The sequence below is a fragment of the Rutidosis leptorrhynchoides genome, chromosome 8 (assembly GCF_046630445.1).
Source record: "Rutidosis leptorrhynchoides isolate AG116_Rl617_1_P2 chromosome 8, CSIRO_AGI_Rlap_v1, whole genome shotgun sequence".
Classification (NCBI taxonomy): Eukaryota; Viridiplantae; Streptophyta; class Magnoliopsida; order Asterales; family Asteraceae; genus Rutidosis; species Rutidosis leptorrhynchoides.
The window spans coordinates 81450173-81594351 of NC_092340.1; the positions used below are offsets into that span (position 1 = coordinate 81450173).

Consider the following 144179-nt stretch of genomic DNA (forward strand, 5'->3'; position numbering starts at 1 on the left):
CTTGCAAACCGCAAATCACAAACCACGTATCCGTTCTCACTAATAATTCCGCACGATCATTATGGAGCATTCCAAAGTTGACAATCTGGTTTTTGACCGAATATTGTCAGGAAATAACACTCATAAAAGTATCAATAATTTATAGAAAAAATTACTATCGACATTTGAAGCTTTTGTTGTTGCAACAGTAGGGGTATTAACATAATCATTTGTTGAGGTTGTAACTTGTAATGTCATGTTCTTCATTAACTTCACTTATGCTTGTAAGTTCTTTGAGTAATCAATGACTTCATCCAACATCGAAGCTTTATTATTATTATTATTATTATTTGAATTCAACTCCAACCCGGTCATCTTTCTGATTTCACTAAATCAGTAACACAATTATCTATTATCCAAGGGTATTCAATTACACGTATTCTTTTCTCTCCACATTTTCCATCACCAAAATCTTGAAAGAAAATATTTCTTAAACAAATTTTTATTGTTGATGACAGATCCGGTCACATCTCCACATTTGTTTTGCTTCTGGCGTGGTGCTCATGTTTCGCCGGTGACATCCGGTGGCTGATGGTGGTGATGCCAGGTGGTTGCTTGTGGTGGAGTGGTAGTGATGGTGGAAGGAGTAGGAGGTTCATGTTGTTAAGGGTGTAGTGTTGGTGGCAAAAAGTATAGTTAGTAAATAATGATAGTAAAAAAACGTATGTGCCTCTGTGTGGTAAAAAGACAAAATTACCCTCGTGAACACTAACTTTCATCATTCATAAATAGTATTATTGGATAATGGATAATTAAATTTTAACTTTAAATAGTGTACATAATAAACCAAATAATTATTTACTCCGTAGTAGGTATACATGTATTAATAACTCATAATTCAAATAGAAACAGCCAAAAAAATTGAATGTTGCCATGATTAAATTTGTTGGTGATCACACAATATTATGTTTTGCATTAGATGGAAAAATAGTTAAGATGATTATCAGTTTATTAATTACATTCAACTAAATGTAACAATTATCGACATGAATTTATATGTTATAATTGAATAATACTTTAAAACTAGTGAAGAAAAAGAAAGATGTTGTTGATGAAGATGATGAATTTTCAAATCACATATTTATATAACACTAGTGTTAGTGGATGTTTTTTGTGTTTGGAAAGAGTTGATGGTCAATCATAACGTGTCATATTTAAGGTGGCTTTTTGGTATGCCACTGGTTGAAAGAAAGCTGATGGGGTCTTTTTCGATGCCATTCTTTGGTTCGCCACATGATTACTCGTTCCATAATCGGTTTGGTAAATTTGTGAGCTTCGCGACGGTCGAAGGCAAGTTGTTTAGGCCGAAAGCGAGGGGAAATAAAGTTTCAAACGATGCGGATAAGCTCGGGCTACTTTGATCTTCTGCTTGGATTTTTATTTGTAGCTTGGTATCCTTTGTCGGCTTGTTTCGGTTTGTTTTTTGTTTTTGTGTGTTCATGCTGGTTGCGGTAGTTTAGGTTTGCTCTAGCGCTTCGTTCTGTTTGTTTGAGTGCTTATTTGTCTTAACTTGTTCGGACGGCTGACTTGTTTCTACATAGCTACTAGGCTATTTTGTTATTTTAACTTTTTTCGGCGGGTATGAGGCTGGTTGAGCGTTTTGTTAATGTTTGTATCTCTTCACATTTTTTTACAAAGGGTCATTGACTTAGCGCAGTCATGAAATCTCTCTTTCTAAGAGATTGTGGGTTCAAGTCATTGGCGAAACTACTTGGGGTCAGAGGGGGCGCCCACCCCAGTGGATTTTTTTTCCAGTGTAATAATTTTGGGTTTTTCAACATTGCCCCCAGTGGTTTTTTTTTTTTTTTTTTTGCCCCAAAACCTTCAAATTTGCCCAAAATTCTCCAACTTTTGCTCCAAAACTTTCAAATTTTGCTCAAAAACCTTCATAATTTGTTTAAAAATCTCATTTTTTGCCCCAAAACCTCCATATTTTGTTCAAAAAAATTGCTACGGTTTAATTTTTTTTTTACCCCCGGTGAAAAAGATCCTAATTCCGCCACTAGTTCAAGTTCAAGTTTAAGGATGAACACTTTGTAAATACCAGTAATAATCTTTTTTTAGATTCTTTAATCCTTGATGGAATGTCTTTGGTTTTATGTAAGTATTCATTGTTTTCGTTTAAGGAAATTTTTTTTTTTTTTTATTACAAGTGATATCTACAAATCTTATAAATTAAAAATAATACTCGAATATTCTTGACCGAAAAGGGAAAACAGTTCACTCGCTTCCAAATGTGCACCCATATCCTTTTTACAAAGCCCACGTAATGAAGAAGCTGCCATACCTTTCTCCGTGGCTACCAAAGTGCAAGACCTCATCCCAATTCTAAAGTAACATCCTTATCTCACATTCACTCATCTGACTGTCCGTTTTATTAAAACATATCTGGACTGTCCAATAACCTATTCGAATATTGCTAGATTCCACATTCATCGGGTGACTGATACACACTTCGTTTATCCCCTCCCCTTCATATATACTTAAAGAGGTTTTATATAAATGACCCGACAATCCTTAAGTAACTGTTTTATTCTATATAGCTGACTACATTGCCGTATGCAGTGTGCTGGAAATAGAAGAACTGCAATGCAATGAGCAAAACCAGAAGTGTAAAAGGAGTTGGGTGGGATTGTGCTGCCTTAGGAAATGGTCTGTCTTTAGTCCCACAATTTTTTAAGTTGTTAATTCATATCTTGCAATTGTTACTTGTAATTCCATATATCTTGGCAATAACATATGGATGGTTTGCCATTTGTTGTGATGACATCAACAATTTGGGGTGGAGAAAAACTTACAGATGTACTTGAACTAGTTGGTATACAAAAATTAACAAATACTGTACCACACCATTGGGTGGAAAACATGTTGAATTTTTGAGCGTTGACAGGTGTAAGGTTTGTATTCGTTTGTCCAATCTAATTTTGTCATTTTTTGATCACGTACTTACTTTATTCACTGTTTATTGCTTGACTGTAGGAGAAGAATGGTGTTCCCTACAAGCAGTGGCGGAATTAGAGATATTTATCACTGGGGTAAAAAATTTGCAACAATTATTATGATAAACTAATTTCATCGTTAAATTCTGAACAAATGATAGTTCATATACAACGTCAAAAGATAATAATAATAATAATAATAATAATAATAATAATAATAATAATAATAATAATAATAATAATAATAATAATAATAATAATAATAATAATAATAATAAAAATAAAATGTATGGGGCAAAATAAAAAATAAAAAATGTATGGCCCAGGGGTTTTGGGTTGAGGCCACCATCTGCTATTTTTATTTGAAGTAAACAACAATCACCAGTTATGGGGCAAAATAAAAAATAAACACCTATCTTCTATTTTGGGTTGGGGTCAAAAAGAAAAAAAGTCAAAATTTTACCATATGTTATAAGTCATAATCAGACACATTTATTTGTTAAAGTAAAATTTGGTGGATCAAATTCACGGATATATTACTTTCCACCTAACTGCACAGTGAATTATTGTACTATAAATATGCGATCGATTGTAATCAGTAGGTGTACCAATATTTACATATATATAAAGATATATTCCCTCTTCTCTCTTTAAATCATTAATAGTTTATAGCTAAGAGTCATGCCACTAAAGGTAGTTATAAACTCCTAAATTATAACACGTTATCAGCACGAAGTGCTCCGTATAATCAAGGTTTATCTAGGCAAGCAAGTCACTAATCAAGGTAAGAAATTCTTTAACAATATCTTCTATTATTTATTAGTAAGATAAATATTATTATCATTGATAATGCTAAAAACGAACATATATTTCATAGCATTATTCCTCAAGAAAGACAAGCTTTTAGTTGCAATTGTTCTATTTAAAAGTGATATTCGTTTAAATAATAAAAGGTGAAGACAAAAGAAAGATTCGACGAATTGAAGACGCAAAGGTCCAAAAAGCTCAAAAGTACAAAATACAATCAAAGTGGTTCCAATTATTGATAAGAAACGTCTCGAAATTACAAGAGTACAAGATTCAAAACGTAAATTACAAAATATTAAATTGTACGCAAGGACGTTCGAAAATCCAGAACCGGGACCAGAGTCAACTCTCAACACTCGACGCAACGGACTAAAAATTACAAGTTAACGATGTATATAAATATAATATAATATATAATTAATTCTTAAAATTAATATATATATTATAATATATTTATAATTCATCGGCAAACAAAGAGCCAAAGCTGGGTGAGCTGTAATTTCAAACTCCGCGACTCGCGGAGTTTGAAGAGCAAAAAGGGCGCGAGTCGCGGAGATTACCTGGACTCAAATCCCTATAAAAGGCAACGCAGTTTGATCATTTTTCATCATCTTTTTCTATCTCTCAATATATCTATACGTAATATTTATTTATATTTTAATTTTAATTTTAATTTTAATTTTAATTTTAATTCTAATAATAAGGGTATGTTAGCGAATGTTGTAAGGGTGTAAGTCGAAATTATGTCCGTGTAACGCTACGCTATTTTTAATCATTGTAAGTTATGTTCAACCTTTTTACATTAATGTCTCGTAGCTAAGTTATTATTATGCTTATTTAAAACGAAGTAATCATGATGTTGGGCTAATTACTAAAATTAGGTAATTGGGCTTTGTACCATAATTGGGGTTTGGACAAAAGAACGACACTTGTGGAAATTAGACTATGGGCTTTATATTTGTTTAACTAAATGATAGTTTGTTAATTTTAATATAAAGATTTACAATTGGACGTCCCTATAAATAACCATATACACTCAATCGGACACGATGGGCAGGGTATTTATATGTACGAATAATCGTTCATTTAACCGGACACGGGAATGGATTAATAGCCACTAGAATTATTAAAACAGGGGTGAAATTATGTACAAGGACACTTGGCATAATTGATAACAGAGTATTAAAACCTTGGGTTACACTCAGTCGACATCCTGGTGTAATTATTAAACAAAGTATTAAAATCTTGTTACAGTTTAAGTCCCCAATTAGTTAGAATATTTGACTTCGGGTATAAGGATAATTTGACGAGGACACTCGCACTTTATATTTATGACTGATGGACTGTTATGGATAAAAACCAGACGGACATATTAAATAATCCAGGACAAAGGACAATTAACCCATGGACATAAAACTAAAATCAACACATCAAACATCATGATTACAGAAGTTTAAATAAGCATAATTCTTTTATTTCATATTTAATTTCCTTTATTTTATATTTAATTGCACTTCTAATTATCGCACTTTTATTTATTGTTATTGTATTTAATTGCACTTTTAATTATCGTACTTTTTAATTATCGCACTTTTATTTATCGCAATTTCATTATCGTTATTTACTTTACGCTTTAAATTAAGTCTTTTATTTATTTTTAATATTTTACATTTGGTTTTAACTGCGACTAAAGTTTTTAAAATTGACAAACCGGTCATTAAACGGTAAAAACTCCTTTATAATAATAATATTACTTATATATATATATATATATATATATATATATATATATTTGTATTTTTATAAATTTAAACTAATATAGCGTTAAGCTTTGTGAAAAAGATTCCCTGTGGAACGAACCGGACTTACTAAAAACTACACTACTGTACGATTAGGTACACTGCCTATAAGTTGAAATGTCCCGTTCTTATTGATTAAAAACGTTCCATATTAATTGATTTCGTTGCGAGGTTTTGACCTCTATATGAGACGTTTTTCAAAGACTTCATTCATTTTTAAAACAAACCATAACCTTTATTTCATAAATAAAGGTTTAAAAAGCTTTACGTAGATTATCAAATAATGATAATCTAAAATATCCTGTTTACACACGACCATTACATAATGGTTTACAATACAAATATGTTACATCGAAATCAGTTTCTTGAATGCAGTTTTTACACAATATTATACAAACATGGACTCCAAATCTTGTCCTTATTTTAGTATGCAACAGCGGAAGCTCTTAGTATTCACCTGAGAATAAACATGCTTTAAACGTCAACAAAAATGTTGGTGAGTTATAGGTTTAACCTATATATATCAAATCGTAACAATAGACCACAAGATTTCATATTTCAATACACATCCCACACATAGAGATAAAAATCATTCATATGGTGAACACCTGGTAACCGACATTAACAAGATGCATATATAAGAATATCCCCATCATTCCGGGACACCCTTCGGATATGATATAAATTTCGAAGTACTAAAGCATCCGGTACTTTGGATGGGGTTTGTTAGGCCTAATAGATCTATCTTTAGGATTCGCGTCAATTAGGGTGTCTGTTCCCTAATTCTTAGATTACCAGACTTAACAAAAAGGGGCATATTCGATTTCGATAATTCAACCATAGAATGTAGTTTCACGTACTTGTGTCTATTTTGTAAATCATTTATAAAACCTGCATGTATTCTCATCCCAAAAATATTAGATTTTAAAAGTGGGACTATAACTCACTTTCACAGATTTTTACTTCGTCGGGAAGTAAGACTTTGTGACAACCCGGAAATTTTCAACCAAATTTAAACTTTATCTTTATATTATTCCGACACGATAAGCAAAGTTTGTTAAGTTAAATCTCAAAAATTTTAAATTGTGTTCATACATTCATTATAACCTCGACCAAATTCCGACGATTCACGAACCGTTATATATAAATAAATATGTATATATATGTATTATATAACTTGAGAATATTAATAAAGTATTAAACGTATAATACTTTACATGAACGTATTTGTTTCAATATATTTATCGATGGAATTAGAAGATAATATCAAATGATTGATTTATCAGATACATTGTGATATGATTACGGGTCTATGTTATGAGGTCCACTGTGATTTAAGAAATCTATTCTTTTTGACAACATTCGGAAAATGGTAAAGTGATTTATAAGTACGAACGTGGAGTGTAAATAACTTAGACGTTGGATATCGACAAGTTAAGTAACTCGACATTTTTTATTAAAATAATTTCATACGTTTAATTAACCTTTGAACTTTATCGCATGCTTCACCAACAGACTGTAATTTAAAAACTTGAAATCTATTATGAATATATATGATTCTACTTTTCTAAAACGTTTTATGATATAACGATTTCCATTATTTTAACCTTTAAACAAAATGATTCTTAAATATATTTAGTTTTGGAAAACAAAATTATCATATTTATTTGATTTAGTTTCAAACATACAAAAATATTTTCAGTTTAAAAAGAACATTATTATTAAAACATATATAAATTTTATAAATATCTAGAACCACTTTTGACAACTCATTACTTAACCAGTATGATAAAGATAATGATATTTATATTAAATATATATAACGATTTAAATTAATATTATATATATTTATACGCGTATTATACGTACATAGTTTTATACTTTTACTATACTTAAACTTTACCTTTACTTTATTTTTACTTTACTTTAACTTTAATAATTCACTTTAATAATTCATACTTTAATAATTCACTTTAATAATTCATACTTTAATAATTCACTTTAATAATTCATACTTTAATAATTCACTTTAATAATTCAAAAATCTATTATAAATAGAATTCAATAGGTTTCATTATTTCATAGAAACTTGAAAATATTTTTCTCTAAACTCTCTCAATCGATTTACATATATATATTTACTCCGTATTGTTTCAAGATATTATTAGTATACATAAAATATTGCGACGAAGTGATGTCCGAGTGATTTCGAAATTGTTTTTCGAGCGGGATAGAGCTAAGGAAATTATGGGTTATAGCTATGAAGGTTATGGGTATGGTTCGGGAGTATTGCTCGTGATTCAAACTAGTGTTTATCATCTCCGTTGTGTCTACGTACCTTTCCTGCAATATTGAATCTCAATATTGATACGTGAGTACTCATAATTTAACTTTTACATACTAATAGTGTATCCCTGACTAGTGCTCGAGTATATAGGATTATGCATGTTTTTACTTTTAATATTGCCTTTAGTTAGGTTATGTTAAATCCTGAATTAGTTATATATGTGACTGAGATAAGGTATAAGATATGCATGTGGTTGGAAAGCTAGCGAAAAATTAAGAACTTTTCATTTACATATCGAATGATTTCGATGAACGGATTTGAAGTTATAGTCCATCGACTTTTTGTATTATTATTAAAAATGATTATTATTATCGTCATTATTATCATCGTTCTAGTTTTATCTTATTATTATTATTATTATTATTATTATTATTATTATTATTATTATTATTATTATTATCTTTATCAATAAAAGGATTTATCATTAAAAAAAATTATTTTTATTATTATTACTATCGTTATTATCATTAAAGTTATAATTATTATTATTATTATTATTATCTAATTATTATTATTATTATTATTATTATCATTATTATTATTATCATTATTAATATATATATCATTATTTAAAAATAGTTATTGTTATTATTATTATTATATTATCATTATCGTTAATAATGTCATAGTAATTATCATTATTAGTATTATTGTAATTAAAACTAATATTAGTAACACCTAATTATTTTGATTACTATTATTATCATTATTATGAACACGATATAAAATACGATTAAAAGCTATTAAACGAAATGATTAGGAAATAATGAGTAAGAGTATCATGATGAAATTAAAATATTATAAGATATTGATTTAGATAAAATTATCGTTCTTATTATTTTTATCATTACTATTATTATTAAAAGTATCATTAGTATTAAAACTATCATTTTAACAAAAATTGTTATTTTAATAGAAATGTCATTGTTACTATAAAATATCATTATTATTATTATTTTAAATAGAATTATTATTTTAAAGATAATATTAAAAATTATCATAAATATTAAAGTTATCATAATTAGAATTATCGTTTTATCATAATGTCATCTTAGTAATTATAAATATTGATATTTTTATAATAATAATTATTATTACAAAATAATATAACTTTTACTTACTATCATTATAGATATTATTTAATCAAATAAATATGTAATACAAACATATTTTACTACGTGTAATAACTTACTTTAATAATACCTATCATATTATCTTTATGATATTAAATGAACCCTATAAATTTTATTACTTAATATATATAAAAGTATATTTTATTATATAAATTTAATATAAAAATTTTATTTATTAATAAATAAATTATATTAGTTACTCTAATAAATCTTTTAAAAATATAAAATGACGATATTTAAACTATATATTAATCATGTATAGATTTTTAGAAATTATTTTGAGTCAAATTTACTTTTGTTGACTTTTGCATACTAGTCTCGAGCATTAGGATTGTGGTACACTATGACTTGACCTAATTTGTTAGACAAATATTGACCAACACATAAATATATATAATTAATTTAGGTTCGTGAATCCGAGGCCAACATTGCACTTGCTCATTGACGTTATATGTATTTTTACTACGAAATACAGTATGGTGAGTTTCATTTGCTCCCCTTTTGCTCTTTACATTTTTGGGGCTGAAAATACATGCAAATGTTTTATTAACTGTTTTACAATAATTATATGCGTAAGTTTCATTTGCTCCCTTTTTACTCATTACATTTTTGGGCTGAGAATACATGCAAATGTTTTATTAACTGTTTTACAATATTTATATGTGTGAGTTTCATTTGCCTTTTTACCCTTTATATTTTTGGGCTGAGAATACATGCGTAACTTTTATAAATGTTTTACGAAATAGACACAAGTAATTAAAACTACATTCTATGGTTGAATTATCGAAATCGAATATGCCCCTTTTTATTAAAGTCTGGTAATCTAAGAATTAGGGAACAGACACCCTAATTGACGCGAATCCTAAAGATAGATCTATTGGGCCTAACAAACCCCATCCAAAGTACCAGATGCTTTAGTACTTCGAAATTTATATCATGTCCGAAGGAGGATCCCGGAATGATAGGGGATATTCTTATATGTATCTAGTTAATGTCGGTTACCAGGTGTTTACCATATGAATGATTATTTTTGTCTCTATGCATGGGACGTATATTTATGAGAACTGAAATGAAATTCTTGTGGTCTATTAAAATAATGGAAATAAATGATTATGATAAACTAATGAACTCACCAACCTTTTGGTTGACACTTTAAAGCATGTTTATTCTCAGGTGTTAAAGAAATCTTCCGCTGTATATTTGCTCATTTTAAAGATATTACTTGGAGTCTTTCATAGCATATTTCGAAGAACGTTGCATTCGAGTCATTGAGTTCATCAAAGATTATTATTAAATCAATTTATAGTTGGATAGTGGATATTATGAAATGGTATGCATGCCTGTCAATTTTCGATGTAAAGAAAGATTGTCTTTTAAAAACGAATGCAATGTTTGTAAAATGTATCATATAGAGGTCAAATACCTCGCAATGTAATCAACTATTGTGAATCGTTTATAATGTATATGAACGGGTCCTTTCAGTTGGTATCAGAGCGGTGGTCTTAGCGAACCAGGTCTGCATTAGTGTGTCTAACTGATAAGTCGATAGGATGCATTAGTGAGTCTGGACTTCGATCGTGTCTGCATGTCAAAAGTTTTGCTTATCATTTTGTGTCGAAAATTAACTACTTATCATCCTCGGGAAATTACCTGCTTATCATTTTTAGTCTAAGACACATCTTGCTGCATTGATTGCATGAATAGTGTATAGACAAAAAATCATATCTTAGCATATCTGCTAAATCATATCTTATCGTATCTGTAACTTTAAACTTTGTCTGACATATCCCGCAAAGTCCTCCGTAATCTACGAAATCTTTTGATCATATATATATATATATATATATATATATATATATATATATATATATATATATATATATATATATATATATATATATATATTCTATGTAATTAGAATACCATCCGTTAGCCAAAATCATTTCATATCGAAAAAAAAATCCTTTATCTAATCGTACGAAATGGAATTCGTCATCAGTTCAAGTCACTCAGATTCCGAAATGGAATCCCATTCAAGCTCCGAAAGCAGTGTGACCGGAATAGATCAACCAATCAGTCATCACCTATTCTGGATGAATTGGGGATACCTCCTTAATCATTGGAGACAAGAAGAAGGTGATCCCTTCCATCCACCACATTGCCCTCTTGACGAAGAACCTGAAGCACTTACTGGCGAACCTGTCCGAAACACCATTTTCTCGCTCATTTCCAGAGTTTCTCGTCACGATTATATATTACATCAAATTCTAGATTTTATTTATCCGCTCGTCCGAACCGACAACCACCCCGGTGTAATAGAAGAAGTCAACGAGCTTCGCGCTCGGGTAGTGGCTTTGGAGAATATGGTGCAGAGATTACAAACACCAGCATCAGCACCAGCAGCATAACCAGTACCACCATCATCAACGCCAACAGTACCATTACCACCTCCAACCACAACCACGTCGTAAACCTCAACTTCACAATCTGTCCCACGAGCATCAACGGCATACGCACCATGGATACCAAGGAGTACCAACAACAATAACTGGCGAAGTATTAATTCATAACTTCATTGGAGAAACATTCCGCGGCGATTATGTAATCTCTAAAGTTTTAGAGATTATCTAATCTAGCCCTAACCATAAATCAGTTAAGCAAACCAAAATGATAGAAGGAAGAGTAGAAACCCTGACAAAAATGGTGTGTGATTAATAAGCTAAACTTGTTTTACCAACAGCATCAACAGTATCGTCAGCGTCATTAGCATCGTCAGTACAGTCAACATAAGAATCAACAACACCTATAACATCACAAACTCCGTCAGTTCAAGAATCACTGTGGACATCACTACGAATCAATAACGCGTATATTGCATCAACGAGTTATGAAGAGTTAACTCATTCCCTCTGAAGAAATTATATGTATATTTTATATATATATATATATATATATATATATATATATATATATATATATATATATATATATATATATATATATATATATATATATATATATTTTGAAATAAAAATAAATCTTTCCATGCTAAGCTATTGTGTGTGAATCTTAACTACTCGGTTAATTCATATTACAAATATGTAATAATGTACGTGTCACGACCCGGAAAATTTCGACTAATTTTAAACGAAACTCTCGATACGATTTAATATTCTTGACACGATAAGAGAAATCTGTTAGGTTGAGTCTCAAAAATTTTGAAGTGTTTCATATATTGATTTGACCTTCGACCATTCCTGACGATTCACGAACCACTATTTGTAAATTGATACATATATGTTTAAATATATATATATATATATATATATATATATATATATATATATATATATATATATATATATATATTAATTCGAAATATAATTTGAAATATTATATTCTTTAGTTATTAGAATTAACTTTGTAAATGGATGATATAATAAAATTTATTATTAAAGTAAATCTTCTATGTAAATATATAAATATGTATATGTATATATATGTAAAGTATATCGAATATACATATATTGTTTCGAATTTATTTAGTAAACGATAATAACACACATCCATTATTTCGATTGATATTATAAAAGTTGCGAGCTTGTGAGAGTAATAAAATAAATAATAGATGAGCCTACTCGATCATGTTTCGCATATTTTATGACTAAAATAAATACATGAAATTAATTTAAAATTGAGATTTTTTTTTTTAGTATACTTTTATCCGCAACTATTTATCAACGGGGCAAGATAGCACACTGCGAATAAATTGTCGACATACAAATAGATTAATTAGAACACGTTGAAATTAAAAAATGTAATTATAATATATAAAGGGATACTGTGTTTGTCTTACACATTTACACTTATATGATGATACATGTACATGGATTACAGCTCATCCCAACGATTAATTGAATGTTTGCTTTTACATATCCTATTCTTAATTTATAACTATAATTATTATTAGTGTATATATATTAGGATGATATGTATCCTCCTTTCATAAAACATCACAACCGAATCCTAAGTAACCAATTTTTCTGCTATCCTACAACCGGTCACCTATGCCGCCAACTACCACCCTAAATCACCACTCCAACACCTCTATGAGAAACGACCACCACCGTAACTACCATCATAATCTCTAATTGAATCACTTCATTTCTACTTAGATATTATCGTTTCTACATAATGAAAACCCTCATTTCCACAAACCACGTTCGAACACCACCAAAACATGCGAACTGCTACTTCTCTCCATCTCTCTCTTCGTGAACTACCCACACCATATCAACACCCGCTGCTATCGTTGTTTAACCAACACCACAGCCACCATGTTTAACCACCAAAAACCATCCCAACGTGAATACACCATGACAATTTCACTCTTTTTTTTCCTGATCAAATAGTCGCTATAAACCACCATCATGATCTTGAAACCGCTACCTCTTCACTTTCTTTTTCTTATTCGTGACCGACCCAAAATACCACCCTCTAAACCATCACAAACTACACCATCTAAAACCCACCTTCACCGCCACCTTTCCTCAATATCTTCTCTCTTTCTCTCGTTTTACTTTACAATCAGACTCATGAATCCCACCACCACCTCTCCATCGAAACCCACTGTTTTTGTTTTCTTTATGATTCCTTGTTAATAACACAAGAGACCACCGGGAACACCACAACACTTTGAGAGTTCGAGTAAAAGTATAAACGATGTATTTCATTTAAAGGAGGTCCCGATATGGAGCACAAATATGATTATGATCATATAGATGATGATGGGTTAAAAAGGAGAATGAAAAGTGGTTAGGATTGAGGCGAAAATTTTTCTTGGATTCTAATAAAAAAAAAAGAAAATTCCACTTGCAAGTAACCAACTTTATTTTATACATTGAACATGTCATAAAGTGAACTGAACTTTGCTTTATAATAAGCCAATCACGTTTAAAAGCAATTACAATATCAATTATATATTGTTGGATATCGATATTGGTAGACAAAAGCTGGTCCCTTTTCACGTGCCAATCTATGGCTTTATTATGCAAACAATTTAAAACTAGACTTAATTCTTTGAATTCAGGCCGCAGGCCCTTAATTTCTGTGACGGGCCAGTTTCATGTGGATTAGTGGACATATTATTGTTGTGGGCCGAGACCTCAACACAGATTGGGCTGCAATTTATTTTTTTATTTCGGGCCGAGAGATATGGGTACCAGGAGGGAGTGAAAACGGGATACCTAAAAATTGTTAACAAAATGAATTCCATTTATTGATGATGGTAAGTTAGTTTGATGATATATGATCATACACGATAGTGATAGATGTTATAAATATACATGAAGATGATACGGGTATGTGATCCTAATGACGATTAGGATAGTGAGGAATGATGGAAGTTGATGATGAGATTAGATTGTTAAGATTTAGATGATGATGATTTAAGATGGAAAGTAATAATGATTATGATGATGGTTTAATTATGACATTAAGGAAGATGGGGTAATATTGATGATACATAATGATGTTAGAATAGGTTAAGAAAATGTTTAGTTTTAGATGATGATTATGTTCATGATTAGAGGACAATTATGATTAAGGTTAATGAAATTATGAAGTGATGATGAAGGTTGTAATGTTGTTGTTGACGAAGGAGAAGACGAAACGATTTATTATGGGTTACATAAATTCTAATTCGGTATAAGATAGAAATGGAAGTACAAAGGAATGGGTTGGATGTTATCGGGTTAGCGGGACGTCGCGGGTTCAAATCCGAACTTGAGCATTCTTTTAAGAATTACTTCGTTAAGGTAGTTACTTATTTATTATTATTGTTAACTTATAATTATTATCATTTTAAAATTTTCGATTATTATTAAAATTATTATTTTTACTAAAATTATCTTTATATTATCATAAAAACTATTATTATTATTATTAGAATTATCATTATTATTATTATTATTTTCATTATCATTATTATTACTAGTTTAACATTAATATTATTATATTATTTAATAAAAACTATATTAATATTTTTATAATAAATATTAATTGGTTATTTAAATGCATATAAAATAAATACCTTAATTAAATTATTAGCAAAACATATAATCTATTAAGATAACGAGTATATCACTAATGATATATAAATTCGTTCGATTACAACTATATGTGTTTTAATATATATAAATGATATAGGTTCGTGAATCCGAGGCCAACCCTGCATTATTCAGTTGTTCAATATAGTCATATGTATTTTTACTACAAAATACATTAGGTGAGTTTCATTTGATCCCTTTTACTCTTTACCTTTTTGGGCTGAGAATACATGCGATATTTTATAAATGTTTTACGAAATAGGCACAAGTACTAAAACTAATTCTATATGGGTTTGAATCAAAAATCCCCTAGCTTGGTAACTTTAACTATTGGTTTATGAACTGGTAGGCGCGAATCCTAAAGATAGATCTATCGGGTTTTACACCCCCACCCAGATGTTGTTCTAGTCACTACTAAACTAGAAGAACGGGTGTTTAGTACTTCGAGGTTAACGGAACACACTTGATTCGGTGCACATATTATTATAACTCAGGGGTACACACTCTTGTTAAGGCTAGTTACCGGGTGCCCACTACTTAGAATGCTTTACATACACTTGCGAGTGTATTATGTTTATGATTATGAAATCTTGTGGTCTATTAACATATTGAAATGATTGTTATGATAAACCTATGAACTCACCAACCTTTTGGTTGACACTTTTAAGCATGTTTATTCTCAGGTACAAATTAAGTCTTCCACTGTGCATTTGCTCATTTTAAGGACATTACTTGGAGTCGATCAACATAATGGGACCAGATGTTGATGATTTCATCCAGGAGGATAAGGACGGGTTGTGACATGTGGTATCAGAGCGTTGGTCTTAGCGAACCAGGTCTTGCATTAGTGTGTCTAACTGATAGTTGTTAGGATGCATTAGCGAGTCTGGACTTCGACCTTAGCTGCATATTATAAGTATTGTTTGTCGTTCTTAGTGGAAAATTACTTGCTTATCATTCCTAAGTCTAGACACGACTTCCTGCACTTATTTGATAGATAGTGTACAGATAAATTCATATCTTAGCGTATCTGTTACTGTAGACTTTATCTGACACGTTTCCTTAATTCTCTCCGTCATCTACTAGATCTTCTGTACTATGCATAGATATTCTATGTAATTAGAATATCATTCGATATCCGAAATTCATTTCATACCAAAAACTCTTTATCCAACCGAGCAAAATGGAACTCACAATTAGTTCAAGCCTCTCGGATTCCGATATGGAGTCCCACTCCAGAAGCAGCATCACCAGAATAAATCAACCAATCAGCCGTCCCCAATTCATCTGATGGGTTCGTAGTCGACTTAATCAATGGAGACACAAAGAAGGCGATCCTTTCCACCAACCGTATTCACCTCTGGGTGAAGAACCTGAAGCACTTACCGGCGAACCTGTCCGAAACACCATTTAGCCTCATCTCCAGGATAACTCGTCACGATTATCTTCTATCTAAAATTCTAAACCTTATTCATCCACTCGTTTCGACCGACAATCATCCCGGAATAATAGAAGAAGTCAACGAACTTCGCGCTCGAGTCGTAGCTTTGGAGAATATGGTGCAAAGTTTACAAGCACCAGCAGCATCACCGACACCAATAGTACCACCAGCATCGGCACCAGTATCATCAATAACACAAGCCTCAACATCACACACCTCAATATCACCATCTAAACTTCAAGTATGATCTCCGTTCTACATATCGTTCTACATCGATTATCTTCGATCTACGTATCGTTCTACCTCATTAATCTTCGTTCGACATGATGATTATGTAATCTCTAATGTTTTAGAGATCATGTAATCTATTACTAACGATAAATCAAATGAGTTTAATATCTTATTGACTCATTAAATCCATGATTACGTCTGAAGAAAATATATATGTAAGTATATTTTCATAAAGATTGTAACTAAAAATTCTTTTGTACAAACTGTTAATCGTGAAAATATTTTAACGGGTAGGTAATACCCGAGAAATATTTAGATTTCACATTAATAAGTTACACTGTACATTCTTCAAATCTGATTCAACAGTCATTTACTATCCTACTTACATCTACAAATATACGAATCCGTTCACTTCAGAATAATCATTTTCATTCAATTTCATATTTGGATTTTGACCTATCAGAATCCAACAAGTGGCATAATGAAGAAAACATTGGACAAAATAAAAAGTGTTAGAAACAAACAAATTAACTATGAGAAATTTCGTTAAGTATCCACGCTAACTGTTCCTAGCTAATTGTTCCCAGCTAACTGTTAATTCCGTATTACATCGCAATTTACATTCTCGCAATTTACATTCTCGTAATTTTATTTATCGTCATTTAATTGCTGTTATCTACTTTTACGCACTTTATATCGGGACACATGTACACAATACGTCGGATTAATTCTGAGACAATATGTTGTACACGGGTCACGATACGTATTAATTAATTCGAATATTATATATTAAATTATATATGAATGCATTGGACTATTGGACTATTGGACTATTGGACTGCTAACTTTGGACAATTAAAATGAATTAAAATATTGATTATAACATATGAAACTAAACAATTCTTCAAGTTTGCCACTTGATTTCATCTTAAACCTCATTCGAATCTTGACGATTCCAATCCATGTTCAAATTTTTCATGATTCTTGAAAAATCCTCGATCGAGAGGATGAACCAGCCGCACTTCATCTACGGAAGAAAATATTGATGCATATAGTTACGCACCTGAAAAACTCTCGAAAACTAAGTAAACGTTTGACACGTAGCTGTGCTAATTCCTTTAGCGTTATTATTACCCAAAATAACTTTACAATCCCTTCTCAAGGTAGCTAATTTTGTCACAGCTCCAGCCAGTTAACTTCGACTCTTCGTTTGAAACAACATTATTGTTACCGGGGAACCTTTTATATTCTACCATATTACCATCAACGTTTAATCAGTTAAAAACATAATTCTCCTGAAACCACCTCGGTTTGATAACCAATGATCCAGATCCGCTAACTTTGAAAGTGTTGACGAAGCAGCATGTTGTAGATGGTCTTAATGGCCAAAAGTTGATGATAAAGAATGAAGTGTTGGAAACGCTCAACAGAAAATTGATACTTGAAAACAAATGGAGCAAACCATGAAGGAGACTGTGGACAAATCACAAGGAGTAAACATGTACTTAACGAATACCAGACGATTCAATACCTGACGAAATCTCCAGCGACTATCTTGCTTCCTACCTATTTCAATTCTTTGCAGAAAAAGTTTCTGCATCACCATTAAATTTCAAGTACTTTAGAAATTCTAAGATATCATCGTATCTTCCGTTATAAATATCTTCGATATTTCCGAGGATATTTTCATAAATATTTTTGTCCGAAATTATCCACCACTTCGTGTTTTCAGTATTCCATTATATTGGAAACTTCTGTAAAATCCGAGTATAAATTATGAATGAATTAGGAAGAAGTGTAGGGAATTGAAGCATGAGTTAGTATAATATAATGACGCCGGGCCAACGTGGTTATATTACAGTAAGTCATGCTAAAATTTCTAATGGAACGTGATGATGGTTCACAGATCATACCCTCATCAGGTGCCATGTTACACGACTCTTTCATTCTACTTAATATCACGGAAATATTCCCTTGATATTTATGTTCTTCCGTAACACCGACAATCTGCTAATAAATCGTGCGATTACATTTTCTATCTGATTAGAAGATTTCTTTAAATTCCTTGAATTCCGGAAATCCACCATGACTACGTCAAAAGTTAAGACGAAACTTTTCACTCTTTTGTGATAGCTTCACTCGTACGCCTCACATAATCAAATCGTTTTATCTATATTAATCAATAATGATAAAATTCTAGTTATCAACTCTTATCCGTCATGAAAACGTTTTTAGTGATAGCCATGACGACCTCGATCAAATTTCGGGGACAAAATTTATTTAACGGGTAGGTACTGTCACGACCCGGAAAATTCCGACTAATTTTAAACGAAACTCTCGATACGATTTAATATTCTTGACACGATAAGAGAAATCTGTTAGGTTGAGTCTCAAAAATTTTGAAGTGTTTCATATATTGATTTGACCTTCGACCATTCCTGACGATTCACGAACCACTATTTGTAAATTGATACATATATGTTTAAAAAAAAAAATATATATATATATATATATATATATATATATATATATATATATATATATATATATATATATATATATATATATATATATTAATTCGAAATATAATTTGAAATATTATATTCTTTAGTTATTAGAATTAACTTTGTAAATGGATGATATAATAAAATTTATTATTAAAGTAAATCTTCTATGTAAATATATAAATATGTATATGTATATATATGTAAAGTATATCGAATATACATATATTGTTTCGAATTTATTTAGTAAACGATAATAACACACATCCATTATTTCGATTGATATTATAAAAGTTACGAGCTTGTGAGAGTAATAAAATAAATAATAGATGAGCCTACTCGATCATGTTTCGCATATTTTATGACTAAAATAAATACATGAAATTAATTTAAAATTGAGATTTTTTTTTTCAGTATACTTTTATCCGCAACTATTTATCAACGGGGCAAGATAGCACACTGCGAATAAATTGTCGACATACAAATAGATTAATTAGAACACGTTGAAATTAAAAAATGTAATTATAATATATAAAGGGATACTGTGTTTGTCTTACACATTTACACTTATATGATGATACATGTACATGGATTACAGCTCATCCCAACGATTAATTGAATGTTTGCTTTTACATATCCTATTCTTAATTTATAACTATAATTATTATTAGTGTATATATATTAGGATGATATGTATCCTCCTTTCATAAAACATCACAACCGAATCCTAAGTAACCAATTTTTCTGCTATCCTACAACCGGTCACCTATGCCGCCAACTACCACCCTAAATCACCACTCCAACACCTCTATGAGAAACGACCACCACCGTAACTACCATCATAATCTCTAATTGAATCACTTCATTTCTACTTAGATATTACCGTTTTTACATAATGAAAACCCTCATTTCCACAAACCACGTTCGAACACCACCAAAACATGCGAACTGCTACTTCTCTCCATCTCTCTCTTCGTGAACTACCCACACCATATCAACACCCGCTGCTATCGTTGTTTAACCAACACCACAGCCACCATGTTTAACCACCAAAAACCATCCCAACGTGAATACACCATGACAATTTCACTCTTTTTTTTCCTGATCAAATAGTCGCTATAAACCACCATCATGATCTTGAAACCGCTACCTCTTCACTTTCTTTTTCTTATTCGTGACCGACCCAAAATACCACCCTCTAAACCATCACAAACTACACCATCTAAAACCCACCTTCACCGCCACCTTTCCTCAATATCTTCTCTCTTTCTCTCGTTTTACTTTACAATCAGACTCATGAATCCCACCACCACCTCTCCATCGAAACCCACTATTTTTGTTTTCTTTATGATTCCTTGTTAATAACACAAGAGACCACCGGGAACACCACAACACTTTGAGAGTTCGAGTAAAAGTATAAACGATGTATTTCATTTAAAGGAGGTCCCGATATGGAGCACAAATATGATTATGATCATATAGATGATGATGGGTTAAAAAGGAGAATGAAAAGTGGTTAGGATTGAGGCGAAAATTTTTCTTGGATTCTAATAAAAAAAAAAAGAAAATTCCACTTGCAAGTAACCAACTTTATTTTATACATTGAACATGTCATAAAGTGAACTGAACTTTGCTTTATAATAAGCCAATCACGTTTAAAAGCAATTACAATATCAATTATATATTGTTGGATATCGATATTGGTAGACAAAAGATGGTCCCTTTTCACGTGCCAATCTATGGCTTTATTATGCAAACAATTTAAAACTAGACTTAATTCTTTGAATTCAGGCTGCAGGCCCTTAATTTCTGTGACGGGCCAGTTTCATGTGGATTAGTGGACATATTATTGTTGTGGGCCGAGACCTCAACACAGATTGGGCTGCAATTTATTTTTTTATTTCGGGCCGAGAGATATGGGTACCAGGAGGGAGTGAAAACGGGATACCTAAAAATTGTTAATAAAATGAATTCCATTTATTGATGATGGTAAGTTAGTTTGATGATATATGATCATACACGATAGTGATAGATGTTATAAATATACATGAAGATGATACGGGTATGTGATCCTAATGACGATTAGGATAGTGAGGAATGATGGAAGTTGATGATGAGATTAGATTGTTAAGATTTAGATGATGATGATTTAAGATGGAAAGTAATAATGATTATGATGATGGTTTAATTATGACATTAAGGAAGATGGGGTAATATTGATGATACATAATGATGTTAGAATAGGTTAAGAAAATGTTTAGTTTTAGATGATGATTATGTTCATGATTAGAGGACAATTATGATTAAGGTTAATGAAATTATGAAGTGATGATGAAGGTTGTAATGTTGTTGTTGACGAAGGAGAAGACGAAACGATTTATTATGGGTTACATAAATTCTAATTCGGTATAAGATAGAAATGGAAGTACAAAGGAATGGGTTGGATGTTATCGGGTTAGCGGGACGTCGCGGGTTCAAATCCGAACTTGAGCATTCTTTTAAGAATTACTTCGTTAAGGTAGTTACTTATTTATTATTATTGTTAACTTATAATTATTATCATTTTAAAATTTTCGATTATTATTAAAATTATTATTTTTACTAAAATTATCTTTATATTATCATAAAAACTATTATTATTATTATTAGAATTATCATTATTATTATTATTATTTTCATTATCATTATTATTACTAGTTTAACATTAATATTATTATATTATTTAATAAAAACTATATTAATATTTTTATAATAAATATTAATTGGTTATTTAAATGCATATAAAATAAATACCTTAATTAAATTATTAGCAAAACATATAATCTATTAAGATAACGAGTATATCACTAATGATATATAAATTCGTTCGATTACGACTATATGTGTTTTAATATATATAAATGATATAGGTTCGTGAATCCGAGGCCAACCCTGCATTATTCAGTTGTTCAATATAGTCATATGTATTTTTACTACAAAATACATTAGGTGAGTTTCATTTGATCCCTTTTACTCTTTACCTTTTTGGGCTGAGAATACATGCGATATTTTATAAATGTTTTACGAAATAGGCACAAGTACTAAAACTAATTCTATATGGGTTTGAATCAAAAATCCCCTAGCTTGGTAACTTTAACTATTGGTTTATGAACTGGTAGGCGCGAATCCTAAAGATAGATCTATCGGGTTTTACACCCCCACCCAGATGTTGTTCTAGTCACTACTAAACTAGAAGAACGGGTGTTTAGTACTTCGAGGTTAACGGAACACACTTGATTCGGTGCACATATTATTATAACTCAGGGGTACACACTCTTGTTAAGGCTAGTTACCGGGTGCCCACTACTTAGAATGCTTTACATACACTTGCGAGTGTATTATGTTTATGATTATGAAATCTTGTGGTCTATTAACATATTGAAATGATTGTTATGATAAACCTATGAACTCACCAACCTTTTGGTTGACACTTTTAAGCATGTTTATTCTCAGGTACAAATTAAGTCTTCCACTGTGCATTTGCTCATTTTAAGGACATTACTTGGAGTCGATCAACGTAATGGGACCAGATGTTGATGATTTCGTCCAGGAGGATAAGGACGGGTTGTGACAGTACGTCCTTCGCCCGCAACTTAACCATCGTTAACTACAATCTCTGTTTTAATTCAATAAATTCCATCTCATAATAAATCAAGTATATTATTCAAATATATGTTTGATTTTACACTTTCATCATCGATGTACTCGAAACTTTTCAAATAACATCATTCGTACTTTGCGAAATTCACAAGAATTCCACGAACCGAACATCATACATCAACAAATAACGAAGTATTGATTAATAATTTCAATATCATTAAAGAAATACTCCGTAAAAGTTATGTAATTTTTTTAAAGCCTTTAGGGATTATTCAATTGTAGTTTCAACCGTAAATCAAATGAGTTTAATTTAACATTAACTCATTAAATCTATGTTACATCTAAAGAAAATATACATATATATATTTTCATAAAGACTGTAATAAAATTCTTTTGTACAAAATATTAATTGTGAAAATTTTTTTAACGGGTAGGTAATACCCGAGAGATATATAAATTCACAATTAATATGTTACATTCTTCGAATCTGATTCAGCAAATCATCCATTATACTCCCTACTTTCACAACAATATACATTCTTTTATAGAAATCAAAACAACCATACTCATTCAAAATTTAATTACATATTTTGATTTTGAAATCTCAGAATTCAACTCGAGATATGACCAAAATCATCACTCTTAGATCCTTACATCTTTCACAAGCTATACTTTGACTTCAAAACTGTGTTAGAACATCATATGTATATTAACGATTACAATCTGTGTTCAAAACCCTTCGAAATTCCTGAAGACACTTCAAATAATGAAAAATTGAGATGATGATCCAATCACATATTAACCACAGTCTTGCATCTGAAAAGCTCTCGAAACAGAGTCATAATTTAACACGTATTCATGTCAGACCCTTTGGCATTTATTAGCAAAAAATAACTTTGCGATTCCTTTTCAAATTAGTCAGTTTTGTCACAGCTCCAACAAGTCAACTTCGACTTTTTAGTTGAAACAGTCTTATTATAATCTTGATATAGACGTTGCCCTTTCGTCATCGTGACCAGAGAACCTTTTATGTCTCACCACATTAGAAATGAACTTACCAACAACTTCACTGATCTTTGACTTTTCGAGTCATTATATTTATCGAAACCCCATCATTTACTCATCCGCATCTTGTAACAAGAATTGTCATGCCAATTACTGGGAATCAACAATCAGTATTTTGAAATCTTGCAGCATGTCTCCGCCAACGGTTATAGGTGTATATATAACGTCTATCTCCTAGACTTATATACTTTGAATGTGAAGTTTCTGAAAAACACCCTAAACTGCGAACTAGTTCTCCGAAGTTTGGAAAATGCTGATGAAGCAGCAAAAACTGTAAACGACCTTAACAGTCAAAAGTTTGATAATAAAGGATAGTGTGTTGGAAAAGCTCAGAAAAAGAGAAGGTTTGGAACTGGAAAACGGATTAAGCAAACCATGAAGGAGGCTATGGACAAATCACAAAGACTAAACCTGCCTTCAAAGAATCCAAATGATTCAGTGTCTGCTGAAATTATTATCAAATACCTTACTCCTGACTCTAAACTCTTGTGAATAATATTCTTCATAATTCTCTGATCTTAGATATTCTAAGATATCATCATATCTTTCATTATAAATATCTTCAATGTTTCTGAAGATATCTTCATAACTATTGTTATTCGAAATCATTTATCTCTTTGCGCTATCTGTGTTACATCATAAAAGAAACTATTTTAGTTTCTAAATTCTGAAAAATTCGCATTTAAAATATGTATACTATTGAAGTAGTGTTGGGAACTGAAGCATGAGTTAGTATAATATAATGACACTTGATCAACGTGATTATATTACAGTAACTCATGCTGAGTTTTTAAATGGAACGTGATGATTCACAGATCATAACATCATCATGTGCCATGTTACACGACTCTTGTATTCTATTTAACCTCTAAAATATTAAGAAAATATTTCTTGATGATTCGGTCTTTTCCAGGGTATTCTGGTAATTTAACAAATCAAGACCGTGCCATTACCATTTCCTTCTTAGAACATTAACAATGTTCACTCTGAAATTTATATCTACGAATTATGAACCATTACAAGCGATGCTTAATCGCAAAAAAAAAGAAACGAAAGGACAAAGCTCCAAAATAGAAATTGGAGTATAAATCGCAGCAAATAGGAGGGAGTATTAACTGTAGATGACAATGATTATAGAAGACAGAAGCAGGGACTTTGAAGTATAAGGGAAGATATAAAACCCAACAACAACCCAGAAATTACAAACCATATATATCGATGCATATAGCAATATAAAGACACGGGAGAACTAAAAACACAATAAAACCAAGAGTATAGTAGAAGTAAATAGATTCTTCTGGTGGTAGATGAAAAAGAAGAATGACAGATATGAAAGTTAGGAGTATATCAAGAATCAGAACTGGATGGAGCATATTAGCGAATGCTATAAAGTATGAATTGAGGGAGAAAGAATAAAGGGTGTGAGTTGTGGAAATAAGGAAACGAAGGGGGTGGATATATAGTAAAATATCCTACAGAGAAATCAATACAGATTATCGCATTTAATCAAAGCGGATCCTAACTTCCTTAATTACCGAAGAACCAAATCTTATTACGAAGATTTTCTCTAAATTCCTTGAATTCCGGAAATCAACCGTGACTATGTCATTGGTTAAAAAGAACGTGCATTTACTCATTTCATTCTTTTGTGATAACTTCACTCGTACTCTTCACAAAAATTAAATTGCTTTATCTATATTACTTGATGATAATAAAACTCTAAATTCCAACTCGTATACGTCATGAAAACATACTTATTGTCAGCCATGACCATCCCATTCAAATTTCGGGACGAAATTTCTTTAACGGGTAGGTACTGTGACAACCCGGAAATTTTTAACCAAATTTAAACTTTATCTTTATATTATTCCGACACGATAAGCAAAGTTTGTTAAGTTAAATCTCAAGAATTTTAAATTGTGTTCATACATTCATTATAACCTCGACCAAATTCCGACGATTCACGAACCGTTATATATAAATAAATATGTATATATATATGTATTATATAACTTGAGAATATTAATAAAGTATTAAACGTATAATACTTTACATGAACGTATTTGTTTCAATATGTTTATCGATGGAATTAGAAGATAATATCAAATGATTGATTTATCAGATACATTGTGATATGATTACGGGTCTATGTTATGAGGTCCACTGTGATTTAAGAAATCTATTCTTTTTGACAACATTCGGAAAATGGTAAAGTGATTTATAAGTAAGAACGTGGAGTGTAAATAACTTAGACGTTGGATATCGACAAGTTAAGTAACTCGACATTTTTTATTAAAATAATTTCATACGTTTAATTAACCTTTGAACTTTATCGCATGCTTCACCAACAGACTGTAATTTAAAAACTTGAAATCTATTATGAATATATATGATTCTACTTTTCTAAAACGTTTTATGATATAACGATTTCCATTATTTTAACCTTTAAACAAAATGATTCTTAAATATATTTAGTTTTGGAAAACAAAATTATCATATTTATTTGATTTAGTTTCAAACGTACAAAAATATTTTCAGTTTAAAAAGAACATTATTATTAAAACATATATAAATTTTATAAATATCTAGAACCACTTTTGACAACTCATTACTTAACCAGTATGATAAAGATAACGATATTTATATTAAATATATATAACGATTTAAATTAATATTATATATATTTATACGCGTATTATACGTACATAGTTTTATACTTTTACTATACTTAAACTTTACCTTTACTTTATTTTTACTTTACTTTAACTTTAATAATTCACTTTAATAATTCATACTTTAATAATTCACTTTAATAATTCATACTTTAATAATTCACTTTAATAATTCATACTTTAATAATTCACTTTAATAATTCATACTTTAATAATTCACTTTAATAATTCATACTTTAATAATTCACTTTAATAATTCAAAAATCTATTATAAATAGAATTCAATAGGTTTTATTATTTCATAAAAACTTGAAAATATTTTTCTCTAAACTCTCTCAATCGATTTACATATATATATTTACTCCGTATTGTTTCAAGATATTATTAGTATACATAAAATATTGCGACGGAGTGATGTCCGAGTGATTTCGAAATTGTTTTTTGAGCGGGATAGAGCTAAGGAAATTATGGGTTATAGCTATGAAGGTTATGGGTATGGTTCGGGAGTATTGCTCGTGAGTCAAACTAGTGTTTATCATCTCCGTTGCATCTACGTACCTTTCCTGCAATATTGAATCTCAATATTGATACGTGAGTACTCATAATTTAACTTTTACATACTAATAGTGTATCCCTGACTAGTGCTCGAGTATATAGGATTATGCATGTTTGTACTTTTAATATTGCCTTTAGTTAGGTTATGTTAAATCCTGAATTAGTTATATATGCGACTGAGATAAGGTATAAGATATGCATGTGGTTGGAAAGCTAGCGAAAAATTAAGAACTTTTCATTTACATATCGAATGATTTCGATGAACGGATTTGAAGTTATAGTCCATCGAATTTTTGTATTATTATTAAAAATGATTATTATTATCGTCGTTATTATCGTCGTTCTAGTTTTATCTTATTATTATTATTATTATTATTATTATTATTATTATTATTATTATTATTATTATTATTATTATTATTATTATTATTATCTTTATCAATAAAAGGATTTATCATTAAAAAAAATTATTTTTATTATTATTACTATCGTTATTATCATTAAAGTTATAATTATTATTATTATTATTATTATTATTATCTAATTATTATTATTATTATTATTATTATTATCATTATTATTATTATTATTATTATCATTATTAATATATATATCATTATTTAAAAATAGTTATTGTTATTATTATTATTATTATATTATCATTATCGTTAATAATGTCATAGTAATTATCATTATTAGTATTATTGTAATTAAAACTAATATTAGTAACACCTAATTATTTTGATTACTATTATTATCATTATTATGAACACGATATAAAAGACGATTAAAAGCTATTAAACGAAATGATTAGGAAATAATGAGTAAGAGTATCATGATGAAATTAAAATATTATAAGATATTGATTTAGATAAAATTATCGTTCTTATTATTTTTATCATTACTATTATTATTAAAAGTATCGTTAGTATTAAAACTATCATTTTAACAAAAATTGTTATTTTAATAGAAATGTCATTGTTACTATAAAATATCATTATTATTATTATTTTAAATAGAATTATTATTTTAAAGATAATATTAAAAATTATCATAAATATTAAAGTTATCATAATTAGAATTATCGTTTTATCATAATGTCATCTTAGTAATTATAAATATTGATATTTTTATAATAATAATTATTATTACAAAATAATACAACTTTTACTTACTATCATTATAGATATTATTTAATCAAATAAATATGTAATACAAACATATTTTACTACGTGTAATAACTTACTTTAATAATACCTATCATATTATCTTTATGATATTAAATGAACCCTATAAATTTTATTACTTAATATATATAAAAGTATATTTTATTATATAAATTTAATATAAAATTTTATTTATTAATAAATAAATTATATTAGTTACTCTAATAAATCTTTTAAAAATATAAAATGACGATATTTAAACTATATATTAATCATGTATAGATTTTTAGAAATTATTTTGAGTCAAATTTACTTTTGTTGACTTTTGCATACTAGTCTCGAGCATTAGGATTGTGGTACACTATGACTTGACCTAATTTGTTAGACAAATATTGACTAACACATAAATATATATAATTAATTTAGGTTCGTGAATCCGAGGCCAACCTTGCACTTGCTCATTGACGTTATATGTATTTTTACTACGAAATACAGTATGGTGAGTTTCATTTGCTCCCCTTTTGCTCTTTACATTTTTGGGGCTGAGAATACATGCAAATGTTTTATTAACTGTTTTACAATAATTATATGCGTAAGTTTCATTTGCTCCCTTTTTACTCATTACATTTTTGGGCTGAGAATACATGCAAATGTTTTATTAACTGTTTTACAATATTTATATGTGTGAGTTTCATTTGCCTTTTTACCCTTTATATTTTTGGGCTGAGAATACATGCGTAACTTTTATAAATGTTTTACGAAATAGACACAAGTAATTAAAACTACATTCTATGGTTGAATTATCGAAATCGAATATGCCCCTTTTTATTAAAGTCTGGTAATCTAAGAATTAGGGAACAGACACCCTAATTGACGCGAATCCTAAAGATAGATCTATTGGGCCTAACAAACCCCATCCAAAGTACCAGATGCTTTAGTACTTCAAAATTTATATCATGTCCGAAGGAGGATCCCGGAATGATAGGGGATATTCTTATATGTATCTAGTTAATGTCGGTTACCAGGTGTTTACCATATGAATGATTATTTTTGTCTCTATGCATGGGACGTATATTTATGAGAACTGAAATGAAATTCTTGTGGTCTATTAAAATGATGGAAATAAATGATTATGATAAACTAATGAACTCACCAACCTTTTGGTTGACACTTTAAAGCATGTTTATTCTCAGGTGTTAAAGAAATCTTCCGCTGTGCATTTGCTCATTTTAAAGATATTACTTGGAGTCTTTCATAGCATATTTCGAAGAACGTTGCATTCGAGTCATTGAGTTCATCAAAGATTATTATTAAATCAATTTATAGTTGGATAGTGGATATTATGAAATGGTATGCATGCCTGTCAATTTTCGATGTAAAGAAAGATTGTCTTTTAAAAACGAATGCAATGTTTATAAAATGTATCATATAGAGGTCAAATACCTCGCAATGTAATCAACTATTGTGAATCGTTTATAATGTAAATGAACGGGTCCTTTCAGACTTGGCCACTGGTTGATTCACGAACCTATAACAATATATACATATATATCAAAGTATGTTCAAAATATATTTACAACACTTTTAATATATTTTGATGTTTTAAGTTTATTAAGTTAGCTGTCCTCGTTAGTAACCTACAACTAGTTGTCCACAGTTAGATGTACAGAAATAAATCGATAAATATTATCTTGAATCAATCCATGACCCAGTGTATACGTATCTCAGTATTGATCACAACTCAAACTATATATATTTTGGAATCAACCTCAACCCTGTATAGCTAACTCCAACATTCACATATAGAGTGTCTATGGTTGTTCCGAAATATATATAGATGTGTCGACATGATAGGTCGAAACATTGTATACGTGTCTATGGTATCTCAATATTACATAATATACAATACAAGTTGATTAAGTTATGGTTGGAATAGATTTGTTACCAATTTTCACGTAGCTAAAATGAGAAAAATTATCCAATCTTGTTTTACCCATAACTTCTTCATTTTAAATCCGTTTTGAGTGAATCAAATTGCTATGGTTTCATATTGAACTCTATTTTATGAATCTAAACAGAAAAAGTATAGGTTTATAGTCGAAAAAATAAGTTACAAGTCGTTTTTGTAAAGGTAGTCATTTCAGTCGAAAGAACGACGTCTAGATGACCATTTTAGAAAACATACTTTCACTTTGAGTTTAATCATAATTTTTGGATATAGTTTCATGTTCATAATAAAAATCATTTTTCCAGAATAACAACTTTTAAATCAAAGTTTATCATAGTTTTTAATTAACTAACCCAAAACAGCCCGCGGTGTTATTACGACGACGTAAATCCGGTTTTACGGTGTTTTTCGTGTTTCCAGGTTTTAAATCATTAAGTTATCATATCATATAGATATAGAACATGTGTTTAGTTGATTTTAAAAGTCAAGTTAGAAGGATTAACTTTTATTTGCGAACAAGTTTAGAATTAACTAAACTATGTTCTAGTGATTACAAGTTTAAACCTTCGAATAAGATAGCTTTATATGTATGAATAGAATGATGTTATGAACATCATTACTACCTCAAGTTCCTTGGATAAATCTACTGGAAATGAGAAAAATAAATCTAGCTTCAAAGGATCCTTGGATGGCTTGAAAGTTCTTGAAGCAGAATCATGACACGAAAACAATTTCAAGTAAGATTTCCACTCGAAATAAGATTGTTATAGTTATAGAAATTGAATTAAAGTTTGAATATGATTATTACCTTGTATTAGAAATATAACCTACTGTAAGTAACAAAGGTTTCTTGATCTTGGATGATTACTTGGAATGGATTTAGAAAACTTGGAAGTAAACTTGCAATCTTGGAAGTATTCTTGATTTTATGAAACTAGAACTTTTGGAATTTATGAAGAACACTTAGAACTTGAAGATAGAACTTGAGAGAGATCAATTAGATGAAGAAAATTGAAGAATTAAAGTGTTTGTAGGTGTTTTTGGTCGTTGGTGTATGGATTAGATATAAAGGATATGTAATTTTGTTTTCATGTAAATAAGTCATGAATGATTACTCATATTTTTGTAATTTTATGAGATATTTCATGCTAGTTGCCAAATGATGGTTCCCACATGTGTTAGGTGACTCACATGGGCTGCTAAGAGCTGATCATTGGAGTGTATATACCAATAGTACATACATCTAAAAGCTGTGTATTGTACGAGTACGAATACGGGTGCATACGAGTAGAATTGTTGATGAAACTGAACGAGGATGTAATTGTAAGCATTTTTGTTAAGTAGAAGTATTTTGATAAGTGTCTTGAAGTCTTTCAAAAGTGTATGAATACATATTAAAACACTACATGTATATACATTTTAACTGAGTCGTTAAGTCATCGTTAGTCGTTACATGTAAATGTTATTTTGAAACCTTTAGGTTAACGATCTTGTTGAATGTTGTTAACCCATTGTTTATTATAACAAATGAGATGTTAAATTGTTATATTATCATGATATTATGATATATAATATATCTTAGTATGATATATATACAGTTAAATGTCGTTACAACGATAATCGTTACATATATGTCTCGTTTCGAAATCATTAAGTTAGTAGTCTTATTTTTACATATGTATTTCATTGTTAATACACTTAATAATATATTTACTTATCATTTAACATAATTAACCAAGTGTATCAATATCTTAATATGATTCATATGTACCTAGTAAGACGTTGTTATAACGCTAACCGTTATATATATCGTTTTCGAGTTTCTTAAATTAATAGTCTCATTTTTATGTATATAACTCATTGTTAAAATACCTAATGAGATACATACTTATAATAAAATCATGTTAACTATATATATAACCATATATATGTCATCGTATAGTTTTTACAAGTTTTAACGTTCGTGAATCACCGGTCAACATGGGTGGTCAATTGTCTATATGAAACCTATTTCAATTAATCAAGTCTTAACAAGTTTGATTGCTTAACATGTTGGAAACACTTAATCTTGTAAATAAGTATTTCATTTAATATATATATAAAAACATGGAAAAGTTCGGGTCACTACAGTACCTACCCGTTAAATAAATTTCGTCCCGAAATTTTAAGCAGTTGGAGGTGTTGACGTATCTTCTGGAAATAAATGCGGGTATTTCTTCTTCATCTGATCTTCACGCTCCCAGGTGAACTCGGGTCCTCTACGAGCATTCCATCGAACCTTAACAATCAGTATCTTGTTTTGTTTAAGTCTCTTAACCTCACGATCCATTATTTCGACGGGTTCTTCAATGAATTGAAGTTTTTCATTGATTTGGATTTCGTCCAACGGAATAGTGAGATCTTCTTTAGCAAAACATTTCTTCAAATTTGAGACATGAAAAGTGTTATGTACAGCCGCGAGTTGTTGAGGTAGCTCCAGTTGGTAAGCTACTGGTCCGACACGATCTATAATCTTGAATGGTCCAATGTACCTTGGATTTAGTTTCCCCCGTTTACCAAATCGAACAACGCCTTTCCAAGGTGAAACCTTAAGCATGACCATTTCTCCAATTTCAAACTCTATATCTTTTCTTTTACTGTCCGCGTAGCTCTTTTGTCGACTCTGGGCGGTTTTCAATCTTTGTTGAATTTGGATGATTTTCTCGGTAGTTTCTTGTATTATCTCCGGACCCGTAATCTGTCTATCCCCCACTTCACTCCAACAAATCGGAGACCTGCACTTTCTACCATAAAGTGCTTCAAACGGCGCCATCTTAATGCTTGAATGGTAGCTGTTGTTGTAGGAAAATTCTGCTAACGGTAGATGTCGATCCCAACTGTTTTCGAAATCAATAACACATGCTCGTAGCATGTCTTCAAGCGTTTGTATCGTTCTTTCGCTCTGCCCATCAGTTTGTGGATGATAGGCAGTACTCATGTCTAGACGAATTCCTAATGCTTGCTGTAATGTCTGCCAGAATCTTGAAATAAATCTGCCATCCCTATCAGATATAATAGAGATTGGTATTCCATGTCTGGAGACGACTTCCTTCAAATACAGTCGTGCTAACTTCTCCATCTTGTCATCTTTTCTTATTGGCAAGAAGTGTGCTGATTTGGTGAGACGATCAACTATTACCCAAATAGTATCAAAACCACTTGCAGTCCTTGGCAATTTAGTGATGAAATCCATGGTAATGTTTTCCCATTTCCATTCTGGGATTTCGGGTTGTTGAAGTAGACCTGATGGTTTCTGATGCTCAGCTTTGACCTTAGAACACGTCAAACATTCTCCTACATATTTAGTAACATCGGCTTTCATACTCGGCCACCAAAAATGTTTCTTAAGATCCTTGTACATCTTTCCCGTTCCAGGATGTATTGAGTATCTGGTTTTATGAGCTTCTCTAAGTACCATTTCTCTCATATCACCAAATTTTGGTACCCAAATTCTTTCAGCCCTATACCGGGTTCTGTCTTCCCGAATATTAAGATGCTTCTCTGATCCTTTGGGTATTTCATCCCTTAAGTTTCCCTCTTTTAAAACTCCTCGTTGCGCCTCCTTTATTTGAGTAGTAAGGTTAGTGTGAATCATTATATTCATAGATTTTACTCGAATGGGTTCTCTGTCCTTTCTGCTCAAGGCGTCGGCTACCACATTTGCCTTCCCCGGGTGGTAACGAATCTCAAAGTCGTAATCATTCAACAATTCAATCCACCTACGCTGCCTCATATTCAGTTGTTTCTGATTAAATATGTGTTGAAGACTTTTGTGGTCGGTATATATAATACTTTTGACCCCATATAAGTAGTGCCTCCAAGTCTTTAATGCAAAAACAACCGCGCCTAATTCCAAATCATGCGTCGTATAATTTTGCTCGTGAATCTTCAATTGTCTAGACGCATAAGCAATCACCTTCGTCCGTTGCATTAATACACAACCGACACCTTGCTTTAATGCGTCACAATAAATCACAAAATCATCATTTCCTTCAGGCAATGACAATATAGGTGCCGTAGTTAGTTTTTTCTTCAATAATTGAAACGCCTTCTCTTGTTCATCCTTCCATTCAAATTTCTTCCCTTTATGCGTTAATGCAGTCAAGGGTTTTGCTATTTTGGAGAAATCTTGGATGAATCTTCTGTAGTAACCAGCCAATCCTAAAAATTGACGTATATGCTTCGGAGTTTTTGGGGTTTCCCACTTTTCAACGGTTTCGATCTTTGCCGGGTCCACCTGGATACCTTCTTTGTTCACTATGTGACCGAGGAATTGAACTTCTTCCAACCAAAATGCACACTTTGAAAACTTAGCATACAGTTTTTCTTTCCTCAATACTTCTAGCACTTTTCTCAAATGTTCTTCGTGCTCTTGATCATTCTTTGAGTAAATAAGTATGTCATCGATGAAAACAATAACAAACTTGTCAAGATATGGCCCACATGTGATGACCCGGGAATTTTCGACCAAATTTAAACTTTATCTTTAAAATCTTTAAATGATTTTGATACGATAAGTAAAGTCTGTTAGGATTGAGTCTCAAAATTTTTGAACTGTGTTCATACATTCATTTAACTTTGACCAAACTTCGACGATTCACGAACCTTTAATTGTAAACAGAAATATACGTGTGTGTGTGTATATATATATATATATATATATATATATATATATATATATATAATCTTATATGTAAATAATTATATATAATAAACTAAATATATTAATGCACTAGTATGTGATTTAGTTATTATGAACGATAACTTAAAATAACTAAAAACTTATTATTTGAATATAGAAAGTAGATTGAATATACACAATGTATCAATACTAAATGTTATACACTGATATTATTTGTTTCACTATATATAATTAATATAATTATCTACTTAATACTTAAAACAAAATTTTATATATAGTAGTATATATATATAAATGAATTCTATTCATACTTGGTAATTGAATGTATATAATAATATATTAAAATGTATAAATAGTAAATACCCTAAATATGTTATTTCAAGTTAGTATAGTTGTTTTAGTAATATTATTAATACATTAAATAATAATATCAATATTAGTATTAGTAATAAATATATATCATATAAATATGAAATTAGTATGTAAATTGTTATGTTGTTATTATTACTATTATTATTATTATTATTATATTCATTATTAATATTAATTAAATATAAAATAAATAAAATAAAAGGACAAAAAAAAAAATTACGCGATATATATATAATCAGATTTACCTTTTCTGTTTTCCCTATTATACTCGTGAATACCAGTTGAAGATCACCAACCCTACAATTTGACTTTGGTCATTTTTTTTGGAATCAATCATTCAAAGCTTACCATATAATTCCACTTCTAATAACTGATAAAAAAAAAAGAGAACGGGTTCTTCTTTCTTTATTTTTTTTTTCTTTCCTTTCGGTCATAAATATAAAACCCATTTAACTCTTGATCTGATTCGGATCAAATTGAGGAAAAGTAATAATGCAGATCTCTTCTCATTCATGTCATGAAGGAGTATGTACAATCTCAAATTCTAATTCGATAAAACGAGATCGAATTTTGGAGTCAAACTTTCAAGAATTAAAAGTCAAACCTGTGTTTTCAATCAAATTGAAGTTTATTAGATCGTTTCTGTTGAAATCAATGATTGAGAAAGTTTCCATGAATCATTTGAAAAACAATTCATGTTATATGTATCAGCTAAAACGTACCAGAAAGCAAAATCAATTTTTTTTTTTCATACCAACGACGAGCAGGTATCTGTTGGATTTTTTTTTTTTTTTTGATTAACAATAACATATATTTTTACTTTTATATTTGTTTACAAGTCTTAAACACATCAATGAATTCGTTAGACTAGTTACTGTGTTGATCATGATCGATGTAATTTGAGAAGAAGAAGAACTTGAGGCAGAAAAATAAAAACGGGGTAAATATAGTTAAAAGATAGATAAAATCAGAAAAGTAAGCAGCGGATGGATGGTTTGGGTGTGCTGTTTGTGAACGAGAGGTCTCGGGTTCGAGTCTTGGAGGTGGTGTTCTTTTTCTTTGAGCTTTTCTCCAAAGGTTGTAAAACTTTATTATTTTTCTTTATTATTATTATTAATATGTTACTATTATCAATTACTAGTATTGTTATGTTACTAATTATTATCAATTATTAATATTATTAGTATTAACACTATCATTATTATTTGTATTATTATTAATGAATCATTATTGTTATTATTAATTATTATGCCTAAAATTATTGTTATTATGTATATTCAATAATATTATTATTATTATCATTGCTATCTATATCAAAAATTGATAAATGTAGTTTTATTTAAAATCTTTTAATTATATAATTATTAGTACTATCAGTATAGGTATTGCCATTATCAATATGACTATGATGATTATTATTATTATTATTATTATTATTATTATTATTATTATTATTATTATTATTATTATTATTATTATTATTATTGTGATAATGATACAAATTATTATGATTTTAATTAATATTAGTACATCTATCATTTCATAATTATTTGTAATGTTAATATTGATACAAGTATTATTATTAATATTATCATTTTATTAATGTAGGTATCATTAACAATATTGTTATTATTAGAAATTTATATAACTATTACTAAAAATATAATTATTTTTAATCTATCATTATATTCATAATATATATTACTAATACTATCATTATTATTATTAGTAGTATCAAAAGTATTATTTTGATCAATATACCTATCTTAGTATTATTATAACTATATTTTTGTAAACAAAAGACTGGTTATATAAAAAGATATATATATTACAAAACTTAACAATATTAATATTACTATTTATTTAAATATATAAAATAACATATATAAATTATTGATATAAAAATTTCCTCATTAATAAACAATATATATAAACTGATTCGATGACGATTATGTGTATTAACATATACACAAATGATATAGGTTCGTGAATCCAAGGCCAACCCTGCATTGTTCAATATCGTCATATGTATTTTTACTACAAAATATATTAGGTGAGTTTCATTTGCTCCCTTTTTACTCATTACATTTTTGGGCTGAGAATACATGCAAATGCTTTATTAACTGTTTTACAATATTTACATGCGTGAGTTTCATTTACCTTTTTACCCTTTATATTTTTGGGCTGAGAATACATGCACAACTTTTATAACTGTTTTACGAAATAGACACAAGTAAATAAAACTACATTCTATGGTTGGATTATCAAACCGAATAAGCCCCTTTTTTAGTCTGGTAATCTAAGAATTAGGGAACAGACACCCTAATTGACGCGAACTCTAAAGATAGATCTATCGGGCCCAACTAGCCCCATCCAAAGTACCAGATGCTTTAGTACTTCGAAATTTATATCATGTCCGAAGGAGGATCCCGGAATGATGGGGATATTCTTATATACAAATTGTGAATGTCGGTTACCAGGTGTTCAATCCATATGAATGATATTTTTGTCTCTATGCATGGGACGTATGTTTATGAGAAATGGAAATATGAAATCTTGTGGTCTATTAAAATGTTGGAAATGATTATTTATGGTAAACTAATGAACTCACCAACCTTTTGGTTGACACTTTTAAGCATGTTTATTCTCAGGTGTGAAAGAAATCTTCCGCTGTACATTTGCTCATATTATATGGAGTCGTTCATGGCATATAGAGGGCAGAACCTCGCAATGGGACCAGCTGTTGAAGACTTCGTCCAGATGGATTAGGACGGGTCCTTTCAGTTGGTATCAGAGCGGTGGTCTTAGCGAACCATGTCTGCATTAGTGTGTCTAACTGATAAGTCGTTAGGATGCATTATTGAGTCTGGACTTCGACCGTGTCTGCATATCAAAAGTTTTGCTTATCATTTTGTGTCAAAAATTACCTGCTTATCATTCTTAGAGAAGCACTTGCTTATCATTCTTAGTCTAGACACGTTTTACTGCATTGACTGCATGAATAGTGTAAAGACAAAATTCATATCTTAGCGTATCTGCTACTTCATATCTTAGCGTATCTGTTACTTTAACTTTGTCTGACATATTCCGTAAATTCCTCCGTAACTTATGGGATTTTAGTATTATATATGCATATGTAAATTATGTATTGCAGGTTACTAATCTACATCCTATAATATATTCCTTATCGAAAATCCTTCATCTGATTGTACAAGATGAATCCCTCAACCATTTCGAGTCCCTCAAATTTCGATAGCTATTCCGATAGTTATTCCGACAGCTATTCCGACATGGATATTCACCTAAGCTCCGAAAGCGATGTCACCAGAATGATTTAATCAATCAGCCATCTCCAATTCATCTGATGCATTCGTAGTCGACTTAATTAATGGAGACGAGAAGAAGGCAATCCCTTCCACCAACCGAATCCACCTCTTGACAATGAACCTGAAGCGTTTACCGGTGAACCTGTTCGAGACACCATTTTCAGTCTCATTTCCAGGGTAACTCGACAAGATGATATTCTATCCACAATTCTGAAACTATTCATCTGCTCGTTCTGACCGACAATCATCTTGGAATAATAGGAGAAGTCAATGAACTTCGCGCTCGAGTAATCAATTCGGAGAATATGGTGCAAAATGTACCAGCTTCAGCAACATCACCGGCACCAATAATACAATCAATAACAGCACCAGTACCATCAACAATCCATGTTTCAATATCATCATCTGTACTTTGAGTATGATCTTCGTTCTACGTATCGTTCTACCTCATTTATCTTCGTTCGGCATGGCAAATATGTAATCACTAAAGTTTTAGAGATTATTTATTCTAGTTCCAACCGAAAAGCAAATGGGTTTAATATCATATTAATTCATTAAATCCATGAATACATCTGAAGAAAATATATATGTATATATGTTTTCATAAAGTTTGTAATTAAAAATTCTCTTGTACAAACTGTTAATGGTGAAAATATTTTAACGGGTAGGTAATACCCGAAGAATATTTAGATTTCGCATTAATAAGTTACACTGTACATTCTTCGAATCTAATTCAACAGTCATTTACTATCCTACTTGCAACCACAGCTATATGAATCCGTTCATCACAGAATAACCATTTTCATTCAATTTCATATTCGGATTTTGATTTATCAGAATCCAACAAGTGGCATAATGAAGAAAACATTTGACAAAAATAAAATTTGTTAGAAACAAACAAATTAACTATGAGAAATTTTGTTAAGAATCCACGCTAACTGTTCCTAACTAATTGTTCCCAGCTAACTGATTACACTTTATTTATCGCAATTTAATTATCGCAATTTACATTCTCGCAATTTTATTTATCGTCATTTAATTTCTGTTATTTATTTTTACGCACTTTAAATATCGGGACACGTATACAAGGTTTTGACATATCATATCGACCCATCTATATATATTATTTGGAATAACCATAGACACTCTATATGCAGTAATGCGGGAGTTAGCTATACAGGGTTGAGGTTGATTCTATAATAATATATATACTTTGAGTTGTGATCGAGTCTGAGACGTATACGGGTCCGACATGTATTAATTAATTCGAATGTTATATATTAAACTATATATGAATGATTGCACTGTCAACTGTGGACTATCGACTGTGGACTAATAACATCGGATAATTAAAATGAATTAAAATATTATTTATAACATATGAAACTAAACAATTCTTCAAGTTGCCACTTGATTTCATCTTAAACCTCATTTGTATTTTGATGATTACAATCTGCGTTTAAACCTTTCATGATTCTTGAAAACACCTCAATCGAGAGGATGAACCAACCGAACTTCATCTACAGAAGAAAAAAATTTATGCATATAGTTATGCACCTGAGAAACTCTCGACAATTGAGTAAAAGTTTAAGACGTAGCCGCATCAGATCCTTTGGCATTTATTAGCAAAAATAACTTTGCGAGCCCTTTTCAAAGTAGCCAATTTTGTCACAGCTCCAGCAAGTCAACTTCGACTTGTCATTCGAAGTAGCCTTACTATAATCCTGATATATACGATTACCCTTTTGATACCGGAGAATTCTTTTATATTCCACCATATTACCAGCAGACGTACCAGCAACCTCGTTGCTTCTTGGCATAAATCTCTCTGACAAATCATTATATTTATTCATTGAAACCCTATCATATAATCATCCGCATCTTGTAACAAAAACTGCCATACCAATTACCGGGAATCAGCAATCAGTACTTTGAAAACTCACAACATATCTACATCAACAGTTATATGTATGACATTTATCTCTAAGAATTATGATCTCTCATTCTGAAATTCTGAAAAGCACTCAGTCACAAATCAATACTCTGAATGTTGAAAAAGCTGATTGAAGCAGCAGAAACCATAGACAACCGTAAACAACCTTAATCATCGGAAGTTTGATGATAAAGAATAGTATGTTGAAAAAGCTCAGAAAAATTGGAACTGGAAAACGGATTGAACTAACCACGAAGGAGACCAAGGACAAATACAAGTACCATACCATATATTCAAAGAACCCAGGTAATTCTGAATCCGATGAAACCTTCAACGAATATCTTGCTCCGTACTCATGTTAAAATTTTGCGGAAAATTTTTCTTCATCAACCATCGAACTTAGAAATTCCAAAATATCATCATCAATATCTTCGATATTTCTGAGGATATTTTCATAAATATTCTCGTCCAAAATTATATACCTCTTCGTGCTTCCTGTGTATCATTATATTGGAAACATTCAAGAGAAAATTTTGTACCGAAAAGCAGATTATACGAAACTATGAAGAAAGCCGTGGACAAATCACAAAGAATAAGTTTGACTTCAAAGAATCCAAATGATTCAATGTCTGCTAAAGTCTTTAGTGAATATCTTGCTCCTACTCTAAACCCTTGCAGACAATAGTCTCCATCATTCTCTGATCTTAGATATTCAAAGATATTATCGTATCTTTCATTATAAATATCCTCCATATTTCTGAAGATATTTTCATAACTATTCTTATCTGAAATCAGTAATCTCTTCGTGCTATCAGTGTTACATAATATAGAAACTGTTAGTTTCTATATTCTGTAAACTTTCGAGCTTAAAATATGAATGTTATTGAAGTAATGTTGGGGAACTGATGCATGAGTTAGCATAATATAATGACACTTGATCAACGTGATTATATTATAGTAAGTCATGCTGAGTTTCTAATGGAATGTGATGATTCACAGTACCATCATTATGTGCCATATTACACGACTCCTACGTTCTGTCTAATCTATAAACATATCAAGAACATATTTTTCTTGATAGTCCTATCTTTCCTTGAATTCTGGTAATTTGACAAATCAAATCGTGCCATTTTGATTTCCTTCTTAGAACATTAACAATGTTCATTCTGAAGTTTATATCTGCGAATTCTGAACCATTACAAGCGGTGTTTAATCGCAAGAAGAAGAAACGAAGGAACAAAGCTCCAAAATATAAGAGAAAATATAAAGCCCAACAACAACACGGAGGTTACAAACCGTGGATATTAATACGAATAACAATATAAAGACATGGAATAATTAAGAATAGTATTACCCCAAGGTAATAGTAGGAGTAAGCAGAATTCTTCTGATGGAAGATTGGAAAGAAGAATGACAGAAATGATGATTAAGAAAACATCAATGATTAGAACGGGATTAAGCATTTTACAATCTTTTGGATGTATCGACTAAGAAAGAAAGTATAGGAATGGTGAGAATAATGAAATGGAAGAGTTTGATTTATAATGGAAAAATCAGACAGAGTAATTGAGGCAAATCACGGTATTTAATTATAGAGATCTTGATTTCCTTATTCGCCGCAGAATCAAATCTTTTAGATTTTGAAGATTTTTTTTTAAATCCCTTGAATTCCAGAATTCAACATTGACTATGTCAAAAGTTAAGATGTACCTTAATTTCTAAATTCAACCCTGACTCTGTCAAAAGTTAAGATGAATCTTTACTTTCCTATTTCACTCTTTGATATAACTTCACTCGTACTCTTCAAATAATCGAATTATTTTTACCTATATTATTCAATAATGATAAAACTCAATTTAGCAACTGATATTCATCATGAAAATATTTTTATTGTTAGCCATGACCACCTCACTCAAAATTCGGGACGAAATTTCTTTAACGGGTAGGTACTGTGATGACCCGGGAATTTTCGACCAAATTTAAACTTTATCTTTAAAATCTTTAAATGATTTTGATACGATAAGTAAAGTCTGTTAGGATTGAGTCTCAAAATTTTTGAACTGTGTTCATACATTCATTTATCTTTGACCAAACTTCGACGATTCACGAACCTTTAATTGTAAACAGAAATATACGTGTGTGTATATATATATATATATATAATCTTATATGTAAATAATTATATATAATAAACTAAATATATTAATGCACTAGTATGTGATTTAGTTATTATGAACGATAACTTAAAATAACTAAAAACTTATTATTTGAATATAGAAAGTAGATTGAATATACACAATGTATCAATACTAAATGTTATACACTGATATTATTTGTTTCACTATATATAATTAATATAATTATCTACTTAATACTTAAAACAAAATTTTATATATAGTAGTATATATATATAAATGAATTCTATTCATACTTGGTAATTGAATGTATATAATAATATATTAAAATGTATAAATAGTAAATACCCTAAATATGTTATTTCAAGTTAGTATAGTTGTATTAGTAATATTATTAATACATTAAATAATAATATCAATATTAGTATTAGTAATAAATATATATCATATAAATATGAAATTAGTATGTAAATTGTTATGTTGTTATTATTACTATTATTATTATTATTATTATATTCATTATTAATATTAATTAAATATAAAATAAATAAAATAAAAGGACAAAAAAAAATTACGCGATATATATATAATCAGATTTACCTTTTCTGTTTTCCCTATTATACTCGTGAATACCAGTTGAAGATCACCAACCCTACAATTTGACTTTGGTCATTTTTTTTGGAATCAATCATTCAAAGCTTACCATATAATTCCACTTCTAATAACTGATAAAAAAAAAGAGAACGGGTTCTTCTTTCTTTTTTTTTTTTTCTTTCCTTTCGGTCATAAATATAAAACCCATTTAACTCTTGATCTGATTCGGATCAAATTGAGGAAAAGTAATAATGCAGATCTCTTCTCATTCATGTCATGAAGGAGTATGTACAATCTCAAATTCTAATTCGATAAAACGAGATCGAATTTTGGAGTCAAACTTTCAAGAATTAAAAGTCAAACCTGTGTTTTCAATCAAATTGAAGTTTATTAGATCGTTTCTGTTGAAATCAATGATTGAGAAAGCTTCCATGAATCATTTGAAAAACAATTCATGTTATATGTATCAGCTAAAACGTACCAGAAAGCAAAATCAAATTTTTTTTTCATACCAACGACGAGCAGGTATCTGTTGGATTTTTTTTTTTGATTAACAATAACATATATTTTTACTTTTATAGTTGTTTACAAGTCTTAAACACATCAATGAATTCGTTAGACTAGTTACTGTGTTGATCATGATCGATGTAATTTGAGAAGAAGAAGAACTTGAGGCAGAAAAATAAAAACGGGGTAAATATAGTTAAAAGATAGATAAAACCAGAAAAGTAAGCAGCGGATGGATGGTTTGGGTGTGCTGTTTGTGAACGAGAGGTCTCGGGTTCGAGTCTTGGAGGTGGTGTTCTTTTTCTTTGAGCTTTTCTCCAAAGGTTGTAAAACTTTATTATTTTTCTTTATTATTATTATTATTATTATTATTAATATGTTACTATTATCAATTACTAGTATTGTTATGTTACTAATTATTATCAATTATTAATATTATTAGTATTAACACTATCATTATTATTTGTATTATTATTAATGAATCATTATTGTTATTATTAATTATTATGCCTAAAATTATTGTTATTATGTATATTCAATAATATTATTATTATTATCATTGCTATCTATATCAAAAATTGATAAATGTAGTTTTATTTAAAATCTTTTAATTATATAATTATTAGTACTATCAGTATAGGTATTGCCATTATCAATATGACTATGATTATTATTATTATTATTATTATTATTATTATTATTATTATTATTATTATTGTGATAATGATACAAATTATTATGATTTTAATTAATATTAGTACATCTATCATTTCATAATTATTGGTAATGTTAATATTGATACAAGTATTATTATTAATATTATCATTTTATTAATGTGGGTATCATTAACAATATTGTTATTATTAGAAATTTATATAACTATTACTAAAAATATCATTATTTTTAATCTATCATTATATTCATAATATATATTACTAATACTATCATTATTATTATTAGTAGTATCAAAAGTATTATTTTGATCAATATACCTATCTTAGTATTATTATAACTATATTTTTGTAAACAAAAGACTGGTTATATAAAAAGATATATATTACAAAACTTAACAATATTAATATTGCTATTTATTTAAATATATAAAATAACATATATAAATTATTGATATAAAAATTTCCTCATTAATAGACAATATATATAAACTGATTCGATGACGATTATGTGTATTAACATATACACAAATGATATAGGTTCGTGAATCCAAGGCCAACCCTGCATTGTTCAATATCGTCATATGTATTTTTACTACAAAATACATTAGGTGAGTTTCATTTGCTCCCTTTTTACTCAATACATTTTTGGGCTGAGAATACATGCAAATGCTTTATTAACTGTTTTACAATATTTACATGCGTGAGTTTCATTTGCCTTTTTACCCTTTATATTTTTGGGCTGAGAATACATGCACAACTTTTATAACTGTTTTACGAAATAGACACAAGTAAATAAAACTACATTCTATGGTTGGATTATCAAACCGAATATGCCCCTTTTTTAGTCTGGTAATCTAAGAATTAGGGAACAGACACCCTAATTGACGCGAACTCTAAAGATAGATCTATCGGGCCCAACAAGCCCCATCCAAAGTACCGGATGCTTTAGTACTTCGAAATTTATATCATGTCCGAAGGAGGATCCCGGAATGATGGGGATATTCTTATATACAAATTGTGAATGTCAGTTACCAGGTGTTCAATCCATATGAATGATATTTTTGTCTCTATGCATGGGACGTATGTTTATGAGAAATGGAAATATGAAATCTTGTGGTCTATTAAAATGTTGGAAATGATTATTTATGGTAAACTAATGAACTCACCAACCTTTTGGTTGACACTTTTAAGCATGTTTATTCTCAGGTGTGAAAGAAATCTTCCGCTGTGCATTTGCTCATATTATATGGAGTCGTTCATGGCATATAGAGGGCAGAACCTCGCAATGGGACCAGCTGTTGAAGACTTCGTCCAGATGGATTAGGACGGGTCCTTTCACCACACACTTTGTTCATAAGGTCCATGAACACAGCTGGTGTGTTAGTCAATCCAAACGGCATAACCATAAACTCGTAATGACCATAACGCGTCCTAAAAGCAGTTTTTGGAATATCATCCTCCTTTACTCGCATTTGATGATATCCAGAACGTAAATCGATCTTCGAATAAACCGACGAGCCTTGTAGTTGATCAAATAAGTCATAAATTCTCGGCAGTGGATAACGGTTTTTGATGGTAAGTTTGTTCAACTCTCTGTAGTCAATACACAACCTAAATGTACCATCCTTCTTCTTGACAAACAAAACAGGAGCTCCCCATGGTGATGTGCTTGGTCGAATGAAACCACGTTCTAATAGTTCTTGCAGTTGGCTTTGCAGTTCTTTCATCTCGCTGGGTGCGAGTCTATAAGGAGCACGAGCTATTGGTGCAGCTCCTGATAATATCAAATCCTTGGGTTCGTAACCCTCTAAGTTCTGTCTTGAGCTTATTGACCTCGGTTCTGGGACGGTACTTCTCGTTCATCAAGTGCTTGAATGCTGACCACAGTAGTGCGTACACATCATCTTGTCCCACTTGCTCTAGATAGATATTCCACCATGTTAACGCAGAACCTGTGAAGGTATGCGTAGCGTACTTCACTTTGTCCTCTTCAGTACACTTACTTATGGCAAACACCGATTCGACCTTCTCGGTCCACCGTTTCAATCCGATCTGTCCTTCGGTTCCATCAAATTCCAAAGGTTTGCAGGCAGTGAATTCTTTGTAGGTGCATCCTACACGATTTCCTGTACTGCTAGATCCAAGGTTATTGTTGGTATGTAGCGCAGCCTGTACTGCGGCTATGTTTGAAGCTAGAAAAGTACGGAATTCCTCTTCATTCATATTCACGGTGTGTCAAGTAGTCGGTGCCATTTCCTTCAAAATAGTCAAATGGAACAAGTTAATCATACAGAATATTAAGAGTAGTTAATAGTATTTCGTAGCATAATATGAACTCATTTATAAAAGCTTTTTCTTCATATTAGCGTTTTATAAGTTTAAATTCGGGTTGTACCTACCCGTTAAGTTCATACTTAGTAGCTAATATACAATTCAACTACTACAATTCTATATGAAAAACTGATTATAATAATATTTCGCGTTCAAACTTTTATACAATATTTTACAAACTTACAATACCGCTTATTTTACATAAAACATGAAATATAGCACACAATAACTTTGATACAAGATAGTTGTGAAGATAATTCTAGCTAGTACACAAGTCGTTCAGCAAAGGCAATAAAGACACATAATTCATACGTCCAGAAACAAGTCATGCATTCTGGTTTTACTAGGACTACTTCCCATCCTTGGTCTTGTGGAACATAACCGTTATGGCCGTTGATAAGATAGCGTGTTGTAACGTCGTCAAAGGGACGAGGGTTACGTAATGACCAACAGTCTCGTAATAACCTAAAAACCTCATTTCTTACCCCAATTACCGACTCCGTCACTTGTGGAAACGTTTTGTTTAATAGTTGTAGCCCGATGTTCTTTTTCTCACTTTGGTGAGAAGCGAACATTACTAACCCGTAAGCATAGCATGCTTCTTTATGTTGCATGTTAGCCGCTTTTTCTAAATCATGAAGTCCTATATTCGGATACATTGAGTCAAAATAATTTCTTAACCCGTTGCGTAAAATAGCATTTGGGTTCCCCGCAATATATGCGTCAAAGTAAACACATCGTAACTTATGGGTTTCCCAATGTGATATCCCCCATCTTTCAAACGAAAGTCTCTTATAAACCAAGACATTCTTGGAACGTTCTTCGAATGTCTTACAAACTGATTTCGCCGTAAATAGTTATGCCGAAGAATTCTGACCGACTCTAGACAAGATTTCATCAATCATGTCTCCGGGTAGGTCTCTTAAAATATTGGGTTGTCTATCCATTTTGTGTTTTTATACTGTAAAATAGGCAAGAGTTAGATTCATAAAAAAAATACTTATTAATACAAGCAATTTTTACATATATCATAAAGCATAAGCACACTATATTACATATATTACACCACACGAATACAACTATCTTATTCCGACTCGCTCGTTTCTTCTTCTTCGGTTTTGGTTCATTTTGCCAAGTTTTTATGGATATATGATGTTCCCCTAATACGAGCTGTCGTTTTCCACAACGGTTTAGAAAAACCTGGTGGTTTAGAGGTTCCCGGGTCATTGTTACAACTTAAGGGCTTCGGGGGTTGACGATACATATAAAGTTCATCGGGGTTGGAATTAGATTTCTCTATTTTTATGCCCTTTCCCTTATTATTTTCTATTGCCTTTTTAAATTTAGTTGGGGTAATTTCTATAACATCATCGGAATTCTCGTCTGAATCCGATTCATCGGAGAATTGGTAATCCTCCCAATATTTTGCTTCCTTGGCGGAAACACCATTGACCATAATTAACCTTGGTCGGTTGGTTGAGGATTTTCTTTTACTTAACCGTTTTATTATTTCCCCCACCGGTTATATTTCCTCCTCTGGTTCCTCCTCTTCCGGTTCTGATTCTTCTTCCGGTTCTTCTTCGGGAACTTGTGAATCAGTCCAATATATATTCGACTCTTCATTATTATTAGGTGAGTCAATGGGATTTGTGCTAGAGGTAGACATCTATCACACAATATCAAACATGTTAAGAGATTAATATTTCACATAATATATACATGTTAATAATATATAGTTTCCAACAAAAATGTAAAGCAATCATTTTTAAAGAAAACACAGTCGAAGTCCAGACTCACTAATGCATCCTAACAAACTCGATAAGACACACTAATGCAAATTTTCTGGTTCTCTAAGACCAATGCTCTGATACCAACTGAAATGTCCCGTTCTTATTGATTAAAAACGTTCCATATTAATTGATTTCGTTGCGAGGTTTTGACCTCTATATGAGACGTTTTTCAAAGACTGCATTCATTTTTAAAACAAACCATAACCTTTATTTCATAAATAAAGGTTTAAAAAGCTTTACGTAGATTATCAAATAATGATAATCTAAAATATCCTGTTTACACACGACCATTACATAATGGTTTACAATACAAATATGTTACATCGAAATCAGTTTCTTGAATGCAGTTTTTACACAATATTATACAAACATGGACTCCAAATCTTGTCCTTATTTTAGTATGCAACAGCGGAAGCTCTTAGTATTTACCTGAGAATAAACATGCTTTAAACGTCAACAAAATGTTGGTGAGTTATAGGTTTAACCTATATATATCAAATCGTAACAATAGACCACAAGATTTCATATTTCAATACACATCACATACATAGAGATAAAAATCATTCATATGGTGAACACCTGGTAACCGACATTAACAAGATGCATATATAAGAATATCCCCATCATTCCGGGACACCCTTCGGATATGATATAAATTTCGAAGTACTAAAGCATCCGGTACTTTGGATGGGGTTTGTTAGGACCAATAGATCTATCTTTAGGATTCGCGTCAATTAGGGTGTCTGTTCCCTAATTCTTATATTACCAGACTTAATAAAAAGGGGCATATTCGATTTCGATAATTCAACCATAGAATGTAGTTTCACGTACTTGTGTCTATTTTGTAAATCATTTATAAAACCTGCATGTATTCTCATCCCAAAAATATTAGATTTTAAAAGTGGGACTATAACTCACTTTCACAGATTTTTACTTCGTCGGGAAGTAAGACTTGGCCACTGGTTGATTCACGAACCTATAATAATATATACATATATATCAAAGTATGTTTAAAATATATTTACAACACTTTTAATATATTTTGATGTTTTAAGTTTATTAAGTCAGCTGCCCTCGTTAGTAACCTACAACTAGTTGTCCACAGTTAGATGTACAGAAATAAATCGATAAATATTATCTTGAATCAATCCACGACCCAGTGTATATGTATCTCAGTATTGATCACAACTCAAACTATATATATTTTGGAATCAACCTCAACCCTGTATAGCTAACTCCAACATTCACATATAGAGTGTCTATGGTTGTTCCGAAATATATATAGATGTGTCGACATGATAGGTTGAAACATTGTATACATGTCTATGGTATCTCAAGATTACATAATATACAATACAAGTTGATTAAGTTATGGTTGGAATAGATTTGTTACCAATTTTCACGTAGCTAAAATGAGAAAAATTATCCAATCTTGTTTTACCCATAACTTCTTCATTTTAAATCCGTTTTGAGTGAATCAAATTGCTATGATTTTATATTGAACTCTATTTTATGAATCTAAACAGAAAAAGTATAGATTTATAGTCGGAAAAATAAGTTACAAGTCGTTTTTATAAAGGTAGTCATTTCAGTCGAAAGAACGACGTCTAGATGACCATTTTAGAAAACATACTTCCACTTTGAGTTTAACCATATCTTTTGGATATAGTTTCATGTTCATAATAAAAATCATTTTTCCAGAATAACAACTTTTAAATCAAAGTTTATCATAGTTTTTAATTAACTAACCTAAAACAGCCCGCGGTGTTACTACCACGGCGTAAATCCGGTTTTACGGTATTTTTCGTGTTTCCAGGTTTTAAATCATTAAGTTATCATATCATATAGATATAGAACATGTGTTTAGTTGATTTTAAAAGTCAAGTTAGAAGGATTAACTTTTATTTGCGAACAAGTTTAGAATTAACTAAACTATGTTCTAGTGATTACAAGTTTAAACCTTCGAATAAGATAGCTTTATATGTATGAATAGAATGATGTTATGAACATAATTACTACCTAAAGTTCCTTGAATAAACCTACTGGAAATGAGAAAAATAGATCTAGCTTCAAAGGATCCTTGGATGGCTTGAAAGTTCTTGAAGCAGAATCATGACACGAAAACAATTTCAAGTAAGATTTCCACTCGAAATAAGATTGTTATAGTTATAGAAATTGAATTAAAGTTTGAATATGATTATTACCTTGTATTAGAAAGATAACCTACTGTAAGTAACAAAGGTTTCTTGATCTTGGATGATTACTTGGAATGGATTTAGAAAACGTGGAAGTAAACTTGCAATCTTGGAAGTATTCTTGATTTTATGAAACTAGAACTTTTGGAATTTATGAAGAACACTTAGAACTTGAAGATAGAACTTGAGAGAGATCAATTAGATGAAGAAAATTGAAGAATTAAAGTGTTTGTAGGTGTTTTTAGTCGTTGGTGTATGGATTAGATATAAAGGATATGTAATTTTGTTTTCATGTAAATAAGTCATGAATGATTACTCATATTTTTGTAATTTTATGAGATATTTCATGCTAGTTGCCAAATGATGGTTCCCACATGTGTTAGGTGACTCACATGGGCTGCTAAGAGCTGATCATTGGAGTGTATATACCAATAGTACATACATCTAAAAGCTGTGTATTGTACGAGTACGAATACGAGTGCATACGAGTAGAATTGTTGATGAAACTGAACGAGGATGTAATTGTAAGCATTTTTGTTAAGTAGAAGTATTTTGATAAGTGTCTTGAATTCTTTTAAAAGTGTATGAATACATATTAAAACACTACATGTATATACATTTTAACTGAGTCGTTAAGTCATCGTTAGTAGTTACATGTAAATGTTGTTTTGAAACCTTTAGGTTAACGATCTTGTTGAATGTTGTTAACCCATTGTTTATTATAACAAATGAGATGTTAAATTGTTATATTATCATGATATTATGATATATAATATATCTTAGTATGATATATATACAGTTAAATGTCGTTACAACGATAATCGTTACATATATGTCTCGTTTCGAAATCATTAAGTTAGTAGTCTTATTTTTACATATGTATTTCATTGTTAATACACTTAATAATATATTTACTTATCATTTAACATAATTAACCAAGTGTATCAATATCTTAATATGATTCATATGTACCTAGTAAGACGTTGTTATAACGCTAACCTTTATATATATCGTTTTCGAGTTTCTTAAATTAATAGTCTCATTTTTATGTATATAACTCATTGTTAAAATACCTAATGAGATACATACTTATAATAAAATCATGTTAACTATATATATAACCATATATATGTCATCGTATAGTTTTTACAAGTTTTAACGTTCGTGAATCACCGGTCAACATGGGTGGTCAATTGTCTATATGAAACCTATTTCAATTAATCAAGTCTTAACAAGTTTGATTGCTTAACATGTTGGAAACACTTAATCATGTAAATAACAATTTTATTTAATATATATATAAACATGGAAAAGTTCGGGTCACTACATAAGTGTTGTAAAAAGGTTTAAGTATATCCATTCTATAAATAAATTAATATCTTGTGTAAAATTGTATCATATTTAATAGTATTTCCTTGTAAAATATAAGCTATTTTATATACACCTCGCATAACATCAAGTATTTTTGGCGCCGCTGCCGGGGACAATATAGCTTAAAAGCCGGAAGCGCAACGCTAATAAATATATAAAAAAAAATTTATTTTTAGTTTACTTTTATAAAAAGACGCTTTTGTAAAAATACGTTTTAAATATTCGAAAACATAAAAAGAAAAACAAAAATATAATATTTTTAAGATTTTGTTAAATATTTAAGTTTTATAAAGTTTCTTTATTTTTATTTTATAAAAATATAAGTTTTATTTAAATATTTTGTTTTTATTTAAAACATAAAATCAAAAACCGAAAAAAAATATATATATATATATATATATAAATCTAGTTTTAAGATTTTTATTTATAAAATTATAAAGTATTTTATTTCTATTTTAGTTTTTTTTAAGATAAGTTTTATTTAAATTATATAAATATATTAATTAAAAAAAATTAATTACGTCGAAAAACTGAAATGAAACAGCCTGTCATCTGAAATTTCGATCCACGCGACTCGCGGAGTTTTTTTCCTGGAATACCGCAACTCACGGAGCCGTCTGACACGAGTTACACAGAACCCTAATTTCGCATTAATTACGTAATTATTATTATTATTATTATTAATTAAAAACCCTAATTAGGTTTTAATTTTTAATTAATTAAGTTTAGTTTATTTATTTAATTTGTATATTTAGTTTAATTAATTTGAATAAATTATAAAATTAACACTCTTAATAAATAAATAATATAAAAATAATATTTTTATAAAAATTGTACTTTTTACAACTTTTAGTATATTTTTATATTTTGTCCCTTTTTAATTGTTTTAACGTAATATTTGTGTTTTTCGCTAGTTTTTAGTTTTAAACATAGTTTTTGCCATAGTTATTTTTACTTCTAGATTTTTAGGCTTTGCCGTAAAATCCCTTAAGTGCCTTTTCTTTAGACTAAGATTTAAGTGCTTTAGAATTTTGCGACGCCTTTTTAAGTTTTAGTTTCTTTTTAAGTTATTTCCATTTGGGATATAGTTTTACTTGTAAGCTTTAATATTTTTAGACGCCTTTTACCTATGTATCAATTATCATTCCAATTAGTAATCTCAATTTGCGATTATAATTTTAAGTTAGTGGTAGTAATAAGGTTGGGTTAGTCGAGTGTTTTTAAGTTTTAAAGTCATTTTTTTTCTTTCGTATTTTTTGACGCCTTTTATTTTTCGACCTTTTTCGACGCGCTCTTTTTCTTTCTTATTTCTCGCTATTCTAGTTTTTAGGACATAGATTTTTATTCTACTTCTTATCTAAATTTCTTAAAATTACGAAAATTTATTTTAAGTGGTTAAATTGATAGACATCAAAATTTTCTGGTTCGTAGTAATAGTTGGATTTGTACGTGGACCGGGTTATTGGAGCCAAACAGTCCTCAATTATATTGAGACCAAACGAATCCTGCCCCTCTGCTGCATCTTTTGGCTATTCGAAACGTGGGCAAAATCAGAAAAGTCTATTAATTGGATAACTTATATAATTTTTCTTTCCTTTTAAAAACTAATAGGATATACAGTGAATGCATCGAGCAAGACGTTCACCACCTTTTGTACGTTCACCACCTGTAACTAGATCAAGACATCTAGCAAATATTATCGCCGTTGATTTTCCTTTAGAATCGTCATCCAGCCGACCAAGTACTCCAATTCAAATTTCCGATAATCCATTTTTTGAACCCGGCCTCACAATTGAGAATCCGGATAATATTCAGGGACAATTCGTAGATCCTGAACCATTAATTTTTCCTCCGGAACCACCAATCATTCAAACAGAGATTGTTGAGGAACGAACCATTAAATCAGAATCCTCTAGTGATTCCGATTCAACAAATTCAATTATGGAGAATCTGGAACCTTTAAGTATGGAAGACCGAATGAGAGCTAAACGCACTGGCCAAGGTCACGCAATTACTCATCCGGACATTAATGCGCCAGATTATGAAATCAAAGGACAAATTCTACATATGGTGACTAATCAATGCCAATTTAGTGGTGCACCGAAGGAAGATCCAAATGAACATCTTCGTACCTTTAATAGGATCTGCACTCTATTTAAAATCCGAGAAGTGGAGGATGAATAGATATATCTCATGTTATTTCCCTGGACTTTAAAGGGAGAAGCCAAAGATTGGTTGGAATCGTTACCTGAAGGGGCGATCGATACATGGGACATTTTAGTTGAAAAATTTCTTAAACAATTCTTTCCGGCATCTAAAGCCGTAAGACTTCAAGGAGAAATTGTTACGTTCACACAGAAACCAAATGAAACTCTATATGAGGCATGGACAAGATTTGGAAAGTTATTAAGAGGATGTCCGCAACATGGTTTAGACACCTGTCAAATAGTACAAATATTCTACCAAGGATGCGACATCACTACAAGAAAAGACATAGATATAGCAGCTGGTGGTTCTATTATGAAGAAAACCGAAACTGATGCTTACAAAATTATTGATAACACTGCTTCCCACTCACATGAGTGGCACTAAGAAAAAGATATCATTAGATTATCTAAAGCAGCTAGAGCCGATTCTATCCATGACTTAGATTCCATTTCCGCAAAGATAGATGTTGTGGAGAGACGAATGGAAAAGATGACTAAAGATATTCACTCAATACGAATTAGTTGTGAGCAGTGTGGAGGACCACATTTGACAAAAGATTGTCTTAGTATTGAACTAACAATGGAATAAAGAGAGAATATTTCATACATAAACCGAAGGCCTGGAAATAATTATCATAATAATTATCAACCGCCAAGACCTATTTACAATCAAAATCAGAACTATAACAGAAATATTCCATACAACAACTAACAAGGTCCTAGCAATCAACAAGTATCCAACAATACTTACAACCAGCAAAGACCTAATTTTCAAAACAAACCACCACAAACCGATGATAAAAAGCCGAATTTAGAAGATATGATGACAAAGCTAGTTGAAACTCAAACGCAGTTTTTCACATCTCAAAAACAAACTAATGAACAAAATGCTCAAGCATTTAGAAATCAACAAGCTTCTATTCAAAACTTGGAACAAGAAGTAAGTAACCTAGCAAGGTTAATAGGTGAAAGAAAACCGGGAAGTTTACCTAGTGATACAAATGCTAACCCCCGGAATGAAACAGCTAAAGCCATTACCACAAGAAGTGGTACAACACTTAAACCACCTGAAATACCTGTAACTTCTGATGAAGCTATTCCTACTCCACAAGAACCACAACCTGATCAAGATAAGGAAAAAGAACCGGTAGTTGAAAAGGTTAATGAAAATAACACAGCTAAGGATAAACCTTATGTTAAACCATACCAACCACCACTTCCTTACCCGAGTAAAATGAAAAAAGAAAAACTTGAAGCCGAGCAATCCAAATTCTTGGATATGTTTAAACAAATAAATGTAAATCCTCCTTTCATTGATGTGATTTCAGGAATGCCTAGATATGCTAAATTTCTGAAAGATCTAATCTCAAATAGAAAGAAAATGGAAGAACTCTCGGCCGTTACTATGAATGCTAATTGTTCAGCAGTGCTGTTGAATAAGATACCAAAAAAATTATCTGATCCAGGAAGTTTCACAATTCCATGTTTTCTGGGTAGTCTTAGTTCAATAGAAGCATTGGCAGACTTAGGTGCTAGTATAAATTTAATGCCGTATTCACTATACGCTAAACTAGACCTTGGAGAATTGAAACCAACAAGAATAATCATACAACTAGCAGATCGATCAATAAAATATCCTAGAGGGATAATGGAGAACATGCTAGTTAAAGTTGGTACTTTAGTATTTCCAGTAGATTTTGTTGTTCTGGACATGGAAGAAGATTCTCAAGTTCCTCTCATATTAGGAAGACCATTCTTAAACACGGCTAAAGCAATGATAGACGTGTTTGGTAAGAAACTGACCCTAAGTATAGAGGACGAGAGTGTTACCTTTTCAATTGATAGAGCAATGCAACAACCGCAATCTGCAGATGATACATGTTATTATATTCAAACTATAGATTCACATGCAGAATTGTTGGAAGAATTTCCAGAATTACAAGGAACAGGAGAATGTTCTTTAGGAGAAGGAACTGAACAAATTGATGAAGCTGAAATGTTAGCTACACTAATAGCAAATGGATATGAACCAACAACAGAAGAAATTCAAATGCTAAAAGAAGAAGACAGATATTGATATAAATCATTGATAGAAGAACCACTGACATTAGAATTAAAGCCACTTCCAAACCATTTGGAATACGCTTATTTACATGGTGAATCTGAATTACCTGTAATAATATCGTCTTCTCTTACTGAAAATGAAAAATCTCAACTCATTTCTGTGTTGAAAACTCATAAACCAGCCATTGCATGGAAGATTCATGATATTAAGGAATAAGTCCTTCGTATTGCACACATAAAATCCTTATGGAAGAAGGTAATAAAACGTATGTGCAACGCCAACGAAGACTAAATCCTAATATGCAAGATGTTGTTAAAAAAGAAATTATTAAACTGCTAGATGCAGGTCTAATTTATCCAATTTCTGATAGTCCATGGGTAAGCCCAGTTCAATGCGTGCCTAAGAAGGGTGGCATGACTGTTATCACAAATGAGAAAAATGAGCTTATTCCTACTAGGACTGTAACAGGATGGCGTGTATGTATTGATTATAGAAAATTAAATGACGCCACCAGAAAAGATCACTTTCCCTTACCTTTCATTGATCAAATGTTGGAAAGGCTAGCCGGAAACAGTTACTATTGTTTTCTAGATGGTTTTTCCGGATATTTTCAAATTCCAATAGCACCCGAAGATCAAGAGAAAACCACATTTACGTGCCCTTATGGTACTTTTGCTTACAAACGCATGCCATTTGGACTTTGCAACGCCCCTGCAGCCTTTCAAAGGTGTATGATGGCGATTTTTCACGACATGATAGAAGAATGCATGGAAGTTTTCATGGATGACTTTTAGTCTTCGGTGATACATTTGAATCATGTTTAGCTAATCTTAAACGAATGCTGATTAGATGCGAACAATCAAATCTAGTACTTAATTGGGAGAAATGCCATTTCATGGTTAAAGAAGGCATTGTTCTTGGACATAAAATCTCAAAGGAAGGAATTGAAGTGGATAGAGCTAAAGTAGATGTAATTGCTAAACTTTCACATCCCACCAATGTTAGAGGAGTTAGGAGTTTTCTAGGGCATGCCGGTTTTTACCGACGTTTCATAAAAGATTTTTCTAAAATTGTCACTCCTATGAATAAACTCCTAGAAAAGGATGCTCCATTCATCTTTTCAGATGAATGCATCAAATCTTTTAATATTCTTAAAGAGAAACTCACTAACGCGCCGATCATGATAACACCAAATTGGAATCTACCATTTGAACTAATGTGGGATGCAAGTGATTTTGCAATGGGAGCCGTTTTAGGACAAAGGATTTTAAAACGATTTCAACCTATATATTATGCAAGTAAAACATTACAAGGAGCACAAACGAACTATACAACTACTGAAAAAGAACTCCTTGCTATTGTCTTTGCTTTTGACAAATTTCGTTCATATCTCGTTCTAGCAAAAACGGTGGTCTATACCGACCATTCTGCTCTTAGATACCTATTTTCGAAACAAGATGATAAACCAAGATTAATCCGTTGGATCTTACTCTTACAAGAGTTCGATATTGAAATCCGAGATAAAAAAGGAGCAGAAAATCCTGATCATCTTTCTCGTCTTGAAAATCCCGAATTAGAAGTTCTAAATGAATCGGCCATACAAGACAACTTTCCTGATGAATATCTATTGAAGATAGAATATAATGAAATTCCATGGTTTGCAGACTATGCAAACTATTTAGTATGTGGATTCCTTGAAAAAGGATTGTCGTACCAAAAACGAAAGAAATTCTTCAGTGATATAAAACACTATTTCTGGGAAGATCCACATCTATTTAAAAGTTGTCCAGATGGAATAATACACCGATGTGTATTCGGAGATGAAGCTAGTAAAATTTTAAACCATTGTCACACAGGACCAACAGGAGGGCATTATGGGCCTCAACTAACAGCAAGAAAAATTTATGATGCTGGATTCTATTGGCCTACAATTTACAAAGACGCACACCTTCTTTGCAAATCCTGTGATGCTTGTCAAAGGGCCAGAAAAATAAGTCAACGTGATGAAATGCCACAAAATGTCATTCAAGTATGTGAAGTATTTGACATTTGGGGTATTGAATTTATGGGTCCATTTCCAAAATCTCATAATAATCTATATATTCTCGTAGCCATTGATTATGTATCTAAATGGGCGGAAGCACAAGCTCTCCCAACTAACGATGCACGAGTTGTAGTCAACTTTTTAAAACGTCTTTTTGCAAGGTTTGGAACACCGAAAGCTTTAATAAGTGATCGGGGAACTCATTTCTGTAATAATCAACTTGAGAAAGTTCTCAAAAGATATGGAGTAACTCATAAAATCTCCACCGCATATCATCCACAAACAAGTGGACAAGTTGAAAATACCAACCGAGCTTTAAAACATATTCTAGAAAAAACCGTAGGATCAAATCCGAAGGAATGGTCCATTAAATTAGAGGATGCACTCTGGGCTTTTAGAACAACCTACAAAACTCCAATTGGAACCACAACTTTTAGACTCGTTTATGGAAAAGCATGTCATCTTCCAGTAGAAATTGAACACAAAGCATTTTGGGCTTTGAAGACATGTAATCTCGACTTACATGAAGCTGGACGTTTACGGTTAAGTCAACTAAACGAATTAGAAGAATTAAGACATGAAGCATACGAAAATTCGTTAATCTATAAGGAAAGAACGAAGAAATTGTAGTGACCCGAACTTTTCCATGTTTATATATATTAATTGAGATTGATATTTACATGATTAAATGTTTCCAACATGTTAAGCAATCAAACTTGTTAAGACTTGATTAATTGAAATATGTTTCATATAGACAATTGACCACCCAAGTTGACCGGTGATTCACGAACGTTAAAACTTGTAAAAACTATATGATGACATATATATGGATATATATATATAGTTAACATGATACTATGATAAGTAAACATATCATTAAGTATATTAACAATGAACTACATATGTAAAAACAAGACTACTAACTTAATGATTTTTAAACGAGACATATATGTAACGATTATCGTTGTAACGACATTTAACTGTATATATATCATACTAAGATATATTATATATCATAATATCATGATAATATAACAATTTAACATCTCATTTGTTATAATAAACAATGGGTTAACAACATTCAACAAGATCGTTAACCTAAAGGTTTCAAAACAACATTTACATGTAACTACTAACGATGACTTAACGACTCAGTTAAAATGTATATACATGTAGTGTTTTAATATGTATTTATACACTTTTGAAAGACTTCAATACACTTATCAAAATACTTCTACTTAACAAAAATACTTACAATTACATCCTCGTTCAGTTTCATCAACAATTCTACTCGTATGCACCCGTATTCGTACTCGTACAATGCACAGCTTTTAGATGTATGTACTATTGGTATATACACTCCAATGATCAGCTCTTAGCAGCCCATGTGAGTCACCTAACACATGTGGGAACCATCATTTGGCAACTAGCATGAAATATCTCATAAAATTACAAAAATATGAGTAATCATTCATGACTTATTTACATGAAAACAAAATTACATATCCTTTATATCTAATCCATACACCAACGACCAAAAACACCTAAAAACACTTTCATTCTTCAATTTTCTTCATCTAATTAATCTCTCTCAAGTTCTATCTTCAAGTTCTAAGTGTTCTTCATAAATTCTACAAGTTCTAGTTACATAAAATCAAGAATACTTTCAAGTTTGCTAGCTCACTTCCAATCTTGTAAGGTGATCATCCAACCTCAAGAAATCTTTGTTTCTTACAGTAGGTTATCATTCTAATACAAGGTAATAATCATATTCAAACTTTGGTTCAATTTCTATAACTATAACAATCTTATTTCAAGTGATGATCTTACTTGAACTTGTTTTCGTGTCATGATTCTGCTTCAAGAACTTCGAGCCATCCAAGGATCCGTTGAAGCTAGATCCATTTTTCTCTTTTCCAGTAGGTTTATCCAAGGAACTTAAGGTAGTAATGATGTTCATAACATCATTCGATTCATACATATAAAGCTATCTTATTCGAAGGTTTAAACTTGTAATCACTAGAACATAGTTTAGTTAATTCTAAACTTGTTCGCAAACAAAAGTTAATCCTTCTAACTTGACTTTTAAAATCAACTAAACACATGTTCTATATCTATATGATATGCTAACTTAATGATTTAAAACCTGGAAACACGAAAAACACCGTAAAACCGGATTTACGCCGTCGTAGTAACACCGCGGGCTGTTTTGGGTTAGTTAATTAAAAACTATGATAAACTTTGATTTAAAAGTTGTTATTCTGAGAAAATGATTTTTATTATGAACATGAAACTATATCCAAAAATTATGGTTAAACTAAAAGTGGAAGTATGTTTTCTAAAATGGTCATCTAGACGTCGTTCTTTCGACTGAAATGACTACCTTTACAAAAACGACTTGTAACTTATTTTTCCGACTATAAACCTATACTTTTTCTGTTTAGATTCATAAAATATAGTTCAATATGAAACCATAGCAATTTGATTCACTCAAAACGGATTTAAAATGAAGAAGTTATGGGTAAAACAAGATTGGATAATTTTTCTCATTTTAGCTACGTGAAAATTGGTAACAAATATATTCCAACCATAACTTAATCAACTTGTATTGTATATTATGTAATCTTGAGATACCATAGACACGTATACAATGTTTCGACCTATCATGTCGACACATCTATATATATTTCGGAACAACCATAGACACTCTATATGTGAATGTTGGAGTTAGCTATACAGGGTTGAGGTTGATTCCAAAATATGTATAGTTTGAGTTGTGATCAATACTGAGATACGTATACACTGGGTCATGGATTGATTCAAGATAATATTTATCGATTTATTTCTGTACATCTAACTGTGGACAACTAGTTGTAGGTTACTAACAAGGACAGCTGACTTAATAAACTTAAAACATCAAAATGTATTAAAAGTGTTGTAAATATATTTTGAACATACTTTGATATATATGTATATATTGTTATAGGTTCGTGAATCAACCAGTGGCCAAGTCTTACTTCCCGACGAAGTAAAAATCTGTGAAAGTGAGTTATAGTCCCATTTTTAAAATCTAATATTTTTGGGATGAGAATACATGCAGGTTTTATAAATGATTTACAAAATAGACACAAGTACGTGAAACTACATTCTATGGTTGAATTATCGAAATCGAATATGCCCCTTTTTATTAAGTCTGGTAATCTAAGAATTAGGGAACAGACACCCTAATTGACGCGAATCCTAAAGATAGATCTATTGGGCCTAACAAACCCCATCCAAAGTACCGGATGCTTTAGTACTTTGAAATTTATATCATATCCGAAGGGTGTCCCGGAATGATGGGGATATTCTTAAATATATGCATCTTGTTAATGTCGGTTACCAGGTGTTCACCATATGAATGATTTTTATCTCTATGTTTGGGATGTGTATTGAAATATGAAATCTTGTGGTCTATTGTTACGATTTGATATATATAGGTTAAACCTATAACTCACCAACATTTTTGTTGACGTTTTAAGCATGTTTATTCTCAGGTGATTATTAAGAGCTTCCGCTGTCGCATACTTAAATAAGGACAAGATTTGGAGTCCATGCTTGTATGATATTGTGTAAAAACTGCATTCAAGAAACTTATTTTGTTGTAACATATTTGTATTGTAAACCATTATGTAATGGTCGTGTGTAAACAGGATATTTTAGATTATCATTATTTGATAATCTACGTAAAGCTTTTTAAACCTTTATTGATGAAATAAAGGTTATGGTTTGTTTTAAAATGAATGCAGTCTTTGAAAAACGTCTCATATAGAGGTCAAAACCTCGCAACGAAATCAATTAATATGGAACGTTTTTAATCAATAAGAACGGGACATTTCAGAAATGGCATGATAAAAGAATCAGAAGTTCAAAAGAATTTAAAGAAGGAGACAGAGTTCTTCTTTTCAATTCACGATTCAAGCTATTTCCTCGAAAATTGAAATCAAGATGGTCTGGACCATTCATAGTCAAAAGAGTTTTCCCATACGGAACAATAGAATTAATAAATTCAAATGGGATTGAATTTAAGGTTAATGGTCACAGAGTTAAACATTACATAGATAGTCCAATGGAAGTTGACAATGAAGTTAATCACAATTTCGATACCACAGCTAACTAAGTGTGGGGAGAATCAAGTCTTTTAAAGGATAATATGTATTTCTGTTAGAGTTAGATTTTCTGTTTTCGTGTAGTTCTTGAAAATGGAACCCGAATGGTCTTTCCCTAGCAGACCCTAAAGAACTAGTCTTCTCCCCCCATTCTGAATTTTTATTTTTTTTAGGTTTTTACGAAATTAAGACTGCCTGTGAACTAAACCATGGTCTAATGCTACACGCTTTGATCACTAAACGTAATAATGACACACTTCCGAGTGAAATAGTATCAGTAATCAGAGAAAGATTGGACAGAGTAAGAAAAGAATCCAGATGCGAAGATAATAAGTTACAATTTGTTAAAGGAAAATCAAAATCCGCAGCGAAAAGAAGAGCACGACACCTTGAAAGATGTCACAAATGCGGAAAATGGTCACATGGAGGTAAATGTTCAAATAATCAAACCTATTCAAACACCGAATTTGTTACTTTATACAGAGACGGACCGTTCATATGTTTAGAAGAAAAAACACTAAATGCTCGAGGTTACGCCTTTGTAGCTATGGAAAACCAATTAAACCGACTATCTTATGAGTGGGATAGGTCATATCACTAAGAATACTGTAGTGACCCGAACTTTTCCATGTTTATATATATTAATTGAGATTGATATTTACATGATTAAATGTTTCCAACATGTTAAGCAATCAAACTTGTTAAGACTTGATTAATTGAAATATATTTCATATAGACAATTGACCACCCAAGTTGACCGGCTATTTACGAACGTTAAAACTTGTAAAAACGACATGACGATATATATATGGATATACATATGGTTAACATGAGATTATGATAAGTAAGTATCTCCATAAGTATATTAACAATGAGTTATATACATATAAACAAGACTACTAACTTAAGGATTTCGAAACGAGACATATATGTAACGATTATCGTTGTAACGACATTTAAATGTATATATATCATATTAAGATATATTAATATATCATAATATCATGATAATATAATAATTTAACATCTCATTAGATATAATAAACAATGGGTTAACAACATTAATTGAGATCGTTAACTTAAAGGTTTCAAAACAACACTTACATGTAACGACTAACGATGACTTAACGACTCAGTTAAAATGTATATACATGTAGTGTATTTAGATGTATTAAAATACTTTTGGAAGACTTCAAGACATATATCAAAACACTCATACTTAACGAAAATGGTTACAGTTACTTTCTCATTCTTTTCTTTCATCAAGAATTCTAGTCGTATTCTTACCCGTATTATACACAGCTTCAAAATGTACTTACTATGGGTATATACCAATAGGAACTAGCATGGGATTCCACTCTTGATTATGTCATGTATGACTAATCAATTTTAACTTCTACCATGAGCTAGTCAACTAACTAGAACTCCTTTTAACCCCACTCACCACTCACCAATTACCACTCATCATTCACTCCATTTCACTTCCAATTCTCTTTCTAATTCTCTCTCAACACACACACACTATTATGAACGTATTTTTCCAGTAGTTAATCATCATCTTCATCAAAAATCACTTCAAGAATCAAGCTATAATCATCATAGGAAGAACACTTCAAGAACACTTCAAAAATCCCTTCAAGTTTACTAATTTACTTCCAAGCTTTCTAATCCATTCCAAGTAATCATCTAAGATCAAGAAACCTTTGTTATATACAGTAGGTTATCTTTCTTATTCAAGGTAATATTCATATTCAAACTTTGATTCAATTTCTATAACTATAAACTATCTTAATTCGAGTAAAAATCTTACTTGAACTTGTTTTTGTGTCATGATCCTACTTCAAGAACTTTCAAGCCATTCAAGATCCTTTGAAGCTAGATCATTTCTTATCACTTCCAGTAGGTTTACCTACTAAACTTGAGGTAGTAATGATGTTCATAACATCATTCGATTCATATATATAAAACTATCTTATTCGAAGGTTTAAACTCGTAATCACTAGAACATAGTTTAGTTAATTCTAAACTTGTTCGCAAACAAAAGTTAATCCTTCTAACTTGACTTTTAAAATTAACTAAACACATGTTCTATATCTATATGATATGCTAACTTAATGATTTAAAATCTGGAAACACGAAAAACACCGTAAAACCGGATTTACGCCGTCGTAGTAACACCGCGGGCTGTTTTGGGTTAGTTAATTAAAAACTATGATAAACTTTGATTTAAAAGTTGTTATTCTGAGAAAATGATTTTTATTATGAACATGAAACTATATCCAAAAATTATGGTTAAACTCAAAGTGGAAATATGTTTTCTAAAATGGTCATCTAGACGTCGTTCTTTCGACTGAAATGACTACCTTTACAAAAATGACTTGTAACTTATTTTTCCGACTATAAACCTATACTTTTCTGTTTAGATTCATAAAATAGAGTTTAATATGAAACCATAGCAATTTGATTCACTCAAAACGGATTTAAAATGAAGAAGTTATGGGTAAAACAAGATTGGATAATTTTTCTCATTTTAGCTACGTGAAAATTGGTAACAAATCTATTCCAACCATAACATAATCAACTTGTATTATATATTATGTAATCTTGAGATACCATAGACACGTATACAATGTTTCGACCTATCATGTCGACACATCTATATATATTTCGGAACAACCATAGACACTCTATATGTGAATGTTGGAGTTAGCTATACAGGGTTGAGGTTGATTCCAAAATATATATAGTTTGAGTTGTGATCAATACTGAGATACGTATACACTGGGTCGTGGATTGATTCAAGATAATATTTATAGATTTATTTCTGTACATCTAACTGTGGACAACTAGTTGTAGGTTACTAACGAGGACAGCTGACTTAATAAACTTAAAACATCAAAATATATTAAAAGTGTTGTAAATATATTTTGAACATACTTTAATATATATGTATATATTGTTATAGGTTCGTGAATCAGCAGTGGCCAAGTCTTACTTCTCGACGAAGTAAAAATCTGTAAAAGTGAGTTATAGTCCCACTTTTAAAATCTAATATTTTTGGGATGAGAATACATGCAGGTTTTAGAAATGATTTACAAAATAGACACAAGTACGTGAAACTACATTCTATGGTTGAATTATCGAAATCGAATATGCCCCTTTTTATTAAGTCTGGTAATCTAAGAATTAGGGAACAGACACCCTAATTGACGCGAATCCTAAAGACAGATCTATTGGGCCTAACAAACCCCATCCAAAGTACCGGATGCTTTAGTACTTCGAAATTTATATCATATCCGAAGGGTGTCCCGGAATGATGGGGATATTCTTATATATGCATCTTGTTAATGTCGGTTACCAGGTGTTCACCATATGAATGATTTTTATCTCTATGTATGGGATGTGTATTGAAATATGAAATCTTGTGGTCTATTATTATGATTTGATATATATAGGTTAAACCTATAACTCACCAACATTTTTTTTTGACGTTTTAAGCATGTTTATTCTCAGGTGATTATTAAGAGCTTCTGCTGTTGCATACTTAAATAAGGACGAGATTTGGAGTCCATGCTTGTATGATATTGTGTAAAAACTGCATTCAAGAAACTTATTTTGTTGTAACATATTTGTATTGTAAACCATTATGTAATGGTCGTGTGTAAACAGGATATTTTAGATTATCATTATTTGATAATCTACGTAAAGCTTTTTAAACCTTTATTGATGAAATAAAGGTTATGGTTTGTTTTAAAATGAATGCAGTCTTTGAAAAACGTCTCATATAGAGGTCAAAACCTCGCAACGAAATTAATTAATATGGAACGTTTTTAATCAATAAGAACGGGACATTTCAAATACTATCTCACAGGTAAGTCTGTACAGTTTTTATTTTTTTATTTTCATTTTTAACCTTTTGATAATAAACGCTAATTTGTTCGCTATAAAGTATTAAATTGGTATTCGATAAAATTAGGTTTGGCGACCGAAATTATTGATATCATACAAAAATTTATTACATCACTGCGAAATTTAACGTTTATTCTTAAGGTATAAATATCTTTAATCAATCAAACCAAAATATTTCAAAAATTCGTCATGAGTTAAATTAGGTCATGAAACCGAAATTACTTTACCGAAAAGAGGGGCGCATATTTTTGATAATATTTGATTGATTAAAGTGGGATAAAAGCCAAAAAGATTTTTAATTTTATTTTTACCATATTTTTAAAATTAATATATAAATCTTAAATTAATATTGTGAACTTTGTAAGATCAATATGTTTAAGTTTGTCAATATTTGAAAATTTTTAATATTTTTAATATAAGTTTGAATGTATAACAACAAAATTAAATATAAGTTTGGTGTAAATTTATAATATGAATTTTTAATTAAGTTTGGTGTGAATTTTTAATTTTATGCATTTTAAATTTAAGTTTGGTGTGAATTTAAAAACAAAAATTTACTTTATTTCGTTAAGTTAAAAATATGATTTTTAAAATTCGTTGTAAGTTGAAGACTTGGTCTTTGAACCGAAATTGCTTTACCCGAGGGAGGGACGAGAACTTTTATTATCATTATTTTTAAACTTATTGAATTAAAGTATGCCAAAAACACTAAAAAAAAACCCAAAAATCTTAGCTTTTAAAACAATCGCTACAAAAAGACAAATTTTAAAATTTTGTCGAAGGACGGACTAGGACATCGATGCGAAACGACCTCGTCCTAAAACAAAGGAAAACAAAATTTTAAATTTATTTTATATTTGTTTTATAAGTTAAGGCTTATATAAAAAAAACAAAAAACAAACAAACACCGCAACTCACGGTATTTGAAACTGCCAAACGCCGCGACTCGCGGAGAGACCAAAATACAGAAAAAAAATAAAATCGCTGGAACTGATCAGTCCACACACCACACACAAAAACTGCGAACAAAATACCCGAAAAATCACACAAAAATCGAATTTTTTCACCAAAAATCATCAAATCTTTTACTAAAATCATGTTGAGAAGGATGTTATCAAGGAATTACTCAAGGAAAACGGTAAATTTCTACACCTAAACACCATTTAATCCAAAAATTAGTGTTCTTGAGCAATTTTTTCCCCAATTCGATTTTGATACTTTTTAGTGTAATTATGCTTAAATTGCTTGTGTATTATGCTTATATAACCTAGATTGATGCTATTTAACATGATTAGAAGCCTTAAACTTCAAATTTTGAGAAATCTAGGGTTTGTGTTCTTGAGCAATTTGAGGCTTTTTGATATAAACAGGTTATGATCGATTTTTGTCATGAATTGTTGCTAAATTAAGTAGTGTAACATGTTTAGGTAGTTAAATGATCCAAACTTTGAGCCTAAGCATGATTTTGAGAATTAAAGTGGACTTTTTCAAGTCTAAAATTCATGAACTTGATTTTTGAGAGATAATGCCATTTGAAACTTGTTTAATTGCTAGTAATGATTATTTTGACATGTTATTTGAGTTAAATGCTTATGAACTTGGCAAACATTTTCGTATATGCTTATTTGAAAAAGTGTAGATTTGATAAAAATATGAAAATGAGCTTAAGTTTGATATAAATTGAACGTCATTGTAATTATTTTGATTGATGATTTTGCTGACACTAATGCATATTTGGATGCACAAAAATTGTGTTTGATGTGTTTTGCAGACTGAAAGGGGTGAATCTTCATCCCAAGCTCGCAATGCTCCTGCTGAGAATGCGGAACAACAGGAGGTGGATAACTACTACAAACAAGATATACCTCATCCAGTTATGACATTTTCAGATATGCACTTGGAAGATTTGCACCCGAACTTGAGATTTGACAGACGTTGGATAGATTATCCAAAATACCAAAGGGGCTTGCATACTCTTCATTCTAAAGCTGTTGAAGTACCTAGGGTAATAGAATGGGAACTGTTAGAAGCTGTAGAATTAGCCGGGCCAATTAGAGAATTACTTACACAGAGGTATGGTAATTCTACTTTTAACGATTGGGTACGATTATTCAGCATACGTAGACCTGTATATAAAGTATGGTGTGAAGAATTATTGTGTAGTATAGAAATAAATGATCGGGTAGTTAGTTTAACCGATCGATCTTTTATTAGATTTTTGTTAGGAGGTTCGATGCGCCACATGTCTTTACTAGACATGGCTCAGGCCTTACGTATATATACGCCTGAGGAGTTAGCATCTGCCGATTGTAGAGGGTTGATATTAAATGGTAGAAAGATTGATGAAAATTTTGATACACATGGTGTATGGAGTCAAATGACTAGCCATCACCGATTTAAAGGGGGAAATTACTCTTATTTGGATATAGATAGAGCAGAGTTAAGAGTAATTCATAGGTTTTTAGCTAATTCGATTACACAAAGAGGTAAGAATAAGGAAAAGGTAAATGAACAGGATTTGTTTTACCACATGTGTATTCGAGACCCACAAAGCGCTGTAAGTATACCGTATTGTGTGGGTTATTATTTATCAGCTATGGTTAGAGGGATGAGACCGCACAGTATAATAGGAGGTGGTATATTTATTACTTTGATTGCTGAATATCTATGTGTGGATATAAGTCAGGGGGATTACTAATCGAAGAACCAGAACCCCACGATACAATTGGTTTAAATGTATACCATGGTGCTAAATTTTTGAAGAGGTGAAATAATGCCGCAGTACGATATAATGGTAGACATCTACAGGTTGAGAGAAACCAACAGCCAGGTAATGTGGGAGGGGTAAATGAAATGGCAGAAATGCAAAGGTTTATAGCTTCACAAGAGTATGAAACTGCTAGACATCGAGCATTTGAAGATTGACAAGTTCATCAAAACCAAATCATAGCTCATTGCCAACATGTAGGTAGAAACTATATTCCTACTCCATCACCCGTATTTCCTCCCTGGTCTATAGAGATCCAACCACCGTATCCTACGTATAACCCAGCCGAAGCATTCTATAACACATACGGTTATGCATGGAACCCCTACTAGTATCAGTATCATCCCTAGTCTACTTAGTTTTATTTATTTTATTATTTGTAATGTTGATACATTTAATACTTATGTTAATATTGTAATAGTTTTTATAATTTTCTAACTTTTATTATTAGATTTTAATAATTTTTGAATGTGGGATAATATACCAAACTTCAAAAATATGTATATATGTTTGCAGTTTATCTTATGTACACAACAGGGAAAAACAACACATTTTCAAAGACTGGCATTAAGTTCAGCAAAAGCAACTAATTGTGACGACAAGATGCAAAATATATGTGAAATAACAACAAGACGGAATGAACAAATGATATGCACCATTTATCATTCAGAAAACAAACGCCAATATGTTTGGAAACTTTGATAAAATTTAATCATTTTTCTACGCTAATCACCCTCAATAATTTAAATTGTTACTGATTTCTTGCAAATGGGGGCATTGCAAGATCTTAAGTGTGGAAAGGAGTTAAATTCTTTCGGATTTTTAAAAAATTTTATCTTAAACACTTGGTTACCATTAAAAATACTAGTAAAGCAGTAGTTGTATTAGAATCTAGTGCTCTCTGATAATAAAGAACAGCCCTAGTCTTATATACTGACTACCCAATTCTAGTAAAAATTTTCAAAATTTTCAATTAAATGAACTCAAAATCATGTTTATACATATTTATGAATGATAAAATTAGGTATTAACAACGAAATTATTGTTACCTCGAAAAGGACATAAATTGAGAAACAAACCAAAATGTTAAAATTCATTTAAAATGGAATAGAGGACAATAAAAAGGAAAATAAAAGCCAAGTGTGGGAAAAATTACCAAGTTATCTTAAACATATGTCACATATTTCTGTAACAAATAATTGAAAATACTTTTGTTTTGGACTAAATTAACTGTTTTACCCGATTTACTGTAATGAAAGATGGATCTACACGATGAATCAATTCCATCATTAAAAGGAAGTAAAGTCTTCCGAAAAAGACACGCGCTTCTTGATTTAAGTCATGAAGTTGTCGTTCAGACCAGCTGTAGGTTGACGAAAAATCTAGAAAAGTCATCTCTAAAATCAGCAGGAAATCCACGGACCTCAGCATAAAACAGGGTCGCCAAGTGGTCAGATTTATCCTAACCATGAGAAGGATTTATCTCGTACAATGGGGGGCACCGTTCAAATTAGCTTGATAAGACTAATGAATCAGATCCCCAGAAAGGATAATCTCCTTAAAAATTAAAAATCAGCTTTTAAGACTAATATTACTCAATCCTTGAGATTGACCTTAAAGATTGAGAATTCAAACTCATGGAATTCAATGATATCTAAACTCGAGCTTGAACGAGAAAAATATTTTGATCAAATTACAAACCGATTTGTTTTCTGAAAACCTATTTTCAATGCGTTCATTACCATTGAACGTAAAATCCTAGGAATTCACCTGGAATTCATTAGGTCACCTGAACCAAATCGGGTGTCAACCGTAAGAACGGTGGTTGCATAGCATGGTCAAAGACAGGACCTTGTGCCAGACAGAAAAATTATAAGGGTGAGCTTTACTATTGCTCCTACCAAGGATAGTAATTGCGTCCGACACGTTATAGACCATAATTAAAAGCATGTCAGGGGACATTGCCTTAACAGTTGCTTGTTCAACGCTTTCCTTTACAACCGGACGGTAGTTTACCTAAAGGTAATATACGGAGCAAGTATACTGGACGTGTTGCTTTCCTAATACAAGGTTAGGAAGTGGGTGACACAAAACCGCAAGTTTTGAGCTAAAATTTTCAAATCTGAAACTCACCAAACCCACAAAAAGAATTTGCAAACACCGGTGAAGGGTTATTCCAGAAAACTTATCTAGGGTAAAAAAAAAACTAGATTTAATTTTCAAAAGATCAAATGTTTTCATAAAGATCCAATTTCCTTAATGGATCTAAATTTTATAGTCATGTGGGACTGTAAACCATATCGTTACTACCATTGTTTATACCGCCGTATTGAAATTACTGATGTACAAAGTGTGAAGAATAAAGAAGTGATTCTAGTATTTCAAGACTATATTGCTTGAGGACAAGCAACACTCAAGTGTGGGAATATTTGATAATGCTAAAAACGAACATATATTTCATAGCATTATTCCTCAAGAAAGACAAGCTTTTAGTTGCAATTGTTCTATTTAAAAGTGATATTCGTTTAAATAATAAAAGGTGAAGACAAAAGACAGATTCGACGAATTGAAGACGCAAAGGTCCAAAAAGCTCAAAAGTACAAAATACAATCAAAGTGGTTCCAATTATTGATAAGAAACCTCTCGAAATTACAAGAGTACAAGATTCAAAATGCAAAGTACAAAATATTAAATTGTACGCAAGGATGTTCAAAAATTCGGAACCGGGACTAAAGTCAACTCTCAATACTCGACGCAACGGACTAAAAATTACAAGTTAATGATGTATATAAATATAATATAATATATAATTAATTCTTAAAATTAATATATATATTATAATATATTTATAATTCGTCGGCAAACAAAGAGCCAAAGCTGGGTGAGCTGTAATTTCAAACTCCGCGACTCGCGGAGTTTGAAGAGCAAAAAGGGCGCGAGTCGCGGAGATTACCTGGACTCAAATCTCTATAAAAGGCTATCTCTCAATATATCTATACGTAATATTTATTTATATTTTAATTTTAATTTTAATTTTAATTTTAATTCTAATAATAAGGGTATGTTAGCGAATGTTGTAAGGGTGTAAGTCGAAATTCTGTCCGTGTAACGCTACGCTATTTTTAATCATTGTAAGTTATGTTCAACCTTTTTACATTAATGTCTCGTAGCTAAGTTATTATTATGCTTATTTAAAACGAAGTAATCATGATGTTGGGCTAATTACTAAAATTGGGTAATTGGGCTTTGTACCATAATTGGGGTTTGGACAAAAGAACGACACTTGTGGAAATTAGACTATGGGCTATTAATGGGCTTTATATTTGTTTAACTAAATGATAGTTTGTTAATTTTAATATAAAGATTTACAATTGGACGTCCCTATAAATAACCATATACACTCAATCGGACACGATGGGCAGGGTATTTATATGTACGAATAATCGTTCATTTAACCGGACACGGGAATGGATTAATAGCCACTAGAATTATTAAAACAGGGGTGAAATTATGTACAAGGACATTTGGCATAATTGATAACAGCGTATTAAAACCATGGGTTACACTCAGTCGACATCCTGGTGTAATTATTAAACAAAGTATTAAAATCTTGTTACAGTTTAAGTCCCCAATTAGTTGGAATATTTGACTTCGGGTATAAGGATAATTTGACGAGGACACTCGCACTTTATATTTATGACTGATGGACTGTTATGGACAAAAACCAGACGGACATATTAAATAATCCAGGATAAAGGACAATTAACCCATGGGCATAAAACTAAAATCAACACGTCAAACATCATGATTACGGAAGTTTAAATAAGCATAATTCTTTTATTTCATATTTAATTTCCTTTATTTTATATTTAATTGCACTTCTAATTATTGCACTTTTATTTATTGTTATTGTATTTAATTGCACTTTTAATTATCGTACTTTTTAATTATCGCACTTTTATTTATCGCAATTTCATTATCGTTATTTACTTTACGCTTTAAATTAAGTCTTTTATTTATTTTTAATATTTTACATTTGGTTTTAACTGCGACTAAAGTTTTTAAAATCGACAAACCGGTCATTAAACGGTAAAAACCCCCCTTTATAATAATAATATTACTTATATATATATTTGTATTTTTATAAATTTAAACTAATATAGCGTTAAGCTTTGTGAAAAAGATTCCCTGTGGAACGAACCGGACTTACTAAAAACTACACTACTGTACGATTAGGTACACTGCCTATAAGTGTTGTAGCAAGGTTTAAGTATATCCATTCTATAAATAAATAAATATCTTGTGTAAAATTGTATCATATTTAATAGTATTTCCTTGTAAAATATAAGCTATTTTATATACACCTCGCATAACATCAATCATCATAAGTAAAATTATATTTCTGTAATCTAACTATTATTAACTTCACTAACATTTATATTTATGTTATATATGGTCCGTTATACCGCCTGAATTATATTTCTGTAATCTAACTATTATTAATCTCACTAACATTTATATTTATGTTATATATGGTCGGTTATACCGCCTGAATTATATTTCTGTAATCTAACTATTATTAACTTCACTAACATTTATATTTATGTTATATATGGTCGGTTATACCACCTGAATTATATTTCTGTAATCTAAGTCTTATTAACTTCACTAACATTTATATTTATGTTATCTAACATTTATGATTACTTATGCAATTAATCATTATTTATTTCATGCATACTAATGTTTATTTTTAAATTTATTATTTATGCATAATATGTTTATTCTCTTAATCTTCGTATTTATTGTAATCGTAGTTATACTAATAAAATTCTTTTATTAAAATTATTATACAACAAATACATAACGGTTGTTAATGTCAGCTGACGACGTTACAACGACTATATTTTTCAAATATAAAATAAACATCTCCGTTTTCACTTTTTCACAAATCAATCTTCATTTTTCTCAGATTACCATTCTCAAAAAGTTTTTGTAAAGATGATTCACACAAGGATGATTTTTTCTCTTGTATTGGTCATACTAACTATCATCATTGTTGCTAATAAACCACCGGGTGAACCTATATTCTATCCCGCCCTTGTGGCTTTATTATTTGTAATTATACCATTATTCTATTGTTTGCTACTTATGAATTTAAAATGATTCTAATTTCATGTTGTTAGAAATTGATTATGATTATCTTTCTGAAAATAGAAAATGTCAAACTTATCAAAGCTTGAGTTTGATGCCCTAGACGTATTGGGAACAAACTACACATCATGGGTCATGGACGTAGAAATAAATCTTGGATCATTGGGTATTCTATAAACTTTAAAAGAAAACAATACTTGTTCTGATCAAGATAAATTAAAATCAATTGCTTTTATTCACAAATATATTGATATCACCTTAAAACATATGTATCTCACTATCAAAGATCCACATGTTTTATGAGAAAGTATCAAGAGTAGATTCGATAATCAAAAGAAAATATTACTACCAGCTGCGAGGGAAGAATGGAGAAATCTAAGGTTCCAAGACTTTAAAAAGGTAAATGAATACAGCTCGGCCATGTTCAAGATCCGTTCAAAGCTTCAATTCTGTGGTCAAGAAATAAGTGATGCTGATATGATGGAGAAAACTTTCTCCACAATGCATTCTGCAAACATAACTATACAAGAAAATTTGAGATTGCAGAATTACAAAACTTTTTTCAAACTTTAAACTTATCTCTTAGTTGCAGAAGTGAATAAAGAATTACTGATGAAGAATCAAGAATCTCGTCTTACAGGTGCGCTAGCATTCCCTGAAGCTAATGCTATTAACAACAATAATAATAAAAAAAGAAACGCACCTGGACGAGGACGTGGGCGAGGTCGTGGTCATATTGGCCAAAACCATCATCATGAAAATTACCATAACAATAATAAAAATCATAACTATGTTTGAAATCACCCTTATGGTAATGGTCGTGGTGGTGGTCGTGGTTGTAATGGTTACGGTGGTCGTGGTCGTAGCCAAAGAAATAATAATCCACAAAATTATAAAATTCAACCACCATACAATCCCAAAAATCATAATGTTGAAGGAAGCTCTTCAAAGAATATTGAAGATTCTTGTTATCGATGTGGTAAAATTGGCCATTGGTCTAAAAACTGTCGAACAAATCAATATTCTGTTAATCAATATCAGGAATCCCTAAAAGGAAAAAGAAAAGAGGCAAACCTTGTGGATGACCTTGATACAAAAATCACTGAGCCAATAAGTGACTACTTTAATGAATAAATTTCATATTATATGTTCATATCAAATAAATGGATGCAGATTTACGATCTATACCATATCTACTTTACTATATGTTTCCTTATTATGTACTTTCGTTTATAACATATTTTGAATGTAATATATTGATGAATTGTGTACTCATTATTTGTTTCTCATATTTTGAAGTTCATGATGTACACTACTGGAGTGAAAAATCAGTCAAATGGTGGGGATCTTTGTATTGCAGACAGTGGTACCACACACACTATACTCAAATCTAAAAAATATTTCACTGATTTTAAAGCAACAGAAGGAACGGTACATACTATATCAGGTCCTGCGGATTTAATAAAAGGAATGGGAAAGGAAAAATTCATGTTACCAAATGGTACAAATTTTCTGATAAAAAATGCCTTATTTTCTCCCATGTCAAAGAGAAATTTGTTAAGCTTCTCTGACATATACCAAAATGGATATGATTATCAGTCAGTGACTACAGAAAATGATAAATATTTAAGTATCACTGACAAGAAGCATGTGATTGAAAAACTACCAAGACTTAGTTCTGGTTTACATTATACATATATAAATGTACCAGAAGCACACATGGTAGTTAATGAAAAGGCATGTGATCCTGTAATGATCAATTTGTGGCATGAAAGATTAGGCCACCCAGGATCAACAATGATGAAAAGAATAATTCAAAATACACATAGACATCCATTGACGGATCAAAAGATCCCTCATGATGCATTTATCCCATGTACATCATGCTCACTTGGAAAATTGATAATAAGACCATCACCTCTTAAGGTTGAAAAAGAATCATCAATATTTCTTTAAAGAATTCAAGGTGATATATGTGGACCAATTCATCCACCATGTGGACCATTTAGATATTTCATGGTCCTAATAGACGCATCTAGTAGATGGTCTCATGTTTGTCTATTATCAAGTCGAAACATGGCATTTGCAAAATTTCTTGCTCAAATTATTAAATTGAAAGCACATTTTCCTGATTATACTATTAAAAGGGTGAGACTGGATAATGCTGGTGAGTTTACATCTCAAGCATTTAATGATTTTTGCATTTCTATTGGGATTGTTTTGAACATCATGTTGCTCATGTGCATACACAAAATGGCTTAGCCGAATCACTAACGATTACAGTTAATAGCTAGACCATTGATAATGAGAACAAAACTCCCAGTATTTGTATGGGGTCATGCAATTTTACATGCTGCATCATTAATTCGCATTAGACCAAGTGCAAGTCATACATATTCTCTCTTGCAACTTGCTTTTGGCCATCAGCCAAATATTTCCCACCTTAGAACATTTGGTTGTGCGGTTTATGTTCCTATCGCACCACCACAACGCACTAAAATGGGTCCTCAAAGAAGGATGAGAATATATGTTGGATATGAAACATCTTCAATCATAAGATATATTGAACCCATGACGGGTGATGTTTTTACAGCACGTTTTGCTGATTGTTACTTTAATGAAACATTGTTCCCTAGATTAGGGGGAAAAATAAAAAATAAAGAAAATGATGTTTCATAGTGTGGACCTCAATTAATGTATCTTGATCCTCGCACAAAAGAATGCGAGATCAAAGTTCAAAAAATAATGCATATGCAAGAACTTGCAAATAAATTGCCTGATGCATTTACAGATACAAAAAAGTGACTAAATCATATATACCAGCAGCAAATGTTCCAGCTCGAATTGAAATTCCAAAAGCTGGAAATAATGTCACTCTTGAGTCTTTGCCACGCCAGAAACGTGGGAGACCAATTGGTTCCAAAGATAAAAATCCTCGAAAAAGAAAATCAGCTGATAATGAGGTAAAAGAAAATGTTCAAGAAGAACCACAAAACAATACTCCTTCTGCAGAGGAGATTGATGATGTCAATACGGAATTTTCAATCAATTATACAATTTCAAAAATATTATGGAACCGAAATGAAATGAAAAATCTAGATGAGATATTTTTATATAATGTTGCATATGACATCATGAATGATGATGATGATCCAGAACTAAAATCTGTCATGGAATGTCAAAATATACATGATTGAGATCATTAAAAAGGAGCAATACGAGATGAATTTGAATTGCTCAATAAAAGAAAAGTTTTCGCATCTATCATTCTCACACCTAAAGATGTGAAACCTGTGGGATATATATGGGTTTTTGTGCGAAAAATAAATGAGAAAAATGAAGTTACAAGATATAAAGCTAGACTTGTAGCTCAAGGTTTTTCTCAAAGACCAAGAATTGATTATGAGGAAACTTATTCTCCTGTTATGGATACAATTACTTTTAGATACTTAATCAGCCTGGCAGTTTTTAAAAATTTAGAAATGCATCTCATGGATGTTGTGACTGCTTATCTATATGGATCACTTGATAGTGATATATATATATATATATATATATATATATATATATATATATATATATATATATATATATATATATATATATATATATATATATATATATATATATATATATATATATATATATATATATATATATATATATATATATATATATATATATATATATATATATATATATATATATGAAGATACCTGAAGATACCTGAAGGATTTAAGGTATCAGAAGCAACCAATGCAAAACCCAAAGAAATGTACTCGATCAAGTTACAAAGGTCTTTATATGGGTTGAAACAATCGGGTCGCATGTGGTATAAATGATTAAGTGATTACTTGATAAGTAAAGGGTATACCAATAATCTTATTTGCCCATGTGTATTCATTAAGAAAACAACATCCGGATATGTGATCATAGCCGTTTATGTCGATGATCTTAACATCATAGGTACAAATAAAGAGATCCATGAAGCCATTCAACTTCTAAATAAAGAATTTGAAATGAAAGATCTCGGAAAAACCAAGTATTGCCTTGGTTTACAGATTGAGCATATGCCTAATGGTTTACTTGTACATCAAACAACTTATACGGAAAAGATTTTAAAACGTTTCAATATGGACAAGGCAGAACCATTAAGTACTCCTATGGTTGTTAGATCACTTAATGTTGACACTGGTCCATTTCGTCCCTGTGAAGATCATGAAGATATCCTGGGACCAGAAGTACCATATCTTAGTGCAATTGGAGCTCTTATGTATCTTACAAATTGTACAAGACCTGACATTTCTATTGCAGTTAATTTATTGGCAAGTTTCAGCTCAGCTCCTACCAAAAGACACTGGAATGGGATCAAACACATATTTCGATACCTTCGAGGAACTACTGATTTAGGATTATTTTATTCTAACGAATCAAAACAAGATTTGGTTGGTTATGCAGATGCAGGTTATTTATCGGATCCACATAAAGCTAAATCTCAAAATGGATATGTATTCCTAAATGGAGGTACTGCAATATCATGGCGTTCTCAAAAACAAACACTTGTTGCAGCATCATCAAATCATGTCGAAGTGATTGCATTACATGAAGCTACTCGGGAATGTTTTTGGTTGAGATCAATGATACAACTCATTACTGATTCTTGTGGACTAGAACGCGATAAAAGCCTAACAACTATCTATGAAGATAATGCAGCTTGCATAACACAGATGAAAGAAGGGTATATCAAAAGTGACCGAACAAAACACATACCTCCTAGATTCTTCTCATACACTCAAGATCTCATCAAGGACAACCAGATTGAAATGAGATATGTTCAATCTATCAAAAACTCTGCCGATCTTTTCACCAAAGCACTTCCAACTGCTATTTTCAGAACACACGTTCACAATATTGGCATGAGGCATGTTCAAAAGATGTAACAGCTTAGCAATGTCTACTTGAGGGGGAGTCAACTCTATACTGCACTCTTTTTCCCTTAGCTAAAGTTTTTTCCCACTGGGTTTTCTTTAGCAAGTTTTTTAACGAGGCAGTAACATGTAGTTGTTTTTTTTTAATGAAACAAAATTGTCGTCCAAGGGAGAGTGTTATAAGTCATAATCATGGCCAACACATTTATTTGTTAAAGTAAAATTTGGTGGATCAAATTCACGGATATATTACTTTCCACCTAACTGCACAGTGAATTATTGTACTATAAATATGCGATCGATTGTAATCAGTAGGTGTACCAATATTTACATATATATAAAGATATATTCCCTCTTCTCTCTTTAAATCATTAATAGTTTATAGCTAAGAGTCAGGCCACTAAAAGTAGTTATAAACTCCTAAATTATAACACCATAAACTTAAATAATCCATTGGGGTCATATAAACCCCCTTGCACCACACTACTTCCGCCCATGCCTACAAGGCATCCATTTCATTAACTCAGGCGACAAATCCCGAAGCTGATGTTTTACATGCTTATGAAATGAATGGAGAGGTACAACAAAGTTCAATCTGCATGCAATCTTTTACATGAGGGATTTTATGGAATTTAAATTTATAATATATGTTTATTTTAAACCCAAAAGATGTGTATTTTTACTTATTGGTTTGTGAAACTGTAAAACTCTCAATAGGGATCATGGGTGTCCATTGAGAGTAGTTGACTAGTTGCCCAGGTATTACTAACTTCCTTAATTGGTTGTTCGTTGATTACCGTAAATAGCTATAAAAGCCGTTGAAACCAATCAACACTTTCAATGCATGGTTATCTTATAAAATGCTCATCGTAAACTTGTAAACCTTTTAATTGAGTTCAACTGGATCAGATGATGATGTTTAGAGCAAGTTCACTGGGAAGAATGTCAAAGTTGTCCGCCTTCATCTTCTTTTGTGTTGCCATCTTTATCAAAATCTGATCCAGTTAAAATCAATTAAAAAGGTTTACAAGTTTATGATGAGCATTTTAAAGTATAACCATTAAAAAGGTTTCAGTGGTTTAACTCTTTGGTTTCGGTGTTTGAATTTTGCGTTCTTTCTGGTTAAAGGATATCAAGAAGGATATTTACCACTACTAATTATACGAGTGATAGCAAAAGTTGAGTTAGTATTTTTTGAACTCATTATTGTGTGCTAATTTGCAGAGCGCGATATGCTCCTTGGAGGACGTGAATGTTGGGTTGAATGGAAAGGTTAGTAAATATTCTATAAGTTCACCTTTTTATATTCTCTCATGTTTTTTTTTTAACTTTATAGCTTATAGTGATAACAGTTCGATTTCTTAAATCTATTTTTCATCCTTGCCAAAAATTGCTTGCGTTGTTTGGTACAACTTTTTTTCCTGAACATATATAGCAAATAGCAAAAGGCTATATATGAGTTGATCTGACATTTTTTACCCATATGGGTCGATTTCCGACAATGTATTATACTATCTAATAAGGTCACATGGTTTAAGTAAAAAAATGTTAGCTAAAATGGAAATGGGTGAAACAGGTCTAGACTCTAATGTTTTAGTGTCGTTATAATGCATACTACCTCCTTAAGGCGAAATCACTTTGTTTTAGAAATAATAGATTAAGATTATTGTTATTTATTATTTGTAATATGTGGTGGTTGTAATCAAATTTGAGGCGTTATTTATGTGTACTAATTTCAAGAATTGGACATAAAATAGTTTTAGGGCAACCCAACTCAACGCGATTCATCCCATACTAGGAAGTTACCTGGTTCAACCCATACATGTTTTAACATGTTACCCAACCTGCTCATTTTCCCTCCTAAAATATATTAGCTTACTTTGTAAAACATTTTCTGCAGATAACTATAAAAAGGATATGCAGTTTCAGGAGGTGGGCGTGGAATTGAGCGAGTTGATATATCAACTGACGGGGGTAAAACCTGGAAGGAGGCATTTATAGATACCAAAAGCCCGGTTTCCCATACATAGCCGATGAAGAAAATAGCGATAAATGGGCTTGGGTACTTTTTGAAACTGAGGTCGATGTGGCCTCAAATGTAGAGATAGTTGCCAAAGCAGTAAGTCATCTTTGTCTATTGATTATACGACTTCTTACGAGTCAGATTGACATATGAGCTGTTTACCTTAATTTATTTCTGCTTTAAACTGTAGATTAGCAATGCACACTCAATTGTAAGTCAACTGTAAGTCAATTGTGATGCAGGTGCTACTAAGTGTATTATTCCCGTTAGTGATTCAAGCCAAAACTATGGCCAGGTATATAAACGAGGGTCCAGGAAACAAGCTGGAGTTGGGCTGCTGTATTGTGTTAATGGGCTACAATTTGATTATGGGCTGCAACAGGCTAGTGGGGTGCAGAGGGTTATTGGGCTACAGGTCTATTGGGATCCAGGTTAATTGAAAAAGTAGGGAACTAGAAAGTCACCGGAAGAGCTAGAGTCCTAGTTTATTTATGATTTTGTATTTAATAAGGATTCTCCAGCTAGTATATAAAGAATACCAAGGTTATTTGTCTTTTCAATTTTTTTATTATCGATTTTTATTCAATAAAATTAAGCCATGGGCTTTGTTTCTTTGTTGTGAGTTCTTGTGTGAGTTTTAGATCCAGTCACTTGCAATTCAATCCCAATTCTGTTGTGTGCAGCCATTAAAAGATCTTCATTATGTGGTATCAATAGTCAGGATGGCTGATCGAAATCATTGTGGGCGATATGGTGATCATCACCAATATAATTTTTATGATGATAATGATCCACGTGATGTAGAGATTGCACGATTGAATATGAGGATTGCCGAGTTGGAGTCACGATTGAATAGGAGGATTGCCGAGTTGGAGTTAAACCACACATATTACTATCAAGAAAGTGATTCGGGTCGCACCCCTAATCGATGGGACGATACCAATCCTTTTACAAACTGGAGGAATCGAAGGGAACCTAAGGAAAACCCGCTGCTTCATCTAGGGATGGAAGTAGAGATACCTGAGTTTAACGGATCTATACATCCGCAAGATTTTCTAGATTGGTTAAGCACGGTTAAGCTTATCTTTGTTATCAAAGATATCCCGGATAATCTCAAGGTTAAATTGGTGGCCATAAAGTTGTGTAAACGCGCTTCTTTATGGTGGGAACATGTTCGGACATCTAGGGTGTATGCCCTCTAAAGTGAAAACATGGGAAAAGATGAAGAAGTTATTGCGACGAAAGTTCTTGCCTGAAAACGTTAATCAAGACGCTTTCGTTGAGTATCACAACTTTCATCAACGTTCATTGGACGTTGAAGAAACTATACAAGAGTTTGAGCAAGTTTTTTATGTGATTGATACTCCCGAACCTTGTGTAGATGAAGAAACCGACCCTGTTTATGATACTGATAGTGGTTGGGAAGATGAGGCACAAGAATATGGTGGGAGCATCACTTTGGAGTATTTGGACCCCAGACAAAAATCGGAGGATGAGTCTGCTCTTTGTGGCAGTAAGTCTACAGATCTGGAACTACTCTTTGCGTTGGAAGGGTTTTTGACAACTACAAACAAGAGTATGGCAGCCTCCTCAGAGACAAATTCTAAACAGTTATCCAAGTTGTCTGAGCCTGTTAATTCGAGCAAATCAAGTGAAATATTTAATACATATGAGTTGTTCAACCTTAGTTACAAGCCTTCTGATGTAAATTTCACAAGTCCGTTACCGAATCTTCAAATTGTAGACTCGAGGACGAGTCTTTCCGAAGAAGGGGAGGATGATGCAGGTGCTACTAAGTGTATTATTCCCGTTAGTGATTCAAGCCAAAACTATGGCCAGGTATATAAACGAGGGTCCAGGAAACAAGCTGGAGTTGGGCTGCTGTATTGTGTTAATGGGCTACAGTTTGATTATGGGCTGCAACAGGCTAGTGGGGTGCAGAGGGTTATTGGGCTACAGGTCTATTGGGATCCAGGTTAATTGGAAAAGTAGGGAACTAGAAAGTCACCGGAAGAGCTAGAGTTCTAGTTTATTTATGATTTTGTATTTAATAAGGACTCTCCAGCTAGTATATAAAGAATACCAAGGTTATTTGTCTTTTCAGTTTTTTATTATCGATTTTTATTCAATAAAATTAAGCCGTGGGCTTTGTTTCTTTGCTGTGAGTTCTTGTGTGAGTTTTAGATCCAGTCACTTGCAATTCAATTCCTATTCTGTTGTGTGCAGCCATTAAAAGATCTTCATTAAATTGTTTATAATATAGTGAGTTGATAGGAGCATATTAGAAGCTCAACAGGTCACGTGTTTAGAAACTTAGCTAAAATTTTAATGCAGGAAGCAACAGGTTGAAAGCCATCCATAGTGTTATTCAATTTTTACCAACCTCTTATAGCGATTTAATTAAACAAGTTAGATATTTTTAAACTCATAATATTTAATTAAACCCATGTCAAGTGTTTGTGTTGCCCAACCTGCTCGACTCACTCATTTTATCACTTCTTATTACTTGTACCAATATAAGCAGAAACATAGATATTCCTCCTGTCCAACATCAATTGTCAGCAAAATTATGGGGAAGTAATAATACTGCCTTTGTGTTGGAGTGTGTTTAGAATTTATGTTCATACGGTTCATCTTGGAGAAGAGACCCATCATGTGTGGAACGCTATACAATATTATCGAATAGCTTGCCCTATAAAAATGCATGTTCTGTAAATTTAATTCCTATTATATATAACTTATGTCTGATAACTTTTATTTTAATATTGATGAGCAGATAGACACAGCTGCAAATGTCCAACCTGAAAAGGTTGAAGACATCTGGAACTTGAGAGGTATCTTAAACACGTCATGGCATCGTGTTCATGTGCAACCTAGGCGTTCAAACATGTAATAAAACTCACATGATGACGCAAAAGCATGCAATAATATGAGCAGGGTGGTAAAATATCCGATAATCTCTCACCGTTTTCTGCAATCATGTGCGACAAACTATATGAGTGGTTCTTATTTTCGTTCTTCTGCTGCTTGTTAGTATTTGTAACATAAATTTATTATTATTGATGATCTGGCTGTGATTTAAAATTGTATGTATTACAGAGTAATATCCGAGGATCATGAATATGATGTCATTTGTTGTTTACGATATTGACTCGGACTAAAATACCTTTACCCTTTTTTTTCTCTTACGAAACAGCATCCAATCCTCTTGTTGATTAACTTATACGCATTTTACCTCAATTGAAAGACATGGATTTGCATACAATGTCTTTTGTTTTAGAAAAGTATCAGCATGCATTCGTATTGCATGTGGTAAACCATGCCATAGACCTCTGCTATGCCCGCTTGTAATTTCCCTGCTTTTCAGGCGATTCCAACAGACTTGCTTATTTATGAATCGTTTTTGGTTACATTTCATCTCAATTGTGTGAATCAATATGTTTTCAGTCTAATGAGCCAAATTGGTAAACATGTTGAAAGTTTTCTATCATGATACCTCTATCTATAATTTATCTCTAAGAAAGTTACTAGATTGTTACACTAAAAGTACAGCTACACAACCCGACCCGTTTGACCGGTCCATCCTACCACTAACCACTTCCATTATGCTTTAATTTAATTAATATATATAGTTTTCTGCATCATTGATTCCCACAATCCTGACTGTCTACATGCGGTTTTGCTCTGGGTGATAAATAAGAACCATAGTTTGGCTGGACCATGAAATATTCATGACCCAAACGTCATCTTTTAAATGCAAGATATGTGTCTCACTGAAAAACATCTCATATGAAATGCAACCTACAAGAAAACAAAATCACACTAACAAGACATCAAATGAAATTCATTCTTTTAGTAATATCTTTGATATTTGGCATAGGTGATGCAATGTGATTTCATTGCCCCTCCACAAAGGGTATATAATCTGTTCAACTCATACAAAGAAGCTGACCTTCATATTCTCAACCATATACTGCTGAAATTTGAACATGTGGGCTTTAATACCACAACATGACTCGAGTGACAGGTTTTCTATAAACAAACATTACAGGTCAAGAACGTGATTCAAACTTGTGCCCTTGGGCCTTCGAGTTCTTTACAAGTGAATTATTAATTGCTTCAAAACTACATGCTTGATGGCGCCATGCTCCCAAATTGATTGTTCCAGTGAACATACGTGTCAAGTTCATTAAGAGAAACAGATGGTCTCACCTCTTTCAGTGCAGTCTTAAAGTCCTACAGAGAAAAGACAAAATACATTATTATTACTTCTTTAAGAATCAGCAAGTTATATATACAGCAGTGCAAAGTAAAGCAAGATCATGTGAAAAAAACTCACTTTCTCCAACCCATTTCCCTTTATCACACTCCTAATAACATACAGTAAAATTTACTTCTATAGGTTGACCTTGATAGTTTACATATTTGAAATGAATTGCGAACAAACTATCCATTATGCTACTCATGTTTTATAGGTCATTGATTTTTAATTGAGTTGCATGATTTTAAGATTGTAATGCTTGTTGATGAACTCGTATAAATCATTTTCATCCAAATGAACTTTAGCAATAAGCAATTGAGTTATCTATATTTGGAAAGGCAAGTATACAAAACACTAATGATGCACATACCACTAAAGTAACAGGTCTCATATCCTCCTTTTGAAGTTTAGTGATATCAGTGCCTTGTTTCAAAGCTTCCCTCAGTGGACCCATTGAAGCATCTTTGACTAAATTCTTCATGTCAGATCCTGAATAACCTGAAACGAGTCAAAGTAAAAATAACATACGCCATGCTATTAACAGAGGAAGATAAATCAAACATTCGGCATTTAAAATTTAAAAAGTAGAAGGAAATAAAATTTAAAATACCGTCTGTTTCTTTGCAGATGATATCGATATCTTCTGTTGAGAGCTTAAAAAGCCCATCCTTTTCCAACAGATTTCGTACTATCCAGGCTCTTGCTTCTTTACACCAAACAATATGATTAGCCACGTATTAGTAGTAAAACTGATAGAATGTGCAAGTCAAAACAGTTCATACCAAACGAGTAATTATTTTTGCGGGTCAAGCACTTCTTAGCTTGTTACAACAAAAACTATCATATAAAAAGTATAAGAAACCAACTTTTTCTAAATACGGTGATCCAGAAGGTTTTGAATTTAAATACACCTTGGCAACTCTAATAAATACAAAGAATTGTAGAAATAAATAGTTCAAAGTTGCACCTGAGGAAGGAAGTGGAATATAAAGTCGTTTGGTAAGTCGCCTCCTAGCTGCCTCATCTAATTCTTGCGGTCTATTTGTTGCTCCTGCGAGATATATCAAGAAGTGTATAGTGGTGAAACAAATGAAAGCATACAAGAATTTAAAAGTAGTGGTTTTACACAAAAATTTCAGTTTGTAGACTACTCATATCTTGTACGATCATCTGATAAGTTGTTTCGGGAACATATTGGACACTCGTCTTATGTTTTGAATAGGAAACTTCTTGTCTATCATTCTATGGTATGCATTCTTTTATTTCCAGTTCCTAAGTTTCCAGGGTACAGACTAGAGGTAGCAGACTGGACGTGCTAGATCATGGGGTCAATGGAGTTCAGGTGAATAGGAGTAATGTTTAGCACGTCTACGCAGATTGGGTTGGCTCGAAACTCCATTTATCAAATATATAACTATTATTATTATTATAAAAGATTAGAGTGTAAAATATGATCATAAAAGCTATATGTTCACTTAATATTAATTCTTTTAAAATGAACAAATATAGGAAAATGTAATGCATCAGTATTATATACTTGGGGTGACTCCAAACCCATTTGACCATTTTTCTTCTAAGTTACTTTTACCTGTTTGACCTATTAAAGAATATCAACCCATTTAAAGTAACCGAGTTTTTAAATTACCACATCTAGTGGAGACTTGCTAATTAGGAGCCTTGAACAAGAAAAAACACAGAAAGTTGCAAAGACAAAAGCACTGTAGATGTTGGAACTATTACAAGAATAGAATCAATAAACTTTAGGTTTACTGCACCTATGAGTAGAATTTGTTCGCTTCCACTATCAAATCCTTCCATTTCAATAAGAAACTGTGTCTTCAGTCGCCTGCTTGACTCATGCTCACCGTCTGACTTTCGCTGCAATGTTACACATCCTTGGTAAATGTCTTCCATGCAATCATAAATATTAAATATAAATAATATATAATTATAATAATAATAGATAAAATTAAATTGGTCAAAAAGCAGCAACATGGAATGAATCTCTACAGTGTTTAGAGTATTTCAATGAAACCATTTACTTTTTTGAATAACTTGGCACTTTTTTTTTTCTAGAATCAAACATACCTGGGACAGCAACGAATCTATTTCATCGACAAATATAACTGCTGGCTGACAACAACTGGCAACTCCAAAAAGAGCCCTCACTAGCTTTTCTCCTTCTCCAATCTAGAGTAACCACTTAAAGTTTTACTTTATTATAACCAATGAACTTTATAAAGAGAATAGTTGGTAGTCTTTCAAATAGACCCTGTAGCGAATAGGTTGTGAAATATGGTAGCAATTTCGACCCACTTACATATAAATGATTCACTGTAGGTGCGTCAGATGTGTTTTATCTCATATGATACAAGTAATAGAAATCACCTACGGCTAGAACAGGTTCAGTGGGTCGAAAATCCAGCAGGTCATGTCATTGTATATAACCTCCTCATTTGTATTAATCAGTAAATTTAAATTTAAACTTATCATTATAATAATTATGTTTTTGTAATCATCATCATCCCATTAACTATATGTATTCTGATATATGAAGAACAATGTGGTTGGGCCTCAACCCAACCCGCCACTTACAACCGATAGTGAAATCACATGTTTAGACCCGCATATGTTTTGACCCATCACACAGTCCGTCCGTATTGCGACATCCAGTTGTGAGACTTGAGGGTGAGCATTGAGGTCAATTTTTCTGGGACTCAATAAGGCATGGATACAAGTGACAGAAAATTCCCCCTTGCAAAAGGCCAAGTAAATGTTCCACAATAATTTTTTCCATCCGAATACTCACAAAGCTAAGGAGCTCACTAGAGTCACTCAACCAATATAATTTAAGGAAACTTATCCATTATAATATCATGAACAAAGTAGGACAACATTGGAGCTTCTAGTACATATATCCTATAACCCAATCTATGTGTAGTTTTATGTATCAGTGCCCAAGAGGTATAAATAGTTACCCATTTGCTTGTTAGTGAACTCGCAGATATATAGAAAAATGTTGCTTTAGCCTCTCCAGCAATAGCTTTGCCTATCATTGTTTTACCTGTTCCCTAAACAAGGAAATAGATACAAACAGATCGAAGAAGTCAATACTTAACAGGATATACTAAATGGGGTGGCAAGAAAGACGGGCTTGGCAACAGGTCAAAGAGAAGTGAATTTTGCACTGTTCCAAAAAAAAGGGTACTGATCAAAGTCAGTTTAGTAGTTCCTGAAGAACTTTTTAACAACGCTTTTTAAATTTATTAAGTAGTATCAAATATGACTTTATAAAACTACATTCTTTCAATAATAATAAATATTTTTCAAGAGAATGCTTTCACTGGTTTTTACAAATTAAAGATAGAACTTGGACGACTTTTGGCCCATTTGACACATTAGATATACCTGAATAAACCTATAGATATGTAAATGGGTCAAATCTGCCACCTCTAATATTACGAAAACAGCGACAGCATATATTTCACTTACTGGGGACCTAATAAAAGATCTGTCACTTCTAATATTAACCAATATAGCATATATTACACTTACCGGGGGACCAAATAAAAGAAGCCCTCGTCCTGGAGAACGACATCCTTTAAAAATATCAGGCCGTAATAAAGGCCATATGACCATCTCAGTAACACATTTTTTTGCATGGTGCAAACCAGCTGCAAGCAGATAACATATTACAAAGTTGTTCAAGTAACTAAAAGCTTATAAATTATGAAAAACATCCGAGCATCACTAATACCAATATCATCCCAGCGAACATTGGGATCTCGGTCCATTATCTCATTACTAATGTGCTCAATAAGACGAGGCTCTAAATTCCGTAACTTCTCTGGAAGCTCACCATCAGGACCACATAGCATATCCATACTGAGATCATACAATGGACTATGCTTATATATATATTACCAAAACTAACAATATAATTTACATTATAATTTACCAAAATTTGAAATTAACTACAGATTTTTAATAATGGTGTTTGACATTGCTTTCTGTTGTTATAAACACATACTGAACATACCATCTTTTTGTTGAGTCATCTAGTGCATCATCACCCTTTGTTGTACGTGACGTTACATTACCAGTATTACCTCCATTGGACTTAATAGGAGGCACAAAACCACGTAGTCCACGACGTGCTCCATAGGATTTGACACCATAACCTCTGTTACCTCCATCACTTTGTGGGGAGACCGAGGGATTTGGTGATCCAGTCAATCCTCTCTTTTGCCGAAAATCCATTTCCTGTAATTTAAATACACCAATAACATATGAAGAAGCCTACATATACAGAGCAGACATCAAAATGGAAAAGTATGACTAGATTTTCAGAAAGACGTTGGTAATTCCAGTGGAAAAACACGAGAAGCAAATACTAAGAGGTGTTACAAAGTTAATGGCACTTATTCTCAAAATTAGTTTCTTCTAAATACCCAGTGTACCACTTTTATTTCAGTACTTTTAACTATTACTAGAATGCATTGCAATATCAGTATATAAACATGTTTCAGTCATTAAAACTATTCTCTTCTAGTGCTAACAGTAACAGTTACAATGTTATAAAAAAGTATAGAAATATACCAATTTTGTCCTAGCAGTAACAAAACTGTTACCAACGGCACCACCATCAGATTCACTGTTGCTTGATGGAGACAAGAGTTTTTCATTCCTTGGGCTACTGATTTCCATGTGAGCTCTCTTGGATCTCAACAAGCTACTTCCATTTGTTCTTTCTACATCAACGTTAACACAGTCCTTGGAGCTATTTCCTCCCGAGTTGAGATAATTGTTATTGATACTTCTACTTTTCCCTGATAATCCTCCGTACATGGTTTTTAATTTTCCATGTAAAGGACTTTTCGAAGTCTTGCCACTGATATCTTCCTGCTTTCCAAGTTCACCACCCTAACATAAATTCTCATCATTAGAAAAACATAAAAAATAAATAGAACTTACGGTACTGCAATTCAACAAGAGAACTCATCCCTGCCCTATATCTGAACTGATGATTACAAACTTCACAGCAACACAAAGATGAAGCAGTAGCATTATAAAAACATAACAAATGCTATAACATATGTACAGAGTAAAATCTGCCAATAACACACGAAAATAAACATCCACCACTATGCAGTACCTTATTTGAGGCATTTCCTTGCTGGACAAGAGCTTTGTAATACTTTGATTGCTTGATTTTCTCAATGTTGATATCCCCTTGCTTGCGAAAAACAAATCCAGCATCTTTACCAGCTTGCTCAAAAGCTTGACTGTAGTGACACGACACATAAACATAAGAAACTAAAATACTTAAATGAAGTGTAACATTAGGTATAAACATAAAAAAATAAAAAAACTTCATTGAGCATTTGAGCCCTAAAACTACAGTAAAGCACAACTAATGAGCTAAAACCTAGATATTAGTTTGATTTAATAACACTTCCTAGCTGCACTTACTTCTATTCCATAGCTTAAACCTAGTTCTGCCAACGCCTTAAGATCAAATTCACAGAAACATAATTACAGCTTCAATAGTCAATACAAGTAAATACCGATCATCGGAGATTGTTAAAATTACACTGTATCAGTAGCAATAAGTTAACGCACATATTTCTGTTAGGATATTAGGACCCAAAGATAGTAATTCTACAAGACTACGGTAGTGATTCTATCACGATCACTCAAACCCACTTAATGAACGAAAGATAATAAATGCGAAAATGTAAGAACGACACAAGATATAACGTGGTTATATGCAATCGGTGTGATTACTTTAGTCTACGGACCAACTAGAGAGTGTTTATTAATGAGAATCGGTATGTGGTATGTTACAATTGCATACAATGAGTTCTATATATAGGAGAAAATAAGAACATCATGACAACTAGCTAGGAATCTTCATCATGACAATTAATCATCTTGTTTACCAACTAGCCATGCTTTCCACCTTGTAATGGCATGATCACAGCCCTAATTTTAGGTGTAAAGTGATTAACTTTGCACCTAAAGTGAAAGGAGGCCAAAGCATGCTCGGATGTAAAGGTTGCAACTTGCCAACTTGCTGCCAGACACCAGATGCGCCGCATCTGATGTGTGATGCGCCGCATCACTTGCTTTTCACGTTCCAGTTTCATGTACCAGCACTCGATGCGCCGCATCGAGATGGTGATGCGCCGCATCTGACCCCTGATGCGCCATATCAGCTCAATGCTCCGCATCAATAAATCTCGGACTATTTTGCTCGATGAATGCGCCGCATCCATGTCAAGATGCGCCGCATTTGACTGCTTCACGCTTCCCGAAATCTGCAAAATCCGTGCAAGTGTTGGAACAGTTTTTTTTTTTCTCGTTTTGTATAAATGTCTCCATAATCTAACAAATCTCCCACTTGAAGACTTTGAACAAAACTCCAATCATATCAATGAATTAACCAAGAACATTAAACCACCTTCGATTACCGCCAAATACCATTTGGGACACGCACGCTCAACACATTCTTCGGATGAGTAGACTTTCGATAAAAGGTCTTCAATACTACTTGTTAAACTTGTAACACCATTCACATCTCTAGCTGGGGTCTTCTCTCATCAATTCACGAGAAGACCAATTGAGGTAATGCAAAACCTCAATTTCTCCGTCGTAACCACCTTAGTAAACATATCGGCAGGATTCTTCTTACCAAGGATTTTCTCCAAGAATAAAGTGCGATCATTTATATGTTGTCGAATAAAATGATACCTTATCTTGATGTGTTTCGTTCGACTATGAAACACTGGATTCTTCCCAAGATGAACCGCACTTTGATTATCACAATACAAGACGCAATAGTCTTGTCTTTTACCCAACTCACCTAAGAAGTTCTTCAACCACACTAGCTCTTTAGAAGCTTCCGCAATAGCCATGTATTCGGCTTCGGTGGTTGACAAAGCAACACTCTTTTGCAATCGAGATAACCAACTAATCGCCGTCTTCCCCATTGTGAAAACATAACCCGTAGTGCTTTTCCCCGAATCATCACATCCACCCAAATTAGCATCCGCATAACCTCTAAGTATGAGATTGTTTTTGGAGAAACACAATCCCATATTAGAAGTACCTTTCAAATAACGAAGCAACCATTTGACCGCTTCCCAATGCTCTTTTCCCAGATTAGACATATAACGACTTACAACTCCCACTGCTTGAGCAATATCGGGTCTTGTACAAACCATGGCATACATAATACTACCCACGGCCGATGCATATGGAACCTTTTCCATATCCTTCTTGTCTCTTTCCGTCTTTGGTGATTGACTTTTCGATAACTTTAAGGTGCTTCCCAAAGGCATAGAACGGGCCTTTGAATCTTCCATGTTGAACCTCTCTACTACTTTCTCAATATATTTGGATTGAGACAAGTATAGAGTACCCTTCAAACGATCACACACAATACTCATGCCAAGTATTTGCCTAGCACCGCCAAGATCTTTCATCTCGAATTCTCGGGAAAGTAATCCCTTCAACTTGTTAATTTCGGACATGTTTGAACCTGCAAGTAACATGTCATCAACATACAACAATAAGATTATGTAAGAAGACTTGAATTTCTTCAAGTAGCAACAGTGATCCGCTTCACATCTTAAGAAACCAATCTTCTTCATAAACTCGTCAAACTTCAAGTACCATTGCCGAGGTGCTTGCTTCAACCCATACAAACTTTTCTTTAGCTTACAAACCCACTTCTCTTTACCCTTTACCTCAAAGCCCTCGGGTTGCCTCATGTAGATCTCTTCAACAAGATCACCATGTAAGAATGCAGTTTTTACATCTAGTTGCTCAATATGTAAGTCTTCGGATGCAACCATAGAAAGTACCAAACGGATAGTAGTCATTTTAACTACCGGTGAAAATATCTCTTTGTAGTCAACCCCTTCCTTTTGTTGAAAGCCTTTGACTACCAAACGAGCCTTGTACCTTTTCTTGCTATCCATCTCATTCTTGATTCTATATACCCATTTGCTTTGCAATGCCCTTTTATCATGAGGTAACTTCACTAGTGACCAAGTCTTGTTCTTCTCAAGTGATCTCATCTCTTCTTTCATGGCAAGTTCCCATTGTATGGATTCTTTTGTTTTTCTTGCCTCAAAGTAACTTTCGGGTTCACCATTCTCGGTATAGAGCAAGTAGTTTGCTGATGGAGAATACCTAGGATTAGGTTTGGGCACTCTAGTCGAGCGTCTTGGTGTAGGAGTAACCGGAATGGTTGGACCGGTTTCATTTGTGTCCTCTTCATCACTAGAACTCGCACTATGTTCGGAATCATCACCGCTTTCCGAATCATCCCCATCATTAGCATTTTCCGACGCCTCACCGTTATTTGGCAATTCATTGTTCCCCGTACTCCCACTAGAACCTGCAAGATCATCAATAGAAACATCGTCAAAAGTAACTTGACTCGGTTTAGGACTCCCCGCTTCCGGTTTTCCATAGACCGAATCTTCATCAAAAGTAACATCTCGCGAATGAATTACTTTTCTAGCTTCGTTGTCCCAACAACGATAGCCCATTTCATCCGACCCGTAGCCTATGAAAGTACACTTCTTTGACTTAGCTTCAAGCTTGTCTTTATCCGCATCTTTGGTCTTCACATATGCATTACACCCAAAGATCCTAAGGTGACCATAACTCACCTTCTTACCTTGCCATTCTTCCTCGGGAATTCGGAAACCCAACGGTGTTGAGGGTCCCCTATTTATCAAATAAGCCGCCGTGTTAACCGCATCCGCCCAAAACATTTTAGGCAAACCGGCATGTAGTCTCATACTCTTAGCCCTTTCATTTAACGTACGATTCATACGTTCGGCGACCCCATTGTGTTGCGGTGTCTCCGGTACCGTTTTCAACATTCAAATACCGAGCTTTGCACAATGGTCTTTAAACTCAAGACTACCATTTTCCCCTCCATTATCCGACTTCAAGCTCTTGACTTTCAAGTTAGTTTCATTTTCTACCATAGCTTTCCACTTCACAAAAGTATTAAATACATCGGATTTAGCTTTAAGAAAATAAACCCATACCTTTCGAGTGGAGTCGTCAATGAAGGTGACATAATAGCGAGAACCTCCATGTGATTCTACATTGGTTGGACCAAACACATCCGTATGAACGAGCTCCAATTTCTCCAACTTAGGTGCATTCCCTGATTTCCCAAAGGTCACCTTCTTTTGCTTCCCATATACACATGGTTCGCAAAACCCAAGTTCTACCTTTTTCAAATCCGGAATTCTCCCACTCGAAACAAGCATCTTCATACCCTTCTCACTCATATGCCCGAGTCTTCGGTGCCATAGAGTTGATTCGGACACAACATTAATCGTAGCAACCACCGTGTCTTCATCAAACACTTCAACCATATAAAGAGTTCCCCTTTTATGTCCACGAGCCACAATACTACTACCCTTAACCACCTTCCATTGGCGGTTTTCAAAAGTAACTGCGTTACCTTCTTCATCTAATTGACCAACCGAAATAAGTTTCCTTTTCAATTTAGGAATGTACCTTACGTTCTTCAAAGTCCAATTAGAACCAAGAGTAGTCTTCAAAACAACATCTCCAATGCCCTCTATGTTGAGTTGCTTGTTGTCCGCCAATCTCACCTTGCCTTGATATGAACGAAAATTCTTCATCATGCTTTTGATATGAGTAGCATGAAACGAAGCTCCCGAATCCAAAATCCAAGACTCCATAGAATTTTCAACACTACACAAAAGTGCATCATCACTTTCCCCTTCGGCTAAGTTTACACTTTTCGCGGAACCATTTTTGCAATTCCTTTGAAAGTGCCCCTTTTGATTGCAACCCCAACAAGTAACTTCACTTCTATCCTTCGATGAATTTCTCTTCTTAGACTTCTTCCTACCCTTCTTATCACCGCGTTCAAATTTTCTACCACGGTTGTCGGTACTTAACAAAGAATCGGATGTCGATTCTCCCGAGTTTCTTCTACGAGTATCTTCACCAAGAATCAAATCCCTTATAGCTTCAAACGCTAGCTTAGTAGTTCCCGTAGAGCTACTAACCGCGGTAACCGTACCCGACCAACTTTCCGGTAATGATGAAAGCAAGATAAGTGCTTTTAGTTCATCATCAAACTTAATCTCTACCGATTCAAGTCTTGAAACGATATTATTAAATTCATTGATATGATCCGTTGCACTCGTACCTTCCTTCATCTTAGTATTAAACAATTGACGCATGAGAAATACCTTATTTGCAGCTGTAGGTTTCTCATACATGTTAGAGAGTGCTTTCAAGCAAGCAAACGTTGTCTTCTCATTCACAACGTTGTATGCAACGTTCTTAGCAAGTGAAAGACGAATAGCACCCAAAGCTTGAAGATCCAAAAGCGTCCAATCGGCATCGTCCATGCTTTCGGGCTTAGTCTCTAACAAGGGTTGGTGTAGCTTCTTTTGATACAAGTAATCTTCAATTTGCATCTTCCAAAAGCCAAAGTCTCTTCCATCGAATCGGTCGATTCTAAACTTCCCATCTTCCGCCATCGTTCCCTTAACGAAACCTTGTGCTCTAGATACCAGTTGTTAGGATATTAGGACCCAAACAACGCTAGTAATTCTACAAGACTACTAGCCGAGTAGTGATTCTATCAAGATCACTCAAACCCACTTAATGAACGAAAGATAATAAATGCGAAAATGTAAGAACGACACAAGATATAACGTGGTTATATGCAATCGGTGTGATTGCTTTAGTCCACGGACCAACTAGAGAGTGTTTATTAATGAGAATCGGTATGTGGTATGTTACAATTGCATACAATGAGTTCTATATATAGGAGAAAACAAGAACATCATGACAACTAGCTAGGAATCTTCATCATGACAATTAATCATCTTGTTTACCAACTAGCCATGCTTTCCACCTTGTAATGGCATGATCACAGCCCTAATTTTAGGTGTAAAGTGATTAACTTTGCACCTAAAGTGAAAGGAGGCCAAAGCATGCTCGGATGTAAAGGTTGCAACTTGCCAACTTGCTGCCAGACACCAGATGCACCGCATCTGATGTGTGATGCGCCGCATCACTTGCTTTTCACGTTCCAGTTTCATGTACCAGCACTCGATGCGCCGCATCTGACCCCTGATGCGCCATATCAGCTCAATGCTCCGCATCAATAAATCTCGGACTATTTTGCTCGATGAATGCGCCGCATCCATGTCAAGATGCGCCGCATTTGACTGCTTCACGCTTCCCGAAATCTGCAAAATCCGTGCAAGTGTTGGAACAGTTTTTTTTTCTTTCTCGTTTTGTATAAATGTCTCCATAATCTAACAATTTCAACAGCCAACATAACTTCAATAATTAGGTTTACACATACATTTGTATAGATGAGAATGATATAGACATAAATACCGATCAGAATCTGGAATCAGCGATTGAGTAGCGGATTCGAGTTTCGCTAGGGTTTCACGGCGAATCGGACGAATAAATGCTTCATCGACGTCCGTTACGGAGTGAGAATCCAGGAAACCGATGAGACGAAGCGACAGCAGTTGAGCGTAATTATAATCTCGCTTCTCGATTGCGATTTCGGCACCAAACAAAAGAGATTGAAGCCTCTTGAGGTTTTCATCAAGCTCCTTTCGCCAGCAAACTGATGTTTTCGACGACGACGGTGGTTTTGGTTGTGCCTCCATTTCTTTTTTACATCTTTCCCGCCATTTTCTTATAAATATCTTGTTGTTAAAAATGTTTGGTTAGAACACTCCCAATCAATCATGACATACTTCTTAAAAAAGACTGAATTTCACGTCAGCGAAATGTCAACATTTACTCAAAAAAACTGAAAAAGACTAAACGCTACCAACTATAAAATACTTCTACATAAAGACTGGGCCCACTTATTTTATATTACTACCAAATTATTTAATTTTTAATTGTATTAAATAATAGTATAAAACAACTTGCCTCAGAAAAGTATTCATGTGGCCCTACATGTCACCGTCTTCTTATGTTTATAAAATGACGAAATGCAAATATGTTTCAATAAAGACCACAAATGACGGTTGTGCACTACATGTCTTTTTAAATTTGGAAAATGACGGTAGAAAAGAACTACCGTTGTTACTGGTCTTATAACTTATAACCCGGCGGAATGTGCCCTGTGTGGAGCGGTAAGTGCTCGTTTGATAAAAATAAAAAATAAAATAAAAAATATACTCCGTACTCCTGATCCCTATTTAGTTGGCCAATTGTCCGGTATTATTTAATTTAATACGGAGTATATCAAATTAATTTTATTGATTTCTATAAATAAGTATATATCCCCCTATATTAAGGCTTTATTTATAATCACATATTTACCCTCTTAAACAATCAAATATCACGTAAATCCATTTTAAACACCTAAACTCATCATATATACCCAATTTATGTTATTTTTTGTAGTAAGCGATATGAACAAGCACATTGGCTCCTCCATAGAAGGTAAAACCTCGGGTAATCAAGCCTCCCGAACGCGAGACCTGGTACGCACCCTCTTATCACACTCCCTTTTTGAACATTTTAGCATGGCCAGGAATTAAACCCGGGTGGTGTGCTTCATTGGGCTCATTACACTAACAAAGTTTTTATTTCGCTAATGAGGATTTATACAGAACTTTCAAGCTATTAATTATGTTGCTTGTAAGAATCCATTTAGATAGGATTTGAATCTTATAATGTTACATACGTTATGCATTAACTTTCTTATATATATTACTTATTCTTTTCTTCCTTTTTAGCGAAAAAATGAATTGCGTTAAAAAGATATCTTCATCAAAACAATGAAGAATCAAAAAGAGATACAATGACGGAATCAAGTTCGGTCATGAGCTCAGAGTTATAAAAGAGAGGCACTAAAGGCCTAAAAACATAACAAAATGGGTTTTGCTCCTATACATACGAAATTAGCCCATGACAAAAGTTGAGGGTTGTAGGACCGATACTCATTCCGTAATTCTTCAATTGATCAGAAGACCCATCTAATAAGCCACCATCTAAATAAACCTGTCCAAATGTTAAAAATACCATTTGCAATGAATCAAAAGGTAGTTGAAAGATTCGACCTCATCCATACACCTCACACATAATATTTGGTTATAAGGCAAAATGTGTCTGTGAGATAAAACACCTCTAACGAGGATGCTTTTTCCTAATTGCTAGTCAATGAAACAACATAAACTTAGAAGGGACATTATTACCCCAAGTAATTTTGAGCCAAATAGGAAAAACGAGATTGCCTGATTGCAAGATAACACGTGTCGCAAATGCTACATAATAAGATTTACCCAGGTCAGCTGACCAAATTACTTAATCCGCCACACTGTCTATTTGAAATGTTTTGAAGGCTGTGGGAACCGAAACTGCTGCACGGTATCAGATGTTTCGAAACAAATAAAAAATAGAGATGGAAACTCGTCTTTATGAATGTGTCCATCGGCCCAAGAGTCGCACCAAAATAAGATATTTTCCCCATCTTCCACTTCTATATAATATAATCTAGCACATAATACAATTTAAAGACTCGTCTTTTTGTAAATTGATTAGATCGATCCAAATTGGAGAAAGTTGAGCCATTTGTGGAGATGGTACAGGCCACAGGTATTCCACGAGGCGAGCCTCATGGGTTTGATTCATTGATGGGCAGGTTTCCATCGCCAGCCATATTATCCATTAATTCACAAAAGTTGATCATATCTTCTTTGTATGTTAATGTTTTAGCCCCGAATTATTGACCATTGATATTGTTTTTTTTTTTTTTTATGAAAGTTGATTCATTCTTAACAACGCGGTTGATTTCGCTAGTTGTATCGAAGAAATCTGAAGTAATCGGTACCCCCATCGATCCAATTATTGCCTTTGTATTTAGATTTCTTCTTGCCTTCTCCTCTTTTATTTTCAAAAAAGGGTTCTTTTTGTAGTGACCCGAACTTTTCTATGTTTATATATATTAAATGAAATTGATATTTATATGATTAAGTGTTTCCAACATGTTAAGCAATCAAACTTGTTAAGACTTGATTAATTGAAATAGGTTTTATATAGACAATTGACCACCCAAGTTGACCGGCGATTCACGAACGTTAAAACTTGTAAAAACTATATGATGACATATATATGGAGATATATATATATATATATATATATATATATATATATATATATATATATATATATATATATATATATATATATATATATATATATATATATATATATATATATATATATATATATATATATATATATATATATATATATATATATATATATAGTTATCATGATATTATGATAAGTATGTACCTCATTAAGTATCTTAACAATGAGTTATATACATAAAAATGAGACTATTGAATTAAGAAACTTGAAAACGGTATATATAACGATTATCGTTATAACAACGTCTTACTAATTACATACGAATCATTTTAAGATATTGATACACTATATATAAACATGTTAAATGATAAGTAAACATATCATTAAGTATAATAACAATGAACTACATATGTAAAAACAAGACTACTAACTTAAGGATTTCGAAACGAGACATATATGTAACGATTATCATTGTAACGACATTTAACTGTATATATATCATATTAAGATATATTAATACATTATTATATCATGATAATGTAATAATTTAACATCCCATTAGATATAATAAACAATGTGCTAACAACATTTAACAATATCGTTAACTTAAAGGTTTCAAAACAACATTTACATGTAACGACTAACGATGACTTAACGACTCAATTAATATGTATATACATGTAGTGTTTTAATATGTATTCATACACTTTTGAAAGACTTCAAGACACTTATCCAAGTACTTCTACTTAACAAAAATGCTTACGATTACATCCTCATTCATTTTCATCAACAATTCTACTTGTATTTGTACTTGTACAATACACAGCTTCTAAATGTATTTACTATTGATATATACACTAAATATGATCAGCTCTTAGCAGCCCATGTGAGTCACCTAACCATGTGGCAACCATTATTTAACATCTAGCATGACTTATGAGCAAGGAAACAAAAACAAGAACTCCTTTTAACCCCACTCACCTTCATCACTCACCACCTACTCCATTTCACTTCCAATTTTCTTCCCAATTCTCTCTCAAAATACACACACTTTTCCATGAACGTCTAAGTTACTATTTTTCCAGAAAAAATCATCAAATACAAGCTTTGATTATTACGTATAATCATCATAAAAACAATTACTCAAGAACACATCAAGAACACTTCCAAGTTTACAAGTTTACTTCCAAGTTTTCTAATCCATTCCAAGCTATCATCTAAGATCAAGAAACCTTTATTATTTACAGCAGGTTATCTTTCTAAATCAAGGTAATATTCATATTCAAGCTTTGATTCAATTTCTATAACTATAACTATCTTAATTCGAGTAATAATCTTACTTGAACTTGTTTTTGTGTCATGATTCTATTTCAAGAAATTCCAAGCCATCAAAGATCCTTTGAAGCTCAAGTTATTTTTTCATCATTTCCAGTAGGTTTACCTACTAAACTTGAGGTAGTAATGATGTTCATAACATAATTCGATTCATATATGTATAACTATCTTATTCGAAGATTTGAACATGTAATCACTAGAACATAGTTTAGTTAATTCTAAACTTGTTCGCAAACAAAAGTTAATCCTTCTAACTTGACTTTTAAAATCAACTAAACACATGTTCTATATCTATATGATATGCTAACTTAATGATTTAAAACCTGAAAACACGAAAAACACCGTAAAACTGGATATACGTCGTCGTAGTAACACCGCGGGCTGTTTTGGGTTAGTTAATTAAAAATTATGATAAACTTTGATTTAAAAGTTGTTCTTCTGGGAAAATGATTTTTCTTATGAACATGAAACTATATCCAAAAATCATGGTTAAACTCAAAGTGAAAGTATGTTTTCCAAAATGGTCATCTAGACGTCGTTCTTTCGACTGAAATGACTACCTTTACAAAAATGACTTGTAACCTGTATTCCCAACTATAAACTTATACTTTTTATGTTTAGATTCATAAACTTAAGTTCAATATGAAACCATAGCAACTTGAATCACTCAAAACGGATTTAAAACGAAGAAGTTATGGGTAAAACAAGATTGGATATTTTTGCTTGTTGTAACTACGTGAAAATTAGTAACAAATCTATATTAATCATAATCTAGCTAATTCATATTGTATTATACATGTATTCTAATATATTATGTAATCTTGGGATACCATAGACACGTATGCAAATGTTTTGACATATCATATCGACCCATGTATATATATTATTTGGAACAACCATAGACACTCTATATGCAGTAATGTTGGAGTTAGCTATACAGGGTTGAGGTTGATTCCAAAAATATATATACTTTGAGTTGTGATCTAGCCTGAGACGTGTATACACTGGGTCGTGGATTGATTTAAGATAATATATATCAATTTATTTCTGTACATCTAACTGTGGACAACTAGTTGTAGGTTACTAACGAGGACAGCTGACTTAATAAACTTAAAACAGTAAAACGTATTAAAAATGTTGTAAATATATTTTGAACATACTTTGATATATATGTACATATTTGTTATAGGTTCGTGAATCGACCAGTGGCCAAGTCTTACTTCTCGACGAAGTAAAAATCTGTGAAAGTGAGTTATAGTCCCACTTTTAAAATCTAATATTTTTGGGATGAGAATACATGCAGCTTTCTAAATGTTTTACAAAATAGACACAAGTACGCGAAACTACATTCTATGGTTGAATTATTAAACCGAATATTGCCCCTTCAAGTCTGGTAGCCTAAGAATTAGGGAAATGACCCCTAATTGACGCGAATCCTAAAGATAGATCTTTGGGCCTAACAAACCCCATTCTGGAATTTGGAATGCTTTAATACTTTGATTTATATGGTGATTGCGATTGCCAATATATGACATACTTGCGAGTATGCGGGGAATATTCTATATGCATTATGTTAATGTCGGTTACCAGGTGTTCATCATAGAATGATTTTTATACACTTGCGAGTGTAGGATTATTGAATAAATGAAATCTTGTGGTCTATTATATTAATTTGATAATATATAGGCTAAACCTATAACTCACCAACATTTTTGTTGACGTTTAAAGCATGTTTATTCTCAGGTGATTATTAAGAGCTTCCGCTGTTGCATGCTAATATATGGACAAGACTTGGTGTCAGCATGCTTGTATAATATTTTTTAAAACTGCATTCGAGATTTACTTTGTTGTAACATATTAATATTGTAAACCAATATGTATTGGTAGTGTGTAAGTGTGATATTTTTATATTATCATTTCTGATAATCTAGGTGGTGTCCTTTTAACCTTGTCGATAAAGTATAAAAGAGGCTGTGGACAAATCACAAAGACTAAACCTGCCTTCAAAGAATCCAAATGATTCAGTATCTGCTGAAGTCATTAACGAATACCTTGCACCTGACTCTAAACCCTTGTGGATGATATTTTTCATCATCCTCTGATCTTAGATATTGTAAGATATCATCATATCTTTCATTATAAATATTCTCCATATTTATTCCTATCTGAAATCATTTATCTCCTCGCGTTATCTGCGTTACATCATAAAAAAGAAACCATTTTAGTTTCTAAATTCTGAAACCTTCGAGTTTAAAATAAGAATATTTTTGAAGTAGTGTTGGAAGCTGATGCATGAGTTAGTATAATATAATGACACTTGATCAACGTGATTATATTACAGTAATTCATGCTGAGTTTCTAATGAAACGTGATGATTCACAGACTCTAACATCATCATGTGCCATGTTACACGACTCTTGTATTCTATTTAAACCTCTAAAATATCAAGAAAATATTTCTTGATGATTCGATCTTTTCTAGGGTATTCTGGTAATTTAACAAATCAAGATCGTGCCATTAACAATGTTCATTCTGAAACTTATATCTGCGAATTCTGGACCATTACAAGAGATGCTTAATCGTAAGAAGAAGAAACGGAGGGATAAAGCTCCGAAACAGAAATTAGAGTGTAAATCGCAGCAAATAGGAGAGGGTGTTAACTGTGGATGACAGTGATTATAGGAGACAGGAATAGGGACATTGAAATATAAGGGAGAATATAAAGCCCGATAACAACACATAAATTACAAACCGTGTATATCAATGTTTATCGCAACATAAAGACACGGGAGAATTATAAGTACTATAACCCCAAGGGCAAAGTAGAAGTAAGCAGATTCCTCTTGTGGTAAATAAAAAAGGAGAATGACAGATATGAAAATTAAGAGTATATCAAGGATCAGAACGGGATGGAGCATATTGACGAATGTTTTAAAGTATGAATTGAGGGAGAAATAATGGAAGGTGTAAGTTAAAAGGAAACGAAGGAGGTAGATTTATAGTAACATATCCGGCGAAGAAATCGAGATGTATTATCGCATTAAATTGAAGCGGATCCTGATTTCCGTAATCGCCGAAAAATCAAATCTTGTGTGGATTACAAAGATTTTCTTTAATCCAAAGATCAACCGGGATAACGTCAAAAGATTAGGAAAATCTCTATTATCTCATTTCATTCTTTTAAGATAGCTTCACTCATAGGCTTCAAGAAATCAAATTATTCTATCCGTATTTCCAAATCATGATAAAAACTCTATGTATCAGCTTATATTCGTCATAATAACATTCTCATTGTTAGCCATAACGACATCTATCAAATTTCGGGGATGAAATTTCTTTAACGGGTAGGTACTGTGATGACCCGAAAATTTTCGAACAAATTTAAACTTTAATCTTTATATGATTCCGACACGATAAGCAAAATCTGTAATGTTGAGTCTCGAAAGTTTTGAAATCTATATTCATGTAATCAATTACCCTTTGACTATGCCTGACGATTCACGAACAATTATGTGTAAATAGATATGTATGAATATATACATATGTATGATTGTTAATTTGAGAAGTATTAACAAAACATTAAACGGTTTGATTGACATGTAAATATATTAAGAAATCTATTTTATGACTTGTAAAAGTTAGTGAAATATTAAACGTATGATGTTATACCTATTCGTTATAGATAAACGATTACGTGATAAAACGTGTTATGTGAATTGTGTATATAGATATATAGACAAAGTATATTGAACTTATATATTGAGCGATTTTGAATACAATTAATAGATATAGTAACACTTGATTTTTATTAAACAAGTTAACACAAACTTATAAGGATTTAAGATAAATATAAGTTCTAGTAATAAATTATGCGATCTGAATATAATTAGTTTTAGAAGGATAAGCTCTATAATAGTTATTTAATTTCAAACGTACTATGATATATTTCGAAATGTTATTATATTTTACAACATGTCAAAGTGTAATTATTAAGTTAAACATTGTTATCTTTTATTATTAGGAATTTTAGAAATTACGTAATATGATTTAAATGCCACGTCTTCTTTAAAACGGAATATAACTTTACAAATATCTGAAACCACTTTTGACAAATTATTAACGAGCCATTTTAATAAGAATAAAGGTTTTAACGTTATCTTAAAAGTTAGAATCTTTCTAGAAACCTTTTGACAAATTTCAAACGATAACGGTCCGTGATTTAATTAAACTTGCAACGTGTATTTAAAACGTGTTATTGAATATTAAATATATATATGATTTCAAATTAGCTGTGTGAACGATAGAAGCATCTTTATTTGATTCGATCAATATTAAGATATATTATTTAGAAAGTTTAAGGTAATTAAAATAAACGTTGGTGTATAAAGGAATTATATCAAATTAAGTTTAAAGCATAAACGTTACTTTCAATTTGGTAAACGACCTTAAATTATACTTTGTAATATAGTTAGTTTCGAAAATCTAGATATAGTACTATTATATAAATATTTCAAACATATATATGGTACAAATTTACAATTTTAATTAAAAATATATATTTTAACTATTCATAAAATGTCCTGATTTAAAATAAAATATTTTGACAAACAACGAGCCACTGATTTATAAAAGTAAATGACCACAACACTCAATTATATAAGTCACATTTTTTATAAAGTAATTTGTTGATGAGAAAGTCAAATTATTAGTAAGGGTATGCGTCGCGTAACGTAAAAGGCTAGTTTTCCAAACGTACGAGGGTGCGCTTGAAAAACCGAAAGTGGTACATGAGTCGTAAGACCACGTACGTGTCATTTTTGTAAAAATTATATTTTTACCATGAGCGTAAATATAATATAATATTTAATTAATTCTAAAGATTAAATATATTATTTATTAAAATATTATATACATAATAACTATGTACGTAGTAGTTATAAGTTAAGAGTGTCGGCAATATTTTGGTGCGAATGAGCTGTCATATGAATGAAAAGTAGGTACCTAATTTGAATATAAATATGAACTCGATCCATTACCAATCTCGCTAAATTTACATACTCCGTACCAATTTATTTATTTTAGTAATCCTATTTTTTTTTTAAAGATTATTATTATTAATCTTATTATATTAATATTAGTATTATTATTATTATTAAGAATTATACATAAAATATTACGACGAGGTCATGAACGGGTTATTTCAAGACAAGTTTTGCGAGTAGGATAGGGCTAAGGAAATTATGGGTTATGGCTATGGAGGTGATGGGTAATGTTCATGGGTATGCTCGTGAGGTCAATATAGTGTTTATCATCTTCGTCGCGTCTACGTACTTTTCCTGCAATATTGAATCTCAATATTGATACGTGAGTACTCATAATTTAATTTTTACATACTAATAGTGTATCCCTGACTAGTGCTCGAGAAAATAGGATTATGCATGCTTGTACTTTTAATATTGCCCTTAGACAGGTTATGTTGAATCTTGAATTAGTTACACTTGCGGTTGAGATAAGGTATAAGATATGCATGTCCTTGGAAAGCTAGCGAAAAACTATAAACTTTTCATTTAGATATCGAATAGATTCGATGAACGGATTAGAAGTTATTGTCAATTGAATTTTTGTATTATTATTAAAAATGATTATTATTATTGTCACTATTATCGTCGTTCTAGTTTTTTATCTAATTATTATTATTATTATTATTATTATTATTATTATTATTATTATTTATTCTCATTATTATTATTATTACTATTATTATCATTAAAATGAACGCGATATAAAAGACGATTTAAAAACTATTAACAAACTGATTAGGAAATAATGAGTATGAGTATCATGATGAAATTTAAAGATATTGATTTAGATAAAATTATCATTTTTCATTATTTTTATCACTAGTATTATTAAAAAGTATTATTAATAATATTAAAAATATCATCTTTACAAAAATTATTATTTTTGATAGGAATATCATTGTTAATATAAAATTTCATTATTATTATTAATAAGAATCATTATATTGTTAAAATACCATTTTCTTAACTATAAAAATTGTTATTATTATTAGTAGGATAATAATAATTATTAATACAAAATAATACAACTTTTACTTATTAATATTATCAATGTTATTTTATCAAATAAAAATGTAATACAAATAATATAATTACCTTGATAAAACCTATCATCATATTTTTATGATATTCAATATACTCTACAAATGTTGTTACCTAAAATATATAAAAGTATATTGTTATATGAAGTTTTATTGATTAATAAATAAATTATATTATTTACTCTAATAAATCTTTTAAAATTATTTAAAATATAAAACGACGATATTTAATCTATATAATAATTATTTTGGAAATCATTTTGAGTCAAATTGACTTTTGTTAACTTTTGCATATTAGTCACGAGCATTAGGATTGTGGTACACTATGACTTGACTTAAATTGTTAGACAAATATTGACCGACATATAAATATATATAATTAATATAGGTTCGTGAATCCGAGGCCAACCTTACACTTGTTCATTGATGTTATATGTATTTTTACTACAATATACAGTATGGTGAGTTTCATTTGCCTTTTTACACTTTATATTTTTGGGCTGAGAATACATGCGCAACTTTTATAAATGATTTACAAAATAGACACAAGTACATGAAACTACATTCTATGGTTGAATTATCGAAATCGAATATGCCCTTTTTATTAAGTCTGGTAATCTAAGAATTAGGGAACAGACACCCTAATTGACGCGAATCCTAAAGATAGATCTATCGGGCCCAACAAGCCCCATCCAAAGTACCGGATGCTTTAGTACTTTGAAATTTATATCATGTCCGAAGGAGGATCCCGGAATGATGGGGATATTCTTATATGCATATTGTGAATGTCGGTTACCAGGTGTTCAATCCATATGAATGATTATTTTTGTCTCTATGCATGGGACGTTTATTTATGAGAACTGAAAATGAAAATCTTGTGGTCTATTAAAAATGATGGAAATGAATGATTATGATAAACTAATGAACTCACCAACCTTTTGGTTGACACTTTTAAGCATGTTTATTCTCAGGTTTGAAAGAAATCTTCCGCTGTGCATTAGCTCATTTTAAGGATATTACTTGAAGTCATTCATGACATATTTCAAAAGATGTTGCATTTGAGTCGTTGAAGTTCATTAGAGATTATATTTAAATAAATGACAGATTAGGTCATTTATAGTTTTGGATATTATGAAATGGTATGCATACCTGTCAACCTTCGATGAAATGAAAGTTTGTATTTTAAAAACGAATGCAATGTTTGTAAAATGTATCATATAGAGGTCAAGTACCTCGCGATGTAACCGACTATTGTGATTCGTTTATAATCGATGTGGACTTCGTACGGATGGATTAGGATGGGTTATTAAAGTTGGTATCAGAGCGGTGGTCTTAGCGAACCAGGTCTGCATTAGTGTGTCTAACTAATAAGTCGTTAGGATGCATTAGTGAGTCTGGACTTCGACCGTGTCTGCATGTCAAAAGTTTTGTTTATCATTTTTAGTTGGAAATCATCTACTTACCATCCTTAGGAAATTATCTGCTTATCATTCTTAGTCTAGACACGTCTTGTTGCATTGATTGCATAAATAGTGTATAGACAAAATTCATATCTTATCATATCTGCTAAATCATATCTTAACGTATCTGTCACTGTAAACTTTGCCTGACATATTCCGTAAATTCTTTCGTAATCTACGAAATCTTTTGCTCTATATATATAAATATTCTATGTAATTAGAATACTATCCGATAGCCAGAAATCATTTCAATCGAGAAATCCTTTATTCAATCGTATGAAATGGAATTCGTCATTAGTTCAAGTTCCTCGGATTTTGAAATGGAATCCCACTCAAGCTCTGAAAGTAGTGTGACCGGAATGGATCAACCAATTTCCCACCATCTATTCTGGATGAACTGGGGATGGGTTCGTAGCCTCCTCAATCATTGGAGACAAGAAGAAGGTGATCCCTTCCATCCACCAAATTTCCCTCTAGGCGATGAACCTGAAGCACTTACTGGCGAACCTATCCGAGAAACCATTTTCTCCCTCATTTCCCGAGTATCCCGCCACGATTATATATTATCTAAACTTTTAGATCTTACTCATTCGCTCGTTCCAACCGCCAATCATCCCGGGGTACTAGCAGAAGTCAACGAGCTTCGCGCTCGAGTAGTGGTTTTGGAGAACATGGTGCAAAGGTTACAAACACCAGCAGCAGCATCAGCAGCATAACCAGTACCACCATCATCAACGTCAACAGTATCATTACCACCTCCAACCACAATCACGTCGTAAACCTCAACTTCATAATCCGTTCCACGAGCATCAACGTCATACGCCCTGTAGATACCAAGGAATATCAACAACAACAACAAATGATGAAGTGTTGATTCGTAACTTTATTGGAGAAATCTTCTACGACGAATATGTAATCTCTAAAGTCTTATAGATTATCTATTTCAGCCTTAACCATAGATCAGATAAGTGGAGAGAGATGATAGAGAAAAGAATCGAAACCCTGACAAAAATGATGCACGATTTACAAGCTAGACTTGTTTTACCAACAGCATCAACAGTACCCTTAGCCTCATCAACACAGTCAGTACTGTCAACATCGTTAGAATCATCAGCACCTTAAACAGCACAAGCTCCGCCAGTTCAAGAAATCACTGTGGACATCATTACAAATCAATAACGCGTATATTGTATCAACGAGTTATGAAGTATTAATTCATTTTCCATCAAAAGATTTATTTGTATATCTTATATATATAAATTTTTAAACCCTAATAAATCTTTCCGTGCTAAGCTATTGTGTGTGAATCTTAACTACTCGGTTAATTCATATTACAAATATGCAATGATGTACGGCCTTCGTCAGCAACTTAACTATCGTTAACTACAATCTCTACTTCAATTCAATAAACTCTATTTCATAATAAACTAGGTGTATTATTCAAATATATGTTTGATTTTACACTTTCATCATCGATGTACTCGAAACTTTTCAAATAATATCATTCGTATCTTGCGAAGTTTTTCAAGAATTCCACGAACACCAACATCATTTGCCGAAGAAATAATGAAGCATTATTTCGTAATTTCATTCGAATGTAAGAAATACTCAGCAAAGGTTATGTAATTTCTAAAGTTTTAAAGATTATTCAATCCTAGTATCAACCGTAAATCTAATGAGTTTAATATAATATTAACTCGTTAAATCTATGTTCCATCGGAAGAAAATATACACATAAATATATTTTCATAAAGACTGTAATAAAATTCTTTTGTATAAAATATTAATTGTGAATTTTTTTTTAACGGGTAGGTAATACCCGAAAGATATACAAATTCACAATTAATATGTTACATTCTTTGAATCTGATTCAGCAATCATCCACTATACCCTATACTATCACAACAATATACATTCTTGTATAGAAATCAAGACAACCATACTCATTCAAGATCTAATTACATATTTTGATTTTGAAATCACAAAATTTAATTCGAGATATAACCGGTATCATCACTATTAGATCCTTACATTTTTCAAAGCTATACTTTGACTTCAAAACTGTGTTAGAACATCATAGGTATATCAACAATTAAAATCTGTGTTCAAACCTTCCGAAATCTTTAAAGACACTTCAAACAATGAACAATCGAGATGATGATCCAACCACATGTTACCCACAGCTAGGTACCTGGAAAAAAAAAAAAACCTCTCGAAACCAAAGTCATAGTTTAATACGTACCCGCGTCAGATCCTTTGGCATTTATTAGCAAAAACAACTTTACGATTCCTTTTCAAGGTAGCCAGATTTTTCACAGCTCCAGCAAGTCCACTTCGACTTTTCATTTGAAGTAGTCTTATTATAACGCTGATATATATGATTACCCTTTTGTTATTGAGGAACCATTTACGTTCCACCATCTTATCAACAGATGTACCAACAACTTCATTAACCGTTAACTTTATCCTCTCCAAAAAGTCATTATAGTTATTCATTGAAACCCCATCATTTTACCCATCTGCATCTTGTAACAAGAACGGCCATACAAATCATCGGGAATTAGCAATCAGTATTTTGAAACCTCGCAGCATGTCTACGTCAACAATTATATGTGTACATATAACGTCTATTCCCTAGACTTACATTCTTTGAAGGTGAAGTTTCTGAAAAACACCCTAAACTGTGAACTAGTTCTTGGAATTTTGAAAAATGCTGATGAAGCAGCAAAAACTGTAAACGACCTTAACAGTAAAAAGTTTGATGATAAAGAATAAGGTGCTGGTAAAGCTAAGAAAAAGAGAAAGTTTGGAACTGGAAAACGGATTGAGCAAAGTATGAAAGAGGCTGTGGACAAATCACAAAGACTAAACCTGCCTTCAAAGAATCCAAATGATTCAGTATCTGCTGAAGTCATTAACGAATACCTTGCACCTGACTCTAAACCCTTGTGGATGATATTTTTCATCATCCTCTGATCTTAGATATTGTAAGATATCATCATATCTTTCATTATAAATATTCTCCATATTTATTCCTATCTGAAATCATTTATCTCCTCGCGTTATCTGCGTTACATCATAAAAAAGAAACCATTTTAGTTTCTAAATTCTGAAACCTTCGAGTTTAAAATAAGAATATTTTTGAAGTAGTGTTGGAAGCTGATGCATGAGTTAGTATAATATAATGACACTTGATCAACGTGATTATATTACAGTAATTCATGCTGAGTTTCTAATGAAACGTGATGATTCACAGACTCTAACATCATCATGTGCCATGTTACACGACTCTTGTATTCTATTTAAACCTCTAAAATATCAAGAAAATATTTCTTGATGATTCGATCTTTTCTAGGGTATTCTGGTAATTTAACAAATCAAGATCGTGCCATTAACAATGTTCATTCTGAAACTTATATCTGCGAATTCTGGACCATTACAAGAGATGCTTAATCGTAAGAAGAAGAAACGGAGGGATAAAGCTCCGAAACAGAAATTAGAGTGTAAATCGCAGCAAATAGGAGAGGGTGTTAACTGTGGATGACAGTGATTATAGGAGACAGGAATAGGGACATTGAAATATAAGGGAGAATATAAAGCCCGATAACAACACATAAATTACAAACCGTGTATATCAATGTTTATCGCAACATAAAGACACGGGAGAATTATAAGTACTATAACCCCAAGGGCAAAGTAGAAGTAAGCAGATTCCTCTGGTGGTAAATGAAAAAGGAGAATGACAGATATGAAAATTAAGAGTATATCAAGGATCAGAACGGGATGGAGCATATTGATGAATGTTTTAAAGTATGAATTGAGGGAGAAATAATGGAAGGTGTAAGTTAAAAGGAAACGAAGGAGGTAGATTTATAGTAACATATCCGGCGAAGAAATCGAGATGTATTATCGCATTAAATTGAAGCGGATCCTGATTTCCGTAATTGCCGAAAAATCAAATCTTGTGTGGATTACAAAGATTTTCTTTAATCCAAAGATCAACCGGGATGACGTCAAAAGATTAGGCAAATCTCTATTATCTCATTTCATTCTTTTAAGATAGCTTCACTCATAGGCTTCAAGAAATCAAATTATTCTATCCGTATTTCCAAATCATGATAAAAACTCTATGTATCAGCTTATATTCATCATAATAACATTCTCATTGTTAGCCATAACGACATCTATCAAATTTCGGGGACGAAATTTCTTTAACGGGTAGGTACTGTGATGACCCAGAAATTTTCGAACAAATTTAAACTTTAATCTTTATATGATTCCGACACGATAAGCAAAATCTGTAATGTTGAGTCTCGAAAGTTTTGAAATCTATATTCATGTAATCAATTACCCTTTGACTATGCCTGACGATTCACGAACAATTATGTGTAAATAGATATGTATGAATATATACATATGTATGATTGTTAATTTGAGAAGTATTAACAAAACATTAAACGGTTTGATTGACATGTAAATATATTAAGAAATCTATTTTATGACTTGTAAAAGTTAGTGAAATATTAAACGTATGATGTTATACCTATTCGTTATAGATAAACGATTACGTGACAAAACGTGTTATGTGAATTGTGTATATAGATATATAGACAAAGTATATTGAACTTATATATTGAGCGATTTTGAATACAATTAATAGATATAGTAACACTTGATTTTTATTAAACAAGTTAACACAAACTTATAAGGATTTAAGATAAACATAAGTTCTAGTAATAAATTATGCGATCTGAATATAATTAGTTTTAGAAGGATAAGCTCTATAATAGTTATTTAATTTCAAACGTACTATGATATATTTCGAAATGTTATTATATTTTACAACATGTCAAAGTGTAATTATTAAGTTAAACATTGTTATCTTTTATTATTAGGAATTTTAGAAATTACGTAATATGATTTAAATGTCACGTCTTCTTTAAAACGGAATATAACTTTACAAATATCTGAAACCACTTTTGACAAATTATTAACGAGCCATTTTAATAAGAATAAAGGTTTTAACGTTATCTTAAAAGCTAGAATCTTTCTAGAAACCTTTTGACAAATTTCAAACGATAACGGTCCGTGATTTAATTAAACTTGCAACGTGTATTTAAAACGTGTTATTGAATATTAAATATATATATATGATTTCAAATTAGCTGTGTGAACGATAGAAGCATCTTTATTTGATTCGATCAATATTAAGATATATTATTTAGAAAGTTTAAGGTAATTAAAATAAATGTTGGTGTATAAAGGAATTATATCAAATTAAGTTTAAAGCGTAAACGTTACTTTCGATTTGGTAAACGACCTTAAATTATACTTTATAATATAGTTAGTTTCGAAAATCTAGATATAGTACTATTATATAAATATTTCAAACATATATATGGTACAAATTTACAATTTTAATTAAAAATATATATTTTAACTATTCATAAAACGTCCTGATTTAAAATAAAATATTTTGACAAACAACGAGCCACTGATTTATAAAAGTAAATGACCACAACACTCAATTATATAAGTCACATTTTTTATAAAGTAATTTGTTGATGAGAAAGTCAAATTATTAGTAAGGGTATGCGTCGCGTAACGTAAAAGGCTAGTTTTCCAAACGTACGAGGGTGCGCTTGAAAAACCGAAAGTGGTACATGAGTCGTGAGACCACGTACGTGTCATTTTTGTAAAAATTATATTTTTACCATGAGCGTAAATATAATATAATATTTAATTAATTCTAAAGATTAAATATATTATTTATTAAAATATTATATACATAATAACTATGTACGTAGTAGTTATAAGTTAAGAGTGTCGGCAAGATTTTGGTGCGAATGAGCTGTCATATGAATGAAAAGTAGGTACCTAATTTGAATATAAATATGAACTCGATCCATTTATGTAATATATTAATATAAATTAAAAAAAACTTATATTTTTATAAAATAAAGATAAAGAAAGTTTTATAGAACTTATAAATTTAACAAACTCTTAAAAATATTTATATTTTTGTTTTTATTTTTATATTTTTGAATATATTAAAACGTATTTTTACAAAAGTGTATTTTTTTATAAAAGTAAACTAAAAATAAAAATCTTTTTTATTTATTTATTTATTTAGCGTTGCGCTTCCAGCTTTTAAGCTAGATTTTGGTCCCCGGCAGCGGCGCCAAAAATACTTGATGTTAAAGCTAAGGGGTATAAAATACTATTAAATTTTACAAGGAAATACTATTAAATACGATACAATTTTATACAAGATATTTATTTATTTAGAGAATGGATATACTTAAACCTTGCTACAGCACTTATAGGCAGTGTACCTAATCGTACAGTAGTGTAGTTTTTAGTAAGTCCGGTTCGTTCCACAGGAAAAAAATCTTTAAACAAAGCTTAACGCTATATTAGTTTTATTTTATAAAAATACAAATATATATATAAGTAATATTATTATTATAAAGGGGGGGGGGTTTTACCGTTTAATGACCGGTTTGTCGATTTTAAAAACTTAAGTCGCAGTTAAAACCAAATGTAAAATATTAAAAATAAATACAAGACTTAATTTAAAGCGTAAAGTAAATCACGATAATGAAATTGAGATAAATAAAAGTGCGATAAAATAAACTTGCGATAATTAAAAAGTACGATAATTAAAAGTGCAATTAAATACAATAACAATAAATAAAAGTGCGATAATTAGAAGTGTAATTAAATATAAAATAAAGGAAATTAAATATGAAATAAAAGAATTATGCTTATTTAAACTTCCGTAATCATGATGTTTGACGTGTTGATTTTAGTTTTATGCCCATGGGTTAATTGTCCTTTGTCCTGGATTATTTAATATGTCCGTCTGATTTTTGTCCATAACAGTCCATCAGTCATAAATATAAAGTGCGAGTATCCTCGTCAAATTATCCTATTACCCGAAGTTAAATATTCCAACTAATTGGGGACTTAAACTGAAGCAAGATTTTAATACTTTGTTTAATAATTACACCAGGTTATCGACTGCGTGTAACCCAAGGTTTTAATACTTTGTTATCAATTATGCCAAGTGTCCTTGTACATAATTTCACCCCTGTTTTAATAATTCTAGTGACTATTAATCCATTCCCGTGTCCGGTTAAATGAACGATTATTCGTACATATAAATACCCCGCCCATCGTGTCCGATCGAGTGTATATGGTTATTTATAGGGACCTCCAATTGTAAATCTTTATATTAAAATTAACAAATTATCATTTAGTTAAACAAATATAAAGCCCATTAATAGCCCATAGTCTAATTTCCACAAGTGTCGTTCTTTTGTCCAAACCCCAATTATGGTACAAAGCCCAATTACCCAATTTTAATATTTTTAGCCCAACATCATGATTACTTTGGATTAAATAAGCATAATAATTACTTAGCTACGAGACATTAAATTAAAAAGGTTGAACATAACTTACAATGATTAAAAATAGCGTAGCGTTACACGGACAGAATTTCGACTTACACCCTTACAACATTCGCTAACATACCCTTATTATTAGAATTAAAATTAAAATTAAAATTAAAATTAAAATTATAATATATATATATATATATATATATATATATATATATATATATATATATATATATATATATATATATATATATATATATATATATATATATATATATATGTTTACGAGATAGAGAGAAAGATATGGATATATGGTGCACCAAAGCTCGAAATTTATAGGCCTGTGAACTGAAAAAGTTGGCCATGCGATCGCATGGCTTTTGTGCCTCCAGGCTATGCGATCGCATGGTGGTAGGTGACAGCTCAAAATTCTTGTTTTCTTGTTTGTCGACGTTTTAATTAAATAAATATAATATATAAATAATTATAAGAATTATTTAAATATTATATTATATATATGTGCATAGTTGACTTGTAATTTTTAGTCCGTTGCGTCGAGCGTTGAGAGTTGACTCTGGTCCCGGTTCCGGATTTTCGAACGTCCTTGCGTACAATTTAATATCTTGTACTTTGCGTTTTGAATCTTGTACTCTTGTAATTTCGAGACGTTTCTTATCAATAATTGGAACCTCTTTGATTGTATTTTGTACTTTTGAGCTTTTTAGTCATTTGCATCTTCAATTTGTCGAATCTGTCTTTTGTCTTCACCTTTTATTATTTAAACGAATATCACTTGTAAATAGAACAGTTGCAACTAAAAGCTTGTCTTTCTTGAGGGATAATGCTGTTTTTAGCATTATCAAATATTCCCACACTTGAGTGTTGCTTGTCCTCAAGCAATATCGTCTTGAAATACTAGAATCACTTCTTTATTCTTCACACTTTGTACATCAGTGATTTCTTTACAGCAGTATAAACAATGGTAGTAACGATGTGGTTTACAGTCCCATATGACTATAAAAATTTAGATCCTTTAAGAAATTGGATCTTTATGAAAACATTTGACCTTTTTGAAAATTCAATCTAGCTTTTACCCTAGATAAGTTTTCCGGAATAACCCTTCACCGGTGTTTGCAAATTCTTTTTGTGGGTTTGGTGGGTTTCATATTTGAAAGTTTTAGCTCAAAACTTACGGTTTTGTGTCACCCACTTGCTAACCTTGTATTGGGAAAGCAACACGTCCAGTATACTTGTTCCGAATATTACCTTTCGGTAAACTACCATCCGGTTGTAAAGGAAAGCGTTGAACAAGCAACTATTAAGGCAATGTCCCATGACATGCTTTTAATTATGGTCTATAACGTGTCGGACGCAATTACTACCTTGGTAGGAGCAATAGTAAAGCTCACCCTTATAATTTTTTGGTCTGGCACAAGGTCCTGTCTTTGACCATGCTATGTAACCACCGTTCTTACGGTTGACACCCGATTTGGTTCAGGTGACCTAATGAATTCCAGGTGAATTCCTAGGATTTTACGTTCAATGGTAATGAACGCATTGAAAAATAGGTTTTCAGAAAACAAATCGGTTTTAATTTTGATCAAAATATTTTCTCGTTCAAGCTCGAGTTTAGATATCATCAAATTCCATGAGTTTGTAATTCTCAATCTTTAAAGTCAATCTCAAGGATTGAGTAATATCAGGCTTAAAAGCTGATTTTTAATCTTTAAGGAGATTATCCTTTCTGGGGGTCTGATTCATTAGTCTTATCAAGCTAATTTGCACGGCGCCCTCCCCATTTTACGAGACAGATCCTCTCATGGTTAGGATAAGTTTGACCACATGGCGACCCTGTTTGATGCTGAGGTCCGTGGATTTCCTGCTGATTTTAGAGATGACTTTTCTAGATTTTTCGTCAACCTACAGCTGGTCTGGATGACAACTTCATGACCTAAATCAAGAAGCGCGTTTCTTTTACAGAAGACTTTACTTCCTTTTAATGATGGAATTGATTCATCGTGTAGATCCATCTTTCTTTCAAATATATTACATTAAATCGGGTAAAACTGTTTAGTTTAGTCCAAAGCAAAAGTATCTTCAATTATTTGTTACAGAAATATGTGACATATGTTTAAGATAACTTGGTAATTTTTCCCACACTTGGCTTTTATTTTCCTTTTTATTGTCCTCTATTCCATTTTAAATGAATTTTAACATTTTGGTTTGTTTCTCAATTTATGTCCTTTCCGAGGTAACAATAATTTCGGTGTTAACACCTAGTTTTATCGTTCATAAATATGTATAAACATGATTTTGAGTTCATTTAATTGAAAATTTTACTAGAATTGGGTAGTCAGTATATAAGACTAGGGTTGTTCTTTATTATCAGAGAGCACTAGATTCTAATACAACTACTACGTTACTAGTATTTTTAATGGTAACCAAGTGTTTAAAGTAAAAAATTTAAAAATCCGAAAGAATTTAACCCCTTCCCACACTTAAGATCTTGCAATGCCCTCATTTGTAAGAAATCAGTAACAATTTAAATTATTGAGGGTGATTAGCGTAGAAAAATGATTAAATTTTACCAAAGTTTCCAAACATATTGGCTTTTGTTTGCTGAATGATAAATGGTGCACATCATTTGTTCATTCCTTCTTGTTGTTACATCACATTTATTTTTCGTTTTGTCGTCAAAACTAGCTTTTGCTGAACTTAATGTCAGTCTTTAAAAATGAGCTGTTTTACCCTGTTTTGTACAATCGACAATATACATACATACAAATATAAACATGCATGGCAATTTGAAATGAGACTTAATATCCCACTTTCAAATCCTAAATGTAAAATATTAGTACACAATAATAATAAAAATGATAAAAATTACACAAATATATCTAATAACATAAGTTTAAACATGAATAATTAAAAAGATAAAAACATAAAAATCATAAAAATAACCAAATGGAACTAAATCAGTCTGGATATGGGTTCCAGTTCATCTCGTCAGGTGGGTTCCATTGTTGGTTATAGGTGTTCTGATAGGCTTGGTTATAGTCATACCGGTTAAAGGGTGGTCGGATCTCGGGGCTGTGTGGCGGAAAATAAGCAGGTCGAGTAGGTACATAGTTATTTGGTACCTGATATGATAGCTGGCTCATGATTTGGTGCTGATGAACTAACCAGCTATCGTGTTGGCGTCGCCTATAATCCTCGTATACTCTCTCGGAGTTCCACTGCTCATACATACTATGTCTGGCCGCGTTCGTCATTGATTCCTTATCTATGCGAACGTGGACGTCAAGAATAGCATCTCGAAAGACATCCCTAATGTCTTACGCTTCCTCCATTTCCTATCAAATCTCAGATTAGGATGCAGAGTGTGCTCAGAAATTGTTGGGAATTCTACTGGCGGCCTCATTGGGAATACTATGAATTCATCAACAAACTGTACCGGATCATAATAAGGTATGTGCTGATCAGGCTGTTGTTGTGGTTCTTGTTGTGGTTCTTGTTCGTGTTGCATTTCTGGTTCTGGTGCTGGTGCTGGTGCTAGTCGTCTAGATAATGATGCTCCTGAACCTCCCGTATCGGCTTTCTGCAAAACACATTAAACACAAAATTTGTGCATCCAAATATGCATTAGTGTTAGCAAAATAACAACTTAAAACAATCACTATAACATGTTAAATCAAAATTAAACTTATACACATTTTCACAATTTTTCACAATTCTACACTTTTCAAATAAGCACATATGAAAATGTATACAAAGTTCATAAGCATTTAACTTAAATAACATGTCAAAATAGTCATTACTAATAATTAAACAAGTCTCAAATGGCAATTACATCAAATTAATCAAGTTCATGAATTTTGAACTTAAAAAGTTTACTTTAATCTCCAAAAATCATGTTTAGGATCAATGTTTGGATCATTTTGAAAGGACCCGTTCATATACATTATAAACGATTCACAATAGTTGATTACATTGCGAGGTATTTGACCTCTATATGATACATTTTACAAACATTGCATTCGTTTTTAAAAGACAATCTTTCTTTACATCGAAAATTGACAGGCATGCATACCATTTCATAATATCCACTATCTAACTATAAATTGATTTAATAATAATCTTTGATGAACTCAATGACTCGAATGCAACGTTCTTCGAAAGATGCTATGAAAGACTCCAAGTAATATCTTTAAAATTAGCAAATGCACAGCGGAAGATTTCTTTAACACCTGAGAATAAACATGCTTTAAAGTGTCAACCAAAAGGTTGGTGAGTTCATTAGTTTATCATAATCATTTATTTCCATCATTTTAATAGACCACAAGAATTTCATTTCCAGTTCTCATAAATATACGTCCCATGCATAGAGACAAAAATAATCATTCATATGGTGAACACCTGGTAACCGACATTAACTAGATACATATAAGAATATCCCCTATCATTCCGGGATCCTCCTTCGGACATGATATAAATTTCGAAGTACTAAAGCATCCGGTACTTTGGATGGGGTTTGTTAGGCCCAATAGATCTATCTTTAGGATTCGCGTCAATTAGGGTGTCTGTTTCCTAATTCTTAGATTACCAGACTTAATAAAAAGGGGCATATTCGATTTTCGATAATTCAACCATAGAATGTAGTTTCACGTACTTGTGTCTATTTTGTAAATCATTTATAAAAATTGCGCATGTATTCTCAGCCCAAAAATATATAAAGGGTAAAAAGGCAAATGAAACTCATCATACTGTATTTTGTAGTAAAAATACATATAACATCATTGAACAAATGTAAGGTTGGCCTCAGATTCACGAACCTATATTAATTATATATATTTATATATATTGGTCAATATTTGTCTAACAAATTAAGTCAAGTCATAGTGTACCACAATCCTAATGCTCGAGTCTGACTCAACAGTATAGTAACATGTTATATTACTCATGCTCAGTTAAAATTCTAGTAAAAGGTGACGTGTGAAACAACGTAACACAAATGGTTTCATTATCATAAAATAGTATTTTAGTTTTTAGAGAAAGTCAACACAAAAAAAATTAACTGAAAAGTTAACGGGAAAAGTCAAAGTTCAAAGTCAAAAGTCCAAGGTTAAAGTAAAAACGAGGTCGCATGCAAAAATACAATAACTTATACAAAAATGATTTTTTTTTGGTCAAACATGACTAAACGGCCACTTCAGCGATTTTTAGAAAAATTATCGGAGCTCCGATTGATAAACGGCCAAAGATAAAAGTTACACATTACCAAAAAGATTAAGCATAAATGTTACAGAAATAAACTAAACCTAGACAACTCGTAGTTGCCAACGCGGTTTCGGCGTTTCAAAGTTAATTTTTCAGCTTTAATAAATTTACAAAAGTGACCGAGTAGCCTACTTTGGAGATTTTTAGAAAATTCCTCGAAACTCGGATTGACAAACGGTCAAATCCTGCAAATTCTCGTTACCACAAAGATATAACATGATTTTTGGCTAAACTAAATACACATCAGGCCGACCATGACAACTGCTACAAAACTGACATTTTTAAATAAAAAGTTTCAGCTCTTTTCAGAATTTTAAAATGTGACCAAACAGTCAACTTTGACGATTTTTAGAAAAATTGTCGAGACTCGAATTGACAAACGGCCAGAGTCATTTGTTAGAACTTATAGCAAAGAATTCAGTGGTATTTTTTCTTAAATCTGAAACAACGCAGACCAGCGAGAATTTCAGTTCCCTTTTCGACATTTCATCAAAATTTGCAAAACTTCTTTTGTCCATAACTTGACAACCGTTCAACGAAACGAGACGTGCTTTATATGAAAATTCATCTACTCGACGAGTAGGATCTAAATAACCACTTTTTATAGCCCAGAAAATTAGTTCACTAATTATCATCAGCAATTTTAATTACGAAATTAATTATACAATTCGTTTATTTCATAACTTTCTAACCGTTCATCGAATCCATTCGATATCTAAATGAAAAGTTCTTAATTTTTCGCTAGCTTTCCAAGGACATGCATATCTTATATCTTATCTCAACCGCAGATGTAATTAATTCAAGATTCAACATAACCTATCTAAGGGCAATATCAAAAGTACAAGCATGCATAATCCTATTTTCTCGAGCACTAGTCAGGGATACACTATCAGTATGTAAAAATTAAATTATGAGTACTCACGTATCAATATTGAGATTCAATATTGCAGGAAAGGTACGTAAATGCAACAGAGATGATAAATACTAGATTGACCTCACGAGCATAACTCCCGAACATTACCCATAATCTCCATAGCTATAACCCATAATTTCCTTAGCTCTATCCCACTCATAAAACCTGTTTTGAAAACACGCGAGCAGAACCCCGTCGTAGTATTTTATGTATAATACTAATAATAATAACCTTAATACTACTAATTAAGATTAATAACAATATTAATCTTAATATTAATATTAATTCTAATAATAATAATAATAATGATAATTAAAATTATATATAGAGAGAGTAAAGGGATGCGAAAGACAGAATGCAAATGAATCTGAATAAGAGTTCATTTGCTTAAATAATATGTGGCCTCACTTTACTTTACTTTCCAACTGGTATCCAATTCACAATCTTGCCGACACTTCGTAATTCATATTCATATCATATGTATTACATAGGTTTAATATTATTTAATATTTAATATATTTAATCTTTAGAATTAATTAAATATTATATTATATTTACGCTCATGGTAAAAATATAATTTTTACAAAAACGACACGGTCGTGGTCTCACGACTCATGTACCACTTTCGGTTTTTCGAGCGCACTTTCGTACGTCTAGAAAACTAGCCTTTTACGTTACGCAACGCGTACCTTTAATAATAATTTGACTTATTTATCAAAAATTTACCTTATGAAAAATGTAACTTATAAAATTGAGCGTTGTGGTCATTTTCTTCTATAAATCAAAGTCTCGTTGTTTGTCAAAATATTTTATTTTAAATTAAACGTTTTGTAACATGTACCTTTATTAATAACTAGACTTAAGTTAACTAAAAACTAACCCACTCAAAGTGTAACTTAATCTTTTGAGTGTTTCGGTCATTTCCTTTTATAATTCATAATCTTGTTATTTATCAAAGCCTATTTATTAATATTAGTTTAAAATCAAAACGTTTTATGACTAATTTAAAATATATAATTAAAATTTATCTAATAACATACTAGTTAACTTTTCAAAACCAATTATATTTCAAAGTTTGTTTTATAATCGTTTAGAAAATATTATAACACGTTTTGTTTATTCTTTAAGGCTTTAAATAGATCCAATTTCTTTATGCACTAACGTTTTTAAATATCAACCGCATCACTAAGAGAGTGTTACTATCGTGTGCTTAATGAATCTAGAAAACATATATTCTAAATACAAGTCGCAGGTTTTCTATATATATGACTAATAATCGAAATACCAACTTACGTTATTTAAATAAATATATTTTAATAACCAGTTCTATTATATCGAAAAACGTTTTCACACGTTTGAAAATAGATCAATCAATGTATTATGAAATTCAATTCTTCACTAACTTTTGTCTAACTCTCGATAAATGACACCTTGTTCTTATTTGAAGATCACTTCACCATTATTTCCGAATACCGTTAAAAGTAAGAGTTCTCTAATTCAAAGTGGACCTCATAACAGAGACTCGTAATCCTAATTCAATGTATTTGATGATTCAATCATTTGTTATTATCTTTTAATCTCGTCGATTAACTTACCTCGTACAAATACGTTCATGTAAAGTATTATTCATTCAATACCTTGATAGCATTTCCAAATTCATAAAATAGATCTCCTAGCTTATTTTCATATTAACTAATCCGTTCAATGTTTCATTAATATAACTCAATTTAATAATCATACATATGTATACGTATATCTAATTAATTACACATAATTGTTCGTGAATCGTTAGGCATGGTCAACTGGTAATGGATATAGATTTCAAAACTTTCGAGACTCAATCATTACAAATTCTGCTTATCGTGTCGGGAATATATAAAGATTAAAGTTTAAATTTGATCAGAAATTTCCGGGTCATCACAGTACCTACCCGTTAAAAGAAATTTCGTCCCGAAATTTGATAGAGGTCGTCATGGCTAACAGTAAGAATGTTTTCATGATGAATATGAGTTGATAGCTAGAGTTTTATCATAATTAAGAAATACGGATAAAATAATTCAATTTCCCGAAGCGCATGAGTAAAGCTATCGTGAAAGAGCGAAATGAGTAAATGTAGAATCGTTTTAACTGATGACATAGTTATGATTGATTTTCGGAATTTAAGGGATTTTAAAGAAAATCTTCGTAATAAGATTTGGTTCTTCGGCGATTTAGGAAATCAGGATCTTCTTGGAGTATATGCAATAATCTGTTCCGATTGCTCTGTCGGATATTTTTCTATAAATCCACCCCCGTTGTTTCCTTACAACTCACACCTTTTATTCTTTCTCCTCAGTTCATACTTTAAAACATTCGTCAATATGCTCCATCCCATTCTGATCCTTGATATACTCTTAATTTTTACATCTGTCATCATTCTCTTTCACCTACCACCAGAAGATTTTATTTACTTCTACTATTATCTTGGGGTTATAGTGTTATTAATTTTCCCGTGCCTTTACGTGGCAATACATATTGATATGCACGGTTTGTAGTTTCTGGGTGGTTGTTGGGTTTTATATCTTCCCTTATATTTCGATGCCCCTGCTTCTGTCTTCTATAATCATTATCATCCACAGTTAATGCTATCTCCTATTTGCTGCGATTTATACTCCAATTTTCTATTTCAGAGTTTTGTCCTTTCGTTTCTTCTTCTTACAATTAAACATCTCTTGTAATGGTCCGGAATTCGCAGATATGAATTTTGGAATAACATTGTTAATTTTCTAAGAAGGAAATGGTAATAGTAAAATCTTGATTTGTTAAGTTACCAGAATACCCTAGAAAGGACCGAATCATCAAGAAAAATATTTTCTTGATATATTTAGAGATTAGATAGAATGTAAGAATCGTGTAAATGACACATGATGACGGTATGTTCTGTGAATCATCACGTTCCACTAGAAACTCAGCATGAATTACCGTAATATAATGACGTTGATCAAGTGTCATTATATTATACTAACTCATGCTTCAGTTCCCAACACTACTTCAAAACATTCATTTTTTTTTCTTTCCAGAATTTAGAAACTAACACAGTTTCTTTTATGTTGCAGATATTACGGAGAGATAAATAATTTTAAATAAGAGTAGTTGTGAAAATATCTCCAGAAATATGGAGAATATGTATAATGAGAGATACGATGAGATCTTAGAATGTTCAAGATATGATGATGATGAAGAATATCTGTCTGTGAAGGTTTAGAATAAGAAGTAAGGTGTTCGTTAACGATTTCAGTAGGCACTGAATCCTTTGAATCATTTGGAGGCAGGTTCAGTCATTGTGATTTGTCCACAGCCTCCTTCATACTTTGCTCAATCCGTTTTCTAGTTCCAAACCTTTTCTTGTTCCGAGTTTTACCAACACACTATTCTTTATCCTCAGCTTTTAATCATTAAAGTCGTTTATAGTTTTTGCTGCTTCATTAGCATTTCAAGAACTAGTTCGCAGTTCAGGGTGTTTTTTTTTATAAGAAATTTCACATTCGAAATCTGTAATTCTTGGAGGTAGACGTTATATGTATAACTATTGGCGTAGAAACGCTACGAAATTCAAAATATTGATTGCTAATTCTCAGTATTTGGTATGACAATTATCGTTACAGGATGTAGGTGAGTACATGATGGGTTTTTAATGAATGAGTATATTGACTTTTCGGAGAGGTTTAAGTCGAAGGTTAATGAAGTTGTTGATATGTTTACTGTTAATGTGGTGGAATATGAAAGTTTCCCCAGTAACGATGAAAGGACAACATATCCATCGAGGTTATAATAAAAATTAGTTTTACTGAAAAGTCGAAGTTGACTTGCTGGAGCTGTGACAAATTTGACTACTTTGGAAAAGAATCGTAAGGTTGTTTTTGCTAATAAATGATAAAGAACTCGACGCGGGTACGTGTTAAACTATGACTTTGGTTTCAAGAGTTTTTCAGGTGCAAGACTTCGGGTAATGTGTGGTTGGATCATCATTTCGACTGGTCATTATCTGAAGTGTCTTTCGAAATTTTGAAGTGTTTTAAGTGCAGCTTGTCATTGTCAATATCCAAAGGATGAAATTGTCATGAATCTCAATTGATTCTCATATCCTCCTGAGTGTTACAAATAAAAGTGATGTCCTATCACAATTTTGAAGTCAAAGTATCGCTTTGAAAAAATGTAATGATCTAAGAGTGATGATTTTGCTTATATCTCGAGCTGCTTTCTGAGATCTCAAAATCAGAATATGTAATTGAATTTGAATGAGTATGGTCATTTTGATTTCTTATAAAGGAATGTATACTGTTGTGAAAATAGAAAGTATAGTTGATGATTTACTGAATTAGAATCGAAGAATGTAATATATTAATTGTGAATTTATATATATCTCGGGTATTACCTACCCGTTAAAAAAATTCACAAATAATATTTTGAACAAGAATATATATATATATTTTTTTATTACAGTATTTATGAAAATATATATGGATATATCTTCTTTCGATGTAATACAGGCTCAATGAGTTAATATCATATTAAGCTCATTTAATTTTTGGCTTGAATTAAAAATGAATAATTTCTAAAATATTAGAGATTACATAATCTTCACAAAGTATTTCACTACTGTGATCAATACTTCAATATTTATTCTTATAGATATTTCCTTAGTGAATCATTCCGATGTTCATAGAACTCTTGGTAACTTTGCAAGATACGAATGTTGTCTTTCAGTAAGTTTCAAGTACATTGAAGATGAGAGTGTAAAATCAAACATGTTATTGAATGATACACTTGGTTTATTATGAAACCGAATTCATTTAATTGAAACAGAAATTGTAGTTAACGATGATTAGGTTGTTAACGAAGGATGTACATCATAGCATATTATTAATATGAATTTAAACGAGTAGTATCTACCCCTTTTCAATTCATACTTTAATAGCTTAGTATGAAAAGGTTTATTATAATCTCAGAATTCATATATATAAAATATACTATTTCTTCATAGGGAATGAGTTAATACTTCATAACTCGTTGATACAATATACTCGTTGTTGATTCGTAATGATTTCCACAGTAATTCTTGAACTGACAAAGTTTATGCTGTCATAGGTGCTGCTGATTCTAACGATGCTGATGTTACTGACTATGCTGGTGCTGCTAACGGTACTGTTGATGCTACTGGTAAATCAAGTCTAGCTTGTAAATCGTGTACGCTTCTTGTCAGGGTTTCGATTCTTCTTCCTATCATCTCTGTCCACTTATTTGATTTAAGGTTAGGGCTGAAATACATAATCTCTAAGACATTAGAGATTACATAATTACCGCAGAATGTTTCTCCGATGAAGTTATGAATCAATACTTCATCGTTTGCTGTTCTTGGTACTCCTTGGTATCTATGGTGCGTGTGATGTTGATATCAGAGGTACAGATGGTGATGTCGAGGCGTGTGATGCGGATGTGATTGTTGGTGGTGGTAATGATACTGTTGATGTTGATGATAGTGATACCGTTGATGCCGGTGATGCTGCTGGTGCTTAGAGTATTGAGGTTTGCGATGTTGATGTTACTGGCGATACTGGTTATGCTGCTGGTGCTGCTGATAGTGTTTGTAATCCTTGCACCATAATCTCCAAAACCGTAACGCGAGCGCGAAGTTCGTTAACTTATGTTAGTACACCGGGATGATTGGTGGTTGGAGCGAGCGGATGAATAAGATTTGTAATATAGGATAATATATAATCGTGACGAGATACTCTGGAAATGAGAGAAAAGATGGTGTTTCGAATAGGTTCGCCGGTAAGTGCTTCAGGTTCATCGCCAAGAGGTGATTGTGGTGGATGGAAGGGATCGCCTTCTTCTTGTCTCCAGCGATTTAGTATATTACGAACCCATCCCCAATTCATCCAGAATAGATGATGGAAAATTGGTTGATCCATTCCGGTGACGCTGCTTTCGGAGCTCAGGTAGATATCCATATCCACATAGTTGTCGGAATCTGAGGAGTTCGAACTGGTTGAGGGATCCATCTCGTTTGATCAGGGGAATGATTTTTTTTTTTTTTTTTTTTTTGGTATGGAATAGATTATAGTTAGATTTGATATTATTCGATACAAAATTTACATATGTATATATAATACCGAAATCCCATAAATTACGGAGAATCTTTGAAAAATGTTAGTCAAAGTTCACAGTAATAGATACGCTAAAATATTAATTAGCAGATATGCTAAGATATGAATTCGTCTATACACTATTTTACAATAAATGCAGGAAAATGCGTCTAGACTTAGGATGATAAGCAGGTAATTTCCTAAGGATAATAAGCGGATAATTTTCGACAAAATGATAAGCAAAAATTTTGACATGCAGACACGGTCGAAGTCCAGACTTACTAATGCATCTTAACGACTATCTGTTAGACACACTAATGCAAGACCTGGTTCGCTAAGACCACCGCTCTGATACCAACTGAAAGGACCCGTTCATATACATTATAAACGATTCACAATAGTTGATTACATTGCGAGGTATTTGACCTCTATATGATACATTTTACAAACATTGCATTCGTTTTTAAAAGACAATCTTTCTTTACATCGAAAATTGACAGGCATGCATACCATTTCATAATATCCACTATCTAACTATAAATTGATTTAATAATAATCTTTGATGAACTCAATGACTCGAATGCAACGTTCTTCGAAATATGCTATGAAAGACTCCAAGTAATATCTTTAAAATGAGCAAATGCACAGCGGAAGATTTCTTTAACACATGAGAATAAATATGCTTTAAAGTGTCAACCAAAAGGTTGGTGAGTTCATTAGTTTATCATAATCATTTATTTCCATCATTTTAATAGACCACAAGAATTTCATTTCCAGTTCTCATAAATATACGTCCCATGCATAGAGACAAAAATAATCATTCATATGGTGAACACCTGGTAACCGACATTAACTAGATACATATAAGAATATCCCCTATCATTCCGGGATCCTCCTTCGGACATGATATAAATTTCGAAGTACTAAAGCATCCGGTACTTTGGATGGGGTTTGTTAGGCCCAATAGATCTATCTTTAGGATTCGCGTCAATTAGGGTGTCTGTTCCCTAATTCTTAGATTACCAGACTTAATAAAAAGGGGCATATTCGATTTTCGATAATTCAACCATAGAATGTAGTTTCACGTACTTGTGTCTATTTTGTAAATCATTTATAAAAATTTCGCATGTATTCTCAGCCCAAAAATATATAAAGGGTAAAAAGGCAAATGAAACTCACCATACTGTATTTTGTAGTAAAAATACATATAACATCATTGAACAAATGTAAGGTTGGCCTCGGATTCACGAACCTATATTAATTATATATATTTATATATATTGGTCAATATTTGTCTAACAAATTAAGTCAAGTCATAGTGTACCACAATCCTAATGCTCGAGTCTGACTCAACAGTATAGTAACATGTTATATTACTCATGCTCAGTTAAAATTCTAGTAAAAGGTGACGTGTGAAACAACGTAACACAAATGGTTTCATTATCATAAAATAGTATTTTAGTTTTTAGAGAAAGTCAACACAAAAAAAATTAACTGAAAAGTTAACGGGAAAAGTCAAAGTTCAAAGTCAAAAGTCCAAGGTTAAAGTAAAAACGAGGTCGCATGCAAAAATACAATAACTTATACAAAAATGATTTTTTTTTGGTCAAACATGACTAAACGGCCACTTCAGCGATTTTTAGAAAAATTATCGGAGCTCCGATTGATAAACGGCCAAAGATAAAAGTTACACATTACCAAAAAGATTAAGCATAAATGTTACAGAAATAAACTAAACCTAGACAACTCGTAGTTGCCAACGCGGTTTCGGCGTTTCAAAGTTAATTTTTCAGCTTTAATAAATTTACAAAAGTGACCGAGTAGCCTACTTTGGAGATTTTTAGAAAATTCCTCGAAACTCGGATTGACAAACGGTCAAATCCTGCAAATTCTCGTTACCACAAAGATATAACATGATTTTTGGCTAAAGTAAATACACATCAGGCCGACCATGACAACTGCTACAAAACTGACATTTTTAAATAAAAAGTTTCAGCTCTTTTCAGAATTTTAAAATGTGACCAAACAGTCAACTTTGACGATTTTTAGAAAAATTGTCGAGACTCGAATTGATAAACGGCCAGAGTCATTTGTTAGAACTTACAGCAAAGAATTCAGTGGTATTTTTTCTTAAATCTGAAACAACGCAGACCAGCGAGAATTTCAGTTCCCTTTTCGACATTTCATCAAAATTTGCAAAACTTCTTTTGTCCATAACTTGACAACCGTTCAACGAAACGAGACGTGCTTTATATGAAAATTCATCTACTCGACGAGTAGGATCTAAATAACCACTTTTTATAGCCCAAAAAATTAGTTCACTAATTATCATCAGCAATTTTAATTACGAAATTAATTATACAATTCGTTTATTTCATAACTTTCTAACCGTTCATCGAATCCATTCGATATCTAAATGAAAAGTTCTTAATTTTTCGCTAGCTTTCCAAGGACATGCATATCTTATATCTTATCTCAACCGCAGATGTAATTAATTCAAGATTCAACATAACCTATCTAAGGGCAATATCAAAAGTACAAGCATGCATAATCCTATTTTCTCGAGCACTAGTCAGGGATACACTATCAGTATGTAAAAATTAAATTATGAGTACTCACGTATCAATATTGAGATTCAATATTGCAGGAAAGGTACGTAAACGCAACAGAGATGATAAATACTAGATTGACCTCACGAGCATAACTCCCGAACATTACCCATAATCTCCATAGCTATAACCCATAATTTCCTTAGCTCTATCCCACTCATAAAACCCGTTTTGAAAACACGCGAGCAGAACCCCGTCGTAGTATTTTATGTATAATACTAATAATAATAACCTTAATACTACTAATTAAGATTAATAACAATATTAATCTTAATATTAATATTAATTCTAATAATAATAATAATGATAATTAAAATTATATATAGAGAGAGTAAAGGGATGCGAAAGACAGAATGCAAATGAATCTGAATAAGAGTTCATTTGCTTAAATAATATGTGGCCTCACTTTACTTTACTTTCCAACTGGTATCCAATTCACAATCTTGCCGACACTTCGTAATTCATATTCATATCATATGTATTACATAGGTTTAATATTATTTAATATTTAATATATTTAATCTTTAGAATTAATTAAATATTATATTATATTTACGCTCATGGTAAAAATATAATTTTTACAAAAACGACACGGTCGTGGTCTCACGACTCATGTACCACTTTCGGTTTTTCGAGCGCACTTTCGTACGTCTAGAAAACTAGCCTTTTACGTTACGCGACGCGTACCTTTAATAATAATTTGACTTATTTATCAAAAATTTACTTTATGAAAAATGTAACTTATAAAATTGAGCGTTGTGGTCATTTTCTTCTATAAATCAAAGTCTCGTTGTTTGTCAAAATATTTTATTTTAAATTAAACATTTTGTAACATGTACCTTTATTAATAACTAGACTTAAGTTAACTAAAAACTAACCCACTCAAAGTGTAACTTAATCTTTTGAGTGTTTCGGTCATTTCCTTTTATAATTCATAATCTTGTTATTTATCAAAGCCTATTTATTAATATTAGTTTAAAATCAAAACGTTTTATGACTAATTTAAAATATATAATTAAAATTTATCTAATAACATACTAGTTAACTTTTCAAAACCAATTATATTTCAAAGTTTGTTTTATAATCGTTTAGAAAATATTATAACACGTTTTGTTTATTCTTTAAGGCTTTAAATAGATCCAATTTCTTTATGCACTAACGTTTTTAAATATCAACCGCATCACTAAGAGAGTGTTACTATCGTGTGCTTAATGAATCTAGAAAACATATATTCTAAATACAAGTCGCAGGTTTTCTATATATATGACTAATAATCGAAATACCAACTTACGTTATTTAAATAAATATATTTTAATAACCAGTTCTATTATATCGAAAAACGTTTTCACACGTTTGAAAATAGATCAATCAATGTATTATGAAATTCAATTCTTCACTAACTTTTGTCTAACTCTCGATAAATGACACCTTGTTCTTATTTGAAGATCACTTCACCATTATTTCCGAATACCGTTAAAAGTAAGAGTTCTCTAATTCAAAGTGGACCTCATAACAGAGACTCGTAATCCTAATTCAATGTATTTGATGATTCAATCATTTGTTATTATCTTTTAATCTCGTCGATTAACTTACCTCGTACAAATACGTTCATGTAAAGTATTATTCATTCAATACCTTGATAGCATTTCCAAATTCATAAAATAGATCTCCTAGCTTATTTTCATATTAACTAATCCGTTCAATGTTTCATTAATATAACTCAATTTAATAATCATACATATGTATACGTATATCTAATTAATTACACATAATTGTTCGTGAATCGTTAGGCATGGTCAACTGGTAATGGATATAGATTTCAAAACTTTCGAGACTCAATCATTACAAATTCTGCTTATCGTGTCGGGAATATATAAAGATTAAAGTTTAAATTTGATCAGAAATTTCCGGGTCATCACAGTACCTACCCGTTAAAAGAAATTTCATCCCGAAATTTGATAGAGGTCGTCATGGCTAACAGTAAGAATGTTTTCATGATGAATATGAGTTGATAGCTAGAGTTTTATCATAATTAAGAAATATGGATAAAATAATTCAATTTCCCGAAGCGCATGAGTAAAGCTATCGTGAAAGAGCGAAATGAGTAAATGTAGAATCGTTTTAACTGATGACGTAGTTATGATTGATTTCCGGAATTTAAGGGATTTTAAAGAAAATCTTCGTAATAAGATTTGGTTCTTCGGCGATTTAGGAAATTAGGATCTTCTTGGAGTATATGCAATAATCTGTTCCGATTGCTCTGTCGGATATTTTTCTATAAATCCACCCCCGTTGTTTCCTTACAACTCACACCTTTTATTCTTTCTCCTCAGTTCATACTTTAAAACATTCGTCAATATGCTCCATCCCATTCTGATCCTTGATATACTCTTAATTTTTACATCTGTCATCATTCTCTTTCACCTACCACCAGAAGATTTTATTTACTTCTACTATTATCTTGGGGTTATAGTGTTATTAATTTTCCCGTGCCTTTACGTGGCAATAAAATTTGTCAAATCAAAGCGCGGTTTTAAAAGTAAAGATTTTTGGATTTTTTAATGTGTTTGGCATACTTTAATTCAATAAGATTAAAAATAATGATAATAAAAGTTCTCGTCCCTTCCTCGGGTAAAGCAATTTCGGTTCAAAGACCTAGTCTTCAACTTACGACGAATTTTAAAAATCATATTTTTAACTTAGCGAAATAAAGTAAATTTTTGTTTTTAAATTCACACCAAACTTAAATTAAAAATGCATAAAATTAAAAAAAAAAAATCACACCAAACTTAAATTATATTTTTATTTTTATACATACAAACTTATATTAAAAATATTAATTTTTCAAATATTTACAATTTTAAATAAGTTTACAATATTAAATTAATAATTATATATTAATTGTAAAAACATGGTAAAAATAAAATTAAAAATCTTTTTAGCTTTTATCCCACTTTAATCAATCAAATATTATCAAAAATATACGCCCCTCTTTTCGGTAAAGTAATTTCAGTTCCATGACCTAATTTAACTCATGACGAATTTTTAAAATATTTTATTTTGATTGATTAAAGATATTTATACCTTAAGAATAAACGTTAAATTTCGCAGTGATGTAATAAATTTTTGTATGATATTAATAATTTCGGTCGCAAGACCTAATTTCATCTAATACCAATTTAATACTTTATAGCGAACAAATTAGCGTTTATTATCAAAAGGTTAAAAATAAAAATAAAAAAAATAAAAACTGTACAGACTTACCTGTGAGATAGTATTCTTAGTGATACGATCTATCCCACTCATAAGATAGTGGGTTTAATTAGTTTTCCATAGCTACATAGGCGTAACCTCGAGCATTCAGTGTTTTTTCTTCTAAACATATGAACGGGTCGTCTCTGCATAAAGTAACAAATTCGGTATTTGAATAGGTTTGATTATTTGAACATTTACCTTCGTGTGACCATTTTCCGCATTTGTGACATTTTTCAAGGTGTCGTGCTCTTCTTTTCGCTGCGGATTTTGATTTTCCTTTACCAAATTGTGACTTATTATCTTCGCATCTGGATTCTTTTCTTACTCCGTCCAATTTACCTCTGATTAATGATACTATTTCACTTGAAAGTGTGTCATTATTACGTTTAGTGATCAAAGCGTGTAGCATTAGACCATGGTTTAGTTCACAGGAAGTCTTCATTTCGTAAAAACCTAAAAAAAATAAAAATTCAGAATGGGGGGAGAAGATTAGTTCTTTAGGGTCTGCTAGGGAAAGACCATTCGGGTTCCATTTTCGAGAACTACACGAAAACAGAAAATCTAACTCTAACAGAAATACATATTATCCTTTAAAGACTTGATTCTCCCCACACTTAGTTAGCTGTGGTATCGAAATTGTGATTAATTTCGTTGTCAACTTCCATTGGACTATCTATGTAATGTTTAACTCTGTAACCATTAACTTTAAATTCAATCCCATTTGAATTTATTAATTCTACTGTTCCGTATGGGAAAACTCTTTTGACTATGAATGGTCCAGACCATCTTGATTTCAATTTTCCAGGAAATAGCTTGAATCGTGAATTGAAAAGAAGAACTCTATCTCCTTCTTTAAATTCTTTTGAACTTCTGATTCTTTTATCATGCCATTTCTTCGTTCTTTCTTTATAGATTAACGAATTTTCGTATGCTTCATGTCTTAATTCTTCTAATTCGTTTAATTGATTTAACCGTAGACGTTCAGCTTCATGTAAATCAAGATTACATGTCTTCAAAGCCCAAAATGCTTTGTGTTCAATTTCTACTGGAAGATGACATGTTTTTCCATAAACGAGTCTAAAAGGTGTGGTTCCAATTGGAGTTTTGTAGGCTGTTCTAAAAGCCCAAAGTGCATCCTCCAATTTTATGGACCATTCCTTCGGATTTGATCCTACGGTTTTCTCTAGAATACGTTTTAAAGCTCGGTTGGTATTTTCAACTTGTCCACTTGTTTGTGGATGATATGCAGTGGAGATTTTATGAGTTACTCCATATCTTTTAAGAACTTTCTCAAGTTGATTATTACAGAAATGAGTTCCCCGATCACTTATTAAAGCTTTCGGTGTTCCAAACCTTGCAAAAAGACGTTTTAAAAAGTTGACAATAACTCGTGCATCGTTAGTTGGGAGAGCTTGTGCTTCCGTCCATTTAGATACATAATCAATGGCTAATAGAATATATAGATTATTATGAGATTTTGGAAATGGACCCATAAAGTCAATACCCCAAATGTCAAATACTTCACATACTTGAATGACATTTTGTGGCATTTCATCACGTTGACTTTTTTTCCGGCCCTTTGACAAGCATCACAGGATTTGCAAAGAAGGTGTGCGTCTTTGTAAATTGTAGGCCAATAGAATCCAGCATCATAAACTTTTCTTGCTGTTAGTTGAGGCCCATAATGCCCTCCTGTTGGTCCTGTGTGACAATGGTTTAAAATTTTACTAGCTTCATCTCCGAATACACATCGGCGTATTATTCCATCTGGACAACTTTTAAACAAATGTGGATCTTCCCAAAAATAGTGTTTTATATCACTGAAGAAATTCTTTCATTTTTGGTACGATAATCCTTTTTCAAGGAATCCACATACTAAGTAGTTTGCATAGTCTGCAAACCATGGTATTTCATTATAATCTATCTTCAATAGATATTCATCAGGAAAGTTGTCTTGTATGGCCGATTCATTTAGAACTTCTAATTCGGGATTTTCAAGACGAGAAAGATGATCAGCGGCGAGATTTTCTGCTCCTCTTTTATCTCGGATTTCAATATCGAACTCTTGTAAGAGTAAGATCCAACGGATTAATCGTGGTTTAGCATCTTGTTTCGAAAATAGGTATCTAAGAGCAGAATGGTCGGTATAGACCACCGTTTTTGCTAGAACGAGATATGAACGAAATTTGTCAAAAGCAAAGACAATAGCAAGGAGTTCTTTTTCAGTAGTTGTGTAATTCGTTTGTGCTCCTTGTAATGTCTTACTAGCATAATATATAGGTTGAAATCGTTTTTCAATCCTTTGTCCTAAAACGGCTCCCATTGCAAAATCACTTGCATCGCACATAAGTTCAAACGATAGATTCCAATTTGGTGTTATCATGATCGGCACATTAGTGAGTTTCTCTTTAAGAATATTAAAAGATTTGATGCATTCATCTGAAAAGATGAATGGAGCATCCTTTTCTAGGAGTTTATTCATAGGAGTGGCAATTTTAGAAAAATCTTTTATGAAACGTCGGTAAAAACCGGCATGCCCTAGAAAACTCCTAACTCCTCTAACATTGGTGGGATGTGGAAGTTTAGCAATTACATCTACTTTAGCTTTATCCACTTCAATTCCTTCTTTTGAAATTTTATGACCAAGAACGATGCCTTCTTTAACCATGAAATGGCATTTCTCCCAATTAAGTACTAGATTTGATTGTTCTCATCTAATAAGCATTCGTTCAAGATTAACTAGACATGTTTCAAATGTATCACCGAAGACTGAAAAGTCATCCATGAAAACTTCCATGTATTCTTCTATCATGTCGTGAAAAATCGCCATCATGCACCTTTGAAAGGTTGCAGGGGCGTTGCAAAGTCCAAATGGCATGCGATTGTAAGCAAAAGTACCATAAGGGCACGTGAATGTGGTTTTCTCTTGGTCCTCGGGTGCTATTGAAATTTGAAAATATCCAGAAAAACCATCAAGAAAACAATAGTAACTATTTTCGACTAATCTTTCCAACATTTGATCAATGAAAGGTAAGGGAAAGTGATCTTTTCTGGTGGCGTCATTTAATTTTCTATAATCAATACAAACACGCCATCCTGTTACAGTCCTAGTAGGAATAAGCTCATTTTTTCATTTGTGATGACAGTCATGCCACCCTTCTTAGGTACGCATTGAACTGAGCTTACCCATGGACTATCAGAGATTGGATAAATTAAACCTGCATCTAGCAGTTTAATTATTTCTTTTTTAATAACATCTTGCATATTAGGATTTAGTCTTCGTTGGCGTTGCACATACATTTTATGACCTTCTTCCATAAGGATTTTATGTGTGCAATACGAAGGACTTATTCCTTTAATATCATGAATCTTCCATGCAATGGCTGGTTTATGAGCTTTCAACACAGAAATGAGTTGAGATTTTTCATTTTCAGTAAGAGAAGACGATATTATTACAGGTAATTCAGATTCACCATGTAAATAAGCGTATTCCAAATGGTTTGGAAGTGGCTTTAACTCTAATTTCGGAAGTTCTTCTATCGATGATTTATATCAATATCTGTCTTCTTCTTTTAGCATTTGAATTTCTTCTGTTGTTGGTTCATATCCATTAGCCATAAGTGTAGCTAACATTTCAGCTTCATCAATTGGTTCAGTTCCTTCTCCTAAAGAACATTCTCCTGTTCCTTGTAATTCTGGAAATTCTTCTAACAATTCTGCATGTGAATCTATAGTTTGAATATAATAACATGTATCATCTGCAGATTGCGGTTGTTGCATTGCTTTATCAACTGAAAAGGTAACACTCTCGTCCTCTATACTTAGGGTCAGTTTCTTACCAAACACGTCTATCATTGCTTTAGCCGTGTTTAAGAATGGTCTTCCTAATATGAGAGGAACTTGAGAATCTTCTTCCATGTCCAGAACAACAAAATCTACTGGAAATACTAAAGTACCAACTTTAACTAGCATGTTCTCCATTATCCCTCTAGGATATTTTATTGATCGATCGGCTAGTTGTATGCTTATTCTTGTTGGTTTCAATTCTCCAAGGTCTAGTTTAGCGTATAGTGAATACGGCATTAAATTTATACTAGCACCTAAGTCTGCCAATGCTTCTATTGAACTAAGACTACCCAGAAAACATGGAATTGTGAAACTTTCTGGATCAGATATTTTTTCTGGTATCTTATTCAACAGCACTGCTGAACAATTAGCATTCATAGTAACGGCCGAGAGTTCTTCCATTTTCTTTCTATTTGAGATTAGATCTTTCAGAAATTTAGCATATCTAGGCATTCCTGAAATCACATCAATGAAAGGAAGATTTACATTTATCTGTTTAAACATATCCAAGAATTTGGATTGCTCGGCTTTAAGTTTCTCTTTTTTCATTTTACTCGGGTAAGGAAGTGGTGGTTGGTATGGTTTAACATAAGGTTTAGCCTTAACTGTGTTATCTTCATTAACCTTTTCAACTACCGGTTCTTTTTCCTTATCTTGATCAGGTTGTGGTTCTTGTGGATTAGGAATAGTTTCATCAGAAGTTCCAGGTATTTCAGGTGGTTTAAGTGTTGTACCACTTCTTGTGGTAATGGCTTTAGCTGTTTCATTCCGGGGGTTTGCATTTGTATCACTAGGTAAACTTCCCGGTTTTCTTTCACCTATTAACCTTGCTAGGTTACTTACTTCTTGTTCCAAATTTTGAATAGAAGCTTGTTGATTTCTAAATGCTTGAGCATTTTGTTCATTCGTTTGTTTCTGAGATGTGAAAAACTGCGTTTGAGTTTCAACTAGCTTCGTCATCATATCTTCTAAATTCGACTTTTTATCATCGGTTTGTGGTGGTTTGTTTTGAAAATTAGGTCTTTGCAGGTTGTAAGTATTATTGGATACTGGTTGATTGCTAGGACCTTGTTGGTTGTTGTATGGAACATTTCAGTTATAATTCTGGTTTTGATTGTAAATCGGTCTTGGCGGTTGATAATTATTCTGATAATTATTTCCAGGCCTTTGGTTTATGTATGAAACATTCTCTCTTTGTTCCATTGTTAGTTCAATACTGAGACAATCTTTTGTCAAATGTGGTCCTCCACACTGCTCACAACTAATTCGTATTGAGTGGATATCTTTAGTCATCTTTTCCATTCGTCTTTCGACAGCATCTATCTTTGCGGAAATGGAATCTAAGTCATGGCTAGAATCGGCTCTAGCTGCTTTAGATGATCTAACGATATCTTTTTCTTGGTGCCACTCATGTGAGTGGGAAGCAGTGTTATCAATAATTTTGTAAGCATCAGTTTCTGTTTTCTTCATAATAGAACCACCAGCTGCTATATCTATGTCTTTCCTTGTAGTGATGTCGCATCCTTGGTAGAATATTTGTACTATTTGACAAGTGTCTAAACCATGTTGCGAACATCCTCTTAATAACTTTCCAAATCTGGTCCAAGCCTCATATAGAGTTTCATTTGATTTCTGTGTGAACGTAACAATTTCTCCTTGAAGTCTTACGGCTTTATATGCCGAAAAGAATTGTTTAAGAAATTTTTCAACTAAAACATCCCATGTATCAATCGCCCATTCAGGTAACAATTCCAACCAATCTTTGGCTTCTCCCTTTAAAGTCCAGGGAAATAACATGAGATATATCTGTTCATCCTCCACTTCTCTTATTTTAAATAGTGTGCAGATCCTATTAAAGGTACGAAGATGTTCATTTGGATCTTCCTTCGGTGCACCACTAAATTGGCATTGATTAGTCACCATGTGTAGAATTTGTCCTTTGATTTCATAATCTGGCGCATTAATGTCTAGATGAGTAATTGCGTGACCTTGGCCAGTGCGTTTAGCTTTCATTCGGTCTTCCATACTTAAAGGTTCTAGATTTTCCATGATTGAATTTGTTGAATCTGAATCACTAGAGGATTCTGATTTAATGGTTCATTCCTCAACAATCTCTGTTTGAATGATTGGTGGTTCCGGAGGAAAAATTAATGGTTCAGGATCTATGAATCGTCCCTGAATATTCTCCGGATTCTCAATTGTGAGGTCGGGTTCAAAAAATGGATTATCGGAAATTTGAATTGGAGTACTTGGTCGACTGGATGACGATTCTAAAGGAAAATCAACGGCGACAATATTTGCTAGATGTCTTGATCTGGTTACAGGTGGTGAACGTACAAAAGGTGGTGAACGTCTTGCTCGGTGCATTCACTGAATATCCTATTAGTTTTTAAAAGGAAAGAAAAATTATATAAGTTATCCAATTAATAGACTTTTCTGATTTTGCCCACGTTTCGAATAGCCAAAAGATGCAGCAGAGGGGCAGGATTCGTTTGGTCTCAATATAATTGAGTGCTGTTTGGCTCCAATAACCCGGTCCACGTACAAATCCAACTATTACTACGAACCAGAAAATTTTGATGTCTATCAATTTAACCACTTAAAATAAATTTTCGTAATTTTAAGAAATTTAGATAAGAAGTAGAATAAAAATCTATGTCCTAAAACTAGAATAGCGAGAAATAAGAAAGAAAAAGAGCGCGTCGAAAAAGGTCGAAAAAGAAAAGAAAAAGAGCGACTTATAAAATTTTAAAAACACTCGACTAACCCAACCTTATTACTATCATGTAACACCCCAGCTTAACATGACCACAATATTGTCCGCTTTGCCCGCAGGCGCACGGCTTTTTCTTGGCGATCACACACGAGAAGCACTTTCCCAGGAGGTCACCCATCCTGGTAGTGCTCTCGCCCGAGCACGCTTAACCACAACGTACTCGCACTTCTACTCAGCTTGTGATCCCAAAACGCGTTGTGTCATTTAAGCGTGAGTATTACCTTATAATCCCATGATCACTCATGTCTGTGGGCGATGTGGGATTTGCCTAGGGTGTTACATATCACTAACTTAAAATTAAATTTGCAAATTGAGATTACTAATTGGAGTGATAATTGATACACAGGTAAAAGGCGTCGAAAAATAAAAATAAGAAAGTAGCGCGTTGAAACTTAAAAATGAACTAAAAACTAAAAACTAAATGTTGCGTCTAAAAATATTAAAGCTTACAAGTAAAACTATATCCCAAATGACAATATCTTAAAAAGGAACTAAAACTTAAAAAGGCGTCGCAAAATTCTAAAGCACCTAGATCTTAGTCTAAAGAAAAAGCACTTAAGGGATTTTACGGCAAAGCCTAAAAATCTATAAATAAAAATAACTATGGCAAAAACTATTGATTAAAACTAAATACGAGCGAAAAAAAATATAAAAATTACGCTAAAACAAATAAAAAGGAACAAAATATAAAAATATACTAAAAGTTGTAAAAATTACAATTTTTATAAAAATATTATTTTTATATTATTTATTTTATAAAACTATTAATTTTAAAAACAAATTAAACTAATTTAACTAAATAATACAAATTAAATATAAAAACTAAAACTAAATAATAAAAAATACAACCCTAATTAGGGTTTTAAGTTAAATAATAATAATTATTGTCCGTAATAAATGCTGATTTCAGTCAATTCTGGCGTGTCTGCAGAGCTCATGCGATCGCATGAGTTCTTAGTTACCTGGCCATGCGATCGCATGGGCTAGGGTTTCGGGCCAGACACTGGGTTGCTACAGTACTTGGACTCGAGTGTTTTTTTTTTCTGCTGTATTATATTTCTGTTTTATAAATTTATGTAATATATTAATATAAATTAAAAAAAACTTATATTTTTATAAAATAAAGATAAAGAAACTTTTATAGAACTTATAAATTTAACAAACTCTTAAAAATATTTATATTTTTGTTTTTCTTTTTATATTTTTGAATATATTAAAACGTATTTTTACAAAAGTGTATTTTTTATAAAAGTAAACTAAAAATAAAAATCTTTTATTTATTTATTTATTTATTTAGCGTTGCGCTTCCGGCTTTTAAGCTAGATTTTGGTCCCCGGCAGTGGCGCCAAAAATACTTGATGTTAAATCTAAGGGGTATAAAATACTATTAAATTTTACAAGGAAATACTATTAAATACGATACAATTTAACACAAGATATTTATTTATTTAGAGAATGGATATACTTAAACCTTGCTACAACACTTATAGGCAGTGTACCTAATCGTACAGTAGTGTAGTTTTTAGTAAGTCCGGTTCGTTCCACAGGGAAAAAATCTTTAAACAAAGCTTAACGCTATATTAGTTTTATTTTATAAAAATACAAATATATATATATAAGTAATATTATTATTATAAAGGGGGGGTTTTTACCGTTTAATGACCGGTTTGTCGATTTTAAAAACTTAAGTCGCAGTTAAAACCAAATGTAAAATACTAAAAATAAATACAAGACTTAATTTAAAGCGTAAAGTAAATAACGATAATGAAATTGCGATAAATAAAAGTGCGATAAAATAAACTTGCGATAATTAAAAAGTACGATAATTAAAAGTGCAATTAAATACAATAACAATAACGATAATTAATATGTATTCATACACTTTTGAAAGACTTCAAGACACTTATCCAAGTACTTCTACTTAACAAAAATGCTTACGATTACATCCTCATTCATTTTCATCAACAATTCTACTCGTATTTGTACTTGTACAATACACAGCTTCTAAATGTATTTACTATTGATATATACACTAAAAATGATCAGCTCTTAGTAGCCCATGTGAGTCACCTAACCATGTGGGAACCATCATTTAACATCTAGCATGACTTATGAGCAAGGATACAAAAACAAGAACTCCTTTTAACCCCACTCACCTTCATCACTCACCACCTACTCCATTTCACTTCCAATTTTCTTCCCAATTCTCTCTCAAAATACACACACTCTTCCATGAACGTCTAAGTTACTATTTTTCTAGAAAAAATCATCAAATACAAGCTTTGATTATTACCTATAATCATCATAAAAACAATTACTCAAGAACACATCAAGAACACTTCCAAGTTTACAAGTTTACTTCCAAGTTTCCTAATCCATTCCAAGCTATCATCTAAGATCAAGAAACCTTTATTATTTACAGCAGGTTATCTTTCTAAATCAAGGTAATATTCATATTCAAGCTTTGATTCAATTTCTATAACTATAACTATCTTAATTCGAGTAATAATCTTACTTGAACTTGTTTTTGTGTCATTATTCTATTTCAAGAAATTCCAAGCCATCAAAGATCCTTTGAAGCTCAAGTTATTTTTTCATCATTTCCAGTAGGTTTACCTACTAAACTTGAGGTAGTAATGATGTTCATAACATAATTCGATTCATATATGTATAACTATCTTATTCGAAGATTTGAACATGTAATCACTAGAACATAGTTTAGTTAATTCTAAACTTGTTCGCAAACAAAAGTTAATCATTCTAACTTGACTTTTAAAATCAACTAAACACATGTTCTATATCTATATGATATGCTAACTTAATGATTTAAAACCTGAAAACACGAAAAACACCGTAAAACTGGATATACGTCGTCGTAGTAACACCGCGGGCTGTTCTGGGTTAGTTAATTAAAAATTATGATAAACTTTGATTTAAAAGTTGTTCTTCTGGGAAAATGATTTTTCTTATGAACATGAAACTATATCCAAAAATCATGGTTAAACTCAAAGTGGAAGTATGTTTTCCAAAATGGTCATCTAGACGTCGTTCTTTCGACTGAAATGACTACCTTTACAAAAATGACTTGTAACCTGTAT

At 31.7% G+C, this 144179-nt stretch overlaps 1 protein-coding gene and 1 pseudogene across 1 annotated transcript; one reads left to right on the forward strand and one right to left on the reverse strand.

The window, feature by feature from the left end:
- Positions 1–2598: 2598 nt before the first annotated feature.
- Positions 2599–84453, forward strand: LOC139863559 (sulfite oxidase-like; annotated as a pseudogene).
- Positions 84454–85565: 1112 nt separating this feature from the next.
- On the reverse strand, positions 85566–97515 carry LOC139862392 (ATPase family AAA domain-containing protein FIGL1-like). The gene is made up of 13 exons (XM_071850988.1): positions 97232–97515; positions 90963–91092; positions 90407–90730; positions 89847–90070; positions 89565–89692; positions 89363–89481; positions 88786–88878; positions 87896–87997; positions 87583–87685; positions 86775–86858; positions 86418–86513; positions 86178–86305; positions 85566–85782 (listed from the first exon to the last, which is right to left on the reverse strand). Exons 1-13 carry the CDS (start codon positions 97513–97515, stop codon positions 85672–85674), a joined length of 1926 nt encoding a protein of 641 aa, XP_071707089.1. The 3' UTR covers positions 85566–85671.
- Between the last annotated feature and the right edge of the window lie 46664 nt (positions 97516–144179).

What these genes read in the sequence shown, in the direction of transcription:
- LOC139862392 (XM_071850988.1), bottom strand. Translation starts at nt 97,515, where the DNA reads ATGGAGGCACAACCAAAACCACCGTCGTCGTCGAAAACATCAGTTTGC. An exon ending in TTACTGCTAGGACAAAATTG is followed by an intron (nt 90,071 to 90,406) that starts GTATATTTCTAT and finishes TTTAAATTACAG; the next exon opens with GAAATGGATTTTCGGCAAAA. An exon ending in TGTTCGCTGGGATGATATTG is followed by an intron (nt 89,482 to 89,564) that starts GTATTAGTGATG and finishes ATCTGCTTGCAG; the next exon opens with CTGGTTTGCACCATGCAAAA.